The sequence below is a fragment of the Scardinius erythrophthalmus genome (assembly GCF_964197995.2).
Source record: "Scardinius erythrophthalmus genome assembly, chromosome: 1".
Taxonomy (NCBI): Eukaryota; Metazoa; Chordata; class Actinopteri; order Cypriniformes; family Leuciscidae; genus Scardinius; species Scardinius erythrophthalmus.
Window position 1 is genome coordinate 71,033,043 of NC_138221.1, and position 144,179 is coordinate 71,177,221.

Genomic DNA, 144,179 nt, shown 5'->3' on the forward strand with positions numbered 1-144,179 from the left:
AGCCTTCGAAAATTAAAGGTCAAAAATGTCCAAATTAAAGTGTTTTGATGGTCTTAATTATTTTGACGGTAGTCAGTTTAGTTTAAAGACGTGTATTCAAAATGTCAGAGGATAAAAATTAATAATTATTAAAAAATTATTATTTGTGTTTGGTTCAATAGTTGGACAATACAATGTCTGTTGTGTGACTGTTGAACTTTAATAGCAATAATAGTAGTTTACCACTAAACACACATCAGTCTTCTGTCCTCAAAGCTTTTAATAAATTAAATACATTAATGTTAACTAATGAAACCTTATTTTGAAGTGTTACCATATTAATTTTATAAAGCAAAACACGCAAAAAGAAATATAAAAGGGAGTGTAAATGGCAAATAAGCGAATGAGTGGTCCTCCGCTGCCATCTACTGGTTATAGTGCTGATTTCATGTCATTTTCATGTTAAAAGTGTGTTTATTTTCCACATTTTTCATGTTATCTCCATTAATAAAAATGATAAATGTAGATCTTTAAAGATCTTTCATTATTAGGTCATATTGTTCTATTGATGGTATGATTTAAAAATAATAATTGAATATATTGTTTGTATACTACAATACAGTGGTTTGAACATGACCAATGTTCAGGGCAATCCCTGGATATTGAATTTATTTCTAATCATTTTAAATAACCAGCTATTATCCGTTAATATTCATGAAGAATATAGACAAATTTTATATTACTGTGATTGTCTAGATTGGCAATATGTGGGTATTAGTATTTATTTATATTTTTTTGCAACACATGTAATGTTTTAACTCTTGTGTGGTGTTCAAAACCCTATAACACCGGGGATCTTAAAAAATAGCTTATAAATCTCTCATTATACTATATTTTCACCCAATATTGGATTCAACCTTTTTGTCAACTTGTTCTCTTTCAATTAGGACTGGTTTTATATTTCTATTTGCATCTGAATAATCGTAGGCCTCATGTATTTGACAGTAGGGATCAAATTTTTGGAGAAAAAAACATTATTTTTGAATAATTTTGGAAATCTTAAATAAAATCTGAAGAAAATTGGCACTGTTGATCATACTAGTCTACTTTAATTTTTCACCAGGAATTTTGTTTAGAAAAACTTTTATTTTGTACAAAATGGCACATTGTCACACTCGTGATGTTCCCGGTCAAAAATGACCAGCCTACAAAAAATAGCTTATAAATCACTTGTTATACTATATTATCACCCAATATTGGATTCAATCTTTTTGTTAACTTGTTCTTTTTCGATTTGGACTGGTTTTATATTTCTATTTGCATCTGAATAATCGTAGGCCTCATGTAATTGAGAGTAGGCATCTCATTTTTTGAGTAAAAAAACCATTATTTTTGAATAATTTTGGAAATATTAAACACTACTGTATTTTTTTAACAACATTTTTGCAGTAAACTTTAAAGAAGATCTACATTTTTATTAATGGAGATAACATGAAAAATTTGGAAAATACACTTTTAACATGAAAATGACTTGGAATCAGCGCTATAGCCAGTAGATGGCAGCGGAGGACCACTCACTTGCCATTTCCACTCCCTTTTATAGTTCTTTTTGCGTGTTTTGCTTTTGATTTATTATAAAATGAATATGGTAACACTTCAAATTAAACATTAATGTATTAGCTTACGTGAACTAATCATGAGCAATACATTTGTTACAGTATTAATTAATCTTTGTTAATGTTGTGCTGTTCATGTTAGTTCACAGTGCATTAATGTGATTGATTACTATGCGTGAAGAAAACTACTCACTAGAAAACATGAACATCCCAGTTAATTTAGAATGGACAACATTAAGGTTTTAACACATAGCGTTATACACACTTGCACACATATTCGTTTCCGTCTGGAAACCATGTGGAAGAAAGAGGCAGAGAAAGAGAGTTAGAGAGAACATGACCTCATCGAATAGCAGCTCCTTTTCATATTCATTCTTGCTGTGCACATCAAAGACTTTCAAAGGCAACCAAGAAAAATATTCCTTCACAGCGCACCTGATCTGAGCAGGAAAGATCTGGATTATGATATGCAAATGGGGCTTTGTTATCTGAGCTGACATTCATTATGAAAGCAAGCTTTCTCTCGCGCTGACTCTCTCTGTGCACGTCGGCCACCCTGTGCTCTTATTTAACATCAAAAGGTTACAAACAACAAAGCGAGGCCTTGTTGAAAACCTTGAGCTCTGAAGCGGTGTGTGTGTGTGTGTGTGTGTGTGTGTGAGCGGTCAGCTGATGGTTGGACATAAAGTAAACGTCACCAAGTTGGCAGGGCTTTATGGGATAATAAACGCAAAATCAAAAGTAGCCTATAAGAAATATATACACTTTATTTGGTAACACTTTATTTTACAGTGTCCTTGTTGCATATGTACTTACCGTAGTAATAACAGTAAATTAGGCATAATTACATGCAACTAACCCTCAACCAAATCCTAATCCTGTTAGCGTTAATGACAATTGTTAAACAATGACACTTTAAAATAAAGTGTAACCTACGGTGTAATTATATATTTAAGTACTGAGTAATATTAATTAACTAAATGTACTTACTATAGGGTTAGGGTAGGATTAGGATTTGGTTGAGGGTTAGTTGCATGTAATTATGCATAATTTACTGTTATTACTACGGTAAGTACATGTAACATATGTAACAAGCGACTCCTACCATTGTTTGCATTGTGAAATTATTTCCATGACACATTTACCTGCCAGTTCTTATTACTATAACACACACACACACACACACACACACACACACACACACACACACACACACACACACACACACACACAAATATTTTCATTATTTACATTTTGTATAAGTACTTTCTCATTCCTATAATTACTTATGTTCTATATACATATGCTGATTTAAAAAAAAAAAGTTACAGTACTTTTTCATTTCTGTAATTTAGAAAAAGAAAATGGTTCAATATACCATAACCCTGTCACCGGCCCACCGGTGGGCCCACAGACATTACATATTTTAAATAGTAATATCCTATACTAAACCTAAACTAATCTTGACAAAACATATATAATTTGAAAGCTTACAATATGTAATTCCAATTATGATTTTCAAAATAAATTACAGAGGAGCCGTAATTTATCAATTGGCAACAAGAATATGTTCATAGGCGTGTTCAGACCTTTATTTTGAAATAGCGATGGACACGAAAAATCACGAAAGAATGGTAGAAACCTCAGTTTGTTTTCATGCCAAGAGTTCAAAAGATAACATCCATTCAGTTATTTATTTATTTTTTAGAAAAAGGGGTCTGAAAATGTTTTAAATATAAAAAAAAAAAAAAAAAAATAGATTCACCATTTGTGTTGTGGCAGCGAGCTATAACGCACATATGTGTTCTTTTTATGTGTTTATTAGAGGTTGAATTCATATCAGAATCTGCCAAACATCCCATACTACTTCTGAATAGGATGTCTACTTAATAAATTGTATGAAATTTATTTCACTACTACACTACTTTAAAACAAGACCAAACATACGGCTATATTCCAAAGCATTCTTGAATTACAACCATTTAAGTTCGGGATGTGCATTTTCATGTCTATTAAAATAGGCTAAAATAAAATAAAATGGTGGGGGTGCGTTGGGGGGGCACTTAAGGGGTTAATAATGTGTGGATCTGTTGTTAACCTGTAATGTGCTTGAAACGAAAATTCTTTATTCATCATAATGTAAGATATTTTTGAAGAAGAAATTTTTTGGTCGCCATTGACTTTTATTATATAGAGAAAAACGTTTCTAATTTCTCAAAAGATTTTCTGGTAACACTTTAGGCTACAGTAAGGTTCATTAGTTAACATTAGTTAATGTATTAACTAACATGAACTAACCAAGAGAAATACATTTGTTACTGCAATTAGTTAATCTTTGTTAATGTTAATATAAATCCAGCTGTTTGTTTGTTCATGTTAATTCACAGCGCATTAACTAATGTTAACAAATACAACCTTTGGTTTTAATAATGTATTAATAAATGTTGAAATTAATATTAACTAAGATGAATGAAGAAGTATTGTTCATTCTTAGTATTAACTAAGGTAGTTAAATAATGTTAACTAATTAACCTTATTATAAAGAAAGTCAAAACAGTGTTATGAAAATGGCGTCGTAAAAAAACTTAATGTTGCTATATATATATATATATATATATATATATATATATATATATATATATATATATATATATATATTCTTTATTGACATTTTTATTGTGTCACATGAACACTGAGCATTTCTTCGCCAGATTCCTCATGACGTCAGCTGTCATGAAAACATGTCTTTTATGACTCCTCCATATACATTAAAGATGTTTGAGCAGGTAATAGAGGTGTCTCTCTTCTCTTGAGTTATTAGTTCACTGAGGAGTTTGTGACTAAAGTGTGAAGTTTATTATTATCATAGTTCAGCTTTCAGCGGGAGTCTCTGAGACTTTGATCTCGATCACGGATAAATGTCTTCTGGGAGACACTGAGCTGCTGGAAACAGGACAACATCAGTTATTAACACACACACACACACACACACACACACACACACACACACACACACACACACACACACACACACACACACACACACACTCTCTCTCTCTCTCTCTCTCTCTCTCTCTCTGTCTCTCTCTCTATGTCTCTCTCTCTCAATAGGGAATAAGTAGGGAATATTATTAATAATAATAAATAAAGATTATAATACAGAAATTATGTAACAACTGAACTTATAAACAACATGTGTGTAGGTCTCTCTCTCTCTCTCTCACAAGAGATGAAATACTATAAAAAGTAAATCAAGTATCGTAAAGAAAGCACATCTGTACCTATTTAAAATGTTTAGCTTATGAGCGAATGACTTTCAGCTCAATTTAACCAGTACAAACACAAAATGATTGAAAAATATACCAAATTGCTATTTCGACAAACAAAAGTTGTAATAATTAAATAATAATAATAAAACATGCTCTGAAATGCTCCGTTTGAGTCTGTACCTATGTGAGTTTAGTGAAATAAACTATTATTCACACATTATATTAACTCCTTTTATTGTTAGTTTAGTTGTAGTTCATTAATTCCTTCCAGCTTTACTGAAGCTTTCCAGCTTTTCCTCATATATTGTGTTATATTATCAGTGATCACTAGATGGAGCTGATTTATTACATACAGTCTTCAAATCTGTTCTTCTTCACCTCCTCGAAAGAAAGCAAACTGCTGAATATATCAACAGCTCATCTCATCTTAGTCTTATCATTTTAAACTTTGAGGTTATAGATATATTCAGCGTGTTTTAATAAATCATAAATCTCAGGTCTCCAAAGATTGCATGCCATAAGTGTTGAAGAAGTTTATTTAGATGATATGAGTTGGTTTAATTAGCTACATTAAGCTACTTAAGAAAGTTTAACATGTTCCTGTTCAAATAAGGAGACATGTGAGAGAGTTAAGAGAGGTTGATGAGGGTTTAAAGGCGACGAAGAGACTACACATGATGGGAATTAGAGTGTTTACAGATTCCCTAATAATATAATATAATATAATATAATATAATATAATATAATATAATATAATATAATATAATATAATATAATATAATATAATATAATATAATATAATAACACATCCAGCAAGGGGCGCTCTGCCCTTTCGTTCGTCCAGTCTCACCAAAACAAACATACGCCCTTCCAGCAGACATTTTAATCCAGCACAGAGTGAGTGAACGCAGACGTGTATCTCGATCACCCGCGGATCATCGTTCGATTGCTCTCGTTCGATTGCTCTCGTCTGGGGGTCTGTGAGGTTTATTTGCGCTCCGCTTCCCTGTGATGTGCGGCTGTCACTGGATTATAAACATTAGAAACTCAGACATGATCGCCGCCACGAGCGGGATCGATCGCATCGAGTATATAACGTGTTGGATGCTGGATTCTGCGTGTAGTTTCGGCAGGATAATGAAGAAGTGTAATGGTAAGAGATCGCGCCCTACACGCCCATCATCATCATCATCATCATCCTCCTCATCTGTGTGTCGTTGCTAAGCCGCATCTCCGTCTCGAGACAGCCGAGTACCATAGCAACCGTGAATCTTCACTGATGACCTGTGAGTGTCATCATCTGTTGATGCGTCGCGTGCGATTAATACGCGTCGGAAACTGACTGACAGCTGTTAGATGACTTACAGAGAGAGCCAGGAGGTAATTTGGCATAATTACCATATTCATAAACCATGATACTTCAAAGATTAGGAGGTACGTGTCCTATTACCTTGTAATTATTGAGTTATGTGAGCAGAAACGTTGTATAAGCGCGTTACATCTCCTGAATATGTTTTATCAACATGGTAGCATATCCATAGTAGGCTACAATGGTACTTTATTAGTGATTATATAATTATTTTTGGCTAAGTGAATCATATTCAGGACTAAAATACCATAGAAATCACAGTGATTGTTACAGTAAAATTGTGTGTGACTCGCTCTCAGCCGTCCATTATTAATCAAAAACAGAAGTTTCTTCCATAATATCCTACTTTTCAAAACAATAAGCAGATTAACGAACTAAAAGTGAAAGGGATTTTCAGTGTAGACCTTAGAGAAATATGTTTACATTCATAAATCAATGCTCTAAAAATAGAAAATGTCTGTTTTGCGTTGTAAACACAGATTCAAGGCCAGGATAACTGGGTAATAGCCCATTTACCCGTTTCAACACTTGTTTATGTGTAATTCTTACAGTTGCCAATGAGTAGGTAAGTCTTTTTTATTTCTATAGCATTTTTCCAGAGCAAAGTGCTTTACATCCGAATATAAAAACTTAAAGTAGCCTAACGATTAATCGCGATCCAAAATAAAAGTTTGTGTTTACATAATATATGTGTGTACGGTGTTGCATAATAATTTTTTTTATAAATAAATACACACTCACGCATGTATATATTTATGAAAAATGTGTTATTCATATATATATATAAAAAATATAAAATATTTATATATAATATATATATATATATAATATATACTGTATATATATATAGAATATATATATATATAATACATGCAAATATTTCTATACTTGTGTTTGTGTTTGTATACAAAATATTTATACTCAGTACATTATGTAAACAAACTTTTATTTTGGATCACGATTAATTGCGATTAATCATTGCCCAGTACTAACAAAATAAGAGTGACAGACATTATAAACAGACAATCAGATAGAAATGAGCAAGTTTAAGCAAGTGGGTTTTCTTTTAGCTACTTATTAAAAGTGTCCCCAGATCTTAAATCCAAAGGGAGAGCGAGGGACGGCAAACAAGATTCCTGCTGGAATTATAATGTTGCAACAACTCTTTTATATAAACAGGAGCTCGACCGACACAATCACAAGAATCTTAAACCGAATTATGAATTTAACTGTAAGCCAATCCAAAGATATTAAAACTGGTGTTGCACGTGAAAAGAGAATTACAGTAATCAAGGCGAGTGGGAATGAAAGCAAAGTTGAGTTTTAGATTATTTTATTGAGTCAGAAGAACTTTATGCACTTTACGTATATGATTTATTCATACAAAGTTCATCACTAATAACAGCATCTATTCCACCAAGCATATCAACATTAACATCCATAAACATCCATAACCGTGCCAAACACACAGAAATATATTTACTATTAAAACAAGCTCAATTGTGAAGGAAAAAAGAAAAGAAAACATTTTCTTTACTGAAGCAATAAGATTTAAAGTGACGGTCCCCCCCCCCAACCCCCCCCCCCCCCCCCCCCCAAAAAAACTTTGGTTAATCTTCGAAGCACAAATTAAGATATTTGAATGACACCTGGGACGTTTCTGTCCCTTCATTGAAACTTAAAAGATCCAAAAAGGTTATTTACATCTGAACAATGATCGACACGCATACATAAAGCACATCGCACACGCACTGATGCTCTCGTGTGCTTATTAAAAATGTGTTTCAAAGATTGTCCAATTAAAGTCTGATGGGTCTTAAAGTCTTAACATGAGCGTGAGTAAATTATAAAAGCCGTCATATATCACATGGTCATGTTCATGATAACACAGAGAGGAAGTGTTGTATTGCTGAATTCACAGTTCACAATACTTGTTGCTTTAAAAACCAGTTACTACGTAAAAAGAAAAGAAAACTATACTAAACCATTTTTTTTTCTCTCTGTCTTTCCCATTCAGTTCATGTTCAATTCAGAATAGGTTCAAAAGGAACAATATAGTGTTGATAAAGCTAAGAATAAAGTTAATTTCTTTGAACATTGGACTACTGACATCTGCAGTGTTGGACAGAGACTGATATTATGCTGTCTCACACACACACACACACACACACACACACACACATTCAGAAGTGCACCTTTATTTGCTGTGTTCAAAAGTGTGTGTCTCATTAAAGCTGCATGAGCGTTTTGTGTGTGTGTGTTAGTGTTGAGTGACAGGACTAAAGCAGAGCTCTCTGCAGTCAGTGCACACGTTATGACCTGCGTTTGGGTTATGCGTTGGGTCATTTTTAACCCAACATTATTGAGTGAATAGTCATCGAGTCAGTTGTTGACTTGACATACAATGAGAGTACAGTGGGTCCAATTGCTTGTTCTTGGAAGAGTTTAATGAGAAATGCTCACTCTTTTATTGCTCAGGATACTTCTTACACTGAAAAAAACGTTGGGTTATTTTTTTTAACCCAACCGTTGGGTTACACTTATCATTCATTACAATTGTCATTTATTCTCATTGAATATTACTATTATTGAATAGTGAGTCCACATTACAATTTAGAGAGATCTGTTATCAGAGGAAACTGTCTAAGTTATGTATTTCAGAAATGTACATATATACAAAATCATAGTTAGCGAAAAAAGTATTAATTTAAATAATGTATAATTGAATGCAGTAACAATAAGCTCATTGAAGTAATGAATACCTAGCATTGAATGTAGCATTAAAACGTTGCATGTTGATTCATTATGTTGGGTTATTTTCCAAATATGTTGGGTCATTTTAAATATTTCTAGTAATAACCCGGCTGTTGGGTTAAACAACCCACAGTTGGGAAGGCGCTATACCACCCCATAGTTGGGTTACTCGTTGGGTCATTTTTAACCCAACGTTATTGAGTGAATAGTCATCGAGTCAGTTGTGGACACACGCTAAGAGTACAGATCGCCTGTTCTCGGGAGAGTTTGATGAGAAATGTTAGAGTTTGTGTTGAGATGTCTGACGTTTGATTGCAGATAAATCTGAGCACAGGTTTGAGCCTCTCGAGGAGAAACCTGAGATCACTGCAGTCTTTCTCTGGCAGTGCAGAAGGAAAACCTGTAGACTTAGAGGGCTGTTTACACGACACCGCTTTCAACTAAAAACGTAACACTTTGTATGTGTTTTGGACATACGTTTAGACGACAACGGCGTTTTGGGCGCCTGAAAACGCACACTTTTGAAAACGGGTTTCAAAGTGCAAGTTTTTGAAAACAGTCTCCGTGTAAAACGACAAAATCGTGAATCTCTGAAGACGATGACGTCATGCGTGTTACGTGTTCAGTCTATAGTGTTTCATCGCCATCTACTGGCCTAGCAGAAGAATACAGCGTTTTTAGCCGTTTTCAAGGATCCGTGTGAACGGGATCGTTTTGACAATGGTGTCGTCTGTACGCGGAAAACTCAAAGGAAAAACTTCTCCGTTTTAAGCATATCGTCGTCGAGTAAACGTACCCTTAATAGTTCAGCCTGCAAAAAATGAAGATTCTGTCATCAGTTAGTGTCGTTCCAAACGTGTGTGACATTCTTTCCTCAACACAGAAGATAATAATTTGAAGAATGTTTCAGCTGGTTTTGTCTGTATTATAAAAGTCAAAGGGATCCAAACCTTTCAAGCTCCAAAAAGGACAGAAATGTAGCATGAAATTGATCCATATATGGCTACAAGTCTCGTGAAGCAACACATTTTATTATGATAAGCAGTTCAATATTTAATGCCTTAACTGACTCTCAAATCAATGCATTGATCAATGCTCTCATTCCCAAACTACGTCAAATGCCGTGAGTTGGGCACATGACTTGCAAGAACTAATGTGGTTCACCGTGAGATGATGTTTGACATTGTGAGTTTCAACTTTCATAATGTGAACTTCTGTTTATGTTTCGCTGAAGAAAGAAATTTGGAACAACATGAGGGAGAGAAAGTGATGACAGGATTTACACTTTTGGGTGAACTATTTAATTCCATTGCTGTCTAGGAGAAACTTTAATGTTCTCCATAATACTTATTTTAAAGATGTCTGATTTTGTTTTGGAGTATCCTACAATTCATAGATGCCACCCTACGTCACTACAAATAGAACGCCGCCATATTTGCGACCGACTCGCCCGGTATGGCCGCCCAAACTGCCCATTTGAATGAGAGAGAGAGACAGAGATACCTGGAGAAAATTTCTATGTTAGGCTCCGATCCTTATTTTTTACCCCCAGTTTTCTTTAGTCCATTATTATCTGCCCCAGGCTTGGCCTTTCATGATATAGAAATACTTAAGTCATAGAGCTTCATGGCGCGCGTTCATGAGAGTCGAGGCGATGTCATGAATGAATCTATGAATCTGCAGCTGTTCGGCTGGCATGAATGAATCTATCTAATCCGTCCATCAGCACAGCCAGAGACATCAGCCGAATATCATAAAAGACTGCCATATCTGTCCGAAAGAACAGATGTTCAATTACAGAGAGAAGGTTTAATACACACAAATATCGAAATGAAAGAATCTTTCGAGTCGAATCTTTTTGTATGATTCGGCTGCGATTAAAAGCTATCAAGAGGTAAGCTCAGTGATTATAATATAACGACTTAAATTGCAGTTTGTTCGTCACATAAAGCTATCATATGAATAAATAACGATATTAATATAACGGACGAGTCATATTAGATCACTTTTATGATACTTTTGTGATGTTTTTTTTGTATTTTATTATTATTATTTTTTGCGCGACAGCACCAGTAGGCTAATGTTACTCATTCACTTTAATTACATCGACAAGAAGAGTCTCCATTAGGCTACATATTCAAAAATGTCCCTTTGTCTTCCACGGAAAGTAAACTTAAGGATTTGCACATGAAGGTGAGTAAATGACGGCAGAATTAGCATTTTGGAAGAACTAGTCCTTTAATATGCATTTCAAGGCTGAGATTATGCATCGTCTGCATAGCTAACGTTAACGTTACTTACACAAAATTACATCTAAAGCGCATGTGACGAAGACAATATCTTTATGAACTTCAGAAAAATATTTATTAGATTTAGGTAGGTATTAACTGACAGACAGACAGACAGACAGTTATATTCAAAACAACCCCAAATCTTACTAACTTACCATGATAAACTAACCCTAACCCTAACTAAATAGAATTTTATGAAGTTTAGTGACAACATGTTACAATGTTTACATTGTACAATGATTGGTAGGATACAGTTTTTATTATTGCTTGACAAAAATTTCAAGATTTCATTTCCATTCTTGTCATTTGATTCCGATTTTGATTCAATATTGACTAATTTGGATACATGTTTATTTTAAATTTTATTAAAAAGAAATTAATCTCACCTAATGCTGTAAACATAGAGGGCATTAAATATAATGCAGTTTTTGTTATAATAACAATTATTTAATGACATAAGTAAAAATATAATAAATATGTAATATAGTGCTCAGCAAAATCTCCTCTATAGCTATTTTTTCTATTCAATTAGCATGCTATGGTCATAATTAAATGGCTTTCCTGAGGTAAATGTAACATTATGTGACATAATTGTTCTCCTGCTGTTATATGGACCTCTTTCCGTGGTTGAAAAACACTAATTGGTCGATATTATGAATACTTTCGGTAAGTTGTACTGCATCTTTAAATAAAAAGTAACAGATGATCGGTTCACGTGTACTTGAACTGAGGCGCTCAGCGATCTGTCACGTCACATTTACAAGCGCCAAATGTATTTTTGTCTGAATTTCGTAATAAAATTGACGGAATCTAAGAGCTGAGAATTAGTTTCATATTAAAAGTACCTCTTTGCTCCGCAATTTTTCTGTGCGTGAGAAAATGGATGTGTGGCGTGAGAGCATGTGAAAAGTGTCAATTGCGTGAGTCAGTCTCACGCTCAATGCGTGAGAGTTGGCAGCCCTATTAACCACAAACCAACATGAGGCTTCGTCTTTTAAATAAATGATTCTCTCTTCTCTCTTCTTTTGGTATAGAATAAAATACCAGTTCAGGGTTCCTCTTTCGGCTGTTGTTGCAGCAACTGCACAACATATTGCAGGCATTACTGAGACCGCCGCGGTCGCAAAGATGGTGGCGCGCCAAGCTACAGTGACGTCATGTGAATCGAATGAATAGGTTTACATGCATCTAAGGTAAAAAATAAATAAAAAAACACATACATTTTCTCATAATTGAATTCATTGTAGCATCTGCTCTTTTCTCACAGTGTCGTTGGTGCATTCAAATATTCCCTCTTTCTCTGCTGTGATTGGTCAATGACCCAGTCTGTTGTGATTGGTCTACTCGGCTCTGATTGGTCACATGGCCCAGTCTGTTGTGATTGGTTTACTCTGCTCTGATTGGTCAGATGGTCCAGTCTGTTGTGATTGGTTTACTCTGCTCTGATTGGTCAGATGGTCCAGTCTGTTGTGATTGGTGTACTCTACTCTGATTGGTCAGATGACCCAGTCTGTTGTGATTGGTCTACTCTGCTCTGATTGGTCAGATGGTCCAGTCTGTTGTGATTGGTCTACTCTGTTCTGATTGGTCAGATGGCCCAGTCTGTTGTGATTGGTCTACTCTGCTCTGATTGGTCAGATGACCCAGTCTGTTGTGATTGGTCTACTCTGCTCTGATTGGTCAGATGACCCAGTGTTATGTTGTGATTGGTCTACTCTGCTCTGATTGGTCAGATGACCCAGTCTGTTGGGATTGGTCTACTCTGCTCTGATTGGTCAGATGGCCCAGTCTGTTGTGATTGGTCTACTCTGCTCTGATTGGTCAGATGACCCAGTCTGTTGTGATTGGTCTACTCTGCTCTGATTGGTCAAATGGCCCAGTCTGTTGTGATTGGTCTACTCTGCTCTGATTGGTCAGATGACCCAGTGTTATGTTGTGATTGGTCTACTCTGCTCTGATTAGTCAGATGACCCAGTCTGTTGTGATTGGTCTACTCTGCTCTGATTAGTCAGATGACCCAGTCTGTTGTGATTGGTCTACTCTGCTCTGATTAGTCAGATGACCCAGTGTTATGTTGTGATTGGTCTACTCTGCTCTGATTGGTCAGATGACCCAGTGTTATGTTGTGATTGGTCTACTCTGCTCTGATTGGTCAGATGACCCAGTGTTATGTTGTGATTGGTCTACTCTGCTCTGATTAGTCAGATGACCCAGTCTGTTGTGATTGGTCTACTCTGCTCTGATTGGTCAATGACCCAGTCTGTTGTGATTGGTCTACTCTGCTCTTATTGGTCAGATGACCCAGTCTGTTGTGATTGGTCTACTCTGCTCTGATTGGTCAATGACCCAGTCTGTTGTGATTGGTCTACTCTGCTCTGATTGGTCAATGACCCAGTCATTGTGTCAGTGAGAGTGGAATTCCTGACGACTCATTTAGGCAGTTCAGAATCTGCTCTTTCTTTTGGGCGACGATAACTTTTATCTGCACTCTGATCTTTTACATTTAAAAAACAGCTGTATTACACACTGCATGAAAGGTAACATCCAGAAAAGCATAATAGGGATTAAAGAGAATTTATTTGTGATTCTTTTTTGTGCGTGTGTGTGATTTTTCTCATCAAATACAGCTGCTGCATTTTATGATGGAGCATCAACAAGCATTTACCATGTTTTTGGCAAATGTAAAGTGTGTTTGTGTGGTGTGATGCATGAAATTGTCATCATCCATAATAATGATTATACACTTTAAATATGAAACGGTAATGTAGTGTTGTGTGTCTATGCCATCCGCAGGCTTTTGTTGTGTGATCCATGACACCATACTCAGACTGGAGACTGAATGTGGCAGAGGTCTCAACATAAGTGCTAAAATTGTGATTGTGAACTTGTATTGATTTCAAGGCACCTTTAGGGAATTGATCCAGTCTTTACATTCATGACACTCCGCTCTGATGCAGTTTTACACCATATGTGACGCAAGTGCACAGGGGATAGTGACAGAGACGGCCACGCCCTTACATTATGCTTTGAGGTGGAATATAGATGCACAAAAACAGCCACGCATTTGCACTTTGGTGAATATGAAAGTCTCCACCAGGATAGAGTAAAATAAACTGTAGGCTAGCTTCTGTATCACTCACCTTTTGACTAATGTTATAGTGTCCCAAAAGTCGGTATTTGTGGTTTGTTCATGCCATGTCGTAAATACCGTAATTACACGTTTTCCACTTAAAAACGGTTCACGTCCTTGTACATCTCATAATTACAACGTGTAAACTAGGCCTGTCGCGATAGTCGATAAGTCGATTAATCGCACGATAAAAAAAAATGAGCTCGATAATTTTTCCGGCCGCGATAATTCCATTTGCATGCTTGTTTGTTTTCCTCGTCTCTCTCTCTCTCTACCAAAGAGACTGGATGACCACCCTCGCTCGGTTCTTTAGCGTATAGGAGGAGTGAACCCTCTTGTTGTCAGTTGCATGGACTTTGTGTGGGAAGGCGGCTCCGCGGCGCTTGTCAGTCACATGGTCTTTGTATGGGAAAGCGCCAGCGGAACTGTTTGCGGCTACTGCCGGGAGAGAGAGAAGACGCTAGTTGTGAGTTGCGACAGCGAGCCCGATCACATGAAAATGCGTATCTATACCACGAATGTTATTTCTCGTGCCATTTATACGCCAAAAATAGTTTTTGCGTGCATATGATACGCTCTTTATGGCGTGTAATACGCACGCACTCCTCACCCCTAATCCTAACCAGGTATTTTCACTGCGTAGCATACACACGCAATAAAGTGCGTCTCCGTCTTCCCGATAGTACACAATCACTTGACAAAGTGACAGGAGGACAAAGTAACAGGAGTAACAGTGCAAAATTGTGCGATATGGCTTGTTGAGGCTTTTTTTTTTAAGTTGTTTACAAAGGTCCTAACTGTCAGTTTTGCCTGTTATGGAATGTATCACTATTTAATAATGTCTAAAGCCTAATGTTTAATATTTTTTGAAGTGCAATTTTGTTTCATTTTATTTATTAACAGACATTTATTTTGTTAACAGACACTAAGAGTCCATTGCTTTCATTGTTTTTGGTTGTTTTGTTCATTTTTTTGGATATTTAAAATGTTTTCCGTTTTAAATGTTTAATATTCTTTAGAAATAAAAGTTTATAGATCGTTGAAAAGGTGTACCTGCATTATTATGCCATTATAATTTTATTAAGTGAAAATGGTCTCAGAACGACAATATTATCGTTTATCGCGATAATTTCTTGGACAATTTATCGTCCAGCAAAATTTGTTATCGTGACAGGCCTAGTGTAAACCCGTAATTATCCGAGAGCTTCGACTTGTACCACCTGACCGCTGCAGATTCATATTGGTGTTGATAGTGTTGCCATAGAAACCCATAATTGCGAGTCAGAGAACGTGAACGAATCAGAGTAGAGAATGTCAAGGGTTGCTTTCTCGTAATTACGGCAATCACGACTTACTGTGAACGCAGCAATATATTGATTTTATCAAGCCAAACAACTGTCAAAATGACATTAGCTAAGCCCAAGACGGCCATTTTGAATTGAATGTCATTTTTTGTGGAAAAAAGCAGGATCTGAATTTTTAAATAGGCCTCAAAGTGGATTCATGTGACATTAAGCCAAGACATTGAAGATTTTTGATTTCTTGAATGGTGTTGCCATGGCTAATGATTACATTTATGGTAAAAAAAAAAAAAAAAAGAGGAAATAGGAAAAAGGCTACAGGAAGAGTGTCAATATTGAGCATTATCCAATTTAGATCTCATTGTTCCTGTGGCTTTTGTGGGTCACAGTTATAGGCCACAAACATCTGGCAGCAGAAAGTGTCTTAGAAAGACTTTACTGGCTTAATAAATGCATGTACCCAGATTGCATCTAGAGCCACTGAGTAGTGATTGCTGCTTGCAACTATATTGTTTTTTGGTTTGTTTTTGTTTTTTGATAACAATCCATAATTACTGTATACTTTAATTGTATGCAAAAGAGTCGTGTGAAAATTCAGTTAAGCGTGTCCTGAACTTTCAATGACAGAACGGAGTTGCACATGTTGCACAGGTCACGGCATGTTGAAACAGAAGCTCCTGAAATGCATCAGTAGTGTTCCTCTTTCTGTTCGTTTGAGTTTGTCTTTGGAGAAACCCTTTAGTGAGGACATGATCTGAGACACGACGGAGCTCTGTAATATTATGCATATCAACTTTTAAATTCGCTCTATATGTGTGTGTGACTCAGCATTTACTGTGTGTTAATGTGCTTACAGTTAAAGGAATATTCCAGGTTTTCAACTTGACGTCTGAGATCTGTGGCGTTCTGTCCCTCAGTTTATAACAATGATCAAAAAGTGTTGAACGTAATGCACTCACGATGGCGGTTACTTTGAAGTCTGTGGGGAGACATTCTGGAGGAGAAGATAAAAGCACAAGTTCCCATAGCTAATGGCGGAAGTATCCGGCACTTTTCGCCGTGTTCGCACCGCAGGAACTGGGAACGATTTTAGTTATACACTGTAAAACCCAATAAGTTAACTTAACTCAAACTGATTGAGGAAACTGATTGCTTCAAACCATTTAAGTTTAAAAACAAATACAAATGAGTATTTTGAACTTATATATATTGAGTCATATATTCACTCATAATTTAGTGTTGGTTTAGTCAATCATTTATTATGTAACTTGAATATTTTAAGTTCATTCCATTCATTTAGAGCTAAAATAACAAATAGGTTATTCATAAACTGTAGGTTTAAGGTCTACAGTTTTGCAGTTGCAGTTTTTGCAGTTAATATCACATTTTTTATTGTTACATTAACTTTTTTTTTTGATAAGTTAAATGTACTCATTTTGTTTAGTGACTTTCAGTGTTAGGTTTTACAGACTGACTTTTGGGGGACTAAATTAGCTCCTTCTTCAGAGTCGGGCCTAACCCAGGACAATAGGAACTACTGGTGACGTAAGTGTGTTGACTGGCCGGACACATGCCATATCAAAAACACGCACACGCCATTTTTAACACTAATTTTCCTACTGGCAGTGAGAAAAAGGGAAGCGCCCTGGTGGCTAGCTCCTGTTACTGAGTTTCTGTAACTATTCGAAGTGAAAGCCCATATTGTATAGGTTTATCAGGTTTGTACTTTGTCCACTATTTAACAGCTTTCTTACCTGTTCCCAATGGCTCTTTGCTTCAGGCTGAACTGACAGAAGAGCTGTTTCTTCACCTCCATTTGCACTAAAATACTGATCATCCAGTTTGAAATGTTGACTACAAACACAAAGGATTGTCAGATTTTGGGTTGCGTTGTTTTCTCTGTATTTATTATGATTGTTTGCAGCCTTTGGCTGCTGGATCCTTCACTGGAAACCAAAAGTAACCCACTCCCGCTAAACGTTTGCTCTTTGAATTCTTGCATCCGGGAACAATCAACACCATTATGACTAAAAGTTTGCTAAGAAGTATTTCCTACTAAAGCAAGGCGGTATTAGACTCTGGTAAGCAGATCCATAGCAGACTGGTGGCAGTGGCCTTGGATGGCAACATGCCCAGTGCATTATGGGTGTTGAAGTTTTCATACCTATTTTGCTAAAGAGCATTTTTCTATGTTTTCTCTACTGATTTAAAAACAAAATTGCTTTATTGAAAGCCGACTATGCCAGTGGTGAAGTACCCCTTTATTTTAGGAAGGAAATACAGGCATCTCAATGGTCTAATGTGTTTATTTAACTCCAAAATGATGTGATTATATGAAATAAACGTGAGCGCAACCGATCTATTGTGCATTCCACAGGCTGAGCATTTACTTGCTGATGAATTATGATAGATTTTAAGTTGTAGATGGTTGTAAGAGTGTGTATTTTATCTCCCTCGTCTGAGCCAGCTGGCATTAGGAGTACATACACATTTCAAAATAAGAGTCCTGAGGTGTGTTTCAAGCTTCTTTATAATTAAAATTCCTGCATTTTTCACAAAAACTTTATTTTTATTGAGTGCATTTACATGTACGTTCTTAACCCGATTATATGCTTATGCTTGTATATATATATTATAAGCAGGTTTCGCGCGGCATTAACCTGATTTCTGTTGGCTTATTGAAGTGCGCATGTGTGATATATGTGACAGGAACGCATCCTTACTGTTAATTTAAGCGTATGCGGACAGAGCGAGCTTTTTACAGTAAGGGCGGAGGAAATATATTGACTCTTTCTTGACCCAAAGAATGATAAAAGTGCTCTTTTAAGAAGTGGTCAGTCTAAATGCTGCATCTATAACATGCTTGAGAGGAGAATATACAGTATATATAGAGAGAGTCGTAAGTTTCCCGCTGACATGTTGCAATACTCTTCTTTGGTTTTTAATGCTTTACTTAACATCACAACCGACATAACAAATGAAATACGCGGAGTCAGATACACAAATGTATTAAGTTTTGACAACACAACCGAGAAATAACCTGATTTATTAATAAAGTCTTGTAAACACAGTTCACTTGTGTTGTCGGGTTAGTGGTTTCGCATGTAAACCGGGTTATTATTAAACAGGTTATTTCAATAAGCTGATTTTTTTCTCATTATTGGTTATTATTGGTATTTTGCTTGAAGGGGTGGTTGATTATGATTTCACTTTTCTAACTTTAGTTAGTGTGTAATGTTGCCGCTTGAGCATAAATAACATCTGCAAAGTTACAACGCTCAAAGTTCAAAGCAAAGGGAGATATTTTCTTTACACAACATTCCTCCATGGTTATTCACATCACTAAGCCTAAAATTTACATAAACCCCACCCCCTGAACCAGATTTATAGATTATCAAGGCAGAATATGCAAATCAATGACTAGAAGATAACTCCACATCAGCTTCATAAATTCATCAACTAACCGTTCAGAAATGTCCAGTTGTCTTCATGTTGTCACTTATTCTTAAATCTCGCCATCATTGTCTGACTTCGGTTTGAACATAAAAGGCTAAACGCTAAAAGTTTTTAAAGTTTCCAGTGCATGTGTGTGTGAGGTAAAAGCTCTTGAAGCTCCGCCCCCTGTGCCGGGAGCAGCAGCTCATTTGCATTTAAAGGGACAGACACAAAAACGGTGTGTTTTTGCTCACCCTCAAAAAGTGACAATTTTAACATGCTATATAAAAATATCTGTGGGGTATTTTGAGCTAAAACTTCACACACACACTCTGGGGACATCAGAGACTTATTTTACATCTTGAGAAAAGGGGCATTATACCACCCCTTTAATATACATAATAGAAAGAAAGAAAGAAAGAAAGAAAGAAAGAAAGAAAGAAAGAAAGAAAGAAAGAAAGAAAGAAAGAAAGAAAGAAAGAGAAAGAAAGAAGGGCTTCAAATTCATCATATAGATTTTAGGAGAACTAGTGTGGAAGTCTTTTTCGGTATGTTTCATGTAAACAGTGTTTCATGGATCTGTAGTTGCGTCAGGTTTCTTTCTGGTTGAACTCAGGACTCCAGAGCATGAGTCAGCAAAACTAACCAGCGTTACTGTTTTAGCTTCTCATTGCACAAGTTGAAATCAGGGATATAACTGTAGACAAAGAAGGTCTGTATGTGATTTTACCACATTAATCTCATGTTAAAATGTGAAATGTTCTGGTCTAAGTGTTATTATGGTTGTGCTTTTGACACAGTGTTATACTCTAGTGTATATTTGCCAAGTGTTTTTATCATAAACATGTTTCCCTGTGCATATCACATAGTAAATGAATCCACAGGCTGGTTTTCACTAACTGTTAAGGAGTGATTAAGCACATTTCACAGCAGGTTAGCTTTGGTTAATTCCTCTTGACCCGTGGACTCATGAGGTTCGTCAGGTCTCTAGACATTTACACTCGGTGAGCTCATTATATATAGCTCACTCTTCTCCGTACCCGTAGTTACTGCTGCTCTTTTCCATCCTCAATTCATAATTAACTAATATATGTGTAATTCAGGTCACATTCTTTCAGTTTTGCTGGATATTTGCAGTCCTAAGATCTAACAAGAATGAAGCTGAACAGTGTTATTATACATGATTGTAGAATATAGCCAAAGTATTTGGTATTTTGACCATATCTATTAATAAAAATAGCATGTTGTCAGACTGGATCAATGACATTATTTAAAATGGACACTAGTTTCTTTCTGAATAAACATACCCGCTCTTATTGTGCGTATTGTTCTAGAGAATCTAGTTTTCCCACCTCCACATTCTCCACCTCTGACACAACTTCTGGGACACAGTTAGTGTATTATGAGCTGTTGCGCACCGGCACAATGGCACTGTGTTTTCATGAGGTCAGACGTACTTTCCAAACAACATCCCATGACCTTTGTACTCCATGACAAATGCAGTGAATTATAACACACTCTGGAAAACAAACCCAGGCCATTTCACCCTAAAATTCACAGATACACAGTTAAACATTATTAACTAACTACATTTGCCCCTAAAACTTATTTTATTTAGCAAATGTAGTGTGGAAAGCTTAGGTTTCCTGGTCCAGTCCAGACATTGCATACATATAACATGTTAGAAACAAAACAATCACTGCAATAATGATCCAATCATAGACTCTTAAGCATTTGAATATTAAAATCCAAACAGAGACTTAATATGAGTGAATAATAACCTTACAATATACACAAACAGTAAAAAGAGTAGATGACATGTGTGATATGCATCACAACAAACATTACACAAAGAGATTGATTGACAGTAGGGCAGTGTAGCGTTACAGTGCATTGTGGGAGTATTGTGGTGTATTAGTTCAGCAGTCGTATAGCTTGAGGGAAGAAGCTGTACATTATGTCTGGGCATTTACTACTTTACATAAATTACTTTACTACAATTCTTTTTTTGGTGAAAATTATTTAAATTAGCATTATTAAAGCCAGTGCAACAAATACTACAAATTATGTATGGTTTAAATAACATATAATTGTTTTGTCAGATTATAATAATCACTTATTTTTCAATAAAAATAATGTCTGAGACTTAAAATACGCTTCATTGTCATTATTTCCAGACAGCAGAAACGAGTCGATAACCTCTCCTGTCTTGGCGGTGGACAAGCTGTGAGCGTTCGGTTTTATTGATTGTGAACTCATTTGCCTTTGTACAGGTACATCTAGACATTAGTGTCTGCAGATTTGACTATATTGTGTAGTGAGGCCACGTTAGTTTGCAGTACATGCAAATGCAGATGGTTTGGTCTAACATATGGTTTTGGTTTGGTTATTTGGTACTTATGAAGGGTGTATTACTGTATTTGAATATACACTGAACGGCCACTTTATTAGGTACACCTTGCTAGTCCCGGGTTGGACCTCTTTTGCCTTCAGAACTGCTTTAATTCTTCATATGTGAGCCTGGACCACAAAACCAGTCATATGGGTAAATTTTTTTAAATTGAGATGTATACATCATCTAAAAAGCTGAATAAATAGGCTAAGCTTTCCATTGATGTATGGTATAGGACAATATTTGACTGAGATACAACTATTATGAAAATCTGGAATCTGAGGGTGCAAAAAAATCTAAACATTGAGAAAATCTCCTTTAAAGTTGTTCATTTATGTTGGCGATTGTGCTGCATTCACTCACAAAAATAAATGTTTTATATATTTATGATAGGAAATTTACAAAATATCTTCATGGAACATGATCTTTACTTAATATCCTCATGAGTTTTGGCATAAAAGAAAAATCGGCAATTTTGACCCATACAATCAATGTATTGTTGGTTATTGCCACAAATAAACCTGTGCGACTTGTGACTGTTTTTGTGATCCAGGGTCACATATGTGTTCAGAGATGCTCTTCTGCTTGAAGGTTTAGTGTGTTCAGAAATGCTCCACTTCTGCAGACCCCGGTAGTATCAAGTGCTTATTTGAGTTACTGTTGCCTTTCTATCCAGTCTGGTCATACTCCCTCTGACCCTTGACATCAAACAAGGCACTTTTACACACTCACTGGATATCTTCTCCTTTTCTGACCCTTCTCTGTAAACTCCAGAGATGGTTGTGCGTGAAAATCCCAGTAGATCAACTGAAAAACTGCAGTTTCTGAAATACTCAGACCAGCTCGTACTTAACCATCTTTCTTCCTCAGTCTGGTGCTCTTCATCAGATCATCTTGATCATGTCTACATGCATGGAGCTGCTGCCATGTGAATCAATATTTGCATTATCGAGCAGTTGAACAGGTGTATCTAGTAACGTGGCCGTGAGTGTGTGTGTGTTTTAGTGCATGTGTGTGTGTATTTCTGGCAGTGTGCTGCAGAGCAGGTGTGCTTTATTACGGAATAAAAACAGTCAGATGTCAGAAACTAAGCACTGATTGCACCTGGTCTCTCGCTCAGTTCCTGTTCTGCTCAGATTATTCATATGATTAATATGTTCACACTTCAAATCCTCTCACGGCTCTTAGATCCCTGTGTCGTTGTGGGTTTAGTCATATTTTGAATATATATATATATATATATCAGCATATTGAAGACATAATAAATATGAAATGAAAGGTAGAAGCTAAACTCTACATCATTTTGGGATTAAAGAAAATTAAACATTACCAAATTCAAAAATGCAACCCATTCTCACTCACATCGCTATATGAACTAGGAACTTTATTGCTTTTTAATGATAAACCTTGGCGTCAATATACAGATGTGAAGGGCATGGGAATTTTATCGTCATGAAATTATATATTTAGGTATAATTTTATCATTATGATATATGTTGAAGTAGTTAAACTCAATTTAAACGGCTACAATAATTATATTTACATTACATTTCTAAGCACTAACGCGAAACCTTAACCATTTGTCAATATAAAACAATGTGAAACACAAGATATAACAGGCAAATTCAACTATGGTAACAGTTTATTCAAAAATTACTTCTTCTTTTTTCATGACTGAGAAGACAAGACAACACCAATCCATCATTAAACATTCACTATGACTATATCAACATGCAGTATTATTGACGAAAAAGACTAAAGTATAGTTTAAATACTAAAAACTTAAAGGCACAATATGTACGATTTTTGGATTAAAATATCTAAAAACCACACTGTAAACCCGAATAAGTTGGCAAAACTAAAAAAATCGAGGTAATCAGTTGCATCAAATTTTTTAACTTAAGAAATTTTAAGTAAGCAGAACTTGCAGATTTTATTTTGTACTCGTACATTTTAACTTGAAATATTTGAGTAAGCTAATTAACTTAAAATTTTCATATAATCTCAACCTAAATATTTTTAGTAGTAGCTTTGATAGCATTAGCATAGCATAGCACTTGCTGAATGAGTACAGCAATATAAAACATTTAACATGTATCTGTTCTCAAACCAAGCTCATGCTCCAATCGTCACCATGATGATAGCCAAAACAAAAAAAAACATAACAGAAACGCTACTAAACTCGCATAACAAAACATTAAACTCTACTAAATCTCCCACTGAACACTAATCTTTAAACATTAAACCCCAAAAACATTATATAACACTAAGTGTCATGGAAAAGCATGCTGGGAAGTAGAAATCCCAGTCCAGTTTCAGTTAAATTTAAGTTTGTCTGAATTAATAGAAACAAGTTCATAAAACTCAAAACAATACAATTCAGATGACTTAAAATGTGTCAGTTTTGTGAACTCAAAAGAAAAAGAAAGTTCTAAATACTCATAAAAGTCAATCTGATTGAACTGATTTGTTTAATTTAAGTTGGCTCTACTCAAACCAATTCATTAATTTAAGCATTAGGTTTTACAGCGCACAAGTGTACTTGTATTATCCCAAATGTTTCCAACAATGTTTAAATCCAGAGAAATCATCTATTTAAACCAGTGTCGTAACATATCCTCAGAGACAACACTATTTTTATCAAGTGGCCAACAATCATAATCACAAATAACTTTGTTTGTTGCAACAGACAATAATGCAGCATTTTATCTGCCATACAATATATTTTTTTAATCATTGCATGCCATTTAGCAAACACACAAGTCATCCAGCTTTTATTAATATGATATTATAATATCGATCCAGCTTAATGCATTTGAAAGAAAAAAAAATATTTGGAACTATTGGAAATATTACTATTTTTGAGCTTTTTTTTATAAACATTTTTTTTTACCAGTTTTCATAATATAGAACTTGTGTCTATTTGTATCTCTACAAATATAGAGAATGTATGTAATAAGACACTAGATGAGTAGATAAGTAAATGATAAACCATGCGTATGAGTCTTGATTGCGCTTATAGGTGAAAGTGCAATAATTCTGATGAGATTTCGCAAATGACAACAGTCATGATCAAGATAACACAATGAGGGACGATACGTCATCTTTGATTGTGAAATGTCATTGGCTCTCGTGTGTCTTGTGACCGATTGCATCATCGTTCCTCACGTTATGACAGCGTTTGGCTTCAGATGACTCGGAATCAAAGCAACATGAGTTTGTAATACTTTTTTACTGTTTTTATTGGTCACTTTTTGCAATGAATACCTTTGACTACATGTTTTATACTTTTGAGAAGTGGTTAGATTTAGTGGTTAGGTGCTCAAAAGTGTCTTTGAAAGTAAAAAATATGGTGACACTTTACAATAAGGTTTATTAATGCATTAACTAACATGAACTTACAATGAGCAATACATTTATTACTGTATTTGTTAATCTTTGTTAACATTAGTTAATGAAAATCCAGATGTTCATTGTTAGTTCACAGTGCATTAACTAATGCTAACAAGATTTTAATGATGTATTAGGAAATGTTGAAATTAACATTAACAAAGATTAATAAATGCTGTATAACTGCAGTTCATTATTAGTTCATGCTAACTAAGGTAGTTAACTAATGCTAACAAATGAAACCTTATTGTAAAGTGTTACCAAAAAAAAAAAATTATATATATATATAATTTCTACTTTTACAAATGCATACAAAGTATTGACACTTATGACAAGCAATTGAAAGCAATCAAGTTCCTGTTAGTGTCTTAAATGAGAGATATAATAATAATAACAATGATTTGGGAGTAAGAATGCGTTGAAAAAAATGTCATGTTGTTTGTTTGTTGACATATTTGTGTTTACAAGAATATCTTAGCAACAACCAGGAAGTGCATGTGACTCTTCCGAGGACTTTCCTCAGATTTACCACTGACCGTCGTGTGTGTGTGTGCCTGGCTGGATGACATTTACTTGGGCTCGTCCTGCGGTTGCTAGGCTGTGGGCCGTTAGCATCTCCGCGCTAATCTGAGTCTAGCTGTTGCATGATGCATTACTCTGAGCATCACAGGAGATTAATGGAAGATGAGCGCTTTCTGCTGTTCTCCTTTTCTTACTGAACCCAGTCTTGGATCTTGATTGTGAGTACTGAACATATCTAGTACTTTCTTTAGCCATTATAAGATTCACTTTCTGTCAGTACGCATCACATATACAGTTATTTTTCAAGCATTGATGGGGAAAGTTTTGGTCTACATTGACAATTTTTGTCATTTGTAATTTTAAATAATTGTTTAGCCATCTTGATGAACGACTGCATCTTTTCTGTATTTCCACGTGTTCTTGAAAAAGTTTTCTAAAATAGCTAAGTGTTTCAAGTGAGAATGCTATATTATCAACAGTTGTTTATAGCCCACATTAAAGCACGTTTCTAGCACTTGCTTTCGTTCAGCTTTCAGTATCTCTTCTATTATTTAGGGCCAGATTCACAGCAGTCTTCTTAAGAAAGGAGTGATATGTTCTCAGAAGTCTGTAAGAATGTTCAACACATTCCCAGGATGTTCAGCTGAAGAACAGCTGATTGTTTGGCGGCTCTTGGCAAAGACTTGCTGATCAACTGAATGAAAAGCACATGACTGTCATTTTGCAATGCCTGCATTGCCTTAATAATTGTTCGTCACGACACACCTTTCTCAAGTGTGTGTGTGTTCGCACTGCTGAACTGTGTATACGTGCACTCATATGTGCTAAATGCTGCCAAAAAAGATGTCATAATTATGGATGCACCGATGTAAAAAAAAATTGGCCGATACCGATAACCGATAATTCTTTATATTTGAAAGCCGATAACCGATATATTGGCCGATAAATCTAAATCCACATTTTTATATAATTTTTGAGAGCCTGATTACAAAAACAAAAGTCTCACCATTAAAAACCATGTCCCAAACACACAATTATGATAATTTATGTAGTCGATATGTCACATGCACATGTTGCACTTTACTGTATTTTCCTTTATTTAAGTGATTCCAATCATATTTCAAACAATTCAAATCCATCATGTTGAACAGTGCGCATCTGAAGTGTCTCAGCTGAAGGAAATAATACATTATTTATCGGCTTTAAGATATCGTCCAAATTTTCTTATCAGGCCGATAACGATAACATTAAAAATTAACATATATCGTTAGATACCGAAATGGTGGCCGATATATCGCTCATCCCTATTTTTAAGAACATTCTTTTCAGGAATTAAAAGATTTTCTTCTAGAAGTCTAATCTTTAAAACATTCTCAAGAAATGTTTTTGGGAGTATTGTTAACTTCAACTTAAGAAGAAAACAACAGTTAAGAAGAGTGTGATTTGCTGATTGATTTGAGCTCTAGTCTTCTCCATTATGAAGATTGCGTTCTTAATCCCTCACTCTTTCATCCTGGAACACACCAACAGAAAGGTCTGGGAGTCGATGGTTAAAAGATGGTTGATTAGCCCAGAAACAGTTAGCACAGTCTGACAAATAAGACAATGGCATTACATGCGTTCTGGTCTGAGTCCTGTAGGATCACGTCTCGACTCTTCATTTCGTTCTAGTTGGATAGCACTAAGTGGGATTTGGTGGTTAAGTCCATCCATCCTTGTATTCTCCAAAGGGCTTGTCCTATGTAGGGTTGTGTGGGGATCCTGGAGGCTATCCCTGTTCACACTAAGAACGATAACTTTAACAATAAAAATACAGTTCTAATAATCGTTCTTAATGTAAAAGAATAGCAGTTCACACCACAAATATAACGGTACAGAGGAACAATATCATTTGAATCACTCTCAGAATGATTTTTTTCCCCCAGTTTATAAATCAGCTAATCAGAATCTGTCCTGCTTTAAAGAGTTCGAGCATTTAAAGTGGCAGATGACAAAACCACAGCGTGTTTATAATAAACAGAAGATTATACGTTGCATAGGCCATTTATGTATTCGTCCATTATGTTGTCGACATTTTGTTTTTGTCAATCGGTGTAACGATACCCTCATGTCACGATTCGATACATCTCACGATACTGAACTCACGATACCATATCATTGCAATTCTCCAAGACATTTGGCAAAAGGTTAACAAAAAATGTACTGTTGATTAAAATGCTAAATTTGGTGTTACATTGTATGTGTAAATGAATCTGCTTGGACTTGGTGCTGGAAACCCAAAGCACAGGACAATAGAGACACCAGAATAAACACATTCATGATTCTGACGATGAAAATACAGAATTATTTTAGACGAATATGCTTGATCTCTTTCACTGACTAGATATATTTAAAATAATGTAGGACACTTTTTACTGGTAACAAGAAATTTGGTATTATCAGAACCCACAAATCCCCCCATTAAACATTATATTCAACATTATATAGCCTATAGTAGTTTAATGTAATACTGACACTAAAACTCTGAAAACTGGAATTTGTTCCTCACACAGTAATTGTTATTTCGGGTGAACTATCCACAATACATATTTTTAAATTGTGATATATTGTTATAATCCTAGCTTTTACCCTTCTTCACTCTCAGTTTGCCACACATCGTTTCATTCCTTTTCCTCCTGTCAGCGTTGGCGTATGTTGGCATGACATCCGATGGGATGGCGAATGCATGTCGGCAGCCGAATCCTTTGGTTCTGGAGAAAATGTGCGCTCTTTATTACCTGTGATCGCTCCGTCTGTGACTCGTCTGATAGAGGAAGTGTTGTTGTCGTGTTGAGCAGGTGTGCTTTGCGTGGGCTCAAACTCAACAAAACAATTTCAAGGGAAATGAGTTGAGTGATAAGCAGGGAATATTGAAATCAGTATCGGTGAAGCACCTGTGTGGGATTGTCGCCGGATGAGCTTATTTCAATAGTTTGTTATTATTTATTGTCATTGTATTTACCAATTTACTGTGCCATTTCAGTGTTGCATATTGAATTTTATTGTGAATTAATAAATATCATTATTACCCACTTTGATCGATAGTGATAATAAATAATAATGTCCTTGCTCTTACCAGCTTTATAATGGCAGTGAATAGTGCTTGAGTTTTTGAAGCTCCAAAAAATGTCTCCAGCAGGTTAATAAAGGCCTTCCTGAAGTGAATCTGGGAAGAGCCAGGACATTATTTCATATAACTCTGATTGTGTCCGGCTGAAAGAAGAAAGTCATACACACCAAGGATGGCTTGACGGTAAATATTATGGGATAATTTTCATTTTTGGGTGAACTATCCCTTTAATTTAGTAAGTGCACATAGGCCTACTCTTTCTTTCTTTCTTTCTTTCTTTCTTTCTTTCTTTCTTTCTTTCTTTCTTTCTTTCTTTCTTTCTTTCTTTCTTTCTTTCTTTCTTTCTTTCTTTCTTTCTTTCTTTCTTTCTTTCTTTCTTTCTCTGTCATATCTAATCTAAGAAATGCTTCTCTCTTATATCTAGAGCTTCACTTCTCTTCTGTTTTGTGGCATCTTGCCTGTTGTGTGTTATATTCACATCTTGAATGAACAGCATGTGTTCTGTATCTCTTGTATCAATATCTATTTTTAATCTTCTCTGTTGTCTTTTCACAAACACACCCTGTGGCCCATGGGTCGAATAAGGCCATCTCCCACTGTCCTACAACCTGTTCTTCACTACATTAGTGCTTCCTGACAGCTCCATTAGACAGTCTCACACACACACACACACACACACACACACACACACACACACACACACACACACACACACAGACACACACACACACACACACACACCACAGCCGTGGGAAGCTCTCCCATGAGACCCCTCATGAACTGCATGCCCCAGTAATTTCACCTAGTACGACACTTGTCCTTGCCAGAATCTTAAATTTAATGGCAAAAAAAAAAAAAAAAAAATCATAAAGATTCCGAGAATAACAGCAAATATTGATAGATAAGAAGTGAAATGTTATCATTGGGATGCTCGGGGAAGCTCTGGAGTAAACTTGACCTTCAGTCTCCAAGTTCCGGTCACACAAGTGGTTGCTGGCAGTGTTTCAGGAGGGCCGTACTGGTCCAGAAACTCGCATTCAGCTCTGACTCCATTCTGAGACAGTTGCAATCGAAATTATTCAACCCCCATTGCAAGTCAAGTTTATTGGCAACATGTACAGACTTCCAGCTTTTTGCAATGAACAAATCAAACAAAAGTAATTGAAATAGCTCAACACAACAAATGTTTCAAGTGGTTTCCCCAAATGCAACTTCTCCAGTTTCAAAATTATGCAACCCCTTCATGACAAGCATCTTTAGTACTTAGTTGAGCACCCTTTTGCTGTTATGAGCTGCTGCAAACGAGATGTATATCCAGACAGCAGCTTCTGGCAGCGTTTCTGAGGAATCTGAGCCCAATCCTCATGAGCAATGGCCTCCAGTTCAGTGTTTTTGGGTTTGCTGATGTAACCGCCTTCTTAAAATCCCATCAGAGATTTTCTATGGGGTTCAAGTCAGGTGACTGTGATGCCACTGTATCTTCCAGGACTTCTTCTGCAACCTAGCCTTGGTGGAAACTGAGGTATGCTTGGGATCACTGTCCTGTTGGAAGGTCCAAGCTTCAGCTTCCTCACTGACGGCATGACGTCAACTTCCCTAAACTTCATCTCTACTTCCACACGCTGCAGGTTTCCAGTGCCAGAGGATATAAATCAGCCGCAGAGCATCATCGAGATCCAACATGATGAACTGGAGACGGTGTTGTTTTCAGCATATGCTTCATTCTTATTCATCGTCATGTATATTCATTCATTATGTATATTCATTCATTATATATTATTAATTCATGTAGTCTTGGAGTTCTGGCATGCGTTTAGTTAATCGCCTATATGAAAGCGGAAACCTCAGTGCTTGTGGCCACCAAGTTTTGCTGCAGGTCTTTTGCAGTCGCTCGAGGGTTTTTCTGAACCTGCCTTCTCAGAAATCTGGTTGCAGCCGTTAAAGCCGTTACTTTAACTTTAAACTCTAGGAACATTTAGTGTCTTCGCCATCTTTTTATTAGCCTGGCTCCGCCCTCCTGCGTACTTCCGCTCAATTTTATTTCCCTTCAGTACTACGTCTGGGACTGTGATGTATTGTTTGGTTTTCTCCGGCCAAATTTTTGGCGGCCCAGTCAGCGAACAGAGGGAGTGGCTGAGAACAATGACGTTGATGTTGTGCGTTAGTTTGAGTTGTAGGGTTACGTCACGACCAAAGGTTAGCGATTGGTTATGGCAGATCCAGAGTGACTCTGGGCAGATCCAATAATTTTAAACTTCAACAGAATACCCGCCTACAAGGAAGTTAACGCTTGTCAATGGAGAGAGGCCAGACTCTCTGTACAAATGAAATGTACGAGAGTCTGGTAGAACCAGGCTATCTTTTTATATCCTGTTCCTTGTTTGTGAAGGGCGATGATATCTTCTCAACTTTTTGGACCTTTCTTTTGACTTATTTCTAAGTCCATATTTCTAACATGCAGTCAAACGTGTCACTCAGCAATAGGGGTGTGCCGGTTTCAGAATTGGTGATGACGGTTATGACGTGAGTCAAATGTGACGGTTCATAACATAACCGTCGGCCGGGGGGGGGGGGGGGGGGCGTTGCGAAGGTCGTCTGTTATAGGACAACTTAGTTTGAATAAACGAGCAGACACTGATTAGCTACTTGGTCGCCTATTAAACAAATAAAATTAATATCTCATCATCCGCACCAACGTTTTTTTTTTTCAAAGCCGCACCCGCCCGCCATCCGCTGATTGTTTTGCGGTCTATGGAGGATGCAATGCTCTGCTGATGCGAGCCGCAAGAAAGCCCTTGTCTGTTCTAGAAAGGATGCAGCAAAGATATTTAATGCTAATGTATGAGGCATAGGCCTTCGCTGAGTTTCATTCATTTACGATGAGATGCGCTCTAGTTCACAATGAAATGCAATGCAAGTGAACGCGGTGTGCCCGCGCCTGCATGTCGTGGTTATTATATTGTCTACTATGTTTTCTTTTTATTTATTAAATACATGAAATTGGTTGAGGAAACATTTATTAAAATTAAGATACAATTTGTACAAAACGAAATTCGCTTTAAAGAAAGGCTCTTAACAATGCAATGCAAGTGAACGCGGCGCGCCGTCGCCTCAATGTCACGGTTATTATAATGTCTGTTCTATTTGTTTTTTTATGTATTAAATACATGCAATTGGTTGATGAAACATTTATTAAAATTAAAATACAATTTGTACAAAACGAAATTCGCTATATAGAAAGGCTTTCTACAAAGCAAAACTTAATGAAGTGGTAAAAATCATGTCTGATGATTTACAAAACAAAACTTCATTAAGTGGTAAAAACCATGTCTCCCGAAATATTGCGCATCTTGATCCAATCTTTTATTACAATTGTTTTTTGAGCTAAAATGTAATAGGCTACACATCATATACACACACTGTATATTTCTTTTATCAAACATGTTTGGGGCCAGTCAAGGGCTAAACTGCACGATCACGGTAATGATACATTTTTTATTATTGCTAATGTTTATTATTACAAATGTTTTTCCTTTGTTTAATAAATCTCATAATGATGGCACATCACTATATCATAGTCGTAGCTTTTATTTCTATCTCAAATGATTGGCGGTCGGTCAGGGGGTACTTGGCAAAGAATCAAATTTGGAAACGACGTAGATCACTAATAACACAGACTGTTAACAATTGTTTTTAATTAGTATTTAAACATACTCTATGATAAAAAAAATTTTGTAAAAAATATTTTAATAACACGGTTTTGGCGGTTATAGAGTTCTAATGACGGTGTTCAACTATAACCGTCGGTCTCACGGTTATATACTAACCGTCACACCCCTACTCAGCAAACCTAGTCAGTTTCATGTGTTCTAGCTCAAGCACACCTGGTGCAACTAATGAAGCCCTTGATTAATGAGACAACACCCGTTTAGCAGATTTGCGCTGTTGTGAGGGATTCTATTGAATAATTTTGAGACTCCATAAGTCATTAAAAGTTGCATTTTCAGTTGAATTTGGGGAAACCACTGGAAACATTTGTTGTTTTGAGCTATTTCAATTACTTTTGTTTGATTTGTTAATTACAAACAGCCAAAAGTCTGTAAATTTTGTCAATAAACCTAATTTGCAATGTGGGTCAAATAATCAACATCCAATGAAATCATGATAAATAAAATCAAGTTCAGTCCTACATTATTTCCTTGCTGAAGATCTTGTTTCACTTAGAAATGCATCGTGGATATATCACAGAGGTGAAATGGATTGAGAATGCTGTATCATGTTGACTTTAAGAGCATAAATCAGTGTGATGGGTTTGTGGGCAGAAAGTCTTGGCTGGAGGATTTATTATTTATTTATTTTTTTCAGTGCTGAGGTTTAGAGACGAGATCCAATTAAGAGCCATTCTCTTTTCTTTTGGAATAGAAATTTCTCTCATCTTTCATTTAGGGATGCGCGATATATATCAGCATCGGCCGATTTATGTCAATTTTTAATGTTTATCTGGGTTTTTAATGTTTATTATTTCCCGATATATAATGTATTAGTTCCTTCAGCTGAGACACTTCAGATGTGCACTGTTAAACATGATGGTTTTGAATTGCTTGAAATATGATTGGAATCACTTCGAAAGGGAAAATTAAGTTAAGTCTGTCATATAGGCAATGATGTAAAAAGAAATTTGTGAATATTTTGTGCGCCCATGTGGGCGCATTCGATCTTTCTTCTGTCCTGGAAGATACATTTTTTTTATATTTTTTGGCTTCCACACTGTTAAGTGACATTTAACCGATGATAAATAATTAAGTTATCTCACACCGCTCGTCTGAAATTGTGTCTGTAGTGTGTAAGAATCCATTCATATCAGTTATACAAGATCTGCTCACCATCTATGTTTGTTATTTAATTGACTTCATGATTCATGTGCTTGTTTTGGTAATGATAACAGTCTCTTTATGAAAAATCTAATTACTGGGCCATGTGTGTGTCTCTGATTATCCAGCAATGGATGTATATCATCATGGTGACTTATTGTGATCACTGGTGGCTTATGTGTAAGATGACCATCAATTAGAAGATTTAAAATATCTCCTGCACTTTTTAGATAATGAACGTGAGGATAACACAGCAATCCACGCTCAGCTGATGTTTAGATAAATGTTGTTTCGGTCGCTTAATGCACTTTAGATATTTAAAGAGAAGAAGGTGTTTTACAGAATGGACTAAATTCAAGTTTGACCTCATTAGCATCTATGTTATGAGTGAGTTGGGATTCAGCACTTCCATTAGAGATTGAGTGTGTTTTCATCTGAGCCAGTCTAGAATCTTAAGCCTTAAACTAAGGCTACGTTTACACAACAACGATATGCTTAAAACGGAGAAGTTTTTCCTCTGAGTTTTCCGCGTACAGACGACACCATTGTCAAAACGATCCCATCTGCGAAAACGGCTAAAAACGCTGTATTCTGCTGCCAGGCCAGTAGATGGCGATGAAACACCGTAGACTGAACACGTAATACGCATGTGCATGACGTCATCGTCTTCACAGAGTCACAATTTAGTCGTTTTACACAGAGACCGTTTTCAAAAGTTTGCGTTTTCAGGCACCCAAAACGCCGTTGTCGTGTAAACGAACGGCCAAAACGCATTAAAGTTTTAAGTTTTAGTTGAAAGCGGTGTGTGTAAACAGCCCCAAAATCTTGAAGTTCGAGTTATTCCTGTGCTCTGGTGAATGTACAAACACACAAGACACAACAAATACACCAAAACCCATCATTTTTTAAGTGAAATGAACACAATAATGGCTCTCACAAAAAAGTGAGAGACGTTGTTCTCATCATGTCAGTGTCTATAACAGATCGGCACAGGAGTCGGGGCGCTCACAGTAATTGAATGCGAGTGCTGAACCTCTGCCAGTACTGCAAATCAGCACTGAAATGCTGAGGTAGACCTCACTCTAACACACACACACACACACACACACACACACACACACACACACACACACACACACACACACACACACACACACACACACACATTCACACACATTCTTGTACATCTATCTTTATGAGGACATTGATTGACACAATGCAATGTCTAGCCACTTACCCTAACCTTCCCCATCACAACTAAGTGCCTAACCCGACCCCTGACCCTAAACCGACCCTTAACCTCATTATAACCTTATCCCTAAAACCAAGTCTTGACCCTCAAACAGGCCTTTAAAGGAAAGTGAGGACCGGCCAAAATATCCTCACTTTACTCTCCAGTGGTCTAAAACTCAAACTGGTCCTCACAAAGATAGTAGTACAAGTACACACACACACACACACACACACACACACACTCTCTGTGTCCCCCCCCTCACTCTCTCTCTCTCTCTCTCTCTCTCTCTCTCTCTCTCTCTCTCTCTCTCTCTGTCTTAACACATTATTTGTTCATAATCTTCTAGAAGTAGAGTATAAAAACCTTGCAGTATTTTTGCGTAGATAATTTAGAGAAGTTACACTACAATCACGCTCCAATGACTTAAATTCAACTCGTAAATACAAACTTCCCAGGATGTCTTGAACGCACCATTACTCCAGTGGCTAATGTTGTTAGATTGAAGTATTTAAAGCCAGGGAATAATAATATTGAATAATATGCCTATGTCTTTCTTCCCGGTTACATAAAAACAGCTCAGAGTGAACAGTCTCTCTTTTATTGAAGTGAGATTATGTAAAAAGTGGAACAATAATGGCTATTAATTAGAAATCTCACATCTTACGCCACAAGTGGCATGTTTTTAATTAGTTTTAATACTGATTAAGATGTTTTTGCTGTGTGTACTCTCTATATACACACATTTCAGTGCTCAAGTATATGATTTATGTACAGTTTTTCTGTTGCACACAGTGTACTTGTATACTTCATTATATTGCCAGCTGATTTGCACAGTGAATTAAGGATACCAGGGAGATTTGCAGTCAGTGATGGAGAAAGCACACTCCCACTGTGAATCCCTGAAAAATGAGATTTAAGTTTGCTGTGGAAATATACATATTATTGGTAAGCAAAACGAGTCTTAATCAGAACTCAACTCAAACCCTACTCTTATCAACTGAGGTATGTCTAATTTTATATCAACAATCGGCATTAGGGCTGGGCGATATGGCCAAAAAATCATCTGACAAATATTTTTTGGTTGAATATTGTATATATCTCGGTATTTAAAATAATAATAATTCTACTTGGATTTAAAAAAAATAAATAAATCTGTATTTATTTAAATATATATATATTTATTTCACATCCTCCCCAATGTTGTCTTACAAACAATGTCCATATTGAAGGCTATGAAAACATAAAGTGAATGTAACCATCTGGTATATTACATGCAAAAAAAGGGTTAAAATCACATTACATTTAACATTGTAACTACAATCTAAAAACATAAATAATGATTTTATTTTGGGGGAAAAAAAGCATGGTTACCCCATTACAATAGTCACCTTAGAGTTACTGCTATCATAAAAATATGCTTACTTGTATGTTTAAAATTCTACATACAACTAATATTTTATCAATATGTATATTTTAATTGTATTAATATTTTATTGTGTTCGTTTGTTTAGCGGAGATTCACAGCAAAATGGAAATATGTGCATGAGCTTCTAATATTTACTGAATATACCTGTGAAATGCCACAGAAAACCACTAGAGCCTACATCTTAAACACATTAAACTTACATTTAAACACAGTAATTTTCATTTTGGGTGAACTATCCACAACACATATTGTTGCATTTTAGTGTTGCGATATATTGTGACAGCCCTAGTCAATCATCTAAAACGTTTCTGTGAATAATACAACTAGTGTCATTGAGTTAAAAAAAAATAAAACATGTTGCTTTCATAGAGATGCTTATAAAATAACATAAAAGTAGTTTTCAAAGCCCAAAAGGCATAGATTGTAGGGATGACCCATAAAAGAGTTAATCTGAAATGCTGAAAATGCAGTTGAAACACATTTGATGTGACGTCTCGTCTCTTTACTGTCCTGGTTTCGGTGCTTCACGGCTTTGATCAGCTTTAAATTCGGCATCTCCTTCTTTCCCTCGCTGTCAGGAATCTTCAAACGTCTCGCTCCCTTCAAAGACGGCCTTTATCATCCAGTCGTATGAGTTTCAGTCAGCTCAGAGATCATTCACCCTGTATAAGTGTAATTAGTGGAAACGTGATGATTAATTACAGTGGTCGTTAGATGTTGACTCGATAATCCTGAAGCGTTTCTAATGTGTGGCCGAGCGTGACATTGAGACGCGATTTAATATTAGTGTGTTTTGTTTTAGAAGCTTTCTTTAATATTCATTATTACATGGCTTGGTTGAATTCCAATGTAGAATGCCATTAAAAACAGAGCGTTGCTATGGACGCAGGATGATTCTAACCATAGAGACGGAACGGACAATTTTCTTTAGCGGAAGCAATACAATCAATAAACTCCTTTTTAAATCAATATTTTGTGTCAAATTATTGATTTATTTGGTGGGTAGCCATGGAATAAGCGGGATAATGTAGAGCGAGGCGGTTGTTATAGCGAATACACCCCCTTCAGGCTGATTCAAGACCCCGACCGATGCCTGTCGGGTTGTATTCGCTATAACAACCGCCTCGCTCTACATTATCCCTAACTTAATATTCCCACATTCTCGAGCTGCAGTCCTCTGGGAAAACTGTCCGTTGACTTAACAAACACATGTATCTTCTTCCAGAGAATAGAAACCTAGAGTTTGTCTGAGACTTTATGCCACAAATCGGATTGAAATCATTTATTTCAAATGTCTGGACCACGCAGGAACCTGAGCTTTCCACACAATATTTGCTTGTAAATGCTGTAGTGATAATAAAATATGTTTTAGGACAAATGTGGTTAGTTGTCATGAAAATAATGTTACAAGGGAAGAAAATGCTCCTAAATGTTCAAGAAACATGTTATTTTTATCTGTGGATTTTAGCCTGGGTTTGTTTTCCAGAGTATGTTATAATATAACAATCACTGCAATAATGATCCAATGACAGAAATTATTATTATTATTATTATTTCACAGACTCTTAAGCATTTGTCTATTAAAATCCAAACAGGGACTCTTTTTATTTCTTTTGTCACAATATCATCATGTGATCTACCAGTGTCAGTAATCCGGGAACGTTTTTTTACGACTCTTTTATGAGTACTGTGAATTCGGACATATACATCTTTTGTCACGTACTGTTTTTCGCCTACTAGATAGTAGGGAAATATGTGATTTTGAACGCAGCCAGACTGACAGGCTGTCTACACTGTAAAAAAAATTATATGATCATTAAGTTTTTACATTTTTACATACTCATCAAAATAAGTTTAGCAATTTTCAACTCATTTTTTAAGTTAGTTTAATGTAGCCTAATTTAAGTTGAAATAACTTAAATATCTAATAACATCTGTAACTCAAGATATATCACGGAAATGTGTGTTTTGGTCTCGTGAACACGACTAGATAGACGCCTCGTGTCGAGGACGGCAATAGCTATTGTAAAACTGTTGACCTGCCATTTATAAACATTACACCTAAAGTTGTAGAATAAATAAATCCAATAAATATTAATAATTAATACTGTCTCTTTGATCGCTTTCTGTGTAATATCAGTGTTTTTCATGCTACTGAATGAAACCATGTGCATGTGAAGTCGATTGCTTGATTATGCTAATGCTAATGTAGAAATACACAATTTTGAGATGAAACACTGACTACAGTTATGACAGCATGCACAGATTATGCTCGTTCACTGCTAACTGCACAACATTTGTATAACTTGTGTTGTTGTTTTTAGCAAGGAAGTTTAGAGATCTGAAACTTTCAGTATGCTTGTATAGATTAATGTCCTCTCTTATATGTGAAAAGTGTTATTGGATATTTAAGTTATTTCAACTTAAATTACATTAAACTGACTTAAAAAATGAGTTGAATCTTGTATACAATTGCTTAACTTATTTTGATGAGTTAAAGCAATGTAAAAACTTATGTTGTCACAACTTACTGATCATATAATTTTTTACAGTGTAGAAACTGATGGAAATAAATGATTTAAATCTAATTTGTGGCATAAAGTCTCAGACAAACTCTAAGTTTCTATTCTCTGGAAGAAGATACATGTGTTTATTTATTCTATTGTAGGTGTGTAATGTTTATGAATGGCAGGTCAACAGTTTTACTAGCTATTGCCGTCCTCGACACGTGGCGTCTATCTAGTCGTGTTCGTGACACCAAAACACACATTTCCGTGATATATCTTGTGTTATGTTATTGTATATTTAAGTTATTTCAACTTAAATTACACTACACTGACTTAAAAAATTAGTTGAAAATTGCTTAACTTATTTTGATGAGTTAAAGCAAATGTAAAAAACTTAAATGAGCTTAATGATCTTATAACTTTTCACATATAAGTGTGTCGTCACATTTGATTCGTGTCTTTTATTATGTCATGTCTTTTAGTTTGAAGTGATAGATCAGTGTTGTTCATAGTTTCCTGTCCCTCATCTTCCCCATTCCTGTCCTGATTGTGTTCAGGTGTTCCTCGTTTGCATCATTAGTTCTGGTTGCGCATTCACAGCCCTCATGTGTGCTTTGACTGGTGTGTTGCTTTGGGTTTATTTAACCCTCTTCTTTGGTGAGTCTCTTTGTTTTTAGGATTCGTCAAAGTGTGAAGTCTATGATTTGGTCTGTTGATTTATTTTAAAAAAATAATGCTAATAATAATAATAATAATAATAATAATAAAAGTTGAGTTCTCAACTCTAACTCACCTGAAAGTGATATTGTTGCTGGCTGAAACTGGTTAAGCTGGTGTTGTAAACTAGTATGACCTGTAAGGCCTGATGGGTGACCAGCATGAATGTGTGTCAAACCCTTACATTGTACTGTCAACAACTGGTCATCTATTGGGATAGTTCACCCAAAAGTGAAAATTCTCTCATTGACTTTCAAAATTTATATGACTTTCTTCAGATGAACACATGCAAAAAAAACAATAAATCTCTGCGAAACTTTGATTTTTTTTTTTTTCTCCAAACTTTGATTATATTTTGATTTAATTGGTAAAAGCAAGTGTGCCGAACACAATGTTAGAGATCTTTTATGTTATAATGAGTAAAATATTCTTTCACGAACTAGGAATTAAATGAGAAACACTGAGCTGAGCTGAACTGGCTTGGCTGGTTAAGGGTGTTTTTGTTTTGTTTTTCACTATGGGTGATGAACATATTTAATGAGTGTATTATTTCTCTGTAAGTCCATGAGCGGAGGAGTTCACCCAAAAAGCACACATCCTTTGTGATGTCATCTATATGACCCCAGTGGATTAATAGATGTCTTTTCTTCTGAAGCGAAACTAGAATTTCACGTCACTTTAAGTTTGTTGTCTGTAGTTTCCCACGAGATTGATGAGATTATGATTGGTGGACCTCAGACCCTCCAAGGGGAAACAATTTGTATATTTTAAAATTAAATGCTATCAATCTGGAGAGTATTTGGAGAGCTTCAACCTCTTTAGTGTCCGAATTGAGTTGAGTAAAATAAAAATAAATTGCATTTAGTGGACTCAAACCTCTTTTTAATGAGTGTTATGCAGCAAAATGTATCAATTATGAAACAAATTAAATTTCCGCTGTAAAGCAGATCTACAGAACACAATTAATGTTATCATTCAGCTCAATTTGCTCAACTATACAGAAGACACGTCTCATTATCTAGCTCAACTCAGTCAGTTTAAGTTTTGTTTAGTGACCGCAGTCAAAATAATATAACTTAAGTCACTTATGGATTTAATAGTGAGACTTTTGTTTTTGTAATCAGGCTCTCAATTTAGATTTATTTATTTATTTATGATTTAGATTTATGGGCCGATATATCGGTTATCGGCTTTCAAATATAAAGAGTTATCGGTATTGGCCAAAATGTTCATATCGGTGCATCCCTAGTTATCAGATTACTCAAGACAGCATACATTCTGCCTCATAATTTATTTATGATTGTTGCTTTTTTGCTAATATAAAAACAAAAGCATACTTGTGGCATGGTTTCCCTTTTATGTTCAGAATGTGGACAGAAGTTATTCCCTGAACAAATGAAATATCAAAATATTGGGTGGATTTGAGAGAGCCTAATGGTCCTTTCACACCAAGAATGATAACCATAACCATAAAGTTTTAACTCTAAGACTCGAGGATAGCGACAACTATAAGGATCTCTGAGTTTACAAGAGGAGATCACTTCAAAATTCACTGTTTAAATCCTTTTTGATCACTGCCGAGCACCGAACGTATGATAACTGATGAGCTTCATGTAATTTGCATGCATTTTAAAGATGTACACTTTTATTTTTATTTTTTTCAACTCTATTTGTATTAATTGTCCAAAAAACACACAAGAACAATACAGATACTCAGCGAACAAAAAGAAGAGAAAAAAGCGCGTAAACATTTGAAATGGGCCATTATTGTGACAGCAATATATATGATACATATATGATATTAAAATATGTAGGCTATTATGCACAACATTAAAAATACAAACCAAGCATTTGTGTTCACCTCATGTAAAGAGGCTGCATTAACTTGTTTTCGCTAATTACCATATTTTTTAAATGACGTCCTTTTGAGATAATGCAAGAATATAAGAACCATTTTGAATATACGTACGCACGTCTAGCTTCCTATTTTTAAAAATGAGAATTAAATAATAAATGTAAACATTATTTTCCGATTAATTACCAGTTTTAGTTCTTGTGTTTTCTTTCCTTCAGTGATTTTGCTTGTTAACAGCAGGTGTTCATCAATAATGCTCAACCATCAAATGCATTTTTACAGACGTCGACATGAGAAACAATTACCGTCCGAATAGGGCTTATGAGTGTAAAAATGTTCCGGGAAATGAATGGGAAGCACTGAGCTAAGCTGTATGTTTGTTTTCAGTATGAATAAGACGACGATGTGAAGACAGTGTGTTACATTGAAGCGTTCTCTTCTCTGTGTCCACAGGCTGTGAGCTCTTTTGAGTGGTGCCATGACCAGTCAGGGTGATGACCATGAAGACAGACTAAACCCCCAAACATCATCATCTTCTTCTCGGCCCTCAGCAGCCCGTAAGCTGCAGGTCCAGCGCTCGCTCTCCCGGGACACCATCACCATACACTTCTCTGCCAAAGGACATGAGGAAGAGGAGGAGGAAGAGGACCTTTACAGGCTCGCGGCTTCCCCGTCAGGCCTTGAAACCGAAGATCAGGGCGTAGTCACGGCTCAGGAGGCCAGCGAGGAGCTTCTCTCTGAAGGATTGGAAGTGGACGTGGTCACAGGACTGGCTTCGCAAACGCACAGTTCAGCGTTGGCGATCACACACCCCTCCGTTAGCTTAGGTTCCTCGTCCACCTCTAGTCTTATTAGCTTCTCATGGCCTTCTGAACAAAGGTCGAGTGCACCGGCACCTTCCACGCATTCGGTTTCATCCACTTCATCCCCAGCTAAAGCTTCTGCTTTACCTTCGAAGCCGTTCCTAAGCCTAGTCAAGTCTCTTTCCACTGATGTGGAGGCGCCCACTGTCCCCCCCCAATCGATAAGACACCGACATTTAATGAAAACCCTAGTTAAGTCTTTATCCACGGACACTGCTCGACCCGAACATGAGTCTCCCTCGACTCATCGCTCGCAGGATTCGCGCCTCAATCTGCACCTCTTCAAGCCGTTCACCCAAACTCGTGTTCCCGCGGTCACCGGCGACTCCAAAACTGCTCCCTCATCCCCATTAACCTCTCCGGATAGCCGCTCCTTCTTTAAAGTTCAAGAGGTTGAGGCACGAATCGAAGACACTAAGCGTCGTCTATCCGAGGTCATGTACGAGCCTCTCCAGCTTCTCAGCAAGATAATCGGCGACGAAACCGCTAGCACGACCGCGGGAGTCTCTTATCGATCCAGAAACCTTTCGTCCAGCGCATCTGAACTCTCAAACTTGTCCGCTCTCAACGGCCACTCGGAAAGCAACAACAACTACTGCATTAAAGAGGAGGAAGACGTGGACGGGGAAAGTCCTCTCGAGGGGGCGAGCGTTGACTTGCCTCTTCACAGGTCGCCATCTCTCGGATTAAACCGATGTGTCATGTCGGCTCTGGCACGTCAGGAAGATGAAGAGTTCTGTGAGCTCTACCCTGAAGACTTCGAGCTTTGTAATGAGTTAGATGGGGAGGAACCTCACTCATCTCAAGCCCGACGAGGGAGTAGCGAGGAACCGACTGAAGGGGGCGAGGAGGACGAGGAGGAAGACGAGCCTCCAGGAGTTCCCCACAACAGATTGATTCTGCTGATAGCCATGGTTTACGGTTACTTTGTGCTGCCGCTGCCGGACTATGTGTGTTGGGTGTTGACGGGAGTGGTGTCGGGGTTCATGCTGGCGATCCTGATGGTGTGGTTGTCGGCCAGGCGGAGGCCTTCGTGGGGTCGTAACAGCAACTGGAACAGAAGAGAGAACTGGAACCGGGTTCCTCTGGATATCACCGAACCTGCCATACACAAGGTGAGGCCCATTAAAGATCCTTCTTTTGCAGTGATGAAGAGCTGATGGTTTTCGATCGGTACGACTTTTAATGTTTTTTTTTTATAAGAAGTCTCTTCTGCTCATCAAGGCTGCTTTTATTTGATTAAAAACTACAACAAAAAAACAGTAATGTTGTGAAATTTGTTTATTAAAATGTAAAATAACTTTTTTTAAAATGTAATTTATTCTTGTTTTGGATGAATTTTCAGCATCATTACTCCAGTCTTCAGAGTCACATGATCCTTCAGAAATCATTCTAATATGATGATCTGATGCTCAAGAAACATTTATGATTATTATTATCAATGTTGAAAACTGTTTTCAGGATTCATTGATGAATAGAAAGTTCAAAAGAACAGCATTTATCTGAAATAGAAAGCTTTTGCCACATTAAACACTACCGTTCAAAAGTTACAGTAAAGACATGTATAACGTTGTAAAAGATTATATTTCAGATAAATGCTGTTCTTTTAAGATTTCTATTCAAAGAATCCTGAAAAAATAATAATAATCCAACCGTTTTCAACATTGATAATAATCAGAAATGTTTCTTGAGCATCAAATCATATTATAATGATTTCTGAAGGATCATGTGACACTGAAGACTGGAGTAATGATGCTGAAAATTCATCCAAAACAAGAATAAATTATATTTAAAAAAAAAGTTATTTTACATTTTAATAATATTTCACAACATTACTGTTTTTTTTTCCTGTATTTTTTAATCAAATAAAATCAGCCTTGGTGAGCAGAAGAGACTTCTTTCGAAAATATTAAAAATCATACCGATCTGGCAGGTTGCCAATATTTTTGTTAATTCACTATGCATTTCACATGTTCTTATTGAGTTATTTGTTCATACCAATTATATAAGTGCCTCTACAAATACTAATATAACCAAAAAAAAAAAGCAGAATAATAGCAATAAAAATAATATTTAGTCTATTATCTATAGTAGTCCCTAATACCCACGAGGAGTTCAAGTTGCTTGCTTATTTTAGCTTACAGTAACAGTTACTGTAAACCAAAACTTGATTCAGTCGCTCTCTCGCACGCTGGGTCTCTCTCTCGGCGCATGATTTTATATATTTAGATGTAAAGACCAATATAATGCAGTGTTATCTGTAGGGATGCACGATATATCGGCCAACATATCGGTATCGGACGATATCATATTCATTTTTAAGGTTATCGTTATCGGCCTGATAAGAACATTTGTCTGATATATTAAAGCCGATAAATAATTTTAAGATTTAAATTTATGGGCCGATATATCGGTTATCAGCTTTCAAATATAAAGAATTATCGGTATCGGCCAAAATGTTTATATCGGTGCATCCCTAGTTATCAGATTACTCAAGACAGCATTCATTCTGTCTCATAATTTATTTATGATTGTTGCTTTTTTGCTAATATAAAAACAAAAGCATAATTGTGGCATGGTTTGCCTTTTATGTTCAGAATGTGGACAGAAGTTATTCCCTGAACAAATGAAATATCAAAATATTGGGTGGATTTGAGAGAGCCTAATGGTCCTTTCACACCAAGAATGATAACCATAACCATAAAGTTTTAACTCCAAGACTCGAGGATAACAACAACTATAAGGATAATGGCACCGAGGAATGATGTCATGGGATCACTTTCTGGCAGAGGTGGAAAGAGTACTGACTTTTTTATTTTATTTTTATCTTAGTAAAAGTATTACTGCTCATAGAAGTGCTAAAAAATCTAATTTGTTGATTAACTATCTACATAACAACTGACTTCAGTTCATTAGAATAATGTCATTAAAAAATAACTACCAACACTGCAAAAAATGCTTTTCTTACTCAGTATTTTTGTCTTGTTTCCAGTCCAAATATCAAACATTTCTTAAATCAAGATGCATTTACTCAAGTAGTAAAATGACATAAGATATTAGTCTTGTTTTCTGTGGAAATTAATCAAAATCAAGTGAGTTTTTGCTGAAAACAAGCAGAATGATCTACTATTTGGGTGAGAAAAATAATCTCATTTCTGTTTAAATTAAGATATTTTTTAATTCCCCCCGAAAACAGGACATAATATATTATGTAATTTTACTCATCTAGTAAATGCATCTTGATTAAAAAATAAAATAGATATTTGGACTGGAAACAAGACAAAACAAGTATTTTTTTGCAGTGAAATGTTTACAATAACAGAATTTATTGAAACAACAGTATTTATATCTTGAAAAGGCATTAACTCAGTGCTTATATTGACATTTAAAGGACACCTTTGCAGATTTCAACCAGCGTTGTATTGTTGCAATGTCTATATTATAAGCTAAATGCCTCATCCAGTGGACTTTAGACGGCTATAAAAAGTTTTGTGTGTTGCGTCATCCAGTGGACTTTAGACGAGTTTTGCATAAATAGACTGGGATTTCGGGATGGAAGTCGAGTCACCTTTATTTAAGCGGCTTTACAGAGATAACAGGAAAATAATGCAACAAAGTTTGTGTCTAGAAAGAAATAGTGTCACAGTGTTCAGTGATGGTTCATTTCTGTTGTAAAAAAGTTATTCATTTAGTTCATTTATATATAGCCGTCAGTTCTCATATAATGGTGTCAATGCAGACAGATCAATAATATTGTTGAGTATTATTGACGTATCATGGGGGAAAGAGGACAGACACATTGTTAGTTTACTCATCCTGACATTGTAATCATACAAAAGTTGCCCTTAAACCCCCCTCCAAAAGCCCTATTATAGCGTTCTTCTCAGTTAAGCGAATGATTTACATGGAAACTCATTTAAAATGTAGTCTACTTGTTTGCTTCCAATGATAATAGTGTAGGATAGGCACTAATCTGGCTGTAGTTTATTAATGCACCTTTTCACGATGATAAAGCGCTCTCTGACTCAACATGTTGTACTACACCTGCTAGGCGAGCATCACATGTCTTTTTTATTAAATTCATGTGATTAAATAGCAGCCCTTGGGGTTTGACAGTTGCATCAGGTCATGTTGGATGTTGCTGATGTTTCAGTGCAGGACAATCCCTGAAAAAGTGTGTTTATGAACGATTAACAATATTAACTAGGGTGTCTGATATAGATATATCTCATTTATATATATATATATATATATATGAAATATACATAAACGAAATATGTAAATGAGATATATCTATATCAGACACAGTTGACGATTTACGATTTTCATTTACAGTTGACGATTTTGGCTCAATTAACTTATCCTGCACATATTTACCTTCTGCTTGTCAAAGCTACCAGGGTTCGTACAAGGTGATTAAAGTGCTTGAATTTGACGTTTTGAAATTTAAGTCTTGAAAAACCCTTAAACTTTTATGAAAAGGTACTTGAAAAGTGCTTGAATTATTGAAAGACAATATATGCGAAATTAGTGTTTAATTTTATCAATAAAACAATATTTCCACACAAAATAGTCTGATATAGAGCCGTTTCGCATGGCTATGAGTGTAATATTGCTTATAAATATCCAAGTATATGATACAGCTTTTATTCTTCAGTATGTGACGAATACAGTCAGTCACAAGCGATCCACACTCCAATCCAGAAGGAGGCGCACGGTAATGCAATGCTGATTGCTAACATTAAAACGCGCAGAAAAAGAGAGAGACTATGAGCGATATGTCTACATCTCTCACCCAGTGTTTCAACTGTGGAAAGATATCAATAAAACCATTTGAGAATATCTCGCGTAGCATTACATGTACCTCAGGCGTTTAGTGTCGTTCGCCAGAGAAATTAACTCTAGAAGCGTTTCACATATGCACTAGCCTATTCATCATATTTACTTAACCTGATAGTCTTATTGTCATATTCGTTGGTTGGGTTTATTATACGCCAGACGATTAACGTTCGCTCTGGACAGAATGTCAAGTACTGACGTTAGAGTGTATTTATGATAAAAATGATCAAAGTCCATCCAACTTATATTGACAGAACACAGAGTAAACAGAGCGTTATCTCCTGCTGGGATAATAGTTAGTAGTAACATAGTAGTTGTGTAAGTATTGTTAGTATGTCGTTCTCTGTGTGAATGGGCCTTAAACTTTAATCACAAAGTTCGGTGGTTGTTGTTGTTGTTTTTTTTCAGTTGAAGCGCTAATGATTTGAGTCTTGTCTCCACTTAAACTGGCTGAGCTGAAGAGAGTGATGTGTGCTGGGTAATATTAACACATCTGTCTGCCTGCCTATCCTTCAGTTAACAAAGCCAGCACAGCTCTAGCTCGTATTTATTTATTTAACAGAGCTGAGATTAATTTAGTTCAAGCGATGCTTTTCTGTGGTATTTTTCTCCATTTTGCTTCCTAGGTGCTTCCTAGGTTCCTAGGAGGTTTTTTTTTTTTTTTAGTTTAATTATGGTCAGGTGGTTTTCATCCGATCAAATAATCCTTTATTTAGATTTTTTGTTTAGTATCGGTTAGAAGTGTTTAATACAAAAATATGTCCAAAACTGAACACAACCATATAATTTTCTCTGAGAAAAATGAATCGCTTACAACTTATATTTGGCAAAAATGGATTCCAAATGTTTTTTGTTTAGTTTTTTGGATTCGAAACCACTCCTTGCATTTTGTTTTCCACAATGTTTTTGTGTGTTGATTGTCCACTTGCTATGTTTAATGTCTCAGAAGGTGGAAGCTGTTCTTGGTCCCTTAATTACAGGTTTTCTCCATCGCTTTGGCTCAATTCTCGAATTATTTTAATTATTTATTTATTTTCTCAAAAAAATAAATTCTGATCTCTGAACAATTAGTTTCTTGTTCATATCAGATTTGATTTTCTTAAATAATTGTACTTACTCTTTTGCACACGTGCCAAAACACATGCATGTGTTTTGGCACGTGTGCAAAAGAGTAAGTACAATTATTTACAATTTGCACATGGCTTGTTGATCAAAACTGAGGAGTTGATTCTCAGTGAAACTGTCAAACTCTTCACAACTTCTAAACCTTCTTTCATCGCATGCAAAATGATGCATTTAGTGATCAAAATCTGTCAGACATGCATTTATATTCCATAAATATAAATAAAATTGTCAACAAAAAAAAGTAGAAAAAACACGAAATTTGTGTAAAACAAGTATTTCCATGGTGAAAAGCATCTAAACGTTTAGACCAGTGTGGCTTACGATGACAACAACACTTTATTTTGGTGGCATTGGCCAGTTTACTGACACGATAACTAGAGATTGAAGCATGAATTAAATGTTTTTGGGTCATAGACAGTGTTGGGGGAAGTTACTTTGAAAAGTAATGCATTACAATATTGCGTTACTCCTTTAAAGGGGCAGTAAGTAAGAATTACTCCCATCTAGTGGTGAATTTGTATTTTGCAATCAAACTAATTTTGCTCTCCAGCGCCTCGCGTTTTCAAATGCGCGTTGCATCTACGGTAAGCGATATGTACCAAAAAGCTTTGACAGGATGTCTTCTAATAGCACCTCGTCGAGTTTTCCTTCTGGTGAACTGGTTTGTTATTTCAAACAAACTACAACTTGACACAACGAACAAACGAATGTTACAGTTTTGAACAAACAAAACTTACAACCTTGTTTATAGGACCATCTCTACTTTACTCAATAGCTGCTATTCATCAAAGAGCCTGTTTAACTTTTAACTATGTTCTACTGTCTATATCAGTGTTTCCCAACCTTTTTTCAGTCAAGGCACCCTTTGAAATTTAAAAAAAATGTGTGGCACCCTACACTAGTGTTGTCACGATACTACTTTGATACTATACTTTGAAATGTGCTGGTTTTGTTTTTTTTTTTGTTTTTTTTGATGTGCACAAATAAATGACAGGTAGGCTACCATAAGATTTTCTTCTTCCTGTTCCTTTTTTTTTTCTTCGTTCATGCATGTTACAAATGAATGAATGAATTAAACATTTTTAATTTTATATAATATATAATTTTGTTATAATTGCACAAGATAGCTTGTTTTTACTATATTTTATGTAGCCTAATAATTTCACAGTAAATCTCCAAATTAATGTAGAAACATCATAAAGACAGTATATTTCAAATAATTGTTTAATGGCATCTTTTTATGAATGAAGTGTTATTTGATTCTGATGTCACTGCTGCACTGTCACATGTGGATCCCACAAGCGTCCCATTTTCTCACAACTCTTAACGTTCATTTAAGACTTTATTTAATTTAAGACTGCTCTCATGAGGATACTCAAAGCGAAAGCTCGAAAGAGAAGTCGAGTCTGGCGCGCGTCGTGTCAGCATCACAGGACAGCGCATTCTCTTTTGTATTTTCTCGCTTGCATGGTTAGAAGCATTTGCATGAAGAAGAACGTGATTATATAATAACGCTAGCCAAAGGATGACAGAAAAAAATGCTGCTTTAATTGCGTTAAATATTTTTAACGTGTTAAATTGAAAAATATTAATTGCACGCGTTGCGTTGACAGCAGCACAACCGATGTGAATACGCGGCAAGACGGACGTTGTGACAATTCGTGTGTATTTGACTGTAAGCGCATCAATGAAAAATAGGCAGCTTTATGTGGACGCACTGGGAATGAGGCACGGGAATAAAATCACATGCAAGCGCAACCTCCGCAATTCAACGCCAAAAACTTATGATTTGCATTTGTATTATAAATTTGTGCGCATTATTTGTTGTTATTAGAGACTTCCGACGATCCGAGATTGATGGTAAAGATTTTTTATTTTTTTTTTACACAGTTTCCCGCTGGGAAACGCTGGTCTATATAGGCTAATAAAAAAACAAAAAGCCTGTAATTAAGACCTTAACCTTGACTTAGCCTACCTGTCGAGAAGAAAGCAGGCAACTTCAGCGTCTCTTTTGAAAGCTTTCTCCTGCATTAGCTATCCCGACATTATAGCTAATAACCCTTGTTTTTGTAATCTCCGATCACGTTTCCTTTTACGGTCTTATTGTGGAGTTTTTCGACTAAGAGGACTCGTTATCCTTTGACTTAACCGTGCAGTGCAGCCTTTTAAACTTGCCGGGGCAGTGACAAAAGCGCCTCTCACTGCTCTGCTCCGTTTCTGCTGGTTTCAGTCACTTGACGCGGGCTCTGAACGAAAACGCGTTGTGGAAACGCGTTGGCCTAGTACTTTTTGTCCCTCTCTGCTATTATAGTTTTTCAAGATGGCGGAACTACATGGAAGCCTCCGTGGACCTACCCGTCCCATGTATATAAAGATAATAAATTCTTCGTTTACGAGGATAAGTCAGATCATTGGCAGAGGTATTTGGACACCATTGAGGACATATTTATGAATAAAAATATTGATTTTAGATAATAAAATACCTAAAAAGTTACTTATTGTCCCTTTAAAAGTAATTTAGTTACTTTTTATAGAAAAGTAATGCGTTACGTTACTTTTGCGTTGCTTTTTTCACCTGGGCTTGTTTTTTTATAACTAAAAAGTTATATTTTTGGGCAAATATAAAGACCCTTTCACACCAAAAGTGTAATAATAAGCAGAAGAATAAGGAAAAAGGTTTAACACTTACTTAACCAATAAAAACAAAAAAATCTGTTGTCATTTTTGCTTATGGTTTAACTAAATCATCGGAGGTCAGAAGCAAGTAAATTGGTCAATAAAGTGAGATTAAATGCATATGTTTTATTGAACGTATTTAGTTATTGGAGGTTTGCTTAGTATTCAGATTCTGCATTTCACGGATTTTATTCATTTTGAGGAATATTGAATCTTTTTTTTTTGTGCAAGTTAGATGAGTAAATGCATGCTCACATTTAGTCTAGAACGATAATAACCATCATGTTTAGACACACACACACACACACGCACACTTTACGGGCACACAACACCTCCGCACTTCGATTTGACTCAACATGGGGATGAGAGCTGTCAGTCAATAAATGGGAAAACGAATTACCTTGCGTTACTTATTTGAAAAAGTAATCTGATTTCATACCTCAAGTTACTTGTAATGAGTTACACACAGCAATGGTCATAGTTGTGATGTTTCAGCAAACCGTTGTGACACTTGAGCTTACAGTTTAGAGAATGTTAACACTGTTTAGAAAAATGTGGCAAAACGATTGAGAAAACCTGCAATACTGCTTATTATTGCTTGAGTTGCTCGTTTGTTTAGTTGTGTGTGTTTGTCCTCAGGGTTGGATGAACGAGATCTACAGCTACGACCCGGAGACGTATCACGCCACGCTCACACACTCGGTGTATGTGCGTCTGGAGGGCTCAGTCCTGCGCCTGTCCAAACCCAACCGCAACGTCCCGCGCCGGGCCACCTTCAGCGAGCTCAAGCCCGACGTCTCCTACGTCAGCCAGAAGATCTACGACCTCACCAACAGTAAGGTGGGTCCGTCTGCGCACCGCCTGTGTGATGTGAACCTCTTAGACCGGAGTGTTAAATGTCTGCAATTCAGCCCAGAGCTTATAATGTTCAGGCCAAAGTTAAGGTTTAAGTTTCATTAATGGAATGTGTTTTCCCTTGCATCTAAGCGGCTCTGATGCAGCATTTCTGTGGAAGCTTGTTTCCGCCTCAGAAAGAGAAAGAAAAAAGGTAATTGCGACTTTTTATCTCACAATTCTGACTTTTTTTTCTCTCACAATTTGCGAGTTTACATCTCGCAATTCTGAATTGTGATTCGCAATTGTGTTATAAAGTCAGAATTGCATGATATTAAGTCACAATTGTGTGTTATAAAGTCAGAATTGTGTGTTATAAAGTCGCAATTGTGTGTAATAGTCACAATTTTTAAAGTCAGAATTGCATGATATAAAGTCAGAATTGCATGTTATAAAGTCAGAATTGCATGATATTCGCAATTGTGTGATATAAAGTCGCAATTATGTTTTATAAAGTCAGAATTGTTATATAGTCGCAATTGTGTGATATAAAGTCGCAATTACGTGTTATAAAGTCAGAATTGTGTGATATATAGTCGCAATTGTGTGATAGTCAGAATTTCGTGATATAAAGTCACAATTGCATGTTATAAAGTCAGAATTGCATGATATATAGTCACAATTGTGTGATATTAAGTCAGAATTGTGTTATGTAGTCGCAATTGTGTGTTAGTCGCAATTACGTGTTATAAAGTCAGAATTGTGTTATAAAGTCAGAATTGTGTGTTATATAGTCGCAATTGTGTGTTAGTCGCAATTGCGTTATAAAGTCAGAATTACATGATATAAAGTCGCAATTGTGTGTTATAAAGTCGCAATGGCATTATAATGTCACAATTGTGTGATATAAAGTCGCAATTATCTTTTAAAATGTTTTATTCTGTGGCGGAAACAAGCTTCCATAGCATTTCACTAAAAACATTGTTCTTTTGCCAAAACAAAACTCCTTAACCCCTTTAAATGCATACGATGAATGTTATATTTCCATACCATATAACAAATGAAGGTTCAGTCTGAGTTGTGGTGTTGCAGATCTACCTGGTGCCCCAGAGCCTGGCCAGGAAAAGGGTGTGGAATAAGAAGTACCCCATCTGCATTGAGCTGGCCAAGCAGGACGACTTCATGGCCAAAGCTCAGGGAGAGAAGAGCGAGGTGTCGGAGGAGAAGACCCCTGTCCTCGGAGAGAAGCCCGAGAGCGTTACCGAGGAGCCTAGGAGAGCGCACACACAACCTGTGCTGTACCTGTTCGGGAGGACCGGAAGAGACAAGGAGGAATGGTTCAGAAGGATGCTGTTTGCTTCCAAACTGAAATATGAAGCCAAGAAGCCCTCAGGCCTGCCTACAAGTAAGATGAAGTTCATGTTTATAATGCTGCTTGACTCAGATCAGGAGTTCTTTCATTAAAGGGGCCGTGTGTAGTTTCAGGAGCTTGTCATTAGCGACACCGGTGGCCGGTAAGTGAACTGCAGCTGAGACTCGTAAATGCACACGCAACGCACAAGAGACGTGATTCAGCGCCCTGATATACTCACAGCGGAGTTCTCTCATTCTTTGCTTAGAAGTAAAAGTTATGTGCTTTAAGACAAACCATGTGTAAATTCACAAGTCGACAGCATTGCTGAGTGTTTTCTCCTTAAAACTGCAGTGAACCAAAGACAGTCTCAAAAACACGCTTTGAAATCGCTGGTGTTTCTGACGTCACAAACTACCTTGTAACTAATCAGATCAACGTGTGATCGTCAACAAGTGGATCTCTGAGCTGAGCGAGTGAGTGGAGGCGGGGCTTATTTGCATATTCATAGAATCATGTATACTAAATGAGGCAAGGGTGTCGAGTTACATTCAAGATATTTTAAGGCATGAAGAATTTTAAATTCTTTTAAATATGAAACTATAGACTATATATATCTGGCAATGTGAGACTATAGTTTGAATTAATCCCTTTTCTTTGCATGTCACATTGACAGAATGGCTCTTTCGGGTATTATCCTGAATTTAGGGCTGCACGATGTATCGTTTTAGCATTGATATTGCGTTGTGCGCATCCGCAATACATGTTCTTTCTCTGCTTTTGAGCTTGAACAGACACGTGCGCACAAAATCAAGTCAAAATGCCCGTCTCAGCGAGTATCCTCGTAAACACAGTCGGTTATGTGTTGTAAACAAGAAAACGCATGCGTAACTATATTGGATCCGTGCATTCGTCTTAAAGTGACAGCAGCCTAATAAACCCGCTGCTTTCTGTGTCCCTAATGTTAATCAAAGAAATAAATAAAGCTACAAAAGTGAGTTTCTCTTTGTCTTGTGCTGTTTCTCGTGAGTCCTCATGATATATTAAATACAGCGTAGAATCTGCTCATGTCTGGCTCACTTGAACACACACGTCACTACGCAACAAATAACGGCGCACTTGTTCATTTGCATTGAAGCAATAGCGAAGATTAAAAAGCATTTGGTGAACAGAAAAGACTGTTATTTTCCAACATCCTACATTGTTTTTATGTTCTTTGTACTGTATTGATCTGTCCTCCTAAAACACATTTATGGTGAAAAGGATGAAAGAGGAAGAGAAGGAGATGCTGGATGACAGGATTTAGTTTTAATAAGAAATGAATGTAGGCTATGAAATCCAAATTGTGTGTGTGTATATGTATATATATATAAGACATAATACCCCTGCCCCTTTTTTTTTTTTTTTTTTGGCTAGTTGAAGTTCTGAATGGCCGGTACATTAAAAATTTAGTAGCCAAATTGGCCGGTGAGTGAAAAAGTTCATTTCAAACCCTGTTTGTGTGTGTAAAGAGTGTGTAGCATTATATCGATGATCGATATCTCTCTCTCTCTGTCTCTCTCTCTCTCTCTCTCTCTCTCTCTCTCTCTCTCTCTCTCTCTCTCTCTCTGTCTGTCTCATTCTCTGTCTCTCCCCCCCCCCCCTCTCTCTCTCTCTCTCTCTCTCTCTCTCTCTGTCTGTCTCATTCTCTGTCTCTCTCCCCCCCCCCCTCTCTCTCTCTCTCTCCCTCTTTCTCTCGGCAGGTGGTATGTCTCAGAGTCGCAGCAGCAGTCGTGGCAGTCTGGATGAAGTGCTCCAGTCTCTTCCCAGGCAAAAAGACCTCGGTGCCAGTGTCAAACAGAAGGTTCTGGAGTACAACGTCTACATGGCCAAATACGTGAGCCAGTCCACCGGCAGCCCGGCCGCAAGCCCTGTGCAGAGCGCTGGGAACAGCCCGGGAACCGCTAAAAAGGTCCACTAATCAGAAAGCATCTTACATTTAAAAACCAAACATCACATAAACCAACTCAGCCTAATGGTGTACCATTGGATAAGACATTGGACATTTCTATAACCTGTAATCAAACAAATTGAACTCCATATTTCCAAACCGTATTCGTAACATATATGTAACGTAACGTATAATATTCATAACGTATATGTAACAGCTTGTTGTTTGTTACATATACTGGAAACTGGAAACAGCGCATTGTGCTTAGCCATGCTAACACCTAGCCTCTTGTGGCGTATTTTGGGGAACCACTTGTGGATCTTTCAGAAATATCACACACACTTAGAGTGCAGAGCTTCCTCACTGCCAGAAAACAGTGAAGCTAGTAGTGCTATCTGTAGTATGCAATGAAGCATGTCCTGTTGTGTTTGTCTCGTAGTTTCCAGAGAGTCGTGAGCAGGAGGCCGAGTCCGAGGCCTGGGTCAATGCTCTTCTGGGTCGCATTTTCTGGGACTTTCTTGGAGAGAAGTACTGGGCAGACGTGGTGTCCAAGAAGATCCAGAAGAAGCTGAGTAAGATCAGGGTGAGTCCTGACGGGTGTGCATCTCAGCCCAGACCGTCTGACTGCGTGTTTCGAACAGTAACTCAGTGTAATGTTTATTACAGCTCCCGTACTTCATGAATGAGCTGACCCTCACTGAGCTGGACATGGGAATATCCATTCCCAAGATCCTCAGCTCCTCCAAACCATCTGTAGATCACAGAGGTAAGGCCTGGTCTGGACTCCTGAGTTTATATTAGATTAGATTACATCAGGGCTTGACATTTACACCCGCCACATAGAATATTGATGAATAAAGATGGTGTTACAGGGCTTGAATCCGCATATTGAGCATAATTTTACTCATCCTGCAGATTTTGTGCTCACACACCCAAAGTGCGGCACATAAAGACAAGTATATTGGCGATATAAAACAGAATAATGGATGTGTGCGTCAGGTCTTAAAGAGACAGCAGCCTAATAAACCGGCCGCCAAATTATGAGATGATATTAAAAATGGTGTCGATGTCAAAACTGTGAACACTGTAGACACTGTCAAATACTGATCCAACGCCTTTTAACAGCATGTTGCTCATGTAATCAGCATGCACTGCTCTTTTTGTCCATGATTTATAACTTTTTCTTCAACCACCAGAACACTCTCATTCACATTTATGCATTTGAGCAGACGCTTTTATCCAACGCGACTTGAATTTCATGTAAGGTTTACATTTCATCAGTTCATGCATTCCCTGGAGCCTCAAGCCCATGACCTCTTTGAGCTAGAGGAGGGCTATAGTGCTAAAACAGCTGAGGAAAGCGTTTTAAGCAACCTTTATTTATTAGGGGTTATGTTTGGGTAATATTAGTATATGTTTATATTTTTAAATCTTATCTTATGCCTTTAACACTCCATAGTTTGTCATCCTGGGTTTCTCTTTTATTCTATTGATTGCTTAATACTTATTTTGGCTTGTTTGGTGTATATATGTATATTATTTATTTTAATTCTTTGTAAAGCACTTTGATCAACTTTTGGTCGTGCTCTAGAAATGATTAAGTATTGAACCAGAGCAACTTACCTGGGCCCACAGCAAGAGCCATTGGTCACATTTTCATACATTTTCATTTGAAGTTGTGGTTCTTTCAGCAGTGTCCTGTGATCTTTTTCATCTCTTAATAAAGAAGAAATGTCTTTACATACTCAAATCTTTTACTGACAACATTAGATGTGCCTCACTGACACAGTTAAGCTATATCTCTGTCAAGTCACCTTCATTTATACAGCGCTTTTACCCATATAGATTGTTTCAAAGCAGCTTTACAGTGATAACAGAGTAACAGAGATTGTTTAGGCTTTACAGCAGCTCTAGAATAAAGTTATTGTCCAGATAAAGTTAGTTTTTGATTTGATTCACTTCCGTCGCAAAGATCATTAGTCATTCGCACAGATGTCAATTGAAAGGGGTTCTTTACTTCTGAATTGAACACTGGGTTCCACTCACAAGAATGAGACTTAAGTTGCCTTTTCTCAATTTATTGTAGAATTTCAGTAGGTGAAAAACCTTTAAAACCACACTCAACAAAGCAGTGTAAATATTTACAGCAATGCACATGAATTAAACCACCACAATTTCACATTTTACATAATTTATACAGGTTTAATTTGGTAAGCGTTAGCACAATACCATTTCTTTTTACTAATACTATTTTACACCATAGCAAATAAGTTTGAAAAGAATTAGCTTTTATCACCAGATTTGTATTTCATTAATAGGGAATTTAACCATGTTTACCATAATAAATATTCTAACAAATTAATTGATTACACATTTTTAAGACAGTGAATTTTAGACAGAACATTAATTTGAGCAAATTGAATATATGAATCATTTCTTGATAGTATAAAATTTAAATATTTGACTGACTGTTAACACTACTAGCCATTTAGGCTCAGCAATTTAAACACTAACCTAATCACAGATACCAAAATAACAATAATAAATACCCAAGTCCATAACATGCACATTTACACAACGAGTGTTTGAGGCTCGAGAACGCAAACCTTGAAACGGGGTCCAATGTGCACGCGCTGAAACATTTTGAAAAACGTTATCTTCGCGTGAACTTCAAAAACGTGAACCTGTGAGAGCGCTGACGGCGTGCACATGTGTATTACGTGTTTAGTCTATAGATATGAACGTTTGAATATACAGGGTGGGCCATTTATATGGATACACCGTAATAACATGGGAATGGTTGGTGATATTAAAGTCCTGTTTGTGGCACATTAGTATATGTGAGGGGGCAAACTCCTCAAGATGGGTGGTGACCATAACATATACTAATGTGCCACAAACAGGACTTTAATATCACCAACCATTCCCATGTTATTACGGTGTATCCATATAAATGGCCCACCCTGTATATGTGCGCAGGCGTGTCGACTTTCTTTACAAATTGACCTCAACAAAATACTGGTCTGGCCTCAAAAATCATAATACAGAATTGTTTTGTGTGTGTCTGCCTATAACGCACTGTGCGGATGGAGCGGCACCCCTTCAGTTACTGCTGCGGTGGATGTGTGTGTGATTTGGTGAAAGACCAGACCCCTGCCAGCTTGTTAAACTTCTCGTTCGTCATCTTAGGAAGCGACCCGCTGGGTTTAGGGGGATCAGTGTGTGTCTGAGCCAATCAAGAGAGGAGCAAACTCCAGCGCTGACCTTTCACTCGCTCAGGAGGAGATCCAGGGGTTCACCAGCGACTCCTGCATCGGTTTAATCAGTGTGTGCTCATGCTGGGTGTGGAGTTCAGCCAGATTCATTTGGGGGATGATGTTTGAATCGGGGAAATGTCAGGGAAAGTAATGCTGTGCGTGTTTTTCAGGGGACAAAATGCGAATTTATACATGCAAATGGTGGCTCGTTGTGTCAGAATAGTTCAGAATCAAAGTAATTGTGCTTTGTGGGCTAGTGAAACTTGTGGAGAGGCTAGCGATAACAAGTTAGCTTTGAAAGCATGAGATCTCCAAAAAACACATGCAAAGCATCATGAGAAACTGCGTTTAACCATAGGTCATATGTCAAAGCACATAACATTACAATAATAATGAACGGAAACCACTTATAGAGCCCGAGTTGCACCACCTGACTGCTGCAGATTCATTTCAGCGTTGATGGTGTTGATATAGAAGCATAAATCCGAGTCTGAGGACGTGTGCAGCTCACGGGTTGAACGTCACGGGTTGCCATCTCGTAGTTACGGTTACGACATGGCGTGAACGCAGCATAAGCTTGATGTTTTGGTTCAGGAGACGCTGTAAAATGCTGCTGTTTGTTTGCGGCGTTCATAAGCCGTGTCTCCATTATCCTTCAAATTGCGCAAATCGAAATAGCGAATTGAAAATACGCCAAATGGAAACGCGTCAATTTTGCAAAAACTCCCATATTTCGCAAAAAAAAAAACGTTTTAACGCTCGCATGAGGGGGGTTTTCAGGCAATTCGAAACAGGAATATTTTGTTTTTCCTGCATTTACAGTCACCAGAAACTCCTCAAATGAGCCTCTCACAAGTTTAAGGGTCTTTCCTTGTCATTAATGCTTGAATAACACGCCTACAATAATGGACAGTGCAGTGACTGAGATATACTTAAACCATCCAACATCCGTCGCCATGATTTCTGGAATGATTATCGCGAGAGGAAAGAATGGCGCTTTAGTCATATAACATCGGTTAATGGAAACGCCGTAATTTCGCAATATTTTTTATATCGACCATTCAATGGTTATCAGGATGTGAAGAGAGTTTCACCCAATACAACAAAAAGTGTTTATAAAGCAAGCTGCCTACCCTACCTTTAATGATCAAATGATAATGAAAAAGTTAAATGATAATATACATGGATACAAATACAGTAATATTTAGAGTATATTGATTGCAAACGTATAATCACAATCCAGAAGACAGGGCAGAATAAGGGATTGTTCTCTGGGGAGAGTTTTGCGTTTTGTTTCTTGAAGTTATATTGCAGATGACTCCATTTTGTTTTATTATTTTAATGCAGTGACATTCATTTTTAAAGTGTCTCTTTCGCAGGCCTTTGGTTTGACCTGGAGATCTCGTACAACGGTTCCTTCCTTATGACTCTCGAAACCAAGATGAACCTGACCCGACTGGGAAAGGAGGGAGAAAGCTTAGGAGAACAGGGGAAAGAAGGGTAAGAGAGAGTTTCAGAAGACCAAAGTTTCCTCGTCACTTGTTCCAAATAATCTAGGCTTCTTCTTTTATTTATTTTTTTCTGTGTTCTTTTGATGGGTTATTTTTTCTGTTGGATGTATTTATGATTTCCTCTTTTTGCTGTTTCCGCTGGACTCATTTCTTTGTGGATGTGATCTCTTAATGGTGAGTTGAATCAGGGCTTTTCCGAAGTCTCTCATTATGTTGTAAATGTTTCTCCCTGCTTTTCCTCCACATCCGCTGTGTTCTGCATGTGCTCACAGAAGCTCTTTTCCAAACCCTTGATTAGGCCTTTAATGTCTGAAACACTCAAATGATGCCTAAAAGTGTTACAGCTCCCTAGGGTTCGGAACAGACCTTTCATTTTTATGGAGAATTATTTTTATTTGTTTTGTTACTGTGTATTTTAGGTGTGTTGCAAGAGCTTCGCTCATTCCCTTGCTCTCAGAAAGCCAGTTATCATGGACATATGGCGCTTAAGCTCTTGTCTGTTTGTGTGATGAACTAGACCCAGACCACGTGCTTACTTCTTGGCCGACAGCGATGAAGAGTCATCGAGTGCGGGATCCTCTGATGAGGAAGACACTGCCGAAGTGCCTGAGATCACAGGAGTGGAAGGGTGAGATTGAGAAACTTTACGTTTTCTTTCTGTGTTTAATTCAGGATGTGTTTATTAACAGTTCAGTCTGTGGGTCTACGTTTCGGGCAACCAAATAATCAGACTGACGGCTCAATCGGACTCAAAAGCCTTCATGTAAACACCTCAATCAATCCGATTGAGCTCGATCCCAATTAAATATCGACTTGATTGAAAGGGTTGGTTTATTCCTTTTCTAATCAGATCGAGAGGACATGTAATATAAATGAGTGTCCCGTCATTCTATAAGTCTCCTCTCACTCATTTCAGACTCTCATCCACAGACTAATGGTTTTGGGATTAATAAAAGGTTCATATACGCTCATAGTCTCCAAAAGATGACCAGAAATGGATAAATATTAAGTCTGGTGTTTAAAACAAATAAAGAACCAATGTATGAGAATGGAAATAATCAATAAATATATCCCGTTTTGAAGCTTGTGATTATATAAACGCCGCGCACATCAACCCGATCACGTTTAGCGTTCATGTAAACACTACGTTTAGATTCATCAATCGGAATGAATTCAGTCCGACTGAAACAGAAGTTGTGCATGTAAACGTAGCCAAAGATGGGTGAATGTTTTAAGAGTCAACCCTGAATCCAGTTGTTTTTTTTTTTTTAATCCTTATATAGGTTTTTAAATTGCTCTTTTATAGTATTTCAACTTTTCAACCATGAAAATACCCAAGGACACTGGCATGGCATTAAAACACCAACCAGCCCATCAAAGATGGCCACACACACACACCTGTAGAAATAACTCTTTTCTTCACAGTTATGTTGGCGGACACCGATCCAGCAAAATCATGCGCTTTGTGGACAAGATCGCCAAGTCCAAGTATTTCCAGAAAGCCACGGAGACGGAGTTCATCAAGAAGAAGATGGAGGAGGTGTCCAACACCCCGCTGGTGCTGACGGTGGAGGTTCAGGAGTGCCAGGGAACACTCGCTGTCAACATCCCACCGCCGCCGACAGACCGGATCTGGTACTCTGCATTCATTCATATCCTATACACACGTGTGTATATATGCACAGAATCAGGGTTCGGACAGATACTGTAATATGAAATCACAGGACTTTTCAAGCACTACAATCAGAGATCGCACTTATCAAACAATATCTTTTATTATCTTTCAACTTCTAAAAAAGCTAAATAGATAAATAAAAATAAACTAATAAAACAAAATGTTACACATAAAGTGCAGCAGATGCAATGACTGGTAACTTTAACCTTTGAAAGGACACTATGACAAAGATATTCCTTATTCAAACTGATTTTTTTTCTCATGAATGTATGATTGACATTAAGAATGAAAGCTTCATCACATACTTATTATATACATATTTATGAGCAATATCACGCTCATAGCCATGCGAAATGGCTCTATATCAGACGGGTTGCAGCAGAAACTGTGTGAAAAGATTGTTTTATCAATTAAATTATAAATAAATAAAATTTAATAAGTGCTTTTCAAGTACCTTTTCATAAATATGGCTGTTTTCAAGTGTTTTCCAGGACTTGAGTTTCAAAAAGTCAAATTCAAGCGCTTTAAGCACTTTGTACGGACCCTGCAGAAGTATAGTCAGATAGTAGCTGTGTCCGAAAGCTTAACGAGTCTGCCTTCGAGGACACATTTCAAGGCACAATGTTAGTTTCAGTTCCTGTCTACTGAGAAACCTTTGTCTGATCGATTTTTGAAGGCAGCATAGATGTATCCAGGGTTTGAAATTAACTTTTTCACTCACCAGCCACCACTAAATTAGGTTACCGGCCATTCAGAACTTCTACTAGCAAAAAAAAAAAGTCAATTTGTGTGTAAATGTAAATTTTTGACCAATGTTTTCCACTTCTGATGTCATTTCTAGTGAGTAATGACATATTAGCTTAGTTCTCACTGAAGCTCTGTTGTGCAGTAGATCATTAAACCGTTACGCTGCTGCGTCAGAAGTTACGCTACCTCAGTGTCGTAAGATACCTTCATGCATTTCCTATTTCCTGATAAGGCAGCGAGGCAACAAATCTGTGTTTTCTAATGCAGCCAGCGTCTTTGAGCATCATAAATGCTGCTATCATGCCCTCTGCTGGTCATAATTCAGCACGCGTGGCAAGATATTTCATGCCTCTGTTCAAAGATTGGATTTAAAATGACTTTTAAAGATTTCATTGCATGGATGAAGCTCACTAAACCTGTCAAAAAAGTAAAAATGTTGCCAAAGATCAACAGTAAGGAATTATATTTTACTCAAATACAATGGGCTATTAAGATTTATTTCTGAGATTTCATCCAAAAAGGAAAAATCATTAGTCATTATTTACTCCCCTTCATGTCGTTCCAAACCCGTAAGACTTTCAATCATCTTCCGAACACAATTTAATGAACTCTGAGAGGTTTCTGTCCCTCCATTGACAGACTAAGCAACTACCACTTCGACGCTTCAAATAGTTCATAAAGAGATCGTAAAACTAATCCATGTCAATCAAGCGGTTTAGTCCACATTTTTTAAAGAGACTCGATCGCTTTATATGATTAACAGATTGAATTTAGGCTTTTATTAACACATTTACATTCATCAACTCACACATCAGTTATGATGAACGGCAGCTCAAGCATGAGAACCGATGCGGCTCAGTTTTGTGAACATGTTGAGCTTCTACAAGAACTTCGGTTTATGGTTGAGTCCATAGTTTCTGAAGAGACTCGATTTATATGGATTAGTTTTACAATCTCTTTATGGACTTTTTGAAGCGGTAGTTGCTTAGTCTGTCAATGGAGGGACAGAAATCTCTCAGAGTTCATTAAAAACATCTTCATTTGTGTTCCCAAGTCTTACGGGTTTGGAACGACAAGAGGGTAATTGGTGACCATTATTTACATTTTTGGGTGAGCCAACCCTTAAAACAGTGCAGGTAATGGTAATATGTGGACATGTGCTGATGTGTGTGTTTGTGTTTATTTCAGGTACGGTTTCAGAAAGCCTCCTCGTCTGGAACTGAAAGCTCGACCCAAACTGGGCGAGAGAGAGGTCACTTTTGCTCATGTGACAGACTGGATAGAAAAAAAACTAGATCAGGAGTTTCAGGTAAATTGGTTGGTCTTCTCAAAGGTGGCATTATGGGTGCATGTATGACGTTACTTTATTGGCCAGCCGGCAGTTCGTATCACCCTGGTTCCTTTGACTAAACCCCAATAGGATTTTCCCATAGGCTTTTGGATGAATTATGGCTAAAAACAAGCTCTGTGATCAACTAAAGTTTATGATACTTGCACGTTTTTCCATCAAGATGATTATCACGTTGTTTTGAAGCCTAAATGCAGTTGCCAGAAGTAAAATGCTTCTCTAAACACATTTTCCCTGAACATTTGAGTTAGAATAGTTTATAAGAGCACAATTATAAGCATAACGATGCTGTAAAAGCGGACTGTGATGATGTTTAATAATCTCCTCGACAGCCTCTGTCGTCACATTAAGACACTTGTTAGCAATCACCTTTTTCAAGAAGCGTAACATCTTAAAAAAAAACACGAGAGGGTAATACCGATGTGTTTTAATGTCGTAGAATAAAACGTGAAAGTGTCTTGAGCTTGTCCACCACAGACTTTATTTAACCCATTGACTTCTGGACGATGGACCTGGAAATGCTACAATGCTAACTCGTTTTAGCCTGCACCTCTTGATTAGTGGTTTCCCTCTGTGATTAAGAGCTGCAATCCCATAATTACCAGTTTGGAGCCAAATACATGCACATCACTTCAAATACACTTTAATTTAAGGTGTTATACAAACGCTGTGCTGTGTATTAATTATCAACACGTGCTTGCTAAAGCTAAATTAGGCATGATTTACTGTTATTATGATTTGAGTAAGTACATGTAACATGTTACAAGGTTACCTTATTTTAAGGTGTCATTGTTACAGTGCACTACATGTATATCTATAGGGATAGGGCAGGATTAGGGTTTGGTTGAGGGTTAGTTGCATGTAATTATGCAAAATTTACTGTTATTTCTATGGTAAGTACATGTAACAGTAACAAGGAAACCAAACGTTCCTCACTCCATATTTGTTTGCTGCTAATAAACAAGGTTTTCATGTTTGCATTGTCATTACTTCCTTCTCTTTCCCCTCGTTCCTTCTGCAGAAAATCTTCGTAATGCCAAACATGGATGACGTCTGGCTGCCTATCATGCACTCTGCCATGGACACGCGATCCGATGCCAATGCCTTGAAGGACGAGGACACCGTGGACCCCGAGGAATCCCTTGATGACATGTGAAGATGTGTGTCTGCGTAAAGCAGAAGATAAACACTCGAGTCCCGTGAGGGCAAGACTATACCTGACTTGAAGATTACAGGTGCCATATTGCCCATTGAACACAGCTGTGAAAAATACACATCCAACAACTAAAAGAAAGGACAAAATTGCTTGCTTTGCTTGCTTGCGTTTGATTTGATTGGGACGGTCCCGAATGCACATGCTGTTGGCCCTCAAGAACAGGATTAAAGAGGTTTTGGTGATGTGAAGACGCATAGAAAGCCTAGGTAAAGTGTACTCTACCTCTGCTTGATGCACGCTGACTTACCAAAAGCCCCGGGGTCGCATGGCACAGCCTAAACTCGTATCCTGTAATAGCCTAAGGTCACAGCCTAACGTCACAGGACTTTTACTACGACCGCAAACCACCTTCGAGGGTTCGATATTTGCGTTACAAACACCAGTAAATGGTCATTTTAACCAATCCTAAAAGCCATTTATGATTTTCTCATGAGTGTCATACGCTTCTAAGCAGCAAATACTTGTTTAGACTCAACAGACCTACTAGTGCACCATTTCTCTCTTCCATTCACCGCTGCCTGAGCCCTCTGTGTGGCGTCCGATTATGCAATTAGATCAACTTCACTGTGCTCAAGAGGGACACCAGCCAATAACCCCTCATTCCTTAGTGATCCCGACTCAAACAGCCTATTCTAGTGGGTTCATAGCTTTACATCCGCAGGCATTGGGTCTCCAACGAGGGGAACTAACGTGCTAACAATGCTAATGTGCATAGTTAGGATGGCTACCGGCTCATAAACGCTCCCCCGTATCATTGTATAGTTTTAGTATGTCATCTAATCAAGTGTATTTCGGTGCAAATTCCCATCACAGAACCCTAGGTCAATGTTGGAAGGCTAACTCACCATGGCTATCCCTTGGGAATTTCCCTATTGGCTTTTAGAAGTGTTGTTTTTTGGGAGTGTATGAGTAAAATGAGATCAAGAGACTCACATTTTTACCTAAACCACACGTCGAATGTGAATTTGAAGCTGCTGTTTTGTTGCTAGGTAAAGAGTACAACCCATAAACAAACATCCTTGTGGCGTTTCTTGAGAAACACTATTCATAAACCCCACGGGAACGTCCCAACTAACTCTCCTGAAGACTGAATGGCTTTATTTAGCAGATGCTAACTCGACTGCTTGCGTGACACGCTCTCACCGTAAAACCGTTACTATAAAGTGGAGAAGACGCGAGTATGGTCATTATTCACTTGAACTGAAATGATTTTGGTGGATTCTTGGGCTAAAAATAAGTGCTATTCTATTTCCAACACGATGAACTCGTATGTTGTGTACATGTGAAGGAGATTGTTGAATGTACAAAGCGTTTTCGTCCACATATTTTATCAAGTGTTAATATCCGTGTTGTTCATCGTCAGGTTTTTTCTTTTCACTGCGCTTTGCAGGTCATGTGGTGTATTAAATCAGGTAGGTCGTTTCTGTTGGATCATCAAATATCATTAATGAATTCTGACATTCATCCATTGTCAGATCCTTCACGTGTATCGAGAGGTCTGAGAAAAAGTGTTTTATATCCGACGAACATGACAAGGTCTGTATCTTAGCTGGCGCTAAGGTGTCAATGAACGTAAATTGTGGTTATTTCCACATCTATTTTGGACTCGAGTCCAAATAATCAATTCTACGTGTACTTTGATTTCAATGTGTTTACTTCGAATGACAGTTTTGTGCTAGAGTATTGCCATTCACAATTGATCTTTTGTGCGCGCTCTGCCAATCGCTTATTCCTTTGCACAATATTTTATGTTGATATTGTGTTCGGCCATATTGACGACATGATTGTGTGTGGAAATTGATAAAAGGCTTTTGCAAAAATAATTCCAGTGTTTCCAGTATTAATTTTTTGTTTGGGACATTGGGACATGAGGTCAAATGGGACAGTAACCTAATGAGACCACATGATCAAAATGGGATGCCCTCATTGGTGTGACGACATGAAGTGAGGAAAATGACAAGCTTTTGCTAGTTTTAATAAGGTCATAACTACTATTTTACACAGAGTTTTGATGGAAACATGAATATGATGCACTACTGCAGTAAAGTCAGTAAAATGAATTGTTAATTTCATGTTTCTATTCTCAGAATTAGGTTGTTTTTACTTTGTCCCCCAGTTTGGGTGGATGGGACATCATGATTTTAGATGATTTGGACTGTGTTCAGTAGTTTAGCTTATTAACCTTGCAATAGAGAACCAATACATATCTTTGTATGCTCAAATCCCAACCTTTTCATTTTTGCAAAACTTAATCAACCACAAAAATGTTCATTAACTAGCTGGATTATGCTGAAATAATAAAACCCAATTCTGAAAATAGCATATTGGGAAAGGGTTTAGTTCTTCCATCCAACAATTACAACAAAAAATTGGGTCAGTTTATATGATATTTTTAATTCATTTTGGACCTGAACTTTTTTTTTTATATATACGTTTCAATAACTTTGAGTTCAAGCCTTTTTACCTCAATTACACAAGTTGTGCTGTATGGATCTACAAATATTCAGAAATAAAGTTAAACATGGGCTCTTAAGTGAACAAAAGAAAATTTCATATAAAGTGTTAACTTGTGTAATACACATGCTTACACTACTAGCCTAAATGTGCTGTCAATCACATATGAAGTGTTACCAAAAAAAGGCAGTTTACATTAAAGTGTATGTCATGCATCCTTTCATTATAACATGAACTTGTTTAAATGGATATGTATCTTCTGTAAAACAGAAACGCATCATGTTTCTAATGTATGGTAAGGAACTTTACACAAGACGAAAATATAAAAATGTGTATAATTTAGGATTGTGTTGCTTGCTTTTAAAAGAGCGACTTGGGGGGAAAACCAAGAGACTCCAGTTATAACAAGCGTTCACTGTTGCACCGTTGCTTGACCCGATGAGCCATGAAGGGGCTCCACGAGTTCAGATACAGTGCTCTCTGTACAACTAGAAAATAAAGACATCTCGACACAAGAAACACCACACACAGGCAAAGACGGCCATTTTGTTTTATTATGCACAGAAACTCAAACACATACAGAATTTCGCATGCAGCCACAAAATGTTATTACACCCTATGAAGTTATTATACATATCCCAAAAATAAGTTATTTAACTCAGATTTATCTAGAATTAAACACTTTGACATTATTGTGGGACATACAAACCTCAGCTTCATCCAACTCCCCTTCTCCGCCTGTTTCAGAAGTAAAAGACACCATTAACATCGACTCCAGCTTTCAGACCAGAGACTAGAGCTGAAATCCAGCATTCTGGTCAGTGTTTGAGTTCACATCAATGTTGATCAGTAGTCTAACGCTTAATCATCATTCCAGGACATATACAACACTGAAGGATTCAGTCAATGAACTCAGGCCTGGCCTTACCTAACAGCACTGACTCCACTGAGACTGCACACACTCCTGAGTGGGGACAAAAACAAGTTATCAGTCATGTGTTATAGTATAATCATATAGACAAACACGACTAAATCTTGGTTAAATCAACACTCTCCTGTGAATGAGTGTGTATCAGCCATGCTGCAAACACGTGCTCAGGCCAGTCGCACAAACACTGCCTTTGGCTTACTTTACGGCATCAAATTACACTAATAAAGAAAAACAGTTGATGATTGGTTTGTAAGAGTAGTCTTTGCTGGTTTACTCACCTGGATTTATCGACACACGAGCTCATTTGCTCATCAGATTCAATGATAAACTAGTGTCGAGTTTATATTTCTCTTGAGTTTTCGGAGCTGCGGAAGAAAACTATATATAAAACACTTCCTGGAATCTAAACAGCAGCTCAGCATTCAGATTTAGTCTCTCCGGCCTACAAAACATTACAAAACACACTAACTTAAGCGACTCTCTTCACTCGAACTCTGCGTGTAATAAACGACCAGCCGAGAGATGCTCTTAATATGTGGAGACGCCGAACTCAATCATTGGCCAACGCGTAACCGTCAACGGATCACGTGTTCCTTGATAACCAATCACATTCCAGTAAAGACTCATCTGGATACCCTGCAACTATGAAACTTTTACATTCATCACACTGTGTAGATATTTTTGCATTCGTATTATGAATTATAAATTCTGTTGAATACCCTTGTTTCGAATAAAAACACCACTGTTTGAGGACACAATATAAATGTATGAGTCGAGCAGTAAAATGATTCATATCTGGCTGAAAATACGAAGCAGCATTTTTTTCCGATCTAAACTCCAATAATAGACACATCCAAAATGTTTATTGGCAACGTGTTGACGATTAAATTAATGTTGAATCATAAATGGTAAGTAGTGTTGGGAGCAATGATTCATGAAGCTTCGATCTTTTGTGTCGAATCAGTGGTTCGGAGCGCGAATCAAACTGCCAAAGTCACGTGATTTCAGTAAACTTCGTTATTTCAATGGTTCGCCGCTGGAGGGCGATGATGATCCCTGTGAATACATTAATACTGTGGGTTTTTACCTGCTCTCTGATTAGTTTTATACATTTGTAGACATTTTAATTAAACATTAGTATAATTAAAAGTGGTAGTCTAATAGTATTTAGTTAACAGTCTCTTATAGGCCTGTTTAGCTTAGCCATTCGTGGAACAAACAAAACAACCCCTTAAAATTGATAAAAGAACACATATTATACATATTCTTGATATGTATTGGTGTTAGATGATTAGCTAATTGCATTTGATAGATTATAATTTCAATAAAACATTTGCAATGGGTTTGTAAAAGGTGTTTTTACGCATGAGGGTTTGCTGCAGTTACACTGTTGGACCAGCAGGGGTCGCCAGAGTGTGACGTTTCGATCGCTTCGAAACACTGAGTCGATTCAATTGATTCGAAGCTTTGAAAAGCTTCGTTTCTCCCATCAATAATGGCAGAGTTTCATCACAAAAGCAGTTTAATTAGCATTGTGAAGCCTCTCTTCCATCGACATCCATTAAAACAAAACCCCTAGTGTACCGCAGGTTGTTTTTTTGTTGTTCAGTCAAATAAGTAAAGTGTAATGAAGTTAGTTACTGATGAGAACAAATGAATAGCTTTTTAGAGACCTCTTGGAAAGCCAAAGTACGATTTATTATAATTTCTAACACAGCAGAGGGCAGTAGAGAAAAACGAAACCTGTTCAAAACCTGTCTATGTTCAAAACACTACAGTAATTCGAGACAACAATAAAAATGACGGGGACAATGTAAAATGATCGGAGAAAAAGGAAAAGAAAAAGAATGTATACACAACAGTGGAGCAATGAAAGAATAATGTCCAAACATACAAAAATTTGATGTATAGCAGCTGTTATTAACTGCGATTTATGAGTAAAGTATCCAAACAATTACATTATTTAAAACATTTTAAAGTGTTTGTTTATTTATTTACTTATTTATTTAACAACATGACAAAAAGTTATGGGTTAATAAAAATCACTATGAATAATAAAAAGATTCATTATAAAAATAATATACAATTCTTCAAAAAGAGATTCTTTGCACACACAAAAAAAGAACAATTACACCTCATATCTTACTACCCCCGCAATATAACTCATTTAAATTAAAATGACTCCTTGTTTCCGGGCCAAGGTGAAGTGACGTCGTGTCCACAGCCCCGCCCCCAGCGCGTTGTGCGCATGCGCAGGAGCAGTAAGAGGAAGCGAGCTGATAAACGCATTGAACCCGTCTGTTCACTAGTAACGTTACAATGAAACAGTGAACGATCGTGAACCGAGCCGATATCAGCCGTGTACTCCGCGTGTCTCTGTATGTGTGTATGATGGCGTGGGGAGTGTGTAGCAGGGCTCTGGTGTGGATTATATCTGCGCTCATATGCTGGAGTCTGATGGTGAGTGTGTCAACATCACTGTTTCACTGATCTCTGATCAGTTCAGTACTACTGTATTCATTACTACTGCAGTCATGAGTCTAAACACTGCTGATCTGACCTCTGACCCTGTCTAGTCTTTTGCTTGTTAGTTTGGGTGTCATTGAACATTGTTATAAGGGTGCGGTAAAGTAGGTTTTATGTTGGACATTCGTTAGACATTCGATCTTTTCTGCAGCATTAATTGATATGTAATGGCTTAATAGTCGTGGATGATGCTGTATCTCGTCTAGGTCACATTGTAAAGCATAATGTCAAATGTGAATTTTAATATTATTCGACGATGTAATTGTTTTAAGAATTGGAAGTGAAAAAGTCCTCACAACTATCCCCACTTGGGCACTTCAAGATAGGGAGTGTCTCAAAAGTGCCAAATCGGCAACAAAGTTGGTAAAGTATGTGCATTATTCCACAAAAACACTAAAAACGTGATCCTTTTACGTATGTAGTTGATGTTAGTAAATGGATTAAAAATAGATTAAGCCAATTTTAAATTAAATACATCTAGGCTATTTAACTTTGTGGTTGTTTTATGTAAATACCTCAAATGACCAACAATGTATTTATACACACATGCAGCATATAATACACAACTTAGATTGGTGAAAAATGATGATGTCACACCACATGTAATGTATTCACCAACCCTTAGAGCACACCATACACGACTTGGATTTGGAAAATGTCATTTGGTGTATTTTTAATGAATTTTTGAAATGCGCAAATCTATATAACTTCCTGGTCATGTGACCTGATGATGTCACACCACATGTAATGTATTCACCAACCCTTGTTGCACACCATACACGACTTGGATTTAGAAAATGTCAATTTGTCTATTTTTAATGAATTTTTGAAATACGCAAATCTATATAACTTCCTGGTCATGTGACCTGATGATGTCACACCACATGTAATGTATTCACCAACCCTTGGAGCACACCATACACGACTTGGATTTAAAAAAATGTCAATTTGTCAATTTTTTATGAATTTTTGAAATACGCAAATCTATATAACTTCTGGTCATGTGACCTGATGATGTCACACCACTTGTAATGTATTCACCAACTGTTGGAGCACACCATACACGACTTGGATTTAAAAAAATGTCAATTTGTCAATTTTTTATGAATTTTTGAAAGACGCAAATCTATATAACTTCCTAGTCATGTGACCTGATGATGTCACACCACCTGGGATTTATTCACCAACCTTTGGAGCACACCATACACGAATTGGATTTAGAAAATGTAATTTCGTCTATTTTTTATGAATTTTTGAAAGACGCAAATCTATATAACTTCCTGGTCATGTGACCTGATGATGTCACACCACATGTAATGTATTCACCAACCGTTGGAGCACACCATACATGACTTGGATTTAGAAAATGTCAATTCCTCAATTTTTTATGAATTTTTGAAAGACGCAAATCTATATAACTTCCTGGTCATGTGACCTGATGATGTCACACCACCTGGGATTTATTCACCAACCTTTGGAGCACACCATACACGACTTGGATTTAGAAAATGTCAATTCCTCAATTTTTTATGAATTTTTGAAAGACGCAAATCTATATAACTTCCTGGTCATGTGACCTGATGATGTCACACCACCTGGGATTTATTCACCAACCTTTGGAGCACACCATACACGACTTGGATTTGGAAAATGTCATTTCGTCTATTTTTAATGAATTTCTGAAATACGCAAATCTATATAACTTCCTGGTCATGTGACCTGATGATGTCACACCACCTGGGATTTATTCACCAACCTTTGGAGCACACCATACATGACTTGGATTTGGAAAATATAATTTTGTCTATTTTTAATGAATTTTTGAAATACACAGATCTATATAACTTCCTGGTCATGTGACCTGATGATGTCACACCACCTGGGATTTATTCACCAACCCTTGGAACATTTTTACAGGTTTTCAAATATTTTTTTTTTTTCCTAATTGATATTAAAAGAGGAATTTGACAAAGCTGTGAAATTAGATTGATTTCACAAGTAATGACCATTCACATTAAGAATCATATCATTGAATCATTGTCATATTTTCATAGAGAAAAAAGAAATTAAGTGCATACAGTTAGCTCATGACATCCCTTTATTGAAGAAAACATACAGAAGTTAAACAATCAAGAGTTTTATTTAATTTTCATCTGTTTCTTTAAATATTAACAAATGTGAACTTATGGTATTGGGATTTTGTAATATCACCATTATGTAGGCTAGTATAACAGTGAAAAAAGTAGTTGCATGTCTTATAACTGTAAAACCAAATGCTATATTTCAAAAAGCACCAGAGTTTTTACTAAAATGCAATTTTGATGTTAATAACATACAAATTACACTTATACACTCATAAATAGGTTTTTCTTTGTACAATAATAATTTCTTCCTCCACAAAGGATTAATGCACAATTTGGAATAGTAAATAAATCAAGGTTAGAAACAAAAACTTTTTTTTAATGACAATTGGTTTGGGAATTTTGGTTGTGGAAATTGATTAAAGATGATGGTATCTTTAGTTTTATAGAACTTACAAATATTTAGCTAATATTTAATTGTATGCAATTCCCAGAGAACTTTTGAGGCTTATTGGATTAGAGACACTTGGAGTACTTCCCAATTTAGGCTGAATAATAAACATTTTTTAAGTTACGGATGTAATAATTGCCTATGCTCCATTGTCTAAACAAAATATATTCTTGATGTTACAAATACATTGAACTCTCTGTTCAAGAAACATGTTTTAGATTGGAGTAAATTATAGATGACACCTCATAGATATTCTATAACGAACAAAGTTAATGAGTTTTCATATAAGATACATAACACTGAGTACTAGGCCTACACTCATTCGACACTTGTGCTTTAAAGTTGATGTGGAAGACAATTGTATATTTTATGCCCATGAGCCACTCATATTGAAGCTGATATTGTTTTGAAGAAAGTGATATTTAAATGTTTTACAATTGATATAGATAAATATTTATATGTGATTTCATAACTATTATGGCTTATTACTAGGCCTATAACCAAAGTGGATTGAAAAATAAATATTTTTAAACAATTTAAAATTGACATTTACATATATGGAAACTATTTATAAAAGTAAAACTTTAAAATCAATACGAACCATGCAACTGTTTAGTATTATTATGTATTTAATGTTTAAAAAAAATAAAAAATCCATTGCCACTATACATTGTTTTGATGTTTTCTAAAAAAGAGAAAAAAATGTCTTTGATACATCAAACAAACAAATAAAATAAATTAATATATAAATAGAAGGACATCTCTATTCATATAAGATGTGACGTGATCTATCATTTTGATATCGCAATGTTTATTTATAATGCTTCATTCTCTTTCTCTAAAGTAATGACTAAAAATGTTTGATTTTTTGTTTTGATAAAAAAAAATTATATATATATATATATATATATATATATATATATATATATATATATATATATATATATATATATATATATATATATATAGGGGAGAGCGGGGTATGTTGTCACACTTTTCACACTGTCTAACATTTACTGAGCACCATACATCAAAATGGTATAAATCTCATACCAAATGAAAGAAGGAAGTCTTGGGCACATATGTTGTATTCATAACATCTTCATATCTTATCTCATTACGGAGTTGTAGACTGTTGAATAGCGAGTGTGCACTTGTGACAATTTGCCCCATCGGCGGGTAAGTTGTCACACTAGATTATCTAAAAATAAGAACACAACTACTTAATTGTGAATATTGATTTTGTTTTTTAAACTCAAAACAGAACTGGAAATATAAACATCCGTGCCTGGAGAATCTGGAAAAACAATTATTTCAATCCAAATAATGCACATTTCAATTAAGTGGCAAAACCACTTTACTTTGAACTTTAAACTCAAACGTTCTATGGCTTGCACATAGATCCTGATAACTGAATGGAATGCTGCAGATAACCTGCTTAACTTAACCTCTGAACAAAACAGATGCCCTGTATCTGACTAATCGGACTCATCTCCAGAGTCACAATTCTGACACACATAAATTGCCTGGCCTGAGGTGCAAGCATCATGGGCCCAATTGTTGCATTTTACACATTTTACGCATATGCTACTCTGAACAATGCCTGTACTTCGTATTTTGAGCACTTTTTGTGTTGTGTTTTTTTTGCCTCTTCACAATGACTCGCTTAAATTAGTCCTAATTTGTAAGTCGCTTTGGACAAAAGCATCTGCTAAATGACTAAATGTAAATGTAGCTGCCTTGTTTTTCATAGGTCCAGATTTCTGCTTCCTTTTCTTTTGAAACCGCTTTTTGCTAGATTGAGACTTATTATTTTCTATTTCTAGTTGCTGCTTCACTGGCGTGTCAGTAAGTATTGCTGATTTGCATCGTTTTCTTCCTTTGCTGGCTGGTTTTCGGGGGCCATTTTTTGGATATGGCCGGATGTCCACTGGAGTTGGTAGCCCACTGCCAGCAATAGTATTGCTGGGTAAGGGTGAGCTGGTGATAGCAGAAGCATAACTGGGCGTGCTAGGCAGGACAGGGTTGGTGCTGGGGCACATGTGACGACTTGCCCCAAAGTCATTGAGACAACTTGCCCCATATTGACATGTGAGCTAATGTTGGCTAAATCTCAAGTTTAACTCAACATATCACTTTAGCTAAAGTACCAAAAGACACGTTACTGTCTCCTCTATTTTGTGCAAAATAATAATTTTAAACATTCATACCTAACAAAGTTGTATTGCATAAAATGTAAAGTGAGATTTTTTTACTTTTTAAGCAGAAAAACAAGAAAATTGTGCTAACCTCAGATTACAGTGATCTTGACCACATGTGAACAGGAAGTTGACTATAGAAGAAGAAGTCACAAAGTGGCTATTCGATTTTTGAGATAGAGCCTCTAGTGTTGGAGTTATGGACAGTGTGACAACTTACCCGTGTGACAACTTACCCCGCTCTCCCCTATATATTGAAATATTGAAATATTATTACAATTTAAGACAGCCGTTTTCTATGTGAATATACAGTAAAGTGTAATTTATTCCTGTGATCAAAGCTGAATTTTCAGCATCATTACTCCAGTCTTCAGTGTCACATGATCATTCAGAAATCATTGATGATTTGATGCTCAAGAAACATTTATGATTATTATCAATGTTGAAAACAGTTTTTTACATTTTTATTTCATGATGCTATGATGAATAGAAAGTTCAAAAGAACAGCATTTATCTGAAATGGAAAGCTTTTGTCACATTAAACACTACCCTTCAAAAATTTGGGGTCAGTAAGAATTTTAATTTTATTTTTGGGGGAAAGAAATAAAATAAATCAATACTTTTATTCATCAAGGATGAGTTAAACTGATCAAAAGTTACAGTAAAGACATTTATAATGTTAGAAAATATTCTATTTTAAATAAATGCTGTTCTTTTGAACTTTCTATTCATCAAAGAAGTTTTGAAAAAAATTGTACACAACTGTTTTCAACATTGAAAATAATAATGAATGTTTTTTGAGCATAAAATCAGCATATTAGAATGATTTCTGAAGGATCATGTGACTGAAGACTGGAGTAATGATGCTGAAAATTCAGCTTTCATCTGAGGAATAAATTACATTTTAAAATATATTAAAATAGAAAACAGTCATTTTAAATTGTCATAATGTTTCACAATAATACTGTTTTTTTTCTTTTCTTGTTTTTTATCAAATAAATGCAGCCTTGGTGAGCAGAAGAGACTTCTTTTAAAAACATAAAAATTCTAACCGATCTAAAACTTTTGACCAGTAGTGTATATATAAGAACAAAAAGTGTTAATGACAGCAAGCAATTTAAAAATTGTGTCAGAAAAAAAAAAAAAAAAAAAAAAGCCTAAAATTAAATTTCACAAAAAAACAGAGATTTAATGGAAAAATTGTCTTGGTCAAAGGAGCAACTCAAAATGATGATGGGCCATGTCACATATTTACCATATAGGCTAACTGTTTACCTGTTGTTTGTCCCTTTTTACTGCGTCCTGCACAACACACAGAACCATTCCGTTTCAGAACTACTGCACGGTAGCTGTAGGCCTACACATAAAATGTGAAACAACCTACAACACCTGTCACATTGAATCTGCAAGAGAGCAAAGTCATGATCTAAAACTTCACTGTTTTCCCAAACCAATTGTCATTAAAAAAAGTTTTTGTTTCTAACTTTGATTTATTTACTATTCCAAATTGTGCATTAATCCTTTGTGGAGGAAGAAATTATTATTGCACAAAGTAAAACCTATTTATGAGTGCATAAGTGTAATTGGTACACTGTAAAAAATAAAATCGTAAAAAAACAGTCATTGACTGTCAGCTACGGCTGCCAAACAAAAACCGTAAAAATAAAGTAAAATATCCTAATTTAAATGAAATGCAAAAAAAATTTACAGAAATTTTCCTTAAATGTTTTATAGAAAAACACTGTTATTTTACAGCTATTTCCTGAATTATTACAGTCAAACACCTTCCCTGTAAAAAAATCCTATAAAATAACAAATGACTGTCAGCTGCGGCTGACATACAAAAACTGTAAAATTAATGTAAAATATCCTCATTTAAATAAGTGCAAAATACTTTTACAGAAATCTTCATAAATCTTTTTTAACAGAAACACACAGTTAAAACACAGTTAATTCACATTTATTTTCTGATTTTTTTACTGAAAAACATGCAGTTAATTATATGCATGATTTGTTGTGACTATACGTCACTGCATCAGCAACTACACAGTTACTGTCTGTTAAATAAAGCAACATGCAGCATATCATCAATGTTTATTTGCTCATCCTGAACTGAAGCTCAGGCTCTACTCTTCAACACAATGGTGACACACGAAACACACCATACAGAAACACTTTAAACCCCAACAGAACATTAAACACTAACAGATCTCTCAGGATCTCAGCATCTTCACTTATTACAATCCAGACTTTATTTCTTTCATACTAACATTCTTATTGAGAATTAACAGAGGTTTAGAAGTTGAAGCTTTATTGAAAAGAATAAAGTTGGATGTCACCATGGTGGAGATCAGTGTTTGCTTTAGTTGGGCTCTTGAACTTTTAGTGTTTAACTTTAATGTTTCTCTAGCTGCTTTAACTGTGTGTCTCTGATGCATATTAGTTATAGTAGCAATCCAAGAGAAACTCAGATCAGATGATGTTGGTCACTTTTTAGTGAATCATCATGTAGTGTCCTGCTTTGTTAATACACCTGAATGAAACATCTGATTAAATGGTTAAATATTAGTTGTTCATTTTGCATGATAAAACTGCTATAGCAGATCCTGCAGTGCTGTGATACTCAGATTTCATTATACAGAAAATGTTTTGACAGGATCATGTAGACTCACTCAGACATCAAGAATCAGCGTATGAATCACAACAATGGTGACAATGAAAAAAAAAATCTGATCAACTCTGAACCACTATAAAGTCACAAAAAGGCTTTGTTGGTTGTCACCATTGTTGAAATTCATATGTTGATTCTTGATGTCTCTATACTACTAAAAAAATGAACCAGCTCAAAACTTTTTCTGTATAATATATATATATATATTTTTTCAGAGTGTTATAATACTGATGCCACAATATTTTAAGGATTATGTGAAAAATTATGACATTAATTATAGACTTTGTGTAAATCTAAACTCAATCTACATATTATGAAATCTAAGCTAATATATTCAGAGATTTGACTGATACATCAGTGAATCAGATCATCATATGATGATTACAACATCATCAATGAATGAATGATTAAGATCATCTGATATTTTCTCCTGCATTTATTGCTATAACAAATGTGTATTAAATACACAGTTAAAGCAGCCAGAGAAAACTAAAGTTAAAAACTCAAGGGTCATGAGCCCAACTAAAGCAGACACTGATCTCAATCATGGTGACATCAAATTTATTTTAAAGTTTTTTACACTTTATTTAAATTAGCATAATTATACTTTAATTTTATGTTTTTTGTTTGGCAGCCGCAGCTGGCAGTCATTTGACCCTTTTTTTACGATTTTCTTTTACAATGAAGGTATTTGATCATAATAATGCAGGAAATACCTGTGAAATAACAGTGTTTTTTCGGTTTATTTAAATTAGAATATTTTACTTTAATTTTAAGGTTTTTGTTTGGCAGCCGCAGCTGCCAGTCATTTGACCCTTTTTTTACAATTTTTTTTTTACAATGAAGGTGTATGATCGTGATTATTCAGGAAATACCTGTGAAATAACAGCGTTTTTCAGTTTATTTAATTTAGGATGTTTTACAGTTTTTTGGGGAGCTGACAGTCATTTGACCATTTTGTCATTTAACTGTTTTGTTACTGTTAAATTACAGATTAAATTTAAGAAAACAGAAAAAATACTGTATGAAAAATACAATCAATTTTCTGTATAAAAAATGTGAATTACTGTAATTTGTCATTAATGTCATAATACCTAAAATAACAGCTGCATTTTTATTTTACAGATATTATTTGTAATTTTACAGTGTTTTGAGTACAATTTAAAATGAAAGAAAATGATCGTCAAAAAATCACAGTTATTTTCTGTAAAATTTTTTACAGTGTATGTTATTAACATCAAAATTGCATTTTAGTAAAAACTCTGGTGCCTTTTGAAATATAGCATTTGGTTTTACAGTTATAAGACATGCAACTACTTTTTTCACTGTTATACTAGCCTACATAATGGTGATATTACAAAATCCCAATACCATAAGTTCACATTTGTTAATATTTAAAGAAACAGACGAAAATTAAATAAAACTCTTGATTGTTTAACTTCTGTATGTTTTCTTCAATAAAGGGATGTCATGAGCTAACTGTATGCACTTAATTTCTTTTTCTTCTATGAAAATATGACAAAACATGTATTTCTTAATGTGAATGGTCATTACTTGTGAAATCAATCTAATTTCACAGCTTTGTCAAATTCCTCTTTTAATATCAATTAGAAAAATAAAAAAATAGAAAACTTTAGAAAACCTGTAAAAATGTTCCAAGGGTTGGTGAATAAATCCCAGGTGGTGTGACATCATCAGGTCACATGACCAGGAAGTTATATAGATTTGTGTATTTTAAAAATTCATTAAAAATACACTAAATGACATTTTCCAAATCCAAGTCGTGTATGGTGTGCTCCAACGGTTGGTGAATACATTACAAGTGGTGTGACATCATCAGGTCACATGACCAGGACGTTATATAGATTTGGGTATTTCAAAAATTCATTAAAAATAGACAAATTTAAATTTTCTAAATCCAAGTCGTGTATGGTGTGCAACAAGGGTTGGTGAATACATTACATGTGGTGTGACATCATCAGGTCACATGACCAGGAAGTTATATAGATTTGCGTATTTCAAAAATTCATTAAAAATAGACAAATTGAAATTTTCTAAATCCAAGTCGTGTATGGTGTGCAACAAGGGTTGGTGAATACATTACAAGTGGTGTGACATCATCAGGTCACATGACCAGGAAGTTATATAGATTTGGGTATTTCAAAAATTCATTAAAAATAGACAAATTTAAATTTTCTAAATCCAAGTCGTGTATGGTGTGCAACAAGGGTTGGTGAATACATTACATGTGGTGTGACATCATCAGGTCACATGACCAGGAAGTTATATAGATTTGCGTATTTCAAAAATTCATTAAAAATAGACAAATTGAAATTTTCTAAATCCAAGTCATGTATGGTGTGCAACAAGGGTTGGTGAATACATTACAAGTGGTGTGACATCATCAGGTCACATGACCAGGAAGTTATATAGATTTGGGTATTTCAAAAATTCATTAAAAATAGACAAATTGAAATTTTCTAAATCCAAGTCGTGTATGGTGTGCAACAAGGGTTGGTGAATACATTACATGTGGTGTGACATCATCAGGTCACATGACCAGGAAGTTATATAGATTTGCGTATTTTAAAAATTCATTAAAAATACACTAAATGACATTTTCGAAATCCAAGTCGTGTATGGTGTGCTCCAAGGGTTGGTGAATACATTACAAGTGGTGTGACATCATCAGGTCACATGACCAGGAAGTTATATAGATTTGCGTATTTCAAAAATTCATTAAAAATAGACAAATTTAAATTTTCTAAATCCAAGTCGTGTATGATGTGCAACAAGGGTTGGTGAATACATTACATGTGGTGTGACATCATCAGGTCACATGACCAGGAAGTTATATAGATTTGCGTATTTCAAAAATTCATTAAAAATACACTAAATGACATTTTCGAAATCCAAGTCGTGTATGGTGTGCTCCAAGGGTTGGTGAATACATTACAAGTGGTGTGACATCATCAGGTCACATGACCAGGAAGTTATATAGATTTGCGTATTTCAAAAATTCATTAAAAATAGACTAAATGACATTTTCCAAATTCAAGTTGTGTATGGTGTGCTCCAACGGTTGGTGAACAAATTCCAGGTGGTGTGACATCACCTGTTTCTATAAGATAAAATGAAATTTTGGGAGTACAATGTAATAACCATGTACCCATTCATAGTGAATATCCCATGCACAGCTTAAAACTATCTAAGCCTATTTGACAAAAAAATAGGTTGTCCACTTAATTCACATCTTTACATTTTATTAGTATGCTTTGCGTGGTTTCGCACCTTGGAATGCTTATTTGTGTGTGTGTGTGTGTGTGTGCAGTTTTGAGACAGTCCCTTAATTTGCTTGGCGAATGTCTAACGAATGTCCAACATAAAACCTACTTTACCGCACCTGTTATAAGGCTGATCTTTGTGTGCCTGCTGTTTAATCTGACTTTATGGACAATGAAGATATTTCTGATATGCAGAAGTATATGCATGCTGTGATCTGAGCAGAAACACCAGAACAATAGCTTTATATGATCGAGTAGACCCGATCACTAGTGTCTAGAGAGAGTTATCTTCAGGTTTTCATGAGTCTGTGCTTCATGTATTCTCTGGACTTTACTATAGTATCTTTTTTTATCAATGGATAAAAGTGCCTTTGTCTACGGTGTCAAGAACTGGACCTGAGCCTGTGTCAGCTTTTCCACAACACACCTTTTAAACTTCATGAAAATCAACCGATAATCGGTTTTACCGATATTTAATTGGGTGTCGGTTTTGTAATATCGGATTCGCCGATAAACGCCGCCATCTTGTATTAATCTTAATCAATTAAATCACTGCGTCAACGGTGTTCAAAATGTAAAATAACTCACCTTTCTTAATTAACAAACTTTATTTAACATAACAGCCGTTAATGCACAAATGAGATATCGGTTATCAGGCACATAAACATGCAAATAATCGTATCGGTCATAAAAAAATCAATATCGGTCGATCTCTACTAAACATCACAGAAGATTTACAGCATTTTGGTAAAGACTGGCAGTGAAAAACAATAAAAAAGACACAAATGCACAAAAGGCTAATGCCTAAAAAAATGACATGTATAACAGCTGTTATGATGTGCGAGTTATGAATGCGAGTATATCAAACAATTACATTATTTAAAACATTTTAAAGTATTTATTTATTTACTTGTTTATTTATCTTGAACAACTGTCTTGAACAAAACGGTCTGATAACTGAGATCCTCAGACATCAGTGATAAAGATAAAGATCAAGACTTTCTCCATTGTGAATATGATCAACATAATCCAGGAATATTTCATATAAATGCTTGGCATTTTACATACCGCACATTACGTACAACTATCAGTCTGCGCACACATCCCTTTATTAACGTTTAGCCTATTTATTAAAATGCTTTATTTGATTTTTTAACAGGAATGAAAACAAGACTTCATAAAACAAATTTGAGTTGTGAAAATGACGTTTTATATGACTTATATTTAAAATATTTTACAAAATAGAAAATATTTCCCTCATATTTTGATGGTTTAATCAAAATTTTGACCTTTATACACTGTAAGTTTATTGATTTCATCCATGATTTCAGCATAACGTCTAGTTTAATTCTCCTGACGTTACTCCGATCATCTGTGTGTGTGTGTGTGTGGACTTGTAGCTCACAGGAAGTGTGTGTGACTCATGATTCAGTATTAATTATCACTCTATTGTTTCTCTGTTTTGCTGTCTAAAACAGAGAAACAAGGCCGTCCATTAGAAGTGCAACTCTCAGCTATCAAATAATGTTGATTATCTAAGAAAAAATATATATATATTTGTTTTCTGCATTTAGGCTAATGTCTTTTCCCCAAATATCATCTTAAAATGTGCCGGATGAAAGCTAAAGAAATGTGCATTTAAACATAAGTATACATTCACTAACTGTGCAGACACTTTTATTTAATTGACTTTCAAATGAGAATAATTCATTGGAGAGAACAAAACAAGTAGTGCTAACATCCTAAATTACCAGAGTAATACTACAATAGAGCGGCTGTGCTGATAAAATAAATGTGTGTTGTACATTTTATGCATTATACACTCTGTCAGCTGTTGTTATATACCCAAATAGGCCTATTATTTTTAATAGGGATGCACCGATGTGAAAATTTATGCCGAAACCGATAACCTTCATATTTGAAAGCCGATAACCGATATATTGGCCGAGAAATCGAAATCCACATTCTGATATATTTTTTGAGAGCCTCACTACAAAAACAAAAGTCTCACCATTAAAATCCATGTCCCAAACACACAATTATAATGTTTTTATTATAATTTTATGTACCCGATATTACACACTTTACTGTATTTTCCTTTATTTGAAGTGATTTCAATCATATTTCAAGCAATTCAAACCCATCATGTTGAACAGTGCGCATCTGAAGAGTCTCAGCTGAAGGAAATAACACATTATTTATCGGCTTTAATATATCAGACACATTTTCTTATTGGGCCGATAACGATAACATTAAATATGAACCGATATCGGCTGACACCGACACATCTTTAATAAATGCACATGTTGCAATCTCTGTTAAAATAGTGTGTGATATTTCCCTCTTCTGCAGCGCCGTTGGAGAAAGAGGATGTGGAAGTGTGAGAGAGATTGGGTGGACCTGCTAATCACACACTTTAATACACAAATAAGTGTGTATTCACACTTGATAGTTCATTTTAGTTGTGCCCAGATCTATAGACCATGTGTTTTGCTTTTGTGGGCGGAGCCTAACCTGTGACCTAATGCCCAACTATATTTATTCATGAAGTGCGTTATAATTAGTAGACGACACTGAGGATTGAAGCACATCGTGTCCCGTTGAGTTTGTTTTCATGTCATGCTAAAGTAACTCTGGAGGAACGTTTGCAGTGTGATGATGATTGTGTGTGTGTGTGTGTATCAGTGTTTCAGCAGATGTTTTCTGCTCTCTCCTGAAACCAAGAGTGTGTGTGGCTGTGTTTCGATGGTGATCGAGTCCATGTGAGGTCGTGAGAGATCTCACAGCTGTGCAATGTTTGCTCTCGCTAACCGTCAGGTTCAAACCACTAAAATACATTATCAGCACGTGGTCCAGTACAATGTGTGTGTGTGTGTGTGTGTGTGTGTGTGTGTGTGTGTGTGTGTGTGTGTGTGTGTGTGTGTGTGTGTGTGTGTGTGTGTGTACGAAGTCTCTTTGTTTAATGAAAGCCACACCAGAGTCAGACTAGTTTCTCTAGGTGAACGGGTTGTGTGTTTATTGAACAACCGTCTGTCTAGAGGTCAGGTTTAGCTTCAGGCCGGGAGTGATCAATGTGCGTTTCTCTCCTCGTTTCAAGCATTTCTTTTAAAATCTACAAATATTGGGTGTTGTTTGAAGCAACTTTTGGATTCAAGTTACACTTTTAAAAAGAAAAAGGGAAAGAGATTGTTGGTATTCACGGCGCTAGCAATGCCAATGTCATGGATTTGATTCATTAACTGATAAAAATGTATAACTTTCATCACAATTTCAGTGCAATGTGTGTCGCTTTTGGATAAAAGTTTCTGCTCAGATTCTTGGGAAATGGAGAATCACGATTGTTTTGTTTCAAATAGAGATCACGATTCTCCCACGAACTTGTAATTAACTTGTATTAACTTGTAATTTACTAGAGGTTCTGACAAAATGTTAATTGCTGACGTCAATTTGAGTTAATTATTTAAAAAAATATATAATAATTTGAATGAATGATTCATAACCCACCTCTACTGCCAGTTTTTCACATCGCAGTAAATTAAAATACAAAAACAATAATACTTAATGTAGGGATGCGCCGATATGAAAAGTCAAGTCAAGTCATCTTCATTTATATAGCGCTTTTAACAATGTAGATTGTTTCAAAGCAGCTTTACAGAAATAAATGTATAATTTAAGGTAACAGAGATTGTTTTGGCCTTATAGCGGTTCTTTAATAAAGTAAAGAAGACTTTGGGCCGATACCGATAACCGATAATTCTTATATTTGAAAGACGATAACTGATATATTGGCCGATAAATTTTCATATCATTTTAACCTGATTACAAAAATGTATTGGCTTTAATATATCAGACAAATTTTACTTATCGGGCCGATAACAATAACATTAAAAATTAACCGATATCGGCCGATGTCGATATGATGGCCGATATATCGCGCATCCCCTAAAAATAACTTGTAATTTACTAGAGTTTCTGACAAAATGTTAATTGCTGAAGTCTATTTAAAAATGTTTAATTAATTTGAGTGATTTTTTTATATTATTTTTAATTGGTTTGAATGATTCATAATAACCCACCCTGCCAGTTTTTCACATCGCAGTAAATTAAAATACAAAAAAAAAAAAAAAAAAAATACAAAATAAAAACAATAATGCTTAATGTAGGGATGCGCCGATATGAAAAGTCAAGTCAAGTCATCTTCATTTATATAGCGCTTTTAACAATGTAGATTGTTTCAAAGCAGCTTTACAGAAATAAATGTATAATTTAAGGTAACAGAGATTGTTTTGGCCTTATAGCGGTTCTTTAATAAAGTAAAGAAGACTTTGGGCCGATATCGATAACCGATAATTCTTATATTTGAAAGACGATAACCGATATATTGGCCGATAAATTTTCATATCATTTTAACCTGATTACAAAAATGTATTGGCTTTAATATATCAGACAAATTTGACTTATCGGGCCGATAACAATAACATTAAAAATTAACCGATATCGGCCGATGTCGAAATGATGGCCGATATATCGCGCATCCCCTAAAAATAACTTGTAATTTACTAGAGTTTCTGACAAAATGTTAATTGCTGAAGTCTATTTAAAAATGTTTAATTAATTTGAGTGATTTTTTTATATTATTTTTAATTGGTTTGAATGATTCATAATAACCCACCCTGCCAGTTTTTCACATCGCAGTAAATTAAAATACAAAAAGAAAAAAAAAAAAATACAAAATAAAAACAATAATACTTAATGTAGGGATGCGCCGATATGAAAAGTCAAATCAAGTCATCTTCATTTATATAGCGCTTTTAACAATGTAGATTGTTTCAAAGCAGCTTTACAGAAATAAATGTATAATTTAAGGTAACAGAGATTGTTTTGGCCTTATAGCGGTTCTTTAATAAAGTAAAGAAATAAAGAAGACTTTGGGCCGATACCGATAACCGATAATTCTTATATTTGAAAGACGATAACTGATATATTGGCCGATAAATTTTCATATAATTTTAACCTGATTACAAAAATGTATTGGCTTTAATATATCAGACAAATTTTACTTATCGGGCCGATAACAATAACATTAAAAATGAACCGATATCGGCCGATATCTGCTGAAGTCTATTTAAAAATGGTTAATTAATTTGAGTGATTTTTGTATATTATTTTTAATTGGTTTGACGGATTCATAATAACCCACCCTGCCAGTTTTTCACATCGCAGTAAATTAAAATACAAAAACAATAAATGTCATGAGTTTCATAGTAGTTTATCGTCAACCGGTAATCATTTTTAATCCCCAGCTTTAATTAGTCAGATGTTCAGTTACTTGTGTTTTCTCCAGTTCTCTCAGAGTTGTTAGCGCTTTCTTTCATCGGACATCCAGCAGAAGTATAATATGTTTTCAGCCAAATCATGTTTATTTTAGGTTTGAGACGGTTGAATACACAGACGTAGTGGTCAACTGATCTGTTTCCAAGGCAGATATTTTTAATGATCAACATCAGCCAATAATTGTCGTTTTAATACTAGCAAACTTCATAAAATCCAGCTGCCAGATGATCTTATATAAGTACAGCTTGTGTTAAATGCCTTTAGTTTACAGTGTCATGTTCACTTTATACTGTATTTATAAGTGGTGTTATCTGGTCTATGAGAAACTGTGATTCCCAGACTTACTAGATTACTGTGGGTTAGAGTGTTTACTTCCTTTTTATTCATGTTTTCTCTTTGTGAAAAAAATATGTCCGGCCACACATGTTGTGAATCCGACTTTGAGAAGTATTTCTACTATCTACAGTGGCCAAAAGTGATATTTGTTTTTAATGACCCTTACAGGTTTGATTAAACCATCAAAATATGAGGAAAATATTTTCTATTTTGTGAATTATTTAAATATGAGAGAAGAACAAAACACTAAACTTAACACTAAACAAAAAGGCTAAAAAAAAATATTAAAAACTACAGCTACAGGTTTTATTCTGCTATGCAAAAAAAAAAAATGCACATAAACTAAAAAAAAAAAACATACATAATGAGTTATTAATATTCCATTGGTTCTCTCTTGTGTTTTTCTTTGCATGTGTTCATAGCTCTTTGTATGACAGCCTGGCCAAAAAAGGATGTTTTAATGCATTATCATCACAGATAAGACCATTGACTTCAAGCACATCTACGCAATATGCTTACAAAATCTTCAACAGATGTTTAGTAATATTTGAATTAAGGGTGAAGATGTCGATCTCCTAGGCCAGACATCACTTTTGGCCACTACTGTTTTTAAGAAAGTTGTAAAGAATAAGAAAAGTGATGTGTGTGTGTGTGTGTGTGTGTGCGCAGGGCTCCTGCATCAGCAGTACGGTGTCAGTGCCCGAGAGTCTGCTCTTCGTGTCCACGCTGGACGGGAACCTTCACGCCGTCAGCAAGAGATCTGGAACCATCAAGTGGACCCTGAAAGAAGGTACGCATAATCATACGCTTTAGTTTTAAAGGTGCAGTCTGTAAGATTAACAACTAGTGGTGGAAATAGGTACTGCACTCCAAAGTCACAATATGAGAGATCGTTATTTCCCCGCTTCCACAGACTCGACGCTCACACGGGTCGGCAGTTTGAGTTTCAGATCACAGTGAAAGTAGTGAAAGTGAAACACCAGCACTGTTGTTTGCAGGAGTGTAAAACTGTTATCAGTGTTTCTCAACGTCTTTGACTTAAAGGCCACGCTTGACTTAGCCTATGCTGTTTTCTTTGAGCGTGAGAGTTCATTAACATGCGGTGACAATGGCAGATGCGCTAAGAAAGCACATTATAATTGAAACCTGAGAGATTTCTGTCTCTCCACCGAAAGTCTCATGCAACCAAAACTTTCACATATTAAGAAGATATTGTAAAAGTAATCCGTATGAATCGAGCAGTTTAATCCAAGTTTTCTGAAGAGACACGATCACTTTATATGATGAACTGATTAAATTTGGGCTTTTGATCATATATATATATATATATATATATATATAAACACTGATTGACAGTCACACATAGAGCACATTAAATAAGGTTCGCAAACCAGTGAGGTTTGCTCTCGCGTCTCACACAAACACACCTAAGCTTCCACAAAAACCAGTTATGGTTTGTTTTTGCATGTAACGCACGGTTGAGCTTCTGTGTTTGACCACATTTAAAGATCTATGTGTGTGTGCTGATCAAAGTGAATAAGAGCATACATTCAATCTGTTGTTCATCATATATATAAATCGCTTCTCTTCAAAATACTTGAGTAAAGCAGTTGATTCATATAGATTACTTTTACGATCTCTTGTGGAAAAAAATATTAAAAGAATATTTTTATTTGTGTTCTGAAGCTGAACCGAAGTCTTATGGGTTTGGAAAAAAATGACAGAATTTTCATTTTTTAGGTGAACTAGGCCTAACACTTTAAACTATTTTACACAATACTTTTCCGAATTTATTTTATATAGGACCTCATATTAATTTAAAGACTAAATGCAATATTTGTACTTTATAAGCATTCTGACACATTGCAGAACCATTTAGTGAATGCAAGAAGGTGTATTAAAAAACAGTCACAACAACTAAGAAATTCACTTTTCCATTCATATACGATGAAGAATTTGGCGAACTTAAGCAGTTTTCACTTTGACTTGCTATTTGAATTGTTATATCTGTCAAGGGAAATATTAAAAGCATTAAGCAATTGTTTTCACTGCATTTATGACACGAGGTGGTATTCTGGTTTTTCCTCAGCATGCAGCTGGAATGATAGCAGGTTTCCTTACGCAATAATATTTTGAAACTCGGTGCACAAACTGTGTGTCATCAAGGCCAGGCACGTCTGTTCAGCTCATTTCCTCTTGAAAAACAGCACATGAAGGTTTAATGCATGTTCTGCAGTGTTTATTAACATGCATTGAGTGGAATCTTCCATTACTGGCTCTACTTTTCAATATTCACATGCATTTGATCCTGTTGTCTCTCAGAAACCTGATGCACAGGCTGAGCCAGTCAAACACGCAGGCCGTTGCTGTATACACACACACACACACACACACACACACACACACACACACACACACACAGTGTGCAGTCGGACCTGATAGTCTGTGTTTAAGTGCGTTGTCATTGTGGCCCTGTTCTCACATGAGTGCTAGACACTTTGGTTACACTTTTTTTTACAATGTCCTTGTTACATTTGTTACATGTACTTATATACTTATACTACATGTACCATAGTAATAATAGTAAATTATGTATAATTACATGCAACTAACCCTCAACCAAACCCTAATCCTACCGTAATCCTATAGTAAGTACATGTAGTTAATTAATATTACTCAGTACTTAAATATATAATTACACTGTAACAAAGACACCTTAAAATAAAGTGTAACCGACACATATAAGACATTCAAGACCTTGATCATTTTTCTAAAGGTTACTATATTAGCATTAGAAATTGGCACTGACCAATCAGCATCCAGGAGTTTTATTTTTACAGTTTCATCTGTTTCATAAATTGGAGAGTTTTTGCTCCAAAAATGTAATTTGATTAACGATATTTGAAGTCTGTAGCTGTGTTTCCATCCAAAGGTTCGAGTTTAACTAGGGATGCACCGATATGCAAATTTTGTCTGATAACCGATAATTCTTTATATTTGAAAGCCGGTAACCGATATGTTGGCCGATAAATCTAAATCCAAGTTTTTATATAATTTTTGAGAGTCTGATTACAAAAACCAAAGTCTTACTATTAAAATCCATGTCCCAAACAAACTCACAATTATAATGATATTCTCATTATAATTTTATGTAGCCGTGTGTAACTTGTGTTACACTGAACTGTATTTTCAATCATATTTCAAGTAATTCAAATCCATCATGATGAACGCACTGTTCATTGCACTAGCATCTGAAGTGTCTCAGCTGAAGGAAATAATACATTATTTATCGGCTTTAAGATATCGAACGTTTTTTTTATTTTTATTGATACCGATATGTTGGCCGATATATCGGTATATCCCTAGTTTAACTTGCACACAAAATTGAAATATCGCATAAAAGTAGTGTTTCCTTCTCATGTGCTCAAGAGAACAAAATCAGCATTTTCTTGGAAATCAGCACAAAATATCTGTAATAAAAACAGAAGTTGCTGCAATCAAGGAAGAAACTGTGGCTCTTTTTTCCTCCATCGTAAATGATGTAATGACTGAATAAAACGCAATAAACGCTGTCATGTTCTCTTGTGTTCGGATGCTGGTGTTCGGGAACGCAATCGTGTGAGACGCCTCTGGAGGGAATTAAACTTTCTGAACCACTAAACCAACATTTTGAGATGCTGCGATGCCATTGGTCCGCTGGCTACTCCAGTTATCCAATCACAGCCTCTGAGTTTTTTGTTGTGCATCAAGAGATTTGTTCAGTAAAAGTGTTTCCATGATCGTAGTTTATGCACGAGTTATCGGATTAAACATTTATACGCCTCAGTTGAGCACGTAAGGTTTTATGCACAATTTATGCGCATCTTTGCATTTCCATATGGCTTTTTAAAGCGATATCCCAAAATGCGCATAAAAATAGGTGGATGGAAACATAGCTACTGTAAAATAGTTAATATACACACACCTGTATCACTTGAGCTCTATATCAATCATTTTTACCAATCATTTGTTCATGTGTTGTATCTAGTGGTCAACAGATACAAGTTTGTTTGTTTTTTTGTTTGTTTTTTACTGGGTGGCCATTGGCTGATTTAAACCAATGAGGTTTGGTGATGCACACATTGTGAAGTTGTTTGAGAGTATAACTAGACTGTGATTCCAGAGCCTTGTCAATTTTCCATTTGTGTTATTTGATGGGTTTGAGTACTTTCTAAAATATGTGAAGATAAAATAGAATTGTTGTTTATATGAAGGTCTTATATAATAGAGTTGATACTAGGAGGATAAAGTGCTAATGGATTCATTTATGTGAATGGATCTCTGTTTGACACCCAACACTTAGTTTGCTTGCATTGTATTGTCTTCATGTTTGCTCATCCCTTCATTTGCCTGTGATAAAGTTTATATCTCTTAACTGAAATGTCTCTCATTCCCAATGCAGATCCTGTTTTGCAAGTCCCGACGCACGTGTCAGAGTAAGCTTTCTTTCACCTATACCTGAGCAGTTGTGCATGTGGATCATTATAATCCTCCAAACCTGTATTTTTTACACAGTTCTTGTCCATACAATGACAGTTTATAGTGACCAATCTGAGTTTTTCATTAAAGGAGTCATAACCTAGTCTTAATTTGGACACCTACTGCTGTATTATAGTCTTTCATGCCCTTCTAAAAAATAAAAGTGGAAAAAAAAATAAAAACAGAGTTCTTAAAACCTTTATTTCTGAAGGCATTATTGTCTCGCGAGATCTGATGCGATGTTTTGGCTGTCGTGGACGTAGAGTCCATTCCCCGTGTTTACCTTGAAGCTAACGTTACATACAATAGCCGCATTAGTAGTTAGCTGCTGTTTGTTACACACAGTAGAGCAATAAAAACAGTCTTACCGTTTCAATTTCAGGCAAGTCCCGGATGGTTGGAATGGCACCTTTTTTCAAACGGAGCTTCGTGGCCAACTTCGCCTGATATTGGCCCAAATTTGTGAATGATTCCGGCGTAAAATGTTTAGCGCAGACACCGAACAATAAGCAAGTTGAAAGTGTTGCTGGGACAGCGTCACTAAAAATGAATTTCATCCACTGGTCCCTGATAGTTTGGTCCGTTTTTGGTAGAGAAAACACATTTACATGTTGTTTGTGGCAGTCAACCACAGAGCAACTCACGTGTGCACTAGGTTTCTCCATCTTTCGCGACTGAACTGAATATGAGGGGGAGAGGGGAAGGGCGGGCTTCCTGCTACGGTGTCCATATATGGTATATCCTGCCCCGTCTTGACGTCAAGACGGGGCTGAAATCAAAATCTCGTTTTTTAGTGCGCGTGCACGTGGGCTATTTTACAAACCCTGAGGTAAACAAACGCTATACCTTTAAAATATCGGCTTCCCGGCCAGTGTATAATCATTATGCAATCATAACATACATTGATTCTCGTGGAAAAGTGAAATTTGCAGGTTATGACTCCTTTAAAATTAGCTTTATGCAAAATTTGGGATGCACGATATATCGGCCACCATATCGGTATCGGCCGATATTTGTTGTTTTTTAATGTCATCGTTATTGACCCGATAAGAAAATTTTGATATATTAAAGAAGATAATTAATGGATTACTTAGACACTTCCAATGTGCACTGTTCAACATGATGGTTTTGAATTGCTTGAAATATGATTGAAAGGAAAATACAGTAATGTGCAACATGTGCCGTGCAAGTCTGTAATATCAGCTACATAAAATTATAATGAGAACAGAGCATCACTTTCTCGTAATTGTGTGTTTGGGACATGGATTTTAATGGTGAGACTTTGGTTCTTGTAATCAGGCTCTCAAAGAATAATACCTCTAAACCTCTAAAAATTAATATTTAGATTTATCGGCCAATATATATCGGTTATCGCCTTATCGGCTTTCAAATATAATGAATTATTGGTTATCGCCTTTCAAATATAAAGAATTATCTGTTATCGCCTTTCAAATATAAAGAATCATCGGTTATCAGCTTTCAAATATAAAGAATTATCTGTTATCGCCTTTCAAATATAAAGAATCATCGGTTATCAGCTTTCAAATATAAAGAATTATCGTTATCAGCTTTCAAATATAAAGAATTATCGGTTATCGCCTTTCAAATATAAAGAATCATCGGTTATCAGCTTTCAAATATAAATATATATCGGTTATCGGCTTTCAAATATAAAGAATCATCGGTTATCGGCTTTCAAATATAAATATATATCGGTTATCGGCTTTCAAATATAAAGAATCATCGGTTATCGGCTTTCAAATATAAAGAATCATCGGTTATCGCCTTTAAAATATAAAGAATTATCGGTTATCGCCTTTCAAATATAAAGAATTATCGGTTATCGGAAACAGCCAAAATGTTCATATCGGTGCATCCCTATACAGAATATATCATAAATAACATCATTCATACAAATCATTTGTTCATGCATTATATTTAGTGGATACAGATACAGTTTTTTTTTTTTTTACAGGATATAAATCCTATCTGATATGAAAAGTGTTTGTTTCACAGGCCTGCGTTCCTCCCGGACCCCAACGATGGCAGTCTGTACTCTCTCGGAGGAAAGAACAACGAGGGTCTGACGGTGAGAGACAACTTCTTTCCGTTTCTCTTGAAGGACTTCCTCTTTCTCTGGGAGCTAACAATGATATTTTTAGTAATGATAGTTTTAGAAATGAGCAATATCATTTTAAAAGTGAGACATCTGAGGTCAGTAGCAATAGTAGCACCCACACTAAATGAGTAAACTGCTTTTGCTGAAAGAAAAAGTTGCTTATCATATGTAACGTGTGTGTGTGTTGCAGAAACTGCCGTTCACCATTCCTGAGCTGGTCCAGGCGTCGCCCTGCCGCAGTTCTGATGGCATCTTGTACATGGGTGAGAAACTCAAGCATTACTATTACTATAGCTTGTAGTTAGGACTAGAGATATTAATCACTAGATTTTAAAGTCCCCCTGTGGTGAAAATCAAGCTTTTGATGTTGTTTATGTGGTGTTTTTAATATGCTTTAAACCATATAGTGCTGGGCAACGATTAATCGCATCCAAAATAAAAGTTTGTGTTTACATAATATATGTGACCCTGGACCACAAAACCAGTCACATGGGTCAATTTTCTAAAAATTGAGATGTATACATCATCTGAAAGCTGAATAAATAATCTTTCCATTGATGTATGGTTTGTTAGGATAGGACAATATTTGGCCGAGATACAGCTATTATGAAAATCTTGAATCTGAGGGTGCAAAAAAATCGAAACATTGAGGAAATCTCCTTTAAAGTTGTCCATTTATGTTCACGATTGTGCTGCATTCACTCACAGAAATACATGTTTTATATATTTACAGTAGGAAATTTACTAAATATCTTCATGGAACATGATCTTTACTTTATATCCTCATGATTTTTGGCATAAAAGGAAAATCAATAATTTTTCACGCCATCCAAGATGTTCATGTCTTTCTTTCTTCAGTCGAAAAGAAATGAAGGTTTTTGAGGAAAACGTTCCAGGATTTTTCTCCATATAGTGACTTCAATGGGGTCCAACAGGTTGAAGTGTAATTTTGGTGATCAAAGATGAGTTTTAAGGGATAAAATGATTGACTACAGGGGGACTTTAAATGTTGATTCGACATGACTAGCAGGAGTGTCACACGTTTGAGGAACTGGTCTCTCCTAACGGCCTCCCTGGATGGGTGGGCACTGTGGGATTGCTTCATAATCTCACTGCAAACACCACAATAAGAGGTCTCTCTGTGCCACCCTTTCTAAACCACCGAGAGTGCGTAATCACAAGGCACAGAGACATCTATAATGACACGCACCCAGCCCAAAGAAGCAGGCCAAACACTGATTAAATCAGGCAGTATCTTAATCCCGTTACTTGTTAATCTCTCCTAATTAGATTTATTAATGGTTCAAACATTAGCGTTGAAGTTGTCTCATATATTGTTGAATATCACAGGAAATAGCTCTGTTTGACTCAAAACCACACTTCTTTCCTGAGATAAACATGTGGTGTGTTTGATCTGACGTGCTGATGTGTGTTTACACATCCTGACGAGAACATTTACCCATGATGCATCAGTTATCTTTGGACTTTTGATCTCTAAGATGATAAAGGGATAAATGAAACTGGGGGAAAAGAACGAGCACATGGGAAAAGCATGCACTGAATATGTAAATGACCACTTATCTTTCCATTTTATTTAGTTGTTCTTGTATATTAGTGTGTTTTATTCCTGGCTTTGTTGTTCATTGGTGCAAAATTATGAAAATTATGAACTTTCCCTTTCAGACGATGTCATCAAGCCATCTAATTTTTCCAACTTTCTTTAAAGGATCAGTATAGTTGATCTTTATATACAGCATCTATGGCATGCTGTTGATTAACACAAAAGATAATAATCAAGATATGCACCAGAATAAACATTTTCAAAGGTATTTTACATGTTAACATGAGGCTAGTGTGATAGAAAGTCCCGTTGTGGTGAAAATCAAGCTTTTAATGTTGTTCATATGTCTTTTTTTTTTTTTTTACCGTGTGTAAATTCATAAGTCAACACCATTGCTGAGTATTTTCTCCTTAAAACTACAGTGAACCAAAGACAGTCTCAAAAACACGGTTTGAAATCACCGTTTCTGAATTAGTTTATTTTTATGAATTAAAGTAATATTTCCACTTGCCAGCATTTACCACAGTACAGTTGAGCAAGTGGATCAGTTATTCTGAGCTGGTGTCAAGTCAGCTTTATTTATATAGCGCTTTTTACAATACAGGGTGTTTCAAAGCAGCTTTACAGAGATAACAGGAAAATAATGCAACAAAGTTTGTTTCCAGAAGAAAATAGTGTCACAGTCCAGCTTAAGTAAGTTCAGTGATGGTTCATTTCTGTTGTAAAACAAAAAAAAGTTATTTATTTAGTTCATTGTGAGTGTGAGTGAGTGGAGGCGGGGCTCATTTGCATATTCATAAACCGCATATACTAAATGAGGCAAGGGTGTCGAATTACATTCAAGCTATTTTAAGGCATGAAGAAATGATTTCCACACAGGAAAAAATAATAATGTCATTTTGAGTATCAAAGATGAGTTTTGCACACAATCTTTTGTTTTTTTGCAAACGGAATGAGAATGACTGGTTGAATGACAGACGCTGCACATAGAGCTGATCTTGAATTGAGTTTGAAACATGAATAACTGTATGAAGTATATGAAGGTTTGAGCATGAGATGTGTGTGTGTGTGTGTGTGTAGGTAAGAAGCAGGACGTGTGGTATGTTGTGGATCTGCTGACCGGTGAGAAACAGCAAACACTGACCTCCACTTACGCTGAGATGTTCTGTCCATCTTCATCTCTGCTGTACCTCGGACGCACAGGTGAGACCTGTACCTCTAGCTCTACCTCTACCTGTACATGTACCTGTACCTGAATATGCTTGTGCTCTTTCTCTGACTAGATATATTTAAAATAATGTAGGCCACTTTTTACTGGTAACTTTTAGCATTATCAGGACCCACAAATATTGCATTATTATATATTATATTCAACATTATATATAGCAGTTTAATGTAGTACTGACACTAAAACTCTGAAAACGTAATTTTTTTTCTCAGTAATTTTCATTTTGGGTGAACTATACACAATACATATTGTCACTATCCACGATACATATTTTTGCATTTTTGTATTGCGATATATTGTGACACGATATATTGTTACACCCCTAATACTGACAAGTGACGGCATACATTTTTCAGATTACAATAACTGTTAAAAGTTTTTATCATGGTATTGAATTGATTTGAAAGATAAACAAACATTATTGTTGTGCTTAAGGATGGTTTTAAGAAATTAAATAAACATTTGAATCAGTGCACAAATAAATAACGATTTATATGCTGTATATTGCATTTCATATTTCAGAATATTTCAGAATTACTGATTAAAATATAGTTGAAGTCTATTATGAATAAAGGAGCAATAACCATAATAATTATGACTAAATCTTAGACAGGAACTAAATATGTTGATCCAGGAACAGGACAGGTGACTGTGCATTTGTTTATGTAATGCACATGTAAACGAATATGTGATGTGAATCAGATTGCAAAATGTGGGGTAGTACATATAAACAGAGTGGAAACACTATTTTACAGTGTCCTTGTTGATCATGTACTCACTATAGTATTAACAGTTAAATATATAAAGTATAAAATTAGAGGACGTGAAAAATGAAAAGTGCGTCGGGCTGAAACTAGCAAAACACACTTGCATTGAGTCGAGTGTATGATCGGGCCCAAAGATTTGTGCTTTGCTGATCCACTGATTGTGTTGTTCCCTCAGAATACACAATCACGATGTACGACACCAAGAGCCGAGAGCTTCGCTGGAACGCCACTTACTCCGACTACGCCTACACCCTTCCGGACGACGACACCAAACACAGTGAGGATCCATCAGTGGCAGTCTGGAAACCCTTTCAGATCTCTTCCACATTACATTGTTTCTCCTGTGTTCTTCCAGACATGGCCCACTTCGTGTCCAACGGGGACGGGCTGGTGGTGACGGTGGACAGTGAGTCCGGGGACGTGCAGTGGGTCCAGAACTATAACTCTCCAGTGGTGGCCATCTACATCTGGCAGCGCGAGGGCCTTCGCAAGGTCACACACACCAACGTGGCCGTCGAAACTCTGCGTTATCTCACCTTCATGTCAGGAGAGGTGGGCCGCATCACACAGTGGACGTATCCGTTTCCCCGCGAGAAGAAAACCAAAGATAAACTCCTGTAAGATAAGATCAAGTACTATGTTTTTCTGTATGCCTGCACAGGGTTATATTTTATTTCTATTTGCTTCATTTCCACAATAATATTGGTAACAATTTATTTTACAGTGTCCTTGTTACATATGTTACATGTACTTATCGTAGTAATAACAGTAAATTATGCATAATTACATGCAACTAACCATGCAACTAACATGTAGTTAATTAATATTACTCAGTACTTAAATATTACACTGTAACAATGACACCTTAAAATAAAGAGTAACCAAATAGGTTTAACCTTATCGACAGTGTTGGTCATCATGTCATTTTGATTTTCTTTAATGTTTACTTGTGAAACCACATTTTACTCCAGTTTGGCTCTTGCTGAGCTGACATGATTTGACTTGCATGTTGCGTCTCCGATATCTAAGCCACATCCTGTCTGTCTTTTAAGAAGTGTGGGGAAGAACTGATTCTGGAAAGTGTAGTATGAAGTAGTAATACACAAATCACAAATGTATTGTTCATAAGATTTTAAGAATGCTCTTGTTACACAATTTGTTTCAGTAAGAGGTCTACACTCACACTTATTTCATTTATTTATTTGATCAGATTAGCATCAGTATTGGCAGAGACTCAAGATTGCATTATCTGTATCTGACATGAAGAAATGCTATCAATCCATCCCTAGCTTTGAGCAGAAACCCTCTTTGTGGTCCACGGTTTAAAGCAGATCACTCTCTAGTCTTAGGCATGTTAATACGCCCCACCCACAGCTGTGGAATCAGCAGAGCGCTTGCAATTTTTACGCACTATGCATCTCAGCACTCATTGACCCGTTCGCTCTGTGGCTTTATGTGGTCTTTTGCATTCCTAAACACTTCCACTTTTCGATAATACCACTTACAGTTGACTGAAATTTCAAGACTGACTTATTGTACAGGTCGCATCCTATCACAGTACCATGCTTGAAATCAGTGAGCTCTTCAGAATGACCAATTTCTTCACAAATCTTTGGAAAGGTGCTTGATTATCTACACCTGTGTAGGGGTGTGCCGGTTTCAGAATTGGTGATGACGGTTATGACGTGAGTCAAATGTGACGGTTCGTAACATAACCATCGGGGGGGGGTTGAATAAAGGAGCAGACACTTGATCGCCTAAATTAAATAATAATAATCAATGTTATCGATAAAGATATGCGGATGGGGTTTTATTTAATCCGCAACCGCACTCATCATCCGCACCGTTTTTTTTTTTTTTTACCAAATTTCAAAGCCGCACCCGCCCATGTGATTGTTTTGCGGTCTATGGACGAAGGAATGCTCTGCTGATGCGAGCCACGAGAAAGCCCTTGTCTGTTCTAGAAAGGTTGCAGCAAAGCTTAATGTATGAGGCATAGGCCTACGCTGAGTTTCATTCATTTACGATGAGATGCGCTCTAGTTCGCAATGCAAGTGAACGCGGCGCACCAGCGCCGGTTATTATATTAACCTGCTTTTTAAAAAATCTGCTTTTTATTTTTTTAAATAGGCCTACATGCAATTGCTTGATGAAACATTTATTAAAATTAAGATACAATTTGTACAAAACAAAATTCATTTTAAAGAAAGGATTTTAACAATAAAATACAAGTGAACGCGGTGCGTTGGCGCCTCAATGTCACGGTTATTATATTGTCTGCTATATCTGCTTTTTATTAAATACATGCAATTGGTTGATGAAACATTTATTAAAATTAAGATACAATTTGTACAAAACAAAATTCACTTTAAAGAAAGGCTTTCTACAAATAAAAACTTAATGAAGTGGTAAAAATCATGTCTGACGATTTACAAAACAAAACTTGCGTTGGTAGGCTACTTGGCAAAGAATCAAATACAGTTGGAAACGACGTAGACCATTGATGACACAGACTGTTAACAATTGTTTTTAATTAATATTTAAACATTCTCTTTGATAAAAAAAATGTTTGTAAAAAATATTTTAATAACACGGTTTTGGCGGTTATAGAGTTCTAATGAGGGTGTTCAACTATAACCGTCGGTCTCACGGTTATATACTAACCTTCACACCCCTACACCTGTGGCAATGGGTCTGATCGAAACACCTGCATTCAATCATTAAAGTCCCCCTGTAGTCAATTTTATCATCTTTGATCACCAAAATGACATATTTAAACCTTTTTGCCTTGAAAAAAAATCTTCATGCCTTAAACTAGCTTGAATGTAACTCGACACCCTCGCCTCATTTAGTATGCACGGTACTATGAATATGCAAATGAGCCCCGCCTCCACTCACTCAGTCAGCTCAGAGATCCACTGGTTGACGATCACACATTGATCTGATTGGTTACAAGGTAGTTTGTGACGTCAGAAACACCAGCGATTTCAAAGCGTGTTTTTGAGACTGTCTTTGGTTCACTGCAGATTTAAGGAGGAAATACTCAGCAATTCTGTCGACTTATGAATTTACACATGGTTTGTCTTAAAGCATATTAAAAACACCACATAGACACATAAACAACATTAAAAGCTTGATTTACACCACAGGGGGACTTTAAGACGTGCGTCCCGATACTTCTGTCCATTTAGTGCATATTACAGTAACTGGAGTAAGCTCAAACTTCACTCTTTACTATATAGGCCTAGACTCTCTCTGGGAGTGTTGTCATCATCATCCTAAAGACTTTCAGTATGCAGTATTAGTGCATGGATAAAGATTAGCCATTGTATAAAACCTAGCAGTTCCTTGATAAGCTATTTACAGGCAGAGAATGTAACTTTGGAAAACAAGCTCTGAGTAATTCACTGTTTTTGGCTTGTGTTCTGACAGGTCCACGTTATATGTAGGGAAACACTCCACTGGTCTGTACGCGTCTCCCTCACTGGTGCATGATGGGGTTACTGTTGTGGTGAGTGCAATTAAAAACCTCAAATATGTGTTTCCTCATACGTTTATGAGGTGTGTGTGTTAATTTCATGAGAGAACCATTTGAATACATGAATACAAAGATCATGATTTCTAAGAACATGAGTTTTAAAGCACATTTGTCTTTTTCTTAATCATAGACTACTTCATTATCCCATATATTATTTTCAGTGTTAAACAATGTAAGGCCAGAAATAAATTTTGACATTTTTATTTAGGTCTGAAAAGTCCCTAGTGCTGTTCTAGTGCATGCATGCTCATAACAAGTGTGTGTGTGTTTCAGCCCCGTGGCAGGACGTTTCCCATGCTGGAGGGTCCCAGTAACCAGGACTCGAGCGTGGAAGATGAGCAGGAGTGTGTGATCACTCCCAGCACAACAGTGAAGTTCAGCGCAGCGCTGAGAGAGAGGAACCGCATCAACTTCATGAGGAACTCTCTGCTGCTGATAGGTACACACTCCAGCAGAGATGTGTGTGTGTGTGTGTGTGTCCATCACGCCCTCTAGTGGAGACGCTGTGCTTGTGTTGAACAAACTTTACAGTAACAAAGTCACAATGCATCTTCATATTGTAGGGAAAAGTGCGAATGCAAAAGGGATCTGTTTGCTAAAAACTAGTGCTGGGCAATAAATAATCGCATCCAAAATTAAAGTGTGTGTTTGCATAATATATGTGTGTGTATTGTGTATACATAAATACACACACATTGTATTTATACACACATACATGGGGGCATTGAATTTAACATTTAATTTAATATTCAACAATATTATTGAGACACCATTATATGAGAACTGAACTGAGCTGGTTTTCTCCAGAGTGGATATATATATATATATATAAATAAACTAAATTAATAACTTTTTACAACAAAAATAAATGAACCATCACTGAAAGTACTTAAGCTGGACATTTTCTTCTGGAAACAAACTTTGTTGCATTATTTTCCTGATATCACTGTTAAGCTGAACAATCTGTGTGTAAAAAGCGCTATATAAATAAAGGTGACTTGACTTGACACACATGCATTTATATATTTAAGAAAAATGTGTTATTTATATATAAAATATTTGAACTTTTATTTTGGATGCGATTAATCGTTGCCCAGCACTACTAAATGCATACAATTTGTGTTTTGTAATATAAGTATACATAATTGTTTACTCATAATTGTTAATAAGTATCTTCCCACTTTTCTTGCGCTCTACTTTTAATAAGGTATGATATGTTTCTCTGGCTCAGGTCACCACGAGACGCCACCTGACGCTCATAACAAGATCCTGGAGAAGTTCCCGGAGAACATCCCTCGCCAGCACGTCAACATCATCCCTCCGGCCACAGAGAAGACCATTGAAGAGGTACAGTGAGAACGACATCACATCCCGCTGGCTTTTTTTATTATTTTTTGTCTAACCAGGTAAAATCATCATTTACAACTGCGACCTTGCCAAGACAAAGCAAAACAGTGCAACGAAAACAACACAGTTACACATAGAAATAAATAAACATACAATCAATAAACCAATCCATATACAAAGTGCAAATATAGTACAAAATACAATATAATTAAGAAAGTAGGACAATAAATAGGCCATAGTAGTGAAATAAATTGCACATTTACACTAAATTAACATTGGAAATATGAAAATGCAAACAAGGAATTACAAATAAAAATACTGAAGTGCACAATAAACGGAAATAAAAGGGCTATAAACAGGCGCAGTGATCAATAAACTTATGATGCTTAAAGTTAGTGAGAGAAGTAGGAACCTCTAGCTTCAGGGATTTTTGCAGTTCATTCCAGTCATTGGCAGCAGAGAACTGGAAGGAATGGCGGCCAAAAGAAGTGTAAGCTTTGGGGACGGCCAATGAAATATGCCTGCTAGAGCGCATACTACGGGTGGATGTTGCTAAGGTTACCAGGGAGCTGAGATAAGGCGGGGATATGCCTAATAAAGACTTATAAATGACCTGGAGCCAATGGATTCGGCGACGAGTATGTAGAGTATGCCAGCCAATGAGAGAATAAAGATCGCAGTGATGAGCAGTGTATGGGGCTTTGGTAACAAAACGGATAGCACTATGATAAATTACATCCAGTTTACTAAGTAGAGTTTTGGAGGCTATTTTGTAAATAACATCGGCAAAATCAAGGATTGGTAGGATGGTAAGTTTTACAAGGGCGTATTTGGCAGCATAAGTGAAGGAGGCTTTGTTACGAAATAGATTTAATTTTGGATTGGAGATAGTTAATGTGAATCTGGAAATTAAAATGGAAATTTGACAAGTCACATGTGTAATAAACCCATGGAGACAATAACCAGAGAAGTGAGTTTCACAATGTAGTTTCAGAAGAGGAAGGAGCCCTTTAGATCACATTATTATTATTATTATTATTATTATTATTATTAGTCAGATGTCTGTGATGGGTTTTATTAAAAGAGAACGTGTGGTAGCATGGCTTGGAAAGCATGTGACTACCTGTAAATCTGTTACTCAAAGAGGCCGATGTTTTCAAGTACATGAGAACAAGGAGTGCCTCAAGGCTGCATCTTTTCCATTGTTCTGTTTATGATTAAAATAAAAGGTATTGGAAGTGTTATAGGCCCGAATGCATCGTGTCGTCTCTCGATGATGAATGGGGTGTTTGGCGATATATGTTACTGGGGGAAAATATGAATATGATTGATTAAGTGGAAACACAATAAATGAGTGGTTACTTGAAAACTGCAAACCCTGCATGCATCCACTGCTATCTGCGGTGTCCCTGCATATGACCTGTAACTGTTCATTGATATTCTTGGATGGTAAAATGACTTTCATCCCTCATCTAAAGCGTAAAGGACCCAGTGCATTTAATTACTACATAATAGAAGTAGCAGAAAATGCAAATGCACTGCAAATTGCACTGTTCTTTTAGGGCCAAACAGTTTAATATTAATATAATGCAGTTAATATAAAGCAAAATCTACACAATCAAGCTTATAAACCAATATTCTCCCCACAATAATTGCACAACCAGACCCAGCTGTATCAGACGCTTTGGAAAACACATCAGATGTCATTAAAAAATTGTCAGAATAACAAATGATTTGAAAAAATATGCATCTTCCCTTTCAAATTTAGACATGTTGTACACAAAGTATCGTGTCGCTGTCCCTGACCATTTTATTGAAAGACAAAGAATCACCAAAATGTCAAAATTGCATCACTCCTTAGCCCTATTTGGACGGTGATTGTTTCTCATGGGGTCGTAAGGTATTTCCAACATTTAAAGGGGTTATTCTGTGATTTTATTGGCGTATGAATCCAGAATGTCAGTGTTTTTCTACCTCTATCCGCGTAATAATCCCCGGCCGAATCATCTACTGTTTTTTGACAAACACCAAGATCGTGTGGTGATTTAACTGCCGTCCGAATCCACATCTCTGAGTTTACAAGAGGAGATCACTTCAAAATTCACAGATTAAATCCTTTTTGATCACTGCGAGCACACTTTTATCAAATCTTGGGAAGTAGCAAGAACAACATTTCATCACCGCTCCACCTCAGCGACAGCAGAAAGAAGAAAAAAAGCATGTAAACATTTCAAATGGACCGGAACAACAATACAATTTTAAAATGTATGAGGCCTATGCAATTATATACATTAAAAATATAAACCAAGCATGGTATAAATCATGTTTATCTCGTGTAAATAAGAGGCTACGTTAACTTATTTCTGCTAATTTCCATATTTTTTTAAATGTTATCCACCCTTTTGAGATAAATTAGTTAGACAGCAAACCGTTTCAAATATAGCGTGTCAAGCTTCCTATTTTTAAACCGGAGATTTAAATAATCACATAATAAACAGGACATTATTTTTATATCATTAAATTAAATATGAATGTATTCGTATTATTCCAAGCATATGACATTTTATTTACAGCAGACATACAAAACATAAAAACATAAAACATGCAAAATAGTACAGCAAAGTACCGCAAAATAGTTTTGTTTACTTTTACAGGTGTTGTACAGATACGTTTGATTTTATTGAATGCTCGATTATTATCTGTATCTGCCATAAAATAGCCTTTGAAACTGATATGTCAATACCAAAATGTGTTTCAGAAAGTGAATGAGAGTGGGATGGAGGACAACAGTCCGCTGCCTCCGCCGGTGTCGTCCCTGCAGGAGAAGCCCGGTCGTGTCCCGCGTGTGGAGACGCCAGTGGACTCCATGCTGAAGGACATGGCCACTATCATCTTCTGCACCTTCCTCCTGGCCGGCTGGGTGGCCTTCATCATCACCTATCCCAAGGTAATCACACCCCCAAGAAGATCTTCCCTTTAGGAAGTTACTCATTCGGTCAATGAGGTGATTTAAGCATTTTCAGATGTTTCGATGTGGATGAGGAACTTTTGGAAACGCTTAAAACAGGGACAGGGAGCTTTTTAAAATGAAAATGGCGGGTTTTTTATGTATCGGATGAATGTAGACTAGGGATGTACGATATATCGGCCACCATATCAGTATCAGCCAATAAATGTTTTTAATGTTATCATTATCGGCCTGATAAGAAAATCTGTCTGATATATTAAAGCTGATAAATAATGTGTTATTTCCTTCAGCTGAGACACTTCAGATGCGCACTGTTCAACATGATGGATTTGAATTGCTTGAAATATGATTAGAATCACTTTAATAAAGGAAAATACAGTAAAGTGCAACATGTGCATGTGACATATCAGCTACATAAAATGATCATGAGAACATCATTATAATTGTGTGTTTGGGTCATGGATTTTAATGGTGAGGCTTTTGTTTTTGTAATCAGGCTCTCAAAAATGATATAAAATTTGGATTTAGATTTATCGGCCGATATATCGGTTATCGGTATCGGCCAAAATGTTCATATCGGTGCATCCCTAGTGTAGCTGTGTTGTGTCTCTGGTCAGAGGATTGTGTTATTGTCCTCTGATGAGAGTGTTGTGTTGTCGTCCTCTCATGAGAGTGTTGTGTTGTTGTGTGTTCAGAGTATGCAGAAGCAGCAGCAGCTCCAGCACCAGCAGTTTCAGCAGCAGATGGAGGAGAAGCTGGAGCTCCTTCAGCGGCAGCAGCTCGTCTTCCAGCCGCCCGCAGACTCAGACTTCCTGGAGTCGGGCCGGCCCCGGTGCGAGAGCTCGGCCCACAGCAGCCCCAACGTCACCCCGCGCGCCTCCAACCACTCCAACCTGTCCCAGCCCGAGGCGGGGCACTCCGCCAACGAGCACGACGACACCGGTCAGGACAGTCCTTCTGATATATACACACTACCAGGCAAACGTTTGGTATCGGTGAGATTTTTAATGTTTTTGAAAGAACTGTTCTGCTCACCAAGCCTGCATTTATTTGATTAAAAATACAAAAAAAACAGTAATATTGTGAAATATTATTACAAATTAAAATGACTGTTGTGAATGTGAATAATACGGTAAAATGCTATTTATTCCTGTGATCAAAGCTGAATTTTCAGCATCATTACTTCAGTCTTCAGAGTCACATGATCCTTCAGAAATCACTCTAATATGACGATTTGATGCTCAAGAAACATTTATGATTATTATCAATGTTGAAAACGGTTTTCATGATTCTTTGATGAATATAAAGTTAAAAAGAGCAGCATTTATCTGAAATAGAAAGCTTCTGTCACATTTCTGTCAAAAGTTTGTGATCAGTAAGTTGTTTTATTTTATTTTTGGGGGGAAAGAAATTAAAGAAATCAATAGTTTTATTCATCAAGGATTAATTAAATTGATCAAAAGTTACAGTAAAGACATTTCAACTTGAACTTGAAAGACATTTATAATGTAACAAAAGATTCTATTTCAGATAAATGCTGTTCTTATGAACTTTCTATTCATCAGTACACAACTGTTTTCAACATTGATAATAATCATAAATGTTTCTTGAGCATCAAATCATTAGAATGATTTCTGAAGGATCATGTGACACTGAAGACTGGAGTAATGATGCTGAAAATTCAGCTTTGATCACAGGAATATATTACAGTTTAAAATATATTCACATAGAAAACCATTATTTTAAATTGTAATAATATTTTAAAATATTACAATTTTTTTTTTGTATTTTTAATAAAATAAATGCAGCCTTGGTGAGCAAGAAGAGCATTAAAAATCTTACCGATCCAAAACTTTTGACTGGTAGTGTATAGTGTATTGGTTTTCCTCTTGTGTTTGCCATGATTTCGCAATCGATGAATATTAACTTGTGGGCATTTCACGGACTATTTATGGGCAACTATGGGCGTGACATGAAGCCGCAAAAGCTGCGCTACATTTAGAATTGATTGTGATTTATTAAGGGAAAACTGCGTAGGATGTGCGCACGCACGGTTTTATAAATCCGAATATTTCTGTGCGTACACACGTCCTATAAGTTTTATAAATGAGGCCCCTGGACACTATTATTAAACAGCATTGCGACATCCAGCGAGAAGTGGTTCAATTCGACACACCTCTGTTACAAACCACAAATCACTCGATGATTTAACTAGTTTTAAATCAGATGAAGCAGCCTCAACATTCCCAACACACCTGATCAGGTAAACAGCCGAAACATTGTGCCATGAACGAAGTTAGAAGACTTTAAATCATCTAATCACCACCTTTACATTTACCATGAATTGTACTGTAGAAATTTACTATGGTTTGGGCAGAAATGTGGAATATTTATACTGAATACTAACTTTAGGCCTAATAGTCATTTAGGCCTATATTGCAGTAGATTATTTAGGTTTGTAGAGGAATATACAATGCATTTTGTGTATAGTTTTTACCTGTGTTTTGGCATTTTGCTATACAGTGGTAGTGAGTGAGTAACCATGTATGGTTTTACCTGTGGTTATCAAGTCTCACTGTTAGAATATTTTCATTAAAGCCTATAATAATTATGTATAAAATAATTCTTACCAATAGCTATGATCTTGTATAATTCATATTTTTGTACATAGCTGTAAATAAGTTATTTATTAAATACTCATAAATCTGCATACTGTTGGGTGCCACATTTCCAAGTAAATACAATACTTTTTTTATGTTTACTTTAGCTTATTTATTGATACTGTTATGTTTCAATAAGTAATAAATAATGTTTCAATAAATAAGCTAAACCTACCGGCCCTCCTCAACATTTCGATTTAATAATCCGGCCCTCGAATGAAGCTAATTGAATAGCCCTGACCTTGGGGCATAACATTGCTCACTTTTCATCTAATTAATTTCATATAGTATTGCTCATAAGTCAAGTCTCAACTCTTGTTTAAGACATTGTTCATATGTAAAAAATGTGCTTAATCCAATATGGAATGGTAATGCTTGAAAGTTCTGTTTTCTCCGATTTGAGGTACAGTGGAGAACTTTGGTTATACCAGCTATTATCCTTTAGATAGAAAGGTCATCTTGGACTTAAATTGAAGCTTATAAACTTGGGAAGTTTTTCATGTACATTTGAGGCAGTGACACATATAATAAAATGCTTGAAAATAATCACTTTTGATGACAATTTGTCAGGCGGACAGTCATTTTTTAGTCTTTTGGGGTATGTTGAGGGTGATATTTGACAGAAAAAAGGCAGCAATGCCCAGAATCTTTTTCTGCTAGTTTCCCCTATGTGTCAGGATACACCATGCAAAATTTTAGGGTTATATGGCCATTTATGTAGCTGCAGTACCTTTATATTCACAATTACATCATTCCGCCAAAAGCTTTTCCCAAAAAAGGGTGTTTTTTGGCCCCTGAGACCAAACGGGGCCGAGTTGGGGGTGGTCATTATCAACTTGTGATGGCCCAAGGTATAAGATAATAGGAAATAATAGTGAAAAAAAGGTAGCAAAAAACATCCTGAGGAGTGGACCTGGCGCTCCCGGCCTATATCATCTCCATTTAATCTCAATGGCCGGATGTGTGTGTCCATAAGTGACTTCTGTTTTTTGACTCTGTTCTTGTCTTTTAATTTCAGAGGAAGAATCCAGCATGGTCCGGATTGGGAACATCACGTTCAGCCCCAGAAATGTGCTCGGACACGGAGCTGAGGGAACCATTGTGTACAGGCAAGTCACACACACACACACACACACACACACACACACACACACACACAACCAGTTCCAGGGTTGGAAATCGAAAATCAGTTCCAATTCCAGAATCGAATACTTGTGGTCAGGAATCAGATACTTGTTATAGAATTACAATTTCAATTCCTCTTATTGATTCCTTTGTGAGCATTTCAATATGATTGTAAAGCATTAAAGCGCGAGACGACTCGTTTTCAGGCGTGTGTATCAGTGTATTGGATCCGTGCAGCTCTTAAAGTGACAGTAGCCTAATATTCCTGATGCCGTCTCTATAGTAACACTAATCAAACAACAAAACACAAAAAGAAAATTCACTCGTTCGTGACTTTTGTAACTATATTTGTAATGTATATTTCATTTATAAAGTGCAGTGTTATTTTACATTTGATTACAGTTTCTGTACGTGAATACCTGAAAATCTTAAAACACTGTTTATTTCAATCGTATCTTTGTTCATTTGTGTCTGTTGTATTTTTTTTTATCAGTTAAATGTTTTACAATAAGACTAAATGTGAATATCTACGGTTTTTTTTGTTTTTTTTACCTTATTGGAATCAAAATTAGGAATCGATAAGAATTGGAATCGTTAAAATTAAAACGATACCCAACCCTTCCTTTGGGTTGGGAAAGTATGTGCTTTCACTCTTTCAGATTCTGAGTCTGTGTGTGTTTATGAATGAACTGTATTGTTAAAGCGCTGTATAAATGAAGGGGACTTGACTGGGTTTCAGGGGTCAGTTTGATAACCGTCCCGTGGCTGTGAAGAGGATTCTCCCAGAATGCTTCAGTTTTGCTGATCGTGAGGTTCAGCTCCTGCGGGAGTCAGACGAGCACCCGAACGTGATCCGCTACTTCTGCACCGAGAGAGACCGGCAGTTCCAGTACATCGCCATAGAGCTGTGCAGCTACACACTGCAGGAGGTGACACACACACACACTCACACACACATACACACACACACACAACCTGACCCGTCAGTTCCAGTACATCGCCATAGAGCTGTGCAGCTACACACTGCAGGAGGTGACACACACACACACACTCACACACACATACACACACACACAACCTGACCCGTCAGTTCCAGTACATCGCCATAGAGCTGTGCAGCTACACACTGCAGGAGGTGACACACACACACACACACTCACACACACATACACACACACACACACACACACACACAACCTGACCCGTCAGTTCCAGTACATCGCCATAGAGCTGTGCAGCTACACACTGCAGGAGGTGACATATATACACACACACACACACACAAAAAACTGTTTCTGACACACAACCTGACGCTTCACTGCTGTTTCCAGTCAAAGAACACATTGAATATTACAATGAAAATAGATTTTAACCACTTTTTTTAAAATGTCTAACACGTATAAAAAGGATTAATTAATGTTGCCCTAATAATTTACTTAAACTGACACGGAAGAGCCTGATGATCACGTTATCCAGCATGATTTGAGAAAGTTCACGTCGTAATTCGTAGAAAGTCGTAATTCAATGGAAGCAGAAAGACACAAACGAGTCCATCTTTTCTTCAGGTGTTTCGTTCCTTTACTTCAGGCAGGATCTTAGTTTTCTTCTTCGTTTAAGTTTAGCCTTGCTGTTTGAAATTTCCCAAGCAGCCTTGAGGCCTTGATATACTTTAAACGAAATCGAAGAACAAACTGGTGTGACGTCATTTTGAATAAAATCAGACCAAAGCGAAGTTCGTTTAGGGAGTTGAGAAACAGCTTGCGACAGCGGGATCTTTTGGAAACTTTTGACTGACTGATAAACACCTTTGATTTAATATGTGAGTGTGGCTCTGAGGCTCCGCCTTCTTTTATGTAATAGGTGGGTGTGACTCTGAGGCTCCGCCTTCTTTTATGTAATAGGTGGGTGTGACTCTGAGGCTCCACCTTCTTTAATCTAATATGTGGGTGTGGCTCTGAGGCTCCGCCTTTTATGTAATATGTGGCTCTGAGGCTCCGCCTTCTTTTATGTAATAGGTGGGTGTGGCTCTGAGACTCCGCCTTTTTTAATGTAATAGGTGGGTGTGGCTTTTGAGGCCCCGCTTTCTTTGAGGTGTAAATCTTCTCTGGTTCAGTTCTTCTGTTGAGTCTGTCGAGGTCAGACGTCCACAAGCAAAAGCATGAACTTGAGAGCCACTTTATAGTAGAAACTGAAGTTGTAATTCTAACTGAAAGAGACTCTGACAGTGGATTGTTATAATTTTTTTCATGTTTAAGACAGTAAAGATGCTGCTTTAAAGTAATCTATCGTTGGATGTTTGTTAACAGTCACGTATTTCGAACTTCGTTTTACCCATAAGCAAAGAATGAAGATGAGCATCGTCACGAGTATATCAGAGCCTTAAATCTTGCCTAAAATGCTCAGTTTAGTTTTCTGTTTTTAAGTCATGCAATGCAATATATTGTTGTTTATATTTAAATAATGCCTTATTACTTATTTACTTATTTTGTTCTATTTTAGTATGTGGAACGGAAGGATTTTGACCGGCACGGATTGGAGCCAGTGACACTGCTAGAGCAAACCATGTCTGGACTGGCTCATTTGCATTCCCTGAATATAGGTAACCATTATCTGTGACATCAGTGATGCGTGTTTAAAGGAGTCGTTCACTTCAGAATTAAAATGTCCTGATAATTTACTCTACATCATCCAAGATGTTCATGTCTTTCTTTCTTCAGTCAATAAAGAAATGAAGGTTTTTGAGGAAAACCCTCCAGGATTTTTCTCCATATAGTGACTTCAATGGGGTCCAACGGGTTGAAGGTCCAAATGTGAGTTTCAGTGCAGCATCAAAGTCTCGACACGATCCCAGCCGAGGAATTAGAGTCTTATCTAGACAAACCATCCGCCATTTTATAACAAAATAAACATTTATATACTTTTTAACCACAAATGCTCGTCTTGCACTAGCTGTGATGCGCCACACATTACGTAATCACGTTGAAAGGTCAAGCGTGACATAGGCGGAAGAACCGACCCAGTCAAACGGCATTTACAAAAAAAAAGCACAAATAAAAGTTGGAGGAGAAAATGAGATGAAGTTTTTCGCCCCTCCCTGCATTTTTAAACCGGAACACGCGTGACCTTTCAACCTGATTACGTAATGCGTGAAGTCGTGGACGTGCAAGACGAACATTTGTGGTTAAAAAGTATATAAATGTTTATTTTTGTTATAAAATGGCGGATAGTTTGTCTAGATAAGACTCTTATTCCTCGGCTGGATCGTGTCGAGACTTTGAAGCTGCACTGAAACTCACATTTGGACCTTCAACCCGTTGGACCCCATTGAAGTCACTATATGGAGAACAATCCTGGAACGTTTTCCTCAAAAACCTTAATATCTTTTCGACTGAAGAAAGAAAGACATGAACATCTTGGATGACGTGGGGGAGAGTAAATTATCAGGACATTTTAATTCTGAAGTGAACTACTCGTTTAACTAGTCTGCTTTTTTAGGCCGAATAATCAGTATAAATCTGTTGTTAACACTCGTGTGTCTCTCGTGGGTTGATAGTCCACCGAGATCTGAAGCCGCACAACATCCTGGTGTCGATGCCGAACTCACACGGGCGCGCGAAGGCCATGATCTCTGACTTCGGGCTGTGTAAGAAGCTGGCGGTGGGCCGACACAGCTTCAGCAGGAAGTCAGGCGTCCCGGGAACAGAGGGCTGGATCGCTCCCGAAGTGCTCAGTGAGGACGCCAAGCACAACCCGGTGAGAGCTCAACACATCCCGTGCGTCGCGTTTGATACGTGTTAACCCTCGTGCATCAGTTTAAAAACGTTACACAGGTGCATTGTGGACAAAAATGTCCCTGTCAAAAAACTGGGTTACACTTTATTATTTTACAGTGTCCTTGTTACATATGTTACATGTACTTACCGTAGTAATAACAGTAAATTATGCAGAATTACATGCAACTAACCATGCTTGCCTTTTAATGCATTGTATTTTTAGGGCTTGCATTTTTATGGGCTGAAATCCAGATTTCACTTCCAAAATATTAGGTCTTTTTTAAAAATACAACCTATTATATTCGACCGGCAATTTTTTTATTTCGCTTTACAATTTCGCTTCCTCAAACTCAAATCGGTGTGTACGTACCATAATACAATAATACACATTGAAAAATCATGAACGTTAGATTAGTAAGTGCAATAAAAGTATTCATTGTTAGTTCATGATATGTAATTAACTAATTTAGTCTCATGCTACAGCGTCACCAATATTCTAATTTGACCAAATTCTCAATAATTCAGGAATCCATATTCTGTGCCCTTTGTAGTTCCCATTGCAAATAGTAAAAATACCAAACTAAATATAATTTGAGACAAAAAAAAGCTAGTTGAATTGCACTAATTGAAAGATAAATGCATTGCATTAACCATGCTTGCCTTTTAATGCATTGTTTTTTGGGTCTTGCATTTTTATTGGCTGAAATTCAACATGGTTGAATATTTAAGCTGTGAATATTTCAATTCAAAACATTTCACACACATTTTCATTTATTAAAAAATCAATAATCCATATTCACTTTTCAGATTTCACTTCCAACGTCTGTTTAAAAACACAACCTATTATATTTGACGGGAAATTTTCAGTCCATTTTAATTCGCTTTACAAATTCAGAAGTTCAAATTCGACAGAAAATTCAACATTGCACATCCGGGAATCAGATCAGTTGATATTTCACTGGTTTTGTCCGTCCTTCTGTTAGATTGTCTCAGAGATGAATTATGTTGAATATCTGTCAGCTGTTAAATTTAACTACACAATTAGATAATACCAGTTTAGCTCAACCAGTGACCAAGCAATGCTTCATTGTGTTCAGTCTGTGTGTAAAAAGAGCATTAGCAATTAAAGAAAACACACTTCAGCAAAACATGATCAGGTCTAACTATCTGAATCATTTCTGGTCCCAAATTTGTATAAATGTCACTGGTAGTCACTGTATGAAGAGTTTTTGGGTATAATATGTCACAGTTTACTTTATTTTGCTCTCCACACTTACATAAATGAACTATAGTGTCCTGCATACACTAGTGAAAGAATATCACAAATGATATCTGGTGTCTGAATAACTTTTGGTTTGACTGTACATGGAAAAGTTGATAAAGCTTTGGTTTATATATGTATTGTCCTGTCTCTTCTCGTCAGACGTGCACGGTGGACATCTTCTCTGCAGGATGTGTGTTCTACTATGTGCTTTCTGGAGGACAACACCCGTTCGGGAAGTCCTTGCAGCGACAGGCTAACATTCTGCTGGGAGCCTATTCCCTCGAGCTCTTACAGCCCAACACACACGGTACCACACACACTCAACACACACTGACCAACACACACGGCACTACACACACACACTCATATCACACCCTGAACAACACACACCAGCCCAACACACACGGTACCACCACACACACACTCACATCATACCCTGAACAACACACACCAGCCCAACACACACAGTACTACCACACACACACTCATATAACACCCTGAGCAACACACACTCTCACATCACACCCTGACCAACACACACAATCAAAGCACACCCTGACCAAACACACACACTCATATCACACCCTGACCAACACACACCAGCCCAACACACACACTCATATCACACCCTGACCAACACACACCAGCCCAACACACACTCATATCACACCCTGACCAACACATACGGCACCACCACACACACACTCATATAACACCCTGAGCAACACACACACTCACATCACACCCTGACCAACACACACAATCAAAGCACACCCTGACCAAACACACACACTCATATCACACCCTGACCAACACACACCAGCCCAACACACACACTCATATCACACCCTGACCAACACACACCAGCCCAACACACACACTCATATCACACCCTGACCAACACACACTGCACCACCACACACACACTCATATCACACCCTGACCAACACACACCAGCCCAACACACACACTCATATCACACCCTGACCAACACACACGGCACCACCACACACACACTCATATCACACCCTGACCAACACACACCAGCCCAACACACACACTCATATCACACCCTGACCAACACACACAGCACCACCACACACACACTCATATCACACCCTGACCAACACACACCAGCCCAACACACACACTCATATCACACCCTGACCAACACACACGGCACCACCACACACACACTCATATCACACCCTGACCAACACACACCAGCCCAACACACACACTCATATCACACCCTGACCAACACACACAGCACCACCACACACACACTCATATCACACCCTGACCAACACACACCAGCCCAACACACACACTCATATCACACCCTGACCAACACACACGGCACCACCACACACACACTCATATCACACCCTGACCAACACACACCAGCCCAACACACACACTCATATCACACCCTGACCAACACACACAGCACCACCACACACACACTCATATCACACCCTGACCAACACACACCAGCCCAACACACACACTCATATCACACCCTGACCAACACACACGGCACCACCACACACACACTCATATCACACCCTGACCAACACACACCAGCCCAACACACACACTCATATCACACCCTGACCAACACACACGGCACCACCACACACACACTCATATCACACCCTGACCAACACACACCAGCCCAACACACACACTCATATCACACCCTGACCAACACACACGGCACCACCACACACACACTCATATCACACCCTGACCAACACACACCAGCCCAACACACACACTCATATCACACCCTGACCAACACACACAGCACCACACACACACACTCATATCACACCCTGACCAACACACACCAGCCCAACACACACACTCATATCACACCCTGACCAACACACACGGCACCACCACACACACACTCATATCACACCCTGACCAACACACACCAGCCCAACACACACACTCATATCACACCCTGACCAACACACACGGCACCACCACACACACACTCATATCACACCCTGACCAACACACACCAGCCCAACACACACACTCATATCACACCCTGACCAACACACACGGCACCACCACACACACACTCATATCACACCCTGACCAACACACACCAGCCCAACACACACACTCATATCACACCCTGACCAACACACACGGCACCACCACACACACACTCATATCACACCCTGACCAACACACACCAGCTCATTTTGGGGCAGAATGTATATCACAGGCAGGTTTCTGATCATGTGATTGTTCATGCTGTTTGATGCAGAGGATATTGTGAGCCGAAACCTGATCGAGCAGATGTTGAGCCATGATCCGGAGAAGAGACCCTCGTCTGAGCGAGTGCTGAAACACCCCTTCTTCTGGAGTCTGGAGAAACAGCTGCACTTCTTCCAGGTTTGATAGTCAGACAAACTTGTTTATCCAGGAAAACACATCTTTTGCAATCAATGCCCTGCCAAGATGGCACTGCAAACTCTCGAACCCACCAGGCACTGTTGTTGTCCGAACAACACAAAATATGAATCTTAAAATCTCAGCTTTTTAATGCATCTAACCACTTTGATCAACTCTTAATCAAACATTAATAATCATATTTTTCAAAATTACTTTCATAATCAACTAAAAATAGGTGTCATTTGAAAGCGTCTGGACTTTACAATGAGTGTAGACAATTTGATAAACTCCTAAATAGTAGCGAGTTATTTGCTGATAAATAGAAGACTTTTTTTTTTTCATAATTTATGAAAAACTTTTTTGTACTACGCACTGCAATATGTCAAATACATCATACAGGTCAGATAGTCGTGTGTCTTATGTCATTTCAACGGTCTACGGGTCTAATACAACAAGCCTAACTGTTTTGGGCTTTCTACTAAACTTGAGCGAGTTTTTGTACATGAAGCTTCTCAAGACCCATATGTAAATCATATACAGATGCTGAATTTATGACACATTTTCACTCGTAACTTCATGAAACATGCTCCGATTGTGGAAAATGGCACATCATTATTTACAGCAGATGAAACGAGTCCAAACTCAACATAATCCATCACTTAGAACTAAAGATATTCCTCATGGAGTTCTAACACAAAAATCCCACAGACGCACGTAGCCAAGTATATACTGATGAAGCTCTCGCGTTGCGTTTTCGCTCATTACTTCATGACGCATGCACAGATTGTAGAAAATGGCACAACATTATTTAAATGAACCAAACTCAGCATAATTCATCTCTCAGATCTAAAGATATTACTCATGCAGTTGTCACACACAAACCCTCACAGGCGCACACAGAGCCTTGTGTATAGATGGAGCACTGATGTCTCGTTTTCACTCATAACTCAATGAAGTATGCATAAATTGTGGAAAATGGCATATCATTATTTACAGATTGTTACAATTAAAAAGAGCCCAAACTCAGATCTAAAGATATTCCTCATGGACTTTTAACACAGGCGCACATCCAATGAAGTATATACTGTAGATGCATTGATGTGACGTTTTAGATCATATCTCCATTAAACATGTGGAAAGAGCCAAAACACAACATAATCCATTGAGTTAATCACGAGATATTCCTCATGAAGTTATGCATACTTGGCTAAAATACATGTCTCTCATCTTTCTGGGATGCAATGTGTTTTCCAATGTTCCCGGAACCGTCCGTGCTCGTTTTCAAACGTGGAATACCACAAAATATGTATCATCTTAAAGCTTAGAATCTCAGCTTTTTAATGCATCTAGCCACTTTGATAAATTTTTTAACGAGTGCCGAGTAGTCTCTCTAAACCGGAGTGTATCGCCCACCGGCGCCACCTAGCTACGAAAAAATTAATAATCATATCTTTCAAAAATACTGCTTTGATCAACACAAAATAGGTGTCATTTGAAAGATTAGAGTCTTTACAATGAATGTAGCCAATTTGATTAACTCAGACTAAGAGTTATTTGCTAATAAATATAATTTATTTTTTTCATAATCTATAAAATACTTTTCAGCAGCAGATTCTCCTAGAATGGGCAGTAAATGGCATATTTGGTGTTGTTTCGCAGGATGTGAGCGATAGGATCGAGAAGGAGCCGTTAGATGGACCAATCGTGAGGCAGCTGGAGAGAGGGGGGCGGGTCGTGGTCAAAGCTGATTGGAGGGATCATATCACTGTTCCTCTACAGACCGGTGAGCACTGATGCATCTGGATTACTGGATTTAATATTAGTTTTTTAATTCTAAGAGTTTGTAAATAGATTAACCACATGCAATTCTGCCATGATTGTCTAGTTTTAATTCTTGTTTGAATCTTAAATTTGATCATTTTGCTCTGCAAACCATTAAATTATAGTGTTCTTTCCACAGATCTACGCAGATTCCGTTCGTACAAAGGCGGATCGGTCAGAGATCTGCTACGTGCCATGAGGAATAAGGTACATGAGTTTACATGTTTATAGCAACACACTTTACAGCGGCGTGAAATTATTTGTTGAGTTTCAACAACTAACTTCTAAATTATATTTATATGATGTGAAAGCAATGTGGCATAAAAGAGTTATGTGTTTTTTTCAATACATTGTATCTAATTGTTTTGTTGGTTATCACATATTTTACATGTTTGAACTTTTTTGAATTTTTAAGCTTTTTTTCAAATCGCTGCTAATAAACCATCAGTTACATTAATTACTGTAACACTTTACTATAAGGTTCATTAGTTAACTACCTTAGTTAACATGAACTAAGAATACTTCTACAGTATTTATTCATCTTAGTTAATATTAATTTCAACATTTACTAATACATTATTAAAATCAAAGGTTGTATTTATTAACATTAGTTAATACACTGTGAACTAACATGAACAAACAATGAACAGCTGGATTTTAATTAAATAACATTAACAAAGATTAGTAAATACTGTAACATGTTTTGTTCTATTAATTGATTTGAATACACAACTAAACTTTTGTAGAAAAAAAACATTTGCAAACCATTTCACAAAAACATCCTCTCTTCAGCGTCGTCTGAATTCTTTAATCTCTTTTCTCCTATAGAAACACCATTACCGAGAGTTACCCAGTGAAGTCCAGGAAACGCTGGGATCCATTCCTGATGAATTTGTCTCCTACTTCACCTCCCGATTCCCTCTTCTCCTGCAACACACACATCTGGCCATGCGTTCCTGTGCAGCGGAGCGACTGTTCCTGCCTTACTATCACTCTTCTGAACTGACTCTGATTCTGCCCACTCAGACTCCTCCCACAGAGACTCCTCCCACTCAGACCCCGCCCACAGAGACTCCTCCCACTCAGACCCCGCCTACTCTGAGACGGCCCACAGAGATTCCTCCCACTCAGACCCCTCCCACAGAGACTCCTCCCACAGAGACTCCTCCCACTCAGACCCCGCCCACAGAGACTCATCCCATTCAGACTCCTCCCACTCTGAGCAGGCCCACAGAGATTCCTCCCACTCAGACCCCTCCCACAGAGACTCCTCCCACAGAGACTCCTCCCACTCAGACCCCGCCCACAGAGACTCATCCCATTCAGACTCCTCCCACTCTGAGCAGGCCCACAGAGACTCATCCCATTCAGACTCCTCCCACTCTGAGCAGGCCCACAGAGATTCCTCCCACTCAGACCCCTCCCACAGAGAATCCTCCCACTCAGACCCCACCCACAGAGACTCCTCCCACTCAATCCCCACCCACAGAGACTCCTCCCACTCAGCCTGAGCTCAGCACAGAGATGCTCATACAGACAGACCCATCTGGAGATCCGTAGAATCACATGACCCATTCACACACGTTTCTGGGATGAGTGTGTGTGTGTGTGCGCGGTCTGGGCCTGCAGTGTCTGGGCTGTGTCTCGCATCGCCATCGCATCTTTCAGTGCCTTACGTGCTCATATTTCAGATGAGCCGAGATCATTCGCCGGAGGAGGAGGAGAAACCCTGTAGTCATTCCTTCCTTCTTTACGTGGAGGGATTGTTTCGTTGTTGAACACTTGAAGTGAACGCAAGAAATTCTACTGTGCAATGTTGAGAGAGAACGTGTTATTGAATATATATATATATTTTTGTACATATTTTGATCATTGATAATCGGTTGAAGTGGCCATTGATTGTGCCTTGTTTTTAAATGACACTGTGTCTCGGTTCTGAAGAGAGTCTGATGTTTGTGAGTTTTGCTTTATGCTTTTGCTGCTGAGAGATGTTAAAGGAATAGTTCAACCAGAAATGAACATTCACAGTTTCCATACAGCCTCCAAAATGACCAAACATAATCATAAATCCCAAAGTTAAGACATTATTCACTGCATTTCTTAATTCTCATTCAAAGTGAAAAGACGTCACACCCGATTCGACACCAGTAAAGCCAAAGATCATTGGTTCTCACACATCATGTGATCAATCACATCACAGCATGTCTAGATTATATGGAAACGTGGATCATGTTTGTGATCGACGACAAGGCTAGATAATCCGTGCATACTCGGATAAAGCTATCGTATGGCTTCAGAAAACTTTCGCAACTACTTCTGATACTACTGGTTATGAGCTATTCCTTCAATGTCTCTAACATAAAACCAACTGTATGACATTACAGGTATTACGCTTTCAAAAGTTCTGGATGTATACTTTCATGACAAACTTAAGGTAATGATCCTGTATTGTGCTCATAACTTCAGTCATCCACTTTTATATGTTGGCATTTTTTAACAAAACATGGTAAACTATGAATTCATTCCCGTGGAATCTGGATACGTTTTTTTTTAGTCTTTTTCTTAAATGGTTATTATAATGGAAAACTATTTTTCTTGGTTTTAGTGGACTCCTGATGTAAAAACTGTGGGCTTTTTGTTAGGAAATGCCAGGAAAGACTTTATTTTGTTTCTAAGTACTATGAAGACGTCTCTCCTGCAGATGTACAGTGCAGATACGGCATTTGGGAGATGAAATGCTGCCGTTTTGAGCTGAAATATTCCAGATGGAGCTTTTATAATGTTACATGTTTTTTAATGTTCAGTATATATTTTTAAATGGCACATTTTGAGGGGAAATGATTCAAATGCAATGCCTTTTTACATGTAGTGTTAATAAAAGCTGCTATTGTGCAAATCCAAGCGAGTTTTTTACCATCCTCAGGAATAGCCAACCTTATTCACTCCGCTCAGATATTGGACCTTTAGTTTAAATAACATGTTCTGTTTACACTGTGTATAATGCAATTGTGGAGAACCAGTACGCATTACCTCATTGCAATTCACTAGTAAAGTAAAACAGAATGATTAGCACAAAACACTGATCCTGAAATACACAGAGCTTATTAGCCTGGACGTTTTTAAACTGGTTAGATACAGCGAGTTTACACAAAACGTAATTTTCGGAGGTTATTAAAGGTTCTCAGTGCTGTTATTTAGATGTACTTTATCATCCAACTACAAAACGATGCTGGACCACTCTCAGTCGTTTCGACAGGGCAAAACATTTCATCGAATCGTAATGTAGAGATGGATTTCTGCTGTTTGCCAGGCACAAGTTCTTGCATGTAATAGATTGAAATGATCACATGACTCGATGGGGATCCTTCTTTCTCTTCTGTTCAGTTCTGCTGGAGCAGTTCTGGTCTTTGTCCAATGGGAATGGAAGGACAGAGAAGTAAATATCATTCAGTTATTTCACTATAGTACTGTACATGGGACATGGTAGACAAGTGAAATGTCAGAAAAGGACTTAAGTCCACTCACATGCAGCAGAATGATGCACTAACCATTTCATGTTTGCTGGATATGATGTATTTTCTTTAATTGTTATTATCAATTCATCACATTTATATCAGTGGTTCTCAATCCTGGTCCTGGGGACCCACAGCTCTGCACAGTTTGTATGTCTCCCTCATTTAAAACACCTGATTCAGATCATCATCTCGTTAGGAAAGAGCTCTATGAACTGAACTGGGAGTGTCAGATAAAGGAGACATAAAATGTGCTGAGCTGTGGGTCCCCAGGACCAGAATTGAGAACCACTGTTTTAGATGATATAACAGTTGAAATCACTGACGATGATCAATATATATATTCACACTCGCAATGCATCATATTCTGGTGTAGAATACAGTCAATTCACTTAATGTTAATTTTACTTGGAGGGAGAAAAAATATTTATAGAAATGAACAGGCAGTTATCATAGCTAGGTTTGGTTGTATTAAGGATGAGCTTAAGCATATAAATTAAATGATTAAATCAGGTGATCTGTTAATATTAGCAGTCATTAATATTCATGAGCTGTTTGTGGATGGGCCACCATAGCTTGAGTTGGACATGAACAGTCCTGGTCTGAAATATTGGCACCTAAATATGAACAAGAAGCCTGTGAAATAAATCTGCATTGTTTATCCTTTAAAAAAAATCACAAAAATATAACTTTTCATTGACGTATACAGTTCAAAATGGGTTGAAACCTCATTAGGAAATAAATGTTTTTCTCTAATACACTTTAATGGCACCCTTTTAATCAATACTTTTTGCAACCTCCTCTTTCCAAGATAACTGCTCTGAGTCTTCTCCTATATAGAGTTTGGAGAACACCTGATGAGAGATCAGAGACCATTCCTCCATACAGAATCTCTCCAGATCCTGCAGATTCACAAGTTAATGTTGGCGCTTCTTCTCTTCAGTTCACCCCACTCCTCTTCTATACGGCTCAGGTCAGGGGATGGTCATGGCAGAAGCTTCATTTTGTGCTCATTGACACATTTTTGTGTTGATTTTAATGTTTGTTTTGGACCGTTGTCCTGATAGAAGATCCAACCACACCCGATTATAAGAGGCAGTCAGGTTTTGGTTTTTTATCTGTTGCTATTTGCTAGAATCTGTGATGCCATGTGTCTGAGCAAGAAGTCCAGGACCTCCAGCAAAAAAATAGGTCCACAACATTAAAGATCCAGCAGTAGATTTAACCGTGAGCATGGTGATTGTGTTTTTTCTCACTGTGATGGATGATTAAGGGAATTTGGCCTTTGAGTTTCCTCATATTTATACTCCTTTGAAACAAGAAGTCATATCTAGACAATTTCATGCGTCTAGTCACCTGGTCTTCTCAAGCCAAGATCCCCATGAAACACATGAAAGTGAATTGACATGATTCAGGCAACAAATTTGCACATATCAGATATAAAAATTAAAAATGAGTCAGAGTATTGGTAAAAGGCTCTTGTAAATCATGTTTATCCTCATAGAGCACAGCATTATTACTTTAAGTTTCTAAATATTTCCCAATATTTTATTTTGATGATATATTTATACAGGATAAAATTGGTCAGATTGTCCAGCTTCCCTGGTTTCCCCAATGATGATGGTGATCAACTTTCTATGCTTGGGATAAACAGATTACTCTCAAAGTTTTGAGTAATATTCTTGATTACTTGACATATACTGCATAAATAATTCTTGAAAGAATAAATAAGGGAGCACTGGTCTAATGTACACCCTTACACCATTTTGTTAATTCGATTTTAATCTGGTCTTTTAATCCACTGTAATGCACACATTTGAAAGATGAAAAATGATTGTGATTAAAACTTGGGTAACACTTTATTTTACAAGTGTCCTTGTTGCAGGTTACATGCATTTACTATCAGTGTTGTGGGTAATGCATTACAAGTAACATGAGTCATGTAATCAGATTACTTTTTTCAAGTAACTAGTATAGTAACGCATTACTTTAATTTACAACAAAATATCTGAGTTACTTTTTCAAATATATAACATAAGATGGCGCTGAGGAGAAAAGTTATGAGAAAATTCCCCCCTCGAAGAAGCACCTCTGCCCGCCCACCGCTACGGGATGGAAAACTAAAGAACGACTCACCATGTCTGTCCTCCAGTTCTTTAGGCCAAACTTCTCCCGGAAGTTTTCAAGGACCTGCGCAGCGCCACAAACCTGGCTCTGTGCGCGACTAAAACAACCGCTAAACCAGCGCCGCCAGTCTCTTAGTCCTGCCCAGCGGTTGAAGTCCGCCACCGCTCTTGTTCTAAGAGATGACTTCAGTTCCCAGAACGCCAGGGACCCGACCCAAGATTGCGTTGGACCCTGAGCCTCGGAAGCCTTCCTATTACTGTGACAGGAAGAAAAAGACAGTGGTTGAGTCCTGCCGCGGCCGGACCACCCTCCAAAAAGCCGTTTACACATCTCCCAGTCCCCTATCTGGTTCAGGTGGCTGGAGATACCAACATTGCTGTCAATGAGTCTTAAACACGCACACCTGCATACAAACACCATTTTAACGGAGACCCAAAAGAGCACTTTTCTGTCTGTTCCAAAAGCACTGTTCTCACAGTATCAGTTCCCCCTCTAGTTCACGCAGGAGATGCTCTAAATGTAGGCAGTGTGCCCAACTATATAGTACGCACCCCTGCACAAAAGCACTGTTCCCACAGTATCAGCTTTCCCTCCGGCTCACTCTGGAAGTGTAATAAATGTAGGTTGTGTGCCCACTGTGAAGTATGCAGGAGTGATGAGATACTTAGTAGATTGTGCTCACTCAATGGCTGGTTGTCTTAGTGTCTCAACAAATAAAAAACAGATATAATACAAATGAGCAAATGATAAAGCTTGGGTTTCTGAATATTAGATCGCTTACTTCAAAAGCACTTATTGTTAATGATATGAATACAGACTATAATCTAGATGTGCTGTGTTTGACAGAAACCTGGCTAAAACCAAACGATTACATTACTTTAAATGAGTCCACCCCGCAAGATTACTGTTATAAACAGAATAGCTATAAATAGAGACACCAGCCACCATAGATCACATGTTTTCCGGGAGCCAGAGCGCCTGACATCAAAGCAAATTTAAAAGTGCTGGCTAATGCTAATCATAAATTCTCTAAGATCATTATTCACGTCGGCACTAATGATGTTCGACTCCGCCAGTCGCAGATCACCAAAATTAATATTAAAGAGGTGTGTGAACTTGCAAGTACGATGCACTGTAATTTGCTCTGGCCCCCTACCTGTTCGCAGGAGTGATGAGATAGTCAGTAGATTGTGTTCACTCAATGGCTGGCTGTCTGAGTGGTGTCCGCAAAATAATATAGAATTCATAGACAATTGGAAAAGTTTTGGGGGCAAACCTGACCTGTTAAAAAGTAATGGTATTCATCCCTCCTGGGATGGTGCTGCTCTTCTCTCTAGTAATATAGCTCATAGTCTTAGAGCTCAAACATGAATCTGGGGCTCAGGTCAGGAAGCAGACAGACTGGCTAAACCGACCGTCTGCTAGCGGCCTCGCGTTACCAAGATCAGATAAATCCCATCACATAGAGCCTCTTTCACCTAGCTATCATCATATAGAGACTGTGTCTGTTCCCCGAATTAGGACATACAAAAAACTTCCAAACCCATCTAAGGGTAAAAATTTCATTTATGTTCAACAAATAAAAAACAGATATAATACAAATGAGCTAATGATAATGAATATTAGATCCCTTACTTCAAAAGCAAACGATTACATTACTTTAAATGAGACCACCCCGCAAGATTACTGTTATAAACATGAGCCTGGTCTGAAAGGCAAAGGGGGAGGTGTTGCTGTAATTTATAGAAGTTTATATATAATTATATAGAATTTTATTTATAATTCTAAGAAGTCTAGTTTCAAATATAATTATTTTGAAGTGTTGGTGCGTAATATAGCAATATATAGTGTAAATGATAAATCATCTTTGAGATTTGTGCTGGCTACTGTATACAGGCCACCAGGGCACCATACAGACTTTATCAAAGAATTTGCTGATTTTCTATCAGAGTTAGTACTGGTTGCAGATAAAGTCATAATTGTTGGTGATTTTAATATACATATAGATAATGAAAAAGATGCATTGGGATTGGCATTTAAAGACATTCTTAACTCTATTAGAGTTAGACAACACGTGTCAGGACCTACTCATTCTCGTAATCATACTCTAGATCTAATATTATCACACAATAATCCAACGCTGTAGTACAACGAGCACACTCAGGCACTTAAGAGAGCTGCCAGAAAAATGGAGCGCAACTGGAAGAAAACAAAACTAGAGGTATTTCGCATTTCATGGAAGGAGAGTTCGATTGCCTTAAAAGCTGCTAGATCTGCTTATTTGTATAAATTTGCTTTACTCATTGACAATTCCACTGTCCCCTTCTCCCCCTACGTCAAGAGTCTTGGTGTCATCCTTAATAGTACACTTTCTGTTGAAAAACAAATTAATAATCTTACCCGGTCTGCTTATTTTCACTTACGCACCATCAACCGCCTCTGTCCTTCACTTACACACCATTCTCATCCACGCTCTTGTCACTTCCCATATTGACTATTGTAACTCCCTTCTATTTGGTCTATCTCACAAGTCCATTCATAAACTCCAAGTGGTCCAAAACTCTGCTGCCCGTATTATCACCAGAACCCCTGTCTCTGAACACATTACTCCACTTCTAAAACAACTGCACTGGCTCCCTGTCAAATATCGTATAGATTTTAAAATTCTTCTCCTTACTTTCAAAGCTCTCCATAATCTTGCTCCTCTTTATCTCTCTGAACTACTTCAGCCTTACATCCCTTCTCGAACTCTCCGATCCTCTTCTGCCTCACTACTTTCCATTCCTTTTGCCCGCATGTCCACTATGGGTTTCAGAGCCTTTAGCTATTGTGCACCTCACCTTTGGAACTCTCTCCCTTTATTCATCCGTATGACTGAGTCCCTATCCTCTTTTAAAACTTCGCTCAAAACCCACTAATTTCGAAAAGCCTACCCCACATAACTTCACCTTCAACCAGCTTCGTTTAACTGCTTCTTTTTCTTTTTTTTTCTCTATTCTTTTTTTTTCTTATTCTTTATATTGTGTCTTGTTTTGTTTTTTACTGTATTGCCTCCTTGAAATGTATTTTAACCGTTTTAATCTGTAAGGTGTCCTTGAGTGCTATGAAAGGCGCCCACAAATAAAATGTATTATTATTATTATTATTATTATTTTTCAACCCTATTAGAAGAAAATAAACAAAACCCTAGGTATTTATTTGAAACGGTGGCTAAACTAACGAAAAAATAAAGCTTCAAGCCCAGATGTTTCCAAGCAGCACAGCAGTAATGACTTTATGAACTTCTTCACTTATAACATTGATAATATCAGGGAGAAAATTATAACTATGCAACCGTCTACTACAGTATCGCATCAGACTGCATTGTAGTCTCCCTGAGGAAAAATTTGATTCATTCATTGCTATAGAAGAGGAAGAATTCACTTCCTCTTGGACTATTTTCTTTAATTTTCTTTAAGCGCAACGGAGCAACTGTGTCTAAAGTGCTGGAAAAGAGAGAGTTAAAAGTTTCTGTCGCAATATCGAGTTCTTCTAAGCTATCTGGGATGCTGAGATGATGAAACTGATCAGGAAGATTATTAATAAAGCAATCTTTAGTGGCAGAAGTGATAGGTCTAACATATTCGGCTTTGCAGCCTTGGCTAAATGAAGTATACACGATAATGATAATGATCTGAGATGTCATTGCTCTGCTGCAGAATTTCAACAGCATCAACATTGATTCCGTGTGATAATATTAGATCTAGAGTATGATTACGACAATGAGTAGGTCCTGACACGTGTTGTCTAACTCCAATAGAGTTAAGAATGTCTTTAAATGCCAATCCCAATGCATCTTTTTCGTTATCCACATGTATATTAAAATCACAGACAATTGTCACGATACCAAAATTCCAGTAGTTGGTACAGATACCATTAAAATTTTACTGTTCTCGGTACCAATTTCGGTACCACAGCAAAATCTGTTGGAACTATTTTTCTATTTAACTATTTGAAAAAAAATATTAAATTCAATTCAAGTAAATAATACATTTAAGCATTAAAGGCTAGGCTGTTTAAATGTAAATATTGCTTATAAAAAAATCCCATGGAGACATAGCTAAATGTACTGTACAGTAGCCTAATTATTTCTGTAAATTTCTTCAAGTTAAACCGAACTTTTATTTTGACGGGTTGCCGTGAAGACCTTTGAGTTCCTGAGTGTGTATGATATGACGATAGTTTTTTCTCAAATTAAACGGTAAAATGCTCATGAAGTGACTCTCAGAGCGGCTCTGGAGATGAATTTCATCATGTCATCATATCGCGAGGCAGCAGAGACTGAAAACAGTGCGAGCGTCACTCGTGCTTCAGTGTGTGTGTGTGAGAGGTAAATGAAACCGCGCCATTCATTCACACAGAGACAAGCAGAACATGCAGGGTTAATATTTAAATACTCTTTTTGCAGTTTAATATACACAGACACTGTATCGTGGTATATATCGGCTACAGACAGTGCTTCAAGTTAAAAAGTTAGTCTGGAGCCCCGCGCAAGATAAAAACACAGAAGCGACTTAAAGGGATACTTCAGGATTTAGCATTAAGCTTTGTATTAGTAGAAAACCTGTAGTATTTTCGAATTACCATACTTTCCACCCTCATATCCCCCTGAGAGGAGAGATTTATGTATTTTTTGTCTGGAAAAAAATCCTCCGATGACGCAAAAATCGTCATTTTGCGTCATCGGAGGATTTTCTGGCCAGAGGCTAAAGACTACAGCCAGTAGTAGGCGCTGATCTGCATGTTTTCAGCCCGCCCATAGAGGGTGGGATCTCACTCACAGAATGTACACATAGTCAGCCGTCTTTCTTTGGAAGCTAAGCTAGCAGGCTCTTATTCTGTGGAGAAAGCTGAGTAGTAGGAGAAAGCTGAGTAGTAGGGGTTACCATCCTTTTTTTCCGGGACTTGTCCGGCGGGCGAGATCGTTTAAAATGTCCGGGATTCGGCTTTTGCTTTCTGCGGTCGCCATTTATTGTTTACATGCACACCTTTTGTTTCAATCTAACTGAATTCATTCCGATCGGTGAATCTGAATGTAGTGTTTACATGAACGCTAAACAAGTGATCGGTTGATGTGCGTTTTAACATCGCTAAGAAAATTCCTGCTCCTCCGTGAGAGATGCGAGACCGGCTCATCTCAGTAATGACGCCACCGGCCTCGCGCCGTTCTCCCGCGGCCGTCAGCCTCGTCCTGCTCGCCACAGTAAACATGATGAATGGCGACTGTAGAACGCAAAAGCCGAATCCCGGACATTTTGGGCGATCCAAAAATCACAATCTCGTCACGGAGACTCACTGGTAGCCTAACCTTGTTGTTTTCAACTGCGCTCTCTTACCGGTAGGCGTGGCCTCCTAGGGCAGCGAAGCAAGTGCATTCTGGGAGTTGTTGTCTTTCATCCACATAAGCCAAAAATAAATTTTCTGGCTTTTCTCAGTCTAGAAAGAAATAAAAAATTTCTTCACATTTCTTCTACATAAATGACCTATTTTAAATACACATTCATCTTTCCAGAGGTGAAGTATCCCTTTAAAGCACCTGCCTATTAGTGGGTACCGAATATACCCGGTACTACAGAAATGCTGGTATCGTCACATTTTCAGTACCGACTTGGTACTGAAGTACCGGTACTTTGACAACACTAATCTGCAGCCAGCACTAACTCTGATAGAAAGTCAGCAAATTCTTTGATAAAGTCTGTAATCTGCCCTGGTGGCCTGTATTCAGTAGCCAGCACACATCTCAAAGGTGATTTATCATTTACACTATAAAATGACTATATATTGCTATATTAAGCACCAACACTTGAAAAATTATATTTGAAACTAGACTTATTAGTAATTCTGAAAATATGACTATAAATTACAGCAACACCTCCCCCTTTGCCTTTCAGACGAGGCTCATGTTTATAACAGTAATCTTGCGGGGTGGACTCATTTAAAGTAATGTAATCGTTTGGTTTTTGCCAGATTTCTGTCAAACACAGCACATCTAGATTATAGTCTGTAATCCTATCATTAATAAGTGCTTTTGAAGTAATGGATCTAATATTCATTATCATTAGCTCATTTGTATTATATCTGTTTTTTATTTGTTGAACATAAATTAAATTTTTACCCTTAGATGGGTTTGGAAGTTTTTTGGATTTCCAAGTTCGGGGAACAGACACAGTCTCTATATGATGATATCTAGGTGAAAGAGGCTCTATGTGATGGGATTTATCTGACCTTGGTGACGCGAGGACGCTAGCAGACGGTCAGTTTAGCCAGTCTGTCTGCTTCCTGACCTGAGCCCCAGATTGTCATGTTTGAGCTCTAAGACTATGTGCTATATTACTAGAGAGAAGAGCAGCACCATCCCAGGAGGGATGAATACCATCTCTTTTTAACAGGTCAGGTTTGCCCCAAAAACTTTTCCAATTGTCTAGGAATTCTATATTATTTTGCGGACACCACTTAGACAGCCAGCCATTGAGTGAACACAATCTACTAACTATCTCATCACTCCTGTGAACAGGAAGGGGGCCAGAGCAAATTACTGTGCATTAGTGCTGCACGATTAATCGTATCGCAATCGCGATGTCAAGCCTACGCGATTATATGACGCAAAATGCTGCGATTTTATATTAAATAAACAAATTAATATAATTAACGCAGCATCTCTTATTTTTTGGCATCCTTGGGCTAGTGTTACATGATCCCACTCTTATTCATGCAAATGCTTTTAAACCATTCATGCGCGATAAGACAAGAACATCAGTGAATGTCCTCCTGTCACACACACACGGCCCACAGATAGACGCGCGCCAGCAGTGTACAGACAGCGCGCCAGTATCAAGTTCTCTTTCGCGGTAGAACGAACAACACACATGTATGCCAAAATGAACGCGCTGTCAGTGAATATCCTGACTGTGAAACACAGAAAGACTCGCGCTAATATCGTGCGTGCGCACAAAACGGTTCTCTTTTCAGTTCTCTCAGTTCTACAGTTCTCTTTCGAGCTTGAACGAACAATAACACACACAATTATGCCAAAATGTATTTTTGCCGATTATCTTCATAACATATGAGCAGTCTTATGAACGTGAAGAGTTGTGACTCGAGAGAGAATGAGGCGCGTGTGAGATCCGCGTCTCTGACAGCAGCGACTGGTCTTAAAGGGACAGTACACAGTAGCCACTAATGATATCTGTCGCTAAAGTTAATCAAAGAACAAAGGAAACAGAGAAAAACACTCACTGCTCTTGACTAAAGAACTTTTTTCTTTAGGCAGATTATCACTAATCTGTGTGTGCATTTATTTTCCTTGTCGGTTAGGAACCTGGGTGTGCTCTTTGATACCAATCTTTCATTTGAAAGTCACGTGTCTAGTATCTGTAAAACTGCATTTTTCCATCTTAAAAATATATCTAAATTACGCCATATGCTTTCATTGACAAATGCGGAACAGTTAGTTCATGCGTTCATGACCTCAAGGTTAGATTATTGTAATGCTCTACTGGGTGGTTGCCCTGCACGCTTAATAAACAAACTACAGCTAGTTCAAAACGCAGCAGCTCGAGTTCTTACCAAAACCAGGAAGTATGACCATATTAGCCCGGTTCTGTCAAAACTGCACTGGCTCCCTATTAAACATCGCATCAATTTTAAAATATTGCTGATCACTTACAAAGCACTAAATGGTTTAGCTCCGCAGTGCTTGAGCGAGCTCTTAACGCATTACAGTCCTTCACGTCTATTGCGATCTCAAAATTCCGGCCAGTTGATAATACCTAGAACTTCAAAATCGACTGCTGGCGGTAGATCCTTTTCCTATTTAGCACCTAAACTTTGGAACAGTCTTCCTACCATTGTCTGGGAAGCAGACACACTCTGTCAGTTCAAAGCAAGATTAAAGACACATCTCTTTGACCTAGCATTCACATAATACATTATAAACTTCAATAATTCAATGTTAGGCTGCATAGATTAGGTCAGCTGGAACCGGGAACACTTCCCATAAATCCTGATGTACTCGTTACATCATAAGAAGAATGGCATCTACGCTAATTTTAGTGTCTTTGTTTATCCCGAGGTTTTCCCGCAGCCTGCCGGATCCAGGCCGTATCCAGATCTGATGAAGGACCTTCGCCTGGACCCGATGACAACGTAGTGCTAAAGTACCAACTAGTCTCTCCCTATGGAGGATCCCTTTACTACTCTACAGATAAAGCGTCGTCGGGAAACTCAATTCGCGTATCTACCCCGAATTGATAAAATAAAATAAAATTCTGTATCAAAAATTATAAGGAAACACCAGTACTTTGTTTAGGCTTGGTTTGTAGGGAATTACAAACCTGCGCACATATATTCAAACGCACATAACTATAGAACCAATTCTTAATGCGCATGTGAACGCCATCAGCGTTTCTCACAGGTTCGCGTCTAAAGTCTGTGTAGAGAGAATGGTGTCGTCTTAGTGGCCCCTAATTTAATAACAAATGATTGTTGTGACGGAAGCGAATCAATCAAAACTAACTTTAGCTGGAAAATAACTTTATTAAAGAACCGCTATAAAGCCAAAACAATCTCTGTTACCTTAAATTATACGTTTATCTCTGTGAAGCCGCTTTGAAACAATCTACATTGTTAAAAGCGCTATATAAATGAAGATGACTTGACTTGACTTGACTTGTCCATGCAAGTTGACTCATGAAACCATTTGTTTATTATATCGCATATCGCAATCGCAATATTGACCTCAATTATCAATTATTATATGATTTTTTCCCCAAATCGTGTAGCCCTACTGTGCATCGTACTTGCAAGTTCACACACCTCTTTAACATTCATTTTGGTGATCTCCGACTGGCGGAGTCGAACATCATTAGTGCCGAGGTGGATAATGATCTTAGAGAATTTACGATTAGCATTAGCCAGCACTTTTAAATTTGCTTTGATGTCAGGCGCTCTGGCTCCCGGAAAACATGTGACTATGGTGGCTGGTGTCTCTATTTTCACGTTCCGTGTAATAGAATCGCCAATGACTAAGGCACATTCAACAGGATTCACAGTGGGTGTTTCACTGAGTGGGGAGAATCTATTTGAAGTTGTAATCGGAACGGAAGAGCAGTGTTTTGTCCCACGACTACAGCACCTCACAGCCACCCAATTGCTGCACAGACTCAGCCGGAACCGAACAATGTAAACAGTTCAATAAGCTAGAGAAGATGACATGACTCACTGTGTTTGTTGACTGATCCTACTCACCTAAGTTGTTTGATGAACTCATAAAAGGCGCGAGGAAAATAAATGAATTAATAAATAAAGAGCGATGGATGGCACGTTAACAGGCTAGCGAATTACTAGCGTGTTGTGCTAGCAATAACGATTTAGATTGAAGCTAGCGATGTCAAGTTAATGTGTGATGTTGATTAAGTTATATTTAGCAGTATAAAAAACAAGGAATGATAGTAAATAATGATTCAAAACAGAAAAATATGCAAAGCTTACAGACATAAACCAACGCAGCAGCAGGAGCAAGAGGCAGACAAGAGCAATCGATCAGCAAGAGCAATCGACCACAACATTCTTTTAAATAGAATCAAAAATTATGTTGGCATTAGTGGAATTGCATTAGCATGGTTTAACTCATACTTATCTGACCGTTATCAGTTTGTAGCAGTAAATTAAATGATGTCTTATCGATGACAAGTTCAGTATGGTGTACCACAAGGCTCAATACTATGACCGTTGCTGTTCACTCTGTACATGCTACCATTAGGAGACATCATTAGGAAGCATGGGATTAGCTTTCACTGTTTTCACAAGCATGGCATTATTTTTCTTCACACCCTGACGAAACTTACCAATTCACAAAATTAAAGGGACACTCCACCGCTGGAAAGATGAATGTGCATTTAAATTGGGTCATTTATGTAGAAGAAATGTGAAATTATTTTTGAATTTGGAGCTTTCTAGACTGAGAAAAGCCAGAAAATGTATTTTTTGCTCATGTGGATGAAAGACAACAACTCCCAGAATGCACTTGCTTCGCTGCCCTAGGAGGCCACTCCCAAGCCACACCTGCTGGTTAGAGAGCAGTTGTAAACAATAAAGCTAAGCTAAGTTACTAGTGAGTCTGCCCGGGTTTTTAAGATTCGGCTTTTGCGTTCTACAGTCGCCATTCATTGTGTTTACTGTGGCGAGCAGGACGAGACTAGGGCCGTGGGAGAACGGCGCGAGGCCGGTGGCGTGATTACTGATGACCAACACCTGTGAGGCACTGGTCTCGTATCTCTCACGGAGGAGCGGGTATTTTCTTAGCAATGGTAAAACGCACATCAACCGATCACGCCACCGGCCTTGCGTCTTTCTCCCGCGGCCCTAGCCTCGTCCTGCTCGCCACAGTAAACATGATGAATGGCGACTGTAGAACGCAAAAGCCGGTGGCGTGATTACTGATGAGCGGCGCCTGTGAGATGCACCGGTCTCGTGGGCTATCTCTCATTGAGGAGCGGGTATTTTCTTAGTAATGGTAAAACACACATAAACCGATCGCTTGTTTAGCGTTCATGTAAACACTACATTCAGATTCCCCAATCGGAATGAATTCAGTTAGATTGAAACAAAAGGTGTGCATGTAAACAATGAATGGCGACCGTAGAAAGCAAAGCCGAATCCCGGACATTTTGGATGATCTTGACGGCCGGACATGCAGGTTTCTGCCGGTGAAATCAAATGCACTGGCACTTCTTCTTCTTCTTTGGGTTTTAATGGCAGCTTGCATCCTTGACGTTGTATTACTGCCATAACGCACTGGCACTGATCTGTGATAGGTCTGTTAGCGCATTAGGTCCAACCCCCTATGGGCAGGTTTGAAAGGGTGGGAACTAGTGCTTGTAGTCTTAACAGAAATCCCCCCCTCTTACACTTCCTCCTACAATGACGCAAAATGACGATTTTTGTGTCATTGTAGGAGGAAGTGTAAAGAGGTAAATACAGATTTCTCTCGTCTCAGGGGAAAATGAGAAAATGTTGCACAACCAATAGTATGACTGGGTTTCTAACATTGCAAAGCTTAATGCAAATGGGTGGAGTGTTCCTTTAACGAATGCATAGCTGATATAAAAAACTGGATGACTAGTAATTTCCTACTACTTAATTCTAGATTCTAATTATTGGACAAAAAATGTCCTCACGTAATGATCTAGAATACTGTCTAACACTTGATGGCTGCTCTGTTAAGTCTTCATCGTCAGTTAGTAACCTGGGTGTGCTCTTTGATACCAATCTTTTATTTGAAAGTCACGTGTCTAGCATCTGTAAAACCACATTCTTTTGTCTTAAAAATAATCTTCAAAAAAATCAAAATTACGTCATATGCTCTCAATGAAAAATGCAGAACAATTAGTCCATGCATTCATGACATCAAGGCTAGATTATTGTAATGCTATTATGGGTGGTAGAGTTCTTACTAGAACCAGGAAGTATGACCATATTAGGTCATACTTAATAGGTCATACCAACCAGGAAGTATGACCATACCCTGTTCTGTCAACACTGCACTGGCTTCCTATTAAACATTGTATGAATTTTAAAATATTGTTGATCACTTACAAAGCACTAAATGGTTTTGCTCCAAAGTACTTGAGCGAGACCTTAATGCATTATAGTCCTTCACGTCTATTGCGATATCAAAATTCCGGCCAGTTGATAATACCTAGAATATCAAAATCGACTGCTGGCGGTAGATCCTTCTCTTATTTAGCACCAAAACTCTGGAACAAACTTCCTAACATTGCCTGGGAAACAGACACACTCTGTCAGTTCAAAGCCAGATTAAAGACACATCTCTTTGACCTAGCATACACATAACACATTATAGACTTTTATAATTCAATATTATGCTGCATAAATTAGGTCAGCCGGAACCGGGAACACTTCCCATAAATCCTGATGTACTTGTTACATCATAAGAAGAATGGCGTCTACGCTAATATTAGTCTCTCTGTTTATCTGAGGTTTACCGCAGTCCGCCGGATCCAGGCCGTATCCAGATCCGATGAAGGACCTGTGCCTGGACATGATGACAATGTAGTCCTGAAGTGTCAACCAGTCCCTCCCTGTTTACAGTCAGCTGGACCCTGGCAGTATCCAGATCAGATGGTGGACCTGCGCCTGGACCCATCCATGAAGCATCCCTGAAGTGCCAGCCTCATCAGCCCTGTGAAGGCCTCATCGACACGACCAATCTGACTTCTGACCTATAACGCTGCCTGAATCATAATCATACACTGTTCGCTCGTTGGCCAGAGGAGAACTGAGCGACTGAGCCTGGGTTCTCCCAAGGTTTTTTTCTCCATTCTGTCACTGATGGAGTTTTGGTTCCTTGCCACTGTTGCCTTGGCTTTTGGCTTGCTTAGTTGGGGACATTTAATATTCAACAATATTATTGATCTGCCTTACTTAGGGTGGACGTTGACGCAATTTTCTTCTAGAAACAAACTTTGTTGTATTATTTTCATGTTATCACTGTGAAGCTGCTTTGATACAATCTGTATTGTAAAAAGCGCTATATAAATAAAGGTGACTTGACTTGACTATGCACCCCTGCACAAAAGCACTGTTCCCACAGTATCAGTTTGCCGAACGGTTCAGCTGATACGGAGCATCTTTGGCGAGACAGAGGTTGATCTCAGAAGACAACGCTCATTGCCAAATATTTTTCTCCAAAGACAGGGATGCGCTAGCCCACGATTGGCCAAGTCGCCCGCTGTATTCATTCCCTCCGGTCACAATGCTATCTCAGATCATCGAACGTATCAGGGAGAGCAAGTGTGCAGTGCTCTTGATAGCCCCTCTCTGGAAGAACCAGCTATGGTTCTCCGAGTTGACTCTGCTGAGAGACCTCCTCACACAGGCGAACGGGACGATCTGACATCCCCGACCCGACTTGTGGGCCCTCCATATATGGCCCCTCAACGGGTATCCGGGTACCTCCCAGAAAGGGTGCTGAAAACCATCACTGAAGCAAGAGCGCCCTCGACCAGGACCCCTACTCATGCGGAGTGCCAAAGGTGCTCTCCTTCTTACAAAAGATTTTGGAATTCGGGCCCAAAGACTCCAGAGTAGTTCTTAAGCCAAGGCACAGGTATGTTCCTAAGGTGTGCTCCACTCCGTTCAGAGCACAGGTCATTTTGCTATCAGCTCTTCCCTCGCCAGAGGACGAAAGAGACACGAATCTACTCTGCCCTGTCAGGGTTCTCAGAGTCTATTTAGAGCGTTCTGCCCCCTTCAGGCAGTCAGAACAGCTGTTCGTATGCTTTGGCGGCTGCACCAAAGGGCTTGCAGTCACAAAGCAAAGATTATCACGCTGGATGGTGGACGCTATCTCGCTGGCTTATGAGTCTAAGGGCCTTCACTGTCCCATAGGCATCAGGGCTCATTCCACGAGAGGCATGGCCTCATCATGGGTATGGTCGAGTGGAATACCAATTGAAGATATCTGTGCGGCGGCCCGCTGGGCCTCACCGTCCACATTTATGAGGTTTTATAACCTGTAAGTTCCCGCTTTACAAGCAAGGTTCTTTCAATATAACTGTTTAAGCACAAATCTGGTCCTGGTTGAACTCAAACTACGGTTCTTTATACCTTATAAATAAGGAGCTTGGCCTTTTTTAAGGCCCATTTCTTGGTTTCCTATATGAGGCTCGTCACTGGTCTGGCCTCTATTAGGACTCATAACTTTACTCTTCTATGGGCCTCGGGCACTCTGCCTAGGCTAAAGTATGGGGCGAAGTTTTAAGCACGCACTGCGTTTTGAAAGGGGTTCCTATAGCGCAAGCTACTTGCGCAATACGAGAACTTGGTTGTTCCCTGAGAGAAGGGAACGAGTATTGCGTAACCCGCCGTGCTACTGTGCTTAGATCAGGGGATCGCTTCAGTTGATTTAAACCTGATTCTATGGCAAAAATGGGGGCTTATATAGCTATAAGCTACACCCATTCTGGCGGGCCTGGGCACGGAGCAGCCCAGTTTGTTGGTTTGCGCGCCTGAGCCGCCTCGCCATAGGTTCGTGCAATTGCTGCAGCACAGCCAATGACCGCACTAGACGCTCAGCTATGTGTCTGCTGTCTAGCTACACTGCGTTTTAAACATTTGGCTTCAATATTCTCATTCCCATTCTATTTTCCCATAGCGTAAGCCAGTTACGCAATACTCATTCCCTTCTCTGAGGGATCCAAGGTTACGTTAGCAACCAAGACGTTTCTTGCTTTTTCCATTTATTGACTGACAGCTCTCCTGTCTCCATGTTGAGAGAAATCGTAAGTGCAGAGGTGTTGTGTGTTGTAATAACCAATAACATGATGGTTATTGTAGTTCTGACTAGATATGAGTATATACTCACTTGCAAAAAAAAGATTCTGAATTCCTCAGAATTAATAAAAACAGTGCAATGCAATCTCAGAATATTATGCAAACCTGCAATTAAATATATTAAATTACACAAATATACTTTATGAATTGAATCTTCTTTTATAAATCAATGTCTGCTGACCTTCGATGATCCAATTCAACCATACTAACAAGCAAAGTTTTTTTTTTTTTTGCATTTCGTGAATTTGCATTTCTTTCAGTCTGAGGCTTATTAGTTATTCATTTCACTTTTGATGTGATATTTAGCCTACACTGGCCAAAATATAACTTTTTCTGTTGTTATTAAAAAACAAATTAGCAAGTAACACAAAATAACGCATTGCTTTCTATAAAAAGCTACTATGTGACGAATTAGTTACTTTTTAGGGAGTGACACAATATTGTAATGCATTACTTTTAAAAATAACTTTCCCCAACGCTGCTTACTATAGTAGCCTAATAACAGTAAATTATGCATATTACACGCAACTAGCCTAAACAGAACCCCAAACCTAACCCTATAGTAAGGCCTGCATGCTGTTAATTAATATTACACCGTAAAATAAAGTGTAACCAATACTTGTAAATCGACAAGAAGGCAAACATTGTGTGCCTTTGGGCGCTTTTTTTGTCTATGTTTAATGATTTGTTCGGTTACTTAAATATCATCTTTATTATTTTACACTGGTGTTAATATAGTATAGACTATAGCTATAGGAAACTTTTCCTCTCATTTTCAGGAAATCGAAAGTTAAGACCTTACGTAACAGGTAGGCTGGTGAAGGATACAAATTTAAGAATATGTTTAAGATCTGCTGATCTTACTTCCTTACATAACATCACATGAAAAACTAAGGTGAATTACACTGTATTGGGCATTCAAGGTAAACATGATGGCATCAATTTACTGATCAGAAGTCAGCTTTAAGTCAGCTGTCAAAACATTGTAATAGTAAGGGGTTTTGTCTTTGATCTTCCAACTAAGAGCTGAACTGTGTGTGACTGTTACATAGTCTTAGTTCTCGGGACCATTTGTGTTTATACCATTTGGGGAAGTCAGTTGGGGGCAATTGCCTCTATTGTCTTTAGATGATTAGATCTAGTGGTTACCTCTAAGGCTGTGTGTATGTTTAGCACCTTTAAGGACAGCCCACTAAAAGACCTATAAAGAAACCATGTAAAGTATGTTAGTCAGACTGATCATGTTGGAAGTTTCTACAGCCGCGTACGGAGGAGTTCTCAATAAAGAATAACTTCTGTTGAACGTGATCCCGACTGTCTCCTGGTCTCTGCTTTGAAGAAAGAAAAACTTTACAACAATTTGGTGCCGTGACCCGGATGGAGAAAAAAAGGAAACTCAAAGAATTGCATCTTGAAACTTCAAGCTCAAAGATCTCAACAAAGCTGACTGAGTTCCAGACTGAATTTTCTGAATCCAGATTGAAAACTTCAAGCTCCAAAAAGATCTCAAAGACTGAATTTTTCCAGACGGAATCTTTCTCTACAAATGAAAGACTCGGTGAGTTTCACTCCATTAAAAGAACCAATGCAGACCAGTACAAATGTTTTCCTCTGCACCGTTCAGAGAAGTAGTTAACAAACAGCTGTAGAGTTTGGTTAACTAAAAAGATAAGCCTCTAAAAAAAGTTTTTCATTTAGAGATGAAAATTACCCTCTGTTGTTGGCAGGGAAGATTAACAGTTACATGTTAATATTGTGTGTATCCTCTTACTAAGAGAAGACCTATTCTCTGTAAGCTAGAGAAGAGTTAGCGTCATGTGCTAATAAGATTGTTACCCTCTGTTTGTAAGACAGTAGAGAGAAGCTTTTTAGTGTTTGTTTGTGGTAACAGAAAGTTACAAAATGGTTAGAAGGAATGCTAGGCTGATTTCCACAACGGAGAAAGGTGGATTAGCTAGCCCGTTATGGACAGACAATGAGTTCAAATCCTTGTTAACAGAGCACATGGACTCCATCGTGACTGAGCCAGTCAGATTGAATTTAACAAAGAAATTTTGCATTGATCCAGAAAAAGTGTGGTCAATTGAAGATTGTAAGAAGGTACTAGGAGCAAGTATTCGCAAGAACGATATGAAAGCCATTATCTGTTGTCACAGAGAATTCGGTTTAACACTAGCTACAGAACAGTCTAAGCGCAACTCAGAGCTAGAGAAACAGATCAAAGAGCTCCGTGCTAGATTATCTTCTGTGACGAAGAAAGTAAACCGCAACAAAGATACAGAAAAAACTGATGTGGAAGAAGTTAGTCAGCCTGATAACAATTATCCTGACTTAAAAGCTTTCGTTGAAACAAATGTAGCCATCCAATCAGTAACTGATCAGCCTGTAGATTCAGTGCAGGTTTGTGGGGCTAGGAGAAGATCTCAGGGAACTAAAAGTGTTACTCCGACCTCTTCTGTTGTCCAAATACAAACGGTTGCCAAAACATCTTTAGGTCCTAAGGATATAGATAGACTCTCCCAGAGTTTACCCTCAGCACGCACAAATTTTTCTGAATTTAGAGGAGCATTGTTCAGTAAAATGCATCTTTATGACATGTCGTTGCCGGAAGTCACACAGCTAATGTCACAAATTCTAACTGAATCTGAATTCAACAATTTTGAGTCTGCTGTTACTTCCGAACTGGAACATGTCAGTAAAGGCGATTTGAGAGAAGGTGTTTTGAAAATCCTAAAGAATATCTTAGGACCCAAAATCGATTGGTCGAAAATTACCAATTGTGTACAAAAGAAGGGTGAAACTGTTTGTGAGTACACAGAACGATTCTGTCAGGTAGCTGTAACGCACAGTGGAATAGTGGAGGATTCCGAAAGTGTGTTAGCTGACAAAGGAGCTCTAATCCGAATTTGGGCAGATGGTCTTGTAGCTGAGTACAGAACAGCCTTGCCATTCCTAGATATTACGTGGGCTAAAAGAACTCTCAGAAGTAACCTAGATAGTTTAACTATTTGGGAAAGAGATTCTGATGTCAAAGAGAGAGTAAGAATTGCAGCAGTTTCTGTTAAGGTTAACTCAGAGAAGCAAAAGAAACGCAAAAGCCCTAGAGAAGCCAGTTGTTCTTACTGTGGCAAGCACGGACATTTTGGAAATGAGTGTAGAAAAAACAAAAAGAATTTTAAAGATGTAAATAAGGTTACTCAGCTCCTGCTCAGCTTGCTTGCTACTCTGAAGCAACCCCTCCCCTCGTGGGGCAACCTGATACCGTGTTAACCATTTAGGCTGTGAGTGCTTAATTTCCCCAGTAACACACAACAAAGATGAAAGACTTATTTTTGTTTAATAGAACAAAAGGAAAGTGACTGTCTCAGCCTTTGTTTGAGGGACATTCAGTATACTCACAGCCTTAAAATGTTATCACAGAATATTGCAGTTAGACAACCATCCTCTGTTAATGATGTTTATTAGGACTGATGTTTCACTGGAGAATGGAAATGTGCCAATTTTTCTCACACACTGTACAGTGTGCACACAACAGGGACAGAATAGGACACACAGACCAGGGCGGAGCCAATGGAAGAACCGATGTGCAACAGGCCTCGGGGGTCAGCCATTTGGTGAAGATTTCCTCATCCCCCCTCTTATCCCCACCTCACTGGTCCATAGCTGTCAAATCAATTAAGAGATAGGGAAAGAATGAAACAACCGCAGCAGACGCTACAGCCCTAGTGTTTAAACAAATACTGCTACAACCCTAGTGTTTGGACAAATACTGCTCTGTCGTCTTTTGTTTTCTTTCTTCCTCTGTGCAGATAAACACTTGATGGCTGTTCCAAAAATCCATATGCAACGACGTCTCACCTGCATATGAAGCCACAACCTCAAGAAGACAACTACACCCACTGCTGAACGAGCCAATCACAAAAGAAAAAAAAGAAAAAAAATACACAACGCAGAGATACAAAACCTTCAGTCATCCATCGATATGATCAAGACTACAAGCCTGCACCATTATCTGAGTGCTGCACCTAGTTAATATGACTGAAGATAACTTTTCATGGTTCAGAAACCTGTTAGTATCAAGTATGTCAACCAACAAATGACTCACGTCCAGCACAAGGAAATAACAGTTTTTTTTTCAACTAGAAAAGACTATTACTCGTAAGGTTTCACGGACCCTAAGTGCATGTTTTTTTTCTGTCAACATGCAATTACAGATGAACAATACAGAGCAAGTTATATGCGCCTGTAACTTACACAAGTTACAAGAATGAACATATGCGATGTGCCTGTAAATTACACCAGTTACAAGAATTAACTTTATGTGTTTAAATTTGTATTTTGTGAGAGTTTTTAAGAACTCTCAAACGGGGGACTGAAGGATACAAATTTAAGAATATGTTTAAGATCTGCTGATCTTACTTCCTTACATAACATCACATGAAAAACTAAGGTGAATTACACTGTATTGGGCATTCAAGGTAAACATGATGGCATCAATTTACTGATCAGAAGTCAGCTTTAAGTCAGCTGTCAAAACATTGTAATAGTAAGGGGTTTTGTCTTTGATCTTCCAACTAAGAGCTGAACTGTGTGTGACTGTTACATAGTCTTAGTTCTCGGGACCATTTGTGTTTATACCATTTGGGGAAGTCAGTTGGGGGCAATTGCCTCTATTGTCTTTAGATGATTAGATCTAGTGGTTACCTCTAAGGCTGTGTGTATGTTTAGCACCTTTAAGGACAGCCCACTAAAAGACCTATAAAGAAACCATGTAAAGTATGTTAGTCAGACTGATCATGTTGGAAGTTTCTACAGCCGCGTACGGAGGAGTTCTCAATAAAGAATAACTTCTGTTGAACGTGATCCCGACTGTCTCCTGGTCTCTGCTTTGAAGAAAGAAAAACTTTACAACACTGGGCTATATTACCTGTATATCACACAGTGCTGCTGGGAGCTGAAGGCAGAGTCTCGCATTTTACTGCTGCGCACGCACACACTGTGACACTCTTCATTTATCGGGTAAAACTTGTGAAATGCAAATAATCTAACCATTTTGTATAATATATTTGATTTACATGGTATTTATACATTGTTCAAAGGTTTGTCCCTTTGGAAGGGCGGCGGCTGAACCCCAGACAGTGCAGAAGAGACTCGACAGCTGTGAGTTTGTTTGTTTGCTTGTTTAATCCCAAGATCGCAAATATTCAAATACCCATGATCTTATTCCTAAATGACAACAATTCAACTATTAAACCTTTGACAAGTAGGCCTATGATCACACATTCAAACTTTCAGATACATGCATTTTGCGCTGCCATTGAGAAAGCAGTTGTCATGAACTAGCTTCACAACTGGTTTTTCAACTTTTTCCACACAGTCATTATTTCTGTCTTACAATAGCTCAAATTGCAGGGGCGGATCTACAGGCCCCTATTGACAGCTTGCACACCATCAGAAACAGGGCAATACATTATTTATTTATTTAAAATAATACAATTTTCAAACATTTAACGTTTTCTTCAAATATCCGGATTCCAACTAGCTGCGCCCTTTTTATGTTATTACAAAAATGGTTAAATCGCTATCTATGACGCATTTAAGAAAGAAACACGTCTAATCAAAGATGACAGGACGTGAACAACTTGACACTTTTGTGTTTTGACAGAGAATTAACTCTTACATTTAAAACCCAGCTGACTCCGACTAGCCATACAAGGTAAGCTATGGTTTTTAGTATGGCCCGCTGTGGTAAGGATATGCAATATTAGCATGTGATATTTGTGAGCAAGGGTTTTTCTGAAATGTAAGCCCCATCATATACTGTATTAGCAATGTCAGGTTGTCGATAGGCTACAGGACTCATTGTGATTTCTCTTCCTAATATGGTTGTTATCAGGATTTGGGGTGGATCTCTCTCTCCTGATTTGTTTTTGGTCCTTGTACCAAATGGCAAACTTCCTATGCACTTACAGTATACAGTCTTGTGGACTTACAAATAGGGTTGCCAACTTCTGTAAAGGAAAATAAGGGACAATATATATTTAAAAAATATATAGAAAAATACACACTCACATACTTAACTGCAGATACTTAAATGACATGCACTGTGTGGTACAGAACAAATATTTTAAGTGTCCCTTAATGTCATATAAAGAACCACTATAGTGCATGTCATTTAAGTATCTGTGGTTAACTGTCCTGCAGAGTTTAGCTCCAACCAGCTCCAAAAAAACCTGC

General features: G+C 37.3%; 2 protein-coding genes and 1 long non-coding RNA gene across 17 annotated transcripts; 2 read left to right on the forward strand and 1 right to left on the reverse strand.

Moving 5' to 3' along the window:
- Nucleotides 1-5,846: 5,846 nt before the first annotated feature.
- Nucleotides 5,847-67,070, forward strand: tex2 (testis expressed 2). Of its 15 annotated transcripts, none has more exons than XM_081385023.1 (13): nucleotides 5,847-6,017; nucleotides 12,313-12,471; nucleotides 41,621-43,145; nucleotides 51,310-51,510; nucleotides 52,597-52,909; nucleotides 54,598-54,806; nucleotides 55,225-55,368; nucleotides 55,452-55,551; nucleotides 59,422-59,542; nucleotides 60,077-60,181; nucleotides 60,979-61,188; nucleotides 63,164-63,284; nucleotides 64,345-67,070. In XM_081385023.1, the coding sequence occupies exons 3-13, from the start codon at nucleotides 41,646-41,648 to the stop codon at nucleotides 64,477-64,479; spliced, it is 3,159 nt and encodes a 1,052-aa protein (XP_081241149.1). In that variant the 5' UTR covers nucleotides 5,847-6,017; nucleotides 12,313-12,471; nucleotides 41,621-41,645; the 3' UTR covers nucleotides 64,480-67,070. The 15 variants fall into 15 exon arrangements, with proteins under 15 accessions (XP_081241149.1, XP_081241148.1, XP_081241150.1 ...); XM_081385018.1 differs by lacking the exon at nucleotides 12,313-12,471 and adding an exon at nucleotides 54,272-54,322 and having other exon boundaries at nucleotides 5,879-6,017; nucleotides 60,071-60,181; XM_081385032.1 differs by lacking the exon at nucleotides 12,313-12,471 and adding an exon at nucleotides 54,272-54,322 and having other exon boundaries at nucleotides 5,879-6,017.
- A 460-nt stretch (nucleotides 67,071-67,530) lies between these two features.
- LOC308688680 lies at nucleotides 67,531-68,464 on the reverse strand. Its single transcript, XR_014029931.1, has 3 exons — nucleotides 68,203-68,464; nucleotides 67,922-67,957; nucleotides 67,531-67,731 (listed from the first exon to the last, which is right to left on the reverse strand). It is a non-coding gene; the product is annotated as an uncharacterized lncRNA (long non-coding RNA).
- A 1,714-nt stretch (nucleotides 68,465-70,178) lies between these two features.
- ern1 (endoplasmic reticulum to nucleus signaling 1) lies at nucleotides 70,179-120,808 on the forward strand. Its single transcript, XM_081371357.1, has 22 exons — nucleotides 70,179-70,384; nucleotides 87,475-87,595; nucleotides 91,247-91,280; nucleotides 93,340-93,412; nucleotides 93,633-93,705; nucleotides 96,084-96,206; nucleotides 97,174-97,275; nucleotides 97,354-97,615; nucleotides 100,431-100,509; nucleotides 100,810-100,975; nucleotides 101,768-101,883; nucleotides 104,642-104,830; nucleotides 105,547-105,793; nucleotides 108,530-108,620; nucleotides 109,376-109,565; nucleotides 111,136-111,235; nucleotides 112,190-112,389; nucleotides 113,833-113,980; nucleotides 115,961-116,088; nucleotides 117,748-117,871; nucleotides 118,049-118,116; nucleotides 118,738-120,808. The coding sequence occupies exons 1-22, from the start codon at nucleotides 70,313-70,315 to the stop codon at nucleotides 119,467-119,469; spliced, it is 3,438 nt and encodes a 1,145-aa protein (XP_081227483.1). The 5' UTR covers nucleotides 70,179-70,312; the 3' UTR covers nucleotides 119,470-120,808.
- The last annotated feature ends 23,371 nt before the right edge of the window (nucleotides 120,809-144,179 follow it).

Excerpts from the sequence above, each read along its gene's own strand:
- ern1 (XM_081371357.1), top strand. The coding sequence starts at position 70,313 with ATGATGGCGTGGGGAGTGTGTAGCAGGGCTCTGGTGTGGATTATATCT. Across the intron at positions 101,884-104,641 it reads CAGAGAAGACCATTGAAGAG|AAAGTGAATGAGAGTGGGAT; the intron begins GTACAGTGAGAA and ends AATGTGTTTCAG. Across the intron at positions 105,794-108,529 it reads CAACGAGCACGACGACACCG|AGGAAGAATCCAGCATGGTC; the intron begins GTCAGGACAGTC and ends TTTTAATTTCAG.
- tex2 (XM_081385018.1), top strand. The coding sequence starts at position 41,646 with ATGACCAGTCAGGGTGATGACCATGAAGACAGACTAAACCCCCAAACA. Across the intron at positions 55,369-55,451 it reads AGAAGCTGAGTAAGATCAGG|CTCCCGTACTTCATGAATGA; the intron begins GTGAGTCCTGAC and ends TGTTTATTACAG. Across the intron at positions 63,285-64,344 it reads AACTAGATCAGGAGTTTCAG|AAAATCTTCGTAATGCCAAA; the intron begins GTAAATTGGTTG and ends TTCCTTCTGCAG.